At 48.5% G+C, this 128,382-nt stretch overlaps 2 protein-coding genes across 3 annotated transcripts; one reads left to right on the top strand and one right to left on the bottom strand.

Moving 5' to 3' along the window:
* The first annotated feature begins 5,660 nt into the window (after positions 1–5,660).
* On the top strand, positions 5,661–95,349 carry HCLS1 (hematopoietic cell-specific Lyn substrate 1). 2 transcript variants are annotated; one of them, XM_006120741.5, is made up of 15 exons: positions 5,661–5,816; positions 20,526–20,609; positions 22,783–22,856; positions 45,978–46,107; positions 65,804–65,914; positions 67,035–67,089; positions 69,623–69,733; positions 75,921–76,031; positions 79,630–79,685; positions 85,821–85,890; positions 86,350–86,549; positions 88,825–88,938; positions 90,816–91,134; positions 92,205–92,276; positions 93,453–95,349. In XM_006120741.5, exons 2-15 carry the CDS (start codon positions 20,526–20,528, stop codon positions 93,587–93,589), a joined length of 1,644 nt encoding a protein of 547 aa, XP_006120803.3. In that variant the 5' UTR covers positions 5,661–5,816; the 3' UTR covers positions 93,590–95,349. The 2 variants fall into 2 exon arrangements, with proteins under 2 accessions (XP_006120803.3, XP_075774486.2); XM_075918371.2 differs by lacking the exon at positions 22,783–22,856.
* Positions 95,350–98,144: 2,795 nt separating this feature from the next.
* LOC102455869 (olfactory receptor 5V1-like) lies at positions 98,145–99,119 on the bottom strand. The gene has a single exon (XM_006120747.5). It carries the CDS (start codon positions 99,117–99,119, stop codon positions 98,145–98,147), a length of 975 nt encoding a protein of 324 aa, XP_006120809.5.
* Between the last annotated feature and the right edge of the window lie 29,263 nt (positions 99,120–128,382).

The raw sequence follows: 128,382 nt of genomic DNA on the forward strand, positions 1-128,382 counted from the left end.
AGAGAGGGTAAGTTTAGAAGATAGGATACACAAAGAACAAGTTAAAAATCACTTAGGAAAGTTAGATGTCAGCAAGTCACCAGGTTCTGATGAAATGCATCCCAGGATACTCAAGGAGCTGATAGAGGAGGTATCTGAGCCTTTAGCTATGATATTTGAAAAATCATGGAAGACAGGGGAGATTCCAGAAGACTGGAAAAGGGCAAATATTGTGCCCATCTATAAAAAGGGGAATAAGAACAACCCAGGAAACTACAGACCAGTCAGTTTAATGTCTGTCCCAGGGAAGATAATAGAGCAGGTAATTAAGGAAATCATATGCAAACACTTGGAAGGTAATAAAGTGATAGGGAATAGCCAGCATGGGTTTGTGAAGAACAAGTCATGCCAAACTAATCTGATAGCTTTCTTTGATAGGATAACGAGCCTTGTGGATAAGGGAGAAGCGGTGGATGTCATATACCTAGAATTTAGTAAGGCATTTGATACGGTCTCGCATGATATTCTTATTGATAAACTAGGCAAATATAACTTAGATAGGGCCACGATAAGGTGGGTGCATAATTGGCTGGATAACTGTAGTCAGAGAGTTGTTAACGGTGCTAAATCCTGCTGGAAAGGGATAACAAGTGGAGTTCCTCAAGGGTCTGTTTTGGGACCCTACTGTTCAATATCTTCATCAATGATGTAGATATTGGGATAGAGAGTACGCTTATTAAGTTTGCAGATGATACCAAACTGGGTGGGGTTGCAACTTCTTTGGAGGATAGGGACATAATTCAAAATGACCTTAGCAAGTTAGAGAAATGGTCAGAGGTAAACAGGATGAAGTTTAATAAAGAGAAATGCAAAGTGCTCCACTTAGGAAGGAACAATCAGTTCCATACATACAAGATGGGAAGTGATTGTCTAGGAAGGAGCATGGCGGAAAGGGATCTAGGGGTCATAGTGGACCACAAGTTGAATATGAGTCAACAGTGTGATGCTGCTGCAAAAAAAGCAAATATGATTCTAGGTTGTATCAACAGGTGTGTTGTAAGCAAAACTCGTGAAGTCATTCTGCCGCTCTACTCTGCACTAGTTAGGCCTCAGCTGGAGTACTGTGTCCAGTTCTGGGCGCCACATTTCAAGAAAGATGTAGAGAAATTGGAGGGTACAGAGAAGAGCGACAAGAATGATTAAAGGTCTAGAGAACATGACCTATGAAGCCAGGCTTCATGAACTGGGCTTGTTTAGTTTGGAAAAAAGAAGATTAAGGGGGGACATGATAGCGGTTTTCACATATCTAAAAGGGTGTCTCAAGGAGGAAGGAGAAAATTTGTTCCTCTTGGTTTCTGAGGACAGGACAAGGAATAATGGGCTTAAAGTGCAGCAAGGGATGGTTAGATTGGACATTAGGAAAAATTCCTAACTGTCAGGGTGGTCAAATATTGGAATAAATTGCCAAGGGAGGTGGTGGAATCTCCCTCTCTGGAGATATTTAAGAACAGGTTAGATAGACATCTGTCAGGGATGGTGTAGACGGAGCTTGGTCCTGCCTTGAGGGCGGGGGGCTGGACTCGATGACCTCTCGAGGTCCCTTCCAGTTCTATGATTCTATGATTCAGATCAGTGATTCTCAACCATGAGGGTACGCAAAGGTTTTCCAGAGGATACATCAACTCATCTAGGCTATGTCTACACAGCAGCATTATTTCGAAATAGTGACTATTACAAAATAACATAGTCTGCATTTACACAGCACACAGCAGCTTCAACATAATGTCAAAATAATGGCAAGCTGGAGGAGTTCTTACTCTGAATCCTCTAACCCTCCTTTTACTAAGAATAACGAAAGTCAGAGGAAAAGTGCCTCTAACTCGGACTTCCTGCTGTGTAGACAGTGCCAAAAGCCAAAATAAGCTTTTTTGACTTAAGCTATGCAATTGACATAGCTCAAGTTGTGTAGCTTATTTTGGATTTAGTCCTGCTATGTAGCCATATCCTTAGAGATTTGCCTAGTATTAGAACAGGCCATAAAATCCTCCAATGGGACTGGGCTCCCATCAGCACTAGAGGACCCAATGCTATAATAGTGGACGCTAAATAAAAAAATTCAACAACAGTGCAGGGGGAGGGCGTGGATACTGTGGGACAGGAGAGGGATTAAAAAAAATTGTCCTGCTCCGCAAACAACATGAACTTCATGGCCAGCAGCCATTGCTCTCCAGATACTAAATGACAGCGCTCACAAGTTAAAAACAGGCTTTAGTATCACATTAAAATATAAGTACAATATGTATATATTAATTGATTTTATTTTATAATTATATGAAAAATGAGAATGTAAGCAATTTTTTCAGTAATAGCACATCAATACTTTGATATTTTGATGTCTGATTTTTGTAAGCAAGTTGTTTTTAAGTGAGGCAAAACTTGGGGAACAAAGACAAATTGGCCTGTGGAAGAGTTACAGTTGCCTGGAAAAGCTGAGAACAAATGTTTTGCCTTTGCATATCAGGCTCAGTGGATTGCAGAGTGCTGCTTGTTCAAGCTTCAGTTTAAAAGTTTCTGAAAGGTCTGTGATATGTGCATCCTCCTATTAGCGACCCTGTCCCTTCAATTTTATCTTAACCATATTGGTAAAATCGCTGTTTGAACTTGTCCATGAGTAAAAGTCTCAGGCTGCGTCTAGACTGGCATGATTTTGCGCAAATACTTTTAACGGAAACGTTTTTCTGTTAAAACTATTTTCGCAAGAGAGCATCTATACTGGCATGTGCCTTTGCGCAAAAGATTTGCTTTTGCGCAAAAGCATCTGTGCCAGTATAGACGCTCTCTTGCACAAGAAAGCTCCAGTGGCCATTTTAGCCATCGGACTTTCTTGAGCAAGAAATTAACGTTGCTGTCTACACTGGCCCTCTTGCACATGAATACTTGCGCAAGAGGGCTTATCCCTGAGTGGGAGCATCAGAGTATTTGTGCAAGAACCACTCATTTTGTACATTACGAAGTCAGGGTTCTTGCGCAAATACTTGCGGCCAATGTAGACAGGCTGCAAGATTTTGCGCAAAAGCAACCACTTTTGCGCAAAATCATGCCAGTCTAGACGCAGCCTCAGAGGAGTAGCCATGTTAGTCTGTAACAAATTTTTTTTTTAAAACAAACGATCCTGCAGCATCTTAGAGACTAACAAAAAATGTAGATGGTATCATGAGCGTTCATGGGTACAACCCGCTTCTTCAGATGAATAGAGCAAGGGGTCCAGAGGTACAAATAAATAGCAGAAAAAGAGGAGATGGGGGGGGGGAAATCTTGTCAATTAGGGTGTCTGTGCTAAATGAGGCTAATAGTGTGGGCTGTAAGTGCTTGACACTTAGCTTTTGATGTCATTTGGGTGTTGAATATAACAGCCCATCCAGTTAAAGTTTGTTCAGACCATTGTCAAATGTGTCAAATTTGCATATGAAGGCAAGTTCTGCAGTTTCTCTCTCCAGCTGATGTTTGAAATTGTATACTCACCTTTAGAGCCATTAGAGAGTACCCGGGCAAGTTAAAATGTTCCCCAACAGGTTTCTGTTTGTTACTATTTTGAAAACCTGATTTGTGTCCATTAATCCTTTTTCATAGAGACTGTCCAGTTTGGCCAATGTACATGGCAGAGGGGCATTTGCCGGCACTTGATGGCATAGATCACATTACTGGATGGGCATTTGTATGAGCCTCTGATGTGGTGACTTATGTGGTTATGTCGTGTGATGGGGAACAGGCCAATCCTCGCCTCCAGACAACCTCCTAACCTGAAACACCATTCTTTCCAGCAACCACTCAGCACACCTCAGACATACTTACCCAGGAACCCATCCCTGCAATAAACTCCAATGCCAGCTCTTCCCACACGTCTATATAAGGGGCATCATCACAGGACCTAACCACGTAAGCCACCACATCAGAGGCTTATATAACTGTACATCCAATAGTGTGATCTATGTCTTTTAAGTTTGTCCATGAGTGTTCAACGTATTGTTTATTCCTGAAAATGGCTTTCATTATTGCTGCTATGTCAGCCAGGAGAGTGCACTGAATGTACTCATGGCTGAGCCAATGGGACACTCGCTGTCACAGCTCACAGATCAAGCCCACGCTTGGCCCGTCGGTCCCCGGGTGGGTTCCCCCCCTCCTCTAGTGTGACAACCCCTTCTCGGGGAGTCCACCCTCTCCTGGAGGATCCACCCCTCCGCCTTTCAGCATGCCTGTCTCTGCCATGAGCCCCCTTGGGGGTTCTACTCCCTGGGAACCCCTGGAGCCTCCACTCCCAGAAGGAATAGTGCAACCCTGTTCTTCAGACCAGAGTAACTCTCAACCAGCATAACACAGGAGGGTTTATTGAGGTGTGAATGCAGCAAAGGCTCCCTCAGGCCTGTAGGCCTGGGCCTTCAGCCTATCACATCTGAGTCTCCCTTGTAACCAGGTGAGCTGTACCTGTTCTGTCACTGTCCCATTCAGAAACCTTCTTCTTCCAGCTGAGCCTCCGATATTCCCCTAAAGCAGCCCCTCCCCAGTTCATTGTCTTCTGTCTTGGTAAAAAGGGTCTCCTGGGCCCTTCTCTTCATCCATTGTTCTCCCTGGCTGAAACCAGCTGGGCAGGTTACCGATGTCTTCTCTCTGCAGCCCATTATCTTCCCTCACGTCCTTCCCCTTACCCCTCCCTACCCTCCCTTCCTGATGTCAAATAAAATACACGTATTTTCATGAACACAAACTCTTTATTTAACAAAACTGGGCGGGAGGGAATGAAACTCTAGTGCGACTGGGGAAAAGAAGCGGGGGGGGGGGGAGAACAGAGAGGGGGAGAGGGGAGGGGAAACCTGGGAGGTGGGAGGGGGAAGCAAGGGAAAGAAGGGGGAGGAGAAGTTCAGGGCTCAGAGTTGGGGGTCTCGTTGGACCAACTTGATTGTCATACTAACCTGCTCCTGGGTTCGCATGTGGCCTTTGGTGGCCAGGCTGGCAGCTATCCTGCCATAGACGGCCGTGTTCCTCTGTTTAGTGCAGAGATCATGGACATCGGGGGCATCCCCCCAAACCTGAATAAGGTCCATGATCTCCACCCTGGACCAGGAAGGTGCCCACCTTCTCCAGGCCCTGGCAGGCTCCTAGGAGCCAGCAGTCTGCTCCTGGGGAGCAGTGGAGGGCTGGCTGCCAGTGGCTTGCTGGCTCATGTTTTGGGGCCACTGGGTCGGGACAGTGACTGCTGGCTCTAGGCTGGCTGGCTTGGAGCTGGCACAGGCACTGTGGCCAGAGTCAACCCCTTTAAGGGCTCTGGAGAGTGGGGGAGGGAGAAAAGTGTTCTTGGTTGAGGCTGGAGTGGCCACCAGGGCACCCTAGGAAGGCTGGAGGCCCCCTATTTCAAAATAAGTGTCTACACAGCACTTATTTTGAAATAGCTATTTCGAATTTGACGTTATTCCTCGTAGAATGAGGTTTACCAAATTCAAAATAAGTGCTCCACTATTTCAAATTTATTTCGAAGTAGCAGTTTGGCTGTGTAGACGCTAAGAAAGGTATTTAGAAATAAAGGCTGTTATTTCGAAATAACTTCGCTGTGTAGACATACCCTGAGAGAATATAGGGTTGAGTCTGTGGCTCCAGAATGCTTTGTGTGTCACGGTGTCTTCCTGGAGTCTCTGTCTGTGACACTGACTTACTCGTCTCAGACGCGGCGCAGAGGGCTAGGCTGCAGGAAGTGCAGTTAGCTTGCATTGAAACAGGAACTGTCACAGTGCGCAGCAACCAGGTTCTCAGGCAGAAAGGAGCAAGTGTGACGCACCTCCTTTAAGGTAAGTGACGGCGCAAAAGCAATATTTACAAAGGCAAGTTACCAAAAATGTTGAGGTTCCATGGCTAGCACACCTAGAGATGGACATGAGAAATTCTACCCTGATAAGGCCAAAAGCTACTCTGCACCTCTTGGCAGTTACTCCCCAAATGCAGGCTTTGCTCTCTGGGAGCTGTTGTAATGTTTCTGGGTACAAACAACAAACGCCTCATCTGAATCAGGCTAACCAATTTTCAGGTCTGCATGCAAGCAGGTGTTTATGCTTGTGGACGATTAGGGCTAGTTACAAATTAAAGTCACTGTGATGCTGCCCAGTCTTAGTGTAGGGACTATTCTCATCTTGTGGGGGTGTACAGGCAATGGTTTGGAAAGAAACTCACCATTCTAGCATGGGTCCTGGCAGGTCAGTATAAAGGTAGTCAGACTGCTATAACTGGTTAAAAAGACCTCTTGCTAAACCTGTGGCTTTCAGCCTTTACAGACAACTCTACTCCTTTCAGGAGTCTGATTTATCTTGCATACCCTATGCTGAGCTGAGGCTTTGGCTGGGCTGCAGAAACAGTCATGCCAAGGAGCCCTGTGTTAGCCCATCATTAGTTCCTTAATGCTCACATGTGAGCCGCCTTGTGCAGGTCATACAGAAAAATTCTCCCTGTTTTGTCTGTCTCTGATCTCTCACACTTCAGACTCCTGTCTCTGCCCCAAGTCTCATGTGGCAGCTATAAGGTCAGACTAATACACCTGGACAGTCTCTGGTTTGTTCATTTGTACAGTCACCCTCCCACTCCCACCTCTATTTTTAATTTAAGTCATTTGCCTCCCACAGGTTGCTGGTTTCTCAGCCACTGCTGGGCAGTGGGGGAGGGGGAGAGGTTCAGGTTGGTGGCTAGTGGCCTTTGTCTGATTTTTTTTCATATACCTGGTTCCACACCTGAAGATGAGGAGGCGGAGGAAGAGCCAGAAGGAGATGGCACAGAGCAGCAGCATGAGAGGGCAGTCCTCTGTCCTAGGGAACAGTCAGCTGTAGCCAAGGAGTGGAGGGGGGGGGGAGAAGCTGTGCAGGCTCAGGAAATAATATTGAGATGCACCTGTTTGGGATGATTGATCTGTGCCAGAGGATGGCACAAGACATGTGCAAGGCAGGAGAGCTGCTGGCCCAACAGTCCTGTTGGAGCCTTTCATTCTCTATTGCTCGGTTTTATGTAAAGGTTGATTATTTTTTCAAGCAGCAACAAGAAATGCAGGTAACGCATTCTGAGGTGAAATACTGGCTCTCGGGTGGCTGATCTTAGGCATCTGGGACCATATTGTGGGGAGGTTTTGTGGTCTGAACAATTTTGTATCTAAACAAGCAATGTCTCCTTTAAATATAGTGCAGAATTTTTTAATTTTACATTGAAATAGCATTCAGCTTCCTCTTCCCCACTTCCTGGGCCTAGCTGGGCTTCCTGTCTTGTCAGCACATACAAACTGTTTAGCCACAGACCTCCCTGTGCGCAAATGGTTACAAAGCCTGTCTCAGCGCTGGAGAGCGTAGCCCTGACCACAGTCACTTCTTCTTTTTTGAAACTCAAACACATTTTGGTTAAAAAAAATCAGTAGCCACCAACTAATAGAGATAATTAGCAAAAGGCACAAATAGAGAAGTCATGTGAATGACCTGGAATACAAACATTAAACTAGACTACACAACACACAGGCCCCATTTAAGTCAGTTCTGCTGATATCAATAAAATGCAATATTTACCCAATTTCCACCCATATGACAGCACTTTCAATGAGCAATGACAGTGCAGGAATTTAACTACTAAAATGCATCTCAACAGAAGACCATTATATTGACTACTTTTTCGTTTTGGCTCCCACCCGCAGGCCGCAAACAAACAGGCCACGGGTCTATGTGGCCCACGGGCCATGTGTTGAGTAGCCCTGGTCTATATAATTGCTGATAGCTGTCTGTCTAAACTGCTCTTGAATATCTCCAGTGATGGAGATTCCACAACCTCCCTGGGCAATTTATTCCAGTGTTTAACCTCCTTGACAGTTAGGAAATTTTTCCTAATGTCCAACCTGCAGTTTAAACCCATGGCTTCTTGTCCTACCATCAGAGGCCAAGGAGAACAATTCCCCTCCCACTCCCCCGCCCCACCTGCACCTTGTGACACCCTTTTAGATACCTGAAAACTACTATCATGTCCCATCTCAGTCTTCTCTTTCCAAACTAAAATCCAATTCTTTCAGCCTTGCCTCATAGCTCATATTTTCTAGACCTTTAATCATTTTTGTAGCTCTTCTCTGGACCTTCTCCAATTTCTCCACATCTTTCTTGAAATGTGGTGCCCAAAACTGGACTCAATACTCCAACTGAGGCCTAACCAGCACAGAGTAGAGCGGACGAATCACTTCTATTGTCTTGCTCACAATACTCCTGTTAATGCATCCCAGAATCATGTTTGCTTTTTTTGCAACAGTGTCACATTGTTGACGCATATTTCTCTTGTGGTCCACTATGACCCCTCCATCCCTTTCTGCAGTACTCCTTCCTACACAGTCACTTTCCATTCTCGAAACAAATTGTTCCTTCCTAAGTGGAGTACTTTGCATTTGTTCTTATTAAACGAGGTGTACCGGTAGTTTGGAATAGGAAGCCTAATCCGAACTACCTAGTTCGTGCTGCGTGTAGCCGCGGGCACGGAGTCCGAACTAGTGGACATTTAAAAATGGCGGCGCCCGGCAATATGCAAATGAAGCCCGGGAAATTCAAATCCCAGGCTTCATTTGCAACTCCGGTTGCCTACATTAACCACCCTAGTTCGAACTAGGGTGGTAGTGTAGACATACCCAGAGGTCTTTCTCCTCCTCTATCATTTCCAATTGATAAGTCCTTTGTTTTCAGCATACTACTACTACTAAAAATAATAATAATAATAATTAATAATAACAACCAAAATTATTGTTGATTATTATCAGTCCATAAGTATATAACTTTGCACTATTAAATTTCACTCCATTTTTATTACTCCATGTTTCAAGGTCATTCCAATTTTTTTGTATGATATTCAAGAGGTCATCCATATTGGCAATACCTCCCAAATTTGTGTCATCTGCAAATTTTGTTAGCACACATTTTAAAAAAAGACTTAAATAAGATTGGTCCCAAAACCAATCCTTTGAAACTCCATTGGTAACTTCCCTCCAGCTTGACACTTCAGCTTTCAGTATGATCCATTATAGTCTCCCCTGTAACTAGTTCATTATCCACCATTCGATTCTCAGATAAATACCCATCTTCATCAAATTAACTGATTTCTCATGAGGAGCTGTATCAAATGCTTTTCTGAAAGCCAGGTAGGTTGAAGGAAGTTATTATTTCCCTCTCGAGGTCCCTTCCAGTCCTAGTATTCTATGATTTATTTGGCACTGGTGAGGCCACATCTGGGCTGTTGTGTCCAGTTTTGCGTCCCTCACTACAAAATGGATGTGAGCAAAGTGGAGAGAGTCTAGTGGAGGGCAATAAAATGATTAGGGGTCTGGGGCAAATTATTTGAGGAAAGGCTGAGGGAACTGGCCTTATTTAATCTGAAGGGGTATGTCTACACTACCCTCCTATTTTGAAATAGGAGGGTAATGTAGGCATACCGCAATTGCAAATGAAGCCCGGGATTTGAATTTCCCGGGCTTCATTTGCAATTGCGGTACGCCTACATTACCCCGCTAGTTCGAACTAGCAGGGTAGTGTAGACATACCCAAGAAGAAAAGAGTGAGGGTATGTCTACACTACAGAGTTAGTTCGAACTAAAGAATGTTAGTTCGAACTAACTTTAATAGGCGCTACACTAGGACTCCGCTAGTTCGAATTTAATTCAAACTAGCGGAGCGCTTAGTTTGAACTAAGTAAACCTCATTTTACGAGGATTAAGCCTAGTTCGAACTAGCTAGTTCGAATTAAGGGCTGTGTAGACCCTTAATTCGAACTAGTGGGAGGCTAAGGCTTCCCAGGTTTCCCTGGTGGCCACTCTGGCCAACACCAGGGAAACTCTATGCCCCCCTCCCGGCCCCGGACCTCTTAAAGGGGCACGGGCTGGCTACGGTGCCCGTGCCAGGTACAAGCCTGCCAGCACCCAGCCAGCAGACCCTGCACCTGGCACGGATCGAGCCACCCACCCGATGCCCCCCAGCCTTCCCCCTCTTCCCGAGACCAGGCTGGCGGCTCCCAGGAGCTTGCCCAGAACCGCAAGAGGTGGGCACCCGCCTGGGCTAGTGCGGACATCGTGGAGCTCGTCCACAATCTCCGCACTAGGCACAGGAAGGTGGCCATCTAGGGCAGGAGAGCTTCCAGCCTGGCCACCCAGGAGCAGGTGTGCATGAAAATCAAGGTGGTCCACTGAGACCCCCGACCCTGAGCCCTGAGCTTACAATGGCCGTCCTGGGTCAGACCAAAGGTCCATCTAGCCCAGTAGCCTGTTTGCCGACAGCAGCCAACCCTAGGAACCCTGGAGGGGATGGACCGGAGACAGTGACCAAGCCATTTGTCTCGTGCCATCCCTCTCCAGCCTTCCACAAACTTTGGGCAGAGACACCACTCCTACCCCCTGGCTAATACCACTCCATGGACCCAACTTCCATCACTTGATGTCACTTCCCTTTAAACTCTGTTCTAGTTCTAGCCTTCACAGACTCCTGCAGCAAGGAGTTCCACAGGTTGACTCTTTGCTTTGTGAAGAACAACTTTCTGTTACTAGTTTGAAGCCTGCTACCCATTCCTTTCCTTTGGTGTCCTCTAGTCCTTCTTTATGGGAACTAATGAAGAACTTTTCTGTATGCACCCTCTCCACCCAACTCCTGCTTTTATAGACCTCTATCCTGTCCCCCCTCCGTCTCCTCTTTTCTAAGCTGAGAAGTCCCAGTCTCTTTAGCCTCTCTTCATATGGGACCTGTTCCCAACCCCTGATCATTTTAGTTGCCCTCCCCTCTCCCAGCCTCTCTCTTCCCCTCTCCCACCTCCTTTTCCCAGTCTCCCCCAGTTTTGTTCAATAAAGACAGATTCCATTTTTGAACACAATTGTCCTTTATTTTGTACATCAAGAAAAGGGGCTAGGGAAGGGTAAGTGGAAGGAGGTGAGGGAGGAATGGGGCACGAGCCCCCGATGGGGAGGACTGGGCTGGCTCTGTGGGCTTCTGGGTGTGGAAGCTCTCCTGCAGCCCCCCAATTGCCCCCTCTCCCCAGATGGCTGCCTGCGGCAAGTGCAGCCGGGCTGATGGCCGAGTGGTGTGATGTGCCCAGTGTGGGCACTCCGGGCAATCCAAGCCAGGACTGCTTTGCAAGCGGGGCACCCCTGAGAACTGTCTGTCCAGGGTGGGGGTCGGGTCCCTTTAAACACAGCCCTCGGCTAGCCTGAGACAGCATCTCCACGCTCTAAGTCCTCCTCTGATGCCCTGCCGGCACTGCTTCCGGCCATCCTTAAGCCCTGTTCAGGGTCCACTTAATGTGGACATGCTAGTTCGAATTAGCAAAATGCTAATTCGAACTAGTTTTTAGTTCTAGACGTGTTAGTTCGAATTAGCTTAGTTCGAATTAACTAATTCGAACTAAGTTAGTTCGAATTAGCGCTGTAGTGTAAACATACCCTGAGGGAGGATTTTAGAGCAACCTTCAGCTACCTAAAGGGAGGTTCTAAAGAGGATGGAGAAGAGGCTGTTCTCCATTGTGACAGATGGCAGAACAAGGAGCAATGGTCTCAACTTACAGTGGGGGAGGTCTAGATGGGATATTAGGAAAAACTATTTCACTAGGAGGATGGTGAAGTACTGGAATGGGTTACCTAGGGAGGTGTTGGAATCTCCATCCCTTGAGGTTTTTAAGTCTCGTCTTAACAAAGCCTTGGCTGGGTTGATTTAGTTGGGATTGGTCCTGCTTTTAGCAGGGGGTTGGACTAGATATCTTCCTGAGGTCTCTTCCAATCCTCATCTGTTGTGATTATATGATAGTTCTATGAATTAAAGTTTCTCACAATCACACAATTCCCAATAGTATTTGTTTTTAAAAATATTAAAGAGGGTCAGACCAAAGATCCATCTAGCCCAGTATCCTGTCTTCTGACATTGGCTATTGCCAGGTGCTTCAAAGGGAATAAACAGAACAGGGAATCATCAAGTGATCCCTCCCCTGTCACCATTTCCAGCTACTGGCCAACAAAAACTAGGGACACCATTCCTGCCCATCCTGACTAAAAGCCATGTGTGAACCTATCTCCCATGAATGTATCTAGTTCTTTTTTTGAACTGCTGGGCTACGTCTACACTGGCCCCTTTTCCGGAAGGGGCATGTAAATTTCAGCAGTCGTCGTAGGGAAATCCGCGGGGGATTTAAATATCCCCCGCGGCATTTAAATAAAAATGTCCGCCGCTTTTTTCCGGCTTTTAAAAAAGCCGGAAAAGAGCGTCTACACTGGCCCCGATCCTCCGGAAAAAGTGCCCTTTTCCGGAGGGTCTTATTCCTACTTCAAAGTAGGAATAAGAGCCTCCGGAAAAGGGCACTTTTTCCGGAGGATCGGGGCCAGTCTAGACGCTCTTTTCCGGCTTTTTTAAAAGCCGGAAAAAAGCGGCGGACATTTTTATTTAAATGCCGCGGGGGATATTTAAATCCCCCGCGGATTTCCCTACGACGACTGCTGAAATTTACATGCCCCTTCCGGAAAAGGGGCCAGTGTAGACGAGCCCCCTGTAGTTTTGACCTTCACGATATCCTCTAACAACGAGTTTCACAGGTGGACTGTATGTTGTGTGAAGAAATACTTGCTTTTGTTTGTTTCATATCTGCTGTCTCTTAATTTCATTTGGTGACTCCCTAGAGTCATAGAATCACAGAATCATAGAGCTGGAAGAGACCTCAGGAGGTCATCAAGTCCAGCCCCCTGCCCTAGGCGGGACCAATCCCAACTAAATCAACCCAGCCAGAGCTTTGTCAAACTGAGACTTAAAAACCTCTAGGGATGGAGATTCCACCCCCTCCCTAGATAAACCATTCCAGTGCTTCACCACCCTCCTAATGAAATAGCTTTTCCTAATATCCAACCTAGACCTCCCCCAGTGTAACTTGAGACCATTTCTCCTTATTCTGCCATCTGTCACTACTGTGAACAGCCTTTCTACATCCTCTTTGGAACCTCCCTTCAGAAAGTTGAAGGCTGCTATCAAATCCCCCCTCACTCTTCTGTTCTGCAGACTAAACAAACCCAAATCCCTCAGTCTCTCGTCATTGGCCACGTGCTCCAACCCCCTAATAATTTTGGTCACCTTCTGCTGGACCCTCTACAATGCGTCCACATCCTTTCTGTAGTGGGGGGCCCAGAACTGGACACACTACTCCAGATGTGTTCTTACCAGATCCAAATAAAGGGGAGTAATCACTTATCTAGATCTGCTGGCAATGCTCCTCCTAAGCAATCTAATATGCCATTAGCCTTCTTGGCTACAAGAGTGCCCTGTTGACTCATACCCAGCTTCTCATCCCGTGTAATCCCCAGGTCCTTTTCTGCTGAACTGCTACTTAGTCATTCGGTCTCCAGCCTATAACAATTCTTGGGATTCTTCTATCCCAAGGGCAGGACTCTACACTTGTCCTTGTTGAACCTCATCAGATTTCTTTTGGCCCAATCCTCTAATATGTCTAGGTCACGCTGAACCCTAACCCTGCCCTCCAGCATATCTACCTAGCTTAGTGTCATCTGCGAACTTGCTGAGGGTGCAATCCATCCCCTTATCCAGGTCATTAATAAAGATGTTGAACAAAACCGGTCCTAGAACCAATCCATGGGGCACTCCGCTAGAAACCGACCACCAACCTGACATCAAGCCATTGACCACTACCCGCTGGGCCTGACAGTCTAGCCAGATTTCTACCCATCTTACAGTCCATTTATCCAATCCATACTCCTTTAACTTGCTAGCAAGAATATTGTGGGAGACCATATGAAAAACTTTGCTAAAGTCAAGGTATATCACATCCACTGACTTTCTCATATCAACAGAGCCAAGTACCTCGTCATAGAAGCTAATCAGATTGGTTAGGCACAACTTGCCCTTCGTGAATCCATGTTGACTATTCTTGATCACTTTCCCCTCTTCCAAGTGCTTCAAAATGGGTTCCTTGAGAATCCCCTCCATGATTTTTCCAGGGACTGAGGTAAGGCAGGGATCTGTTTTGGGACCAGCTCTGTTCAATATCTTCATCAACGATTTAGATGTTGGCATAGAAAGTACACTTATTAAGTTTGCAGATGATACCAAGCTGGGAGGGGTTGCGACTAATCTGGAGGACAGAGTCATAATTCAAAATGATCTGGACAAATTGGAGAAATGGTCTGAGGTAAACAGGATGAAGTTTAATAAAGACAAATGTAAAGTGCTCCACTTAGGAAGGAACAATCAGTTTCACACATACAGAATGGGAAGCAACTACCTAAGAAGGAGTACAGTAGAAAGGGATCTAGGGCAGTGGTCTCCAACCTTTTTATGACATATCACTTTTTAAATGACAGAACAAGCCAAGATCTACCACCCCACTCCTTCCTTGAATCCCCTCCCCTTCCTCTCTATTCTCCTCCTCTCCATCACTTGCTATCACCAACCCTTATACTGCTGCTTTTTTTCACAATTCTTCTGAAGTAAGAAGTTTTTCTAACATTTGGCCTGTCTAGACAAGACCAAATGTCAGAAAAACCCCTTCTTTTGGAAGCCCCCTTACTCCTTGTGGAATGAGGAATATAGGGGTGACCGAACGAGCACGTTTGCTCTTCCATTAAAAAAAGTGGAAGAACAAACGCATCCCTGGATGCAGAAGAGTTGTTCTGGGATATCTCCAGAGTCCTGAAAAACTCCTGGGCTGTGTCTACATTGGCACCCTTTTCCGGAACAAGGGATGCTAATGAGACCAGTCGGAATTGCAAATGCCACGGGGGATTTAAATATCCCCCGTGGCATTTGCATGAACGTGGCTGCCGCTTTTTTCCGGCTCGGGGTTTTGCTGGAGAAAAGCGCCAGTCTAGACGGGATCTTGCGGAAAATAAGCCCTTTTCCGGAAGATCCCTTATTCTATACTTTCAAGTAGGAATAAGGGATCTTGCGGAAAAGGGCTTATTTTCTGCAAGATCCCGTCTACACTGGCTCTTTTCTCCGGCAAAACCCCCAGCCGGAAAAAAGCGGCAGCCACGTTCATGCAAATGCCGCAGGGGATATTTAAATCCCCCGTGGCATTTGCAATTCCGAAGTGTCTCATTAGCATCCCTTTTACGGAAAAGGGTGCCAATGTAGACACAGCCCTGCAGTCTAGCTGTACCCTCACTGGGTTGAAGCAGGATGTGTAGGCTCTGGGGTGGAAATGAGGGATTTGGGTGTGGGAAGGGGTGAAAGATGCAAGCTCTGGGAATAAATCTGGATCCAGGAGGAGGTGGAGAAGGGGATGCTAGGTCGGGGACGGGGCTTCAGGCGGGTCACTGTTGGGGTCAGATGTAGGGTTAGGGTACTAAGCAAGCCACAGGCCTGTGGATATGATGGTGCAGGAATTTGGGTTAGGGTATGTGAGTGGCTTAGGGCAGGGGGTTCCAGTATATGATGGGTTCAGCTCAAGGGTCTGGGAGAAGGGGGAGTGCAGGAGTGTTATGATGCTGTGGGCAGATGGGGGCTTGGCCCCAACTGGGGGTTTGTTGGCCAGGCTGCGTTTTTAAATAAAATAGTATGTCAAACACAAAAAGTTTCTGCATTGTCTTTATTTATGAGAAGGGCAGGGAACCTGTGTTGAGTCAGGGGTCACTGACCCACAGAAAAGTCAGTTGTGGCCACACAAGTGAGATGCAAAATAAAAAATCCTCCAAGCCCCCCACAAGATTCATTAATGTGGTCCCAACTGTGCTGGTGGGAGCAGGGCACATGGTATTGGGGACGAGTGCCAGGGGGTACTGGGACAAGGGATGGGGTGCTGGGTAGGGTGCCAATTGGTGCTGGGGCAGGGGACACAGTGCTTGTAGGTGCTGGGGCAGGAGACTGGGTGCCAGGGCAGGGGACAGGGTGCTGGGGCAAGTAATGGGGGCTGGGGCAAGGGCCAGAGGGTTCCAGGGCAAGGGCCTGGGGCAGGGGACAGGGTGTCAGTGGAGGCAAGGGACAGGTGCTGGGGTAGGGACAGGGTGCTGGCAGGGGGTGGGGACAGGGTGCCAGTGGGAATAGGGGGCAGGATGTTGGCTGGGGCAGGGAATCCTTGGCACGCGCCTTCCCCCTCCCCCCCCCCCAGAGGAGGGAAGCTGTGGCAAGAGCCTCCTCCCGGAACTCCTCCCCCACAAAGGAGGAAAGTCCGGGTGCGCGTTTCCTCCCAGGACTCCTCCCCCCACCCTGGCACACACTTCCCCCCAGGACTCCTACCTCCTCCCCCGCAGAGGAGGGGAGCCCTGGTGTGCACCTCCCTTCCCCTCTCCCAGGAGGGAAGCCCTAGTGCATGCTTCTCACCAGGACTCCTCCCTGGCATGCGCTTGCCCTCGGGACTCCTACCTCCTCCCCCGCAGAGGAAGGGAGCCCCAGTGCGTGCCTCCCCACCTCAGGACAGAAGCCTTAATGCGCGCTTCCCCCTGGGACTCCTCCTTCCTCCCCGGAAAGGAGGGGAGCCCTAGTGCACGCGCTTCCCCCCAGGACTCCTCCCCTCCCCCCCGGCATGCGCTTGCCCTCAGGACTCCTACCTCCTTCCCCACAGAGGAGGGGAGCCCCAGTGCGCGCCTTTCCCCCCCCCCCCCAAACCTTCCTCCTGGACTCCTACCTCCTCCCGGTGCACCACAGACCTGGAGGAAGGGAGCAGGCAGCGTACTTCCGGAAATCTCGGAAGTGGCGCACAGCTACTTGACTTCCCTCCAGCCCGTGGGAAGCCAGCACTACCTCCATTTTTGGAGGTAGGTAGTGGGGCTTCTTGGGGGTGGAGAGAATTGGGGGGGACCCCAAATGCCTCGTGATCGACTGGTCGAGCCCTCCTGATCGACCAGTCAATCGCGATCAACGGGTTGGTGACCACGAATCTAGGGGTTAGAGTGGACCACAAGCTGAATATGAGTCAGCAGTGTGATGCTGTTGCAAAAAAAGCAAATATGATTCTGGGATGCACGAACAGGTGCGTTGTGAGCAAGACACAAGAAGTCATTCTTCTGCTCTACTCTGCGCTGGTTAGGCCTCAGCTGGTGTATTGTGTCCAGGTCTGGGCACCGCATTTCAAGAAAGATGTGGAGAAATTGGAAAGGGTCCAGAGAAGAGCAACAAGAATGATTAAAGGTCTAGAGAACATGACCTATGAAGGAATGCTGAAAAAATTGGATTTCTTTAGAAAAGAGAAGATTGAGGAGGGACATGATAGCCGTTTTCAGGTATCTAAAAGGGTGTCATAAGGAGGAGGGAGAAAACTTGTTCATCTTGGCCTCTGAGGATAGAACAAGAAGCAATGGGCTTAAACTGCAGCCAGGGAGGTTTAGGTTGGACGTTAGGAAAAAGTTCCTAACTGTCAGGGTAGTCAAACGCTGAAATAAATTGCCCAGGGAGGTTGTGGAATCTCCATCTCTGGAGATATTTAAGAGTAGGTTAGATAAATGTCTGTCAGGGATGGTCTAGACAGAATTTGGTCCTGTCATGAGGGCAGGGGCCTGGACTTGATGACCTCTCGAGGTCCCTTCCAGTCTTAGTCTTCTATGATTCTATGATAAGGCCGACTGGTCTGTAGTTCCCTGGATTGTCCTTCGTCTCTTTTTTAAAGATGGGAACTATATTTGCCTTTTCCCAATCATCCAGGATCTCTCCCGATCTCCATGACAGTTCAAAGATAATGGCCAAAGGCTCTGCAATGACATTTGCCAACTCCCTCAGATGCATTAAATCCGGACCCATGGATTTGTGTATGTCCAGCTTTTCTAAATAGTTCCTAACCTGTTCTTTTCCCATCAATGGCTGTCTATCTCCTTCCCATACTGCATTGCCTAGTGCATTTGTCTGGGAGCTGACCTTGTCTGGGAAGACGTAGGCAAAGAATGCATTGACTACTTCAGCTTTTCCCACATTACTAGGTTACCTCCCTCATCCAGTAGGGGCTCCACACCCTCTCTGATCACCCTCTTATTGCTAACATGCCTGTAGAAACCTTTCTTGTTACTCTTCACATCCCTTGCTAGCTGCAATTCCAGTTGCGTTTTTGCCTTGATAACTCCCCTGCATTCTCGAGCAATATATTTATACTCCTCTCTAGTCATCTGGCCAAGTTTCCACTTCTTGTACGCTTCCTTTTTGTGTTTAAGCTCACCAAGGATTTCCCCGGTAAGCCAGTCTGATTGCCTACCATATTTTCTTTTCTTACTGCGTATTGGGATGGTTTCTTCCTGTGCCTTCAATAAGGCGACTTTAAAATACTGCCAGCTCTCCTGGACTCCTTTCCCCTTCATATATCCCAGGGAATCCTGCCCATCAGTTCTTTGAAGGACTCAAAGTCTGCTTTTCTGAAGTCCAGTGTGTGTATTTTGCTGCTCTTCTTTTTTCCTTTGGTCAGGATCCTGAAATCAACCATCTCATGATCACTGCTTCCCAGGTTGTCACCCATCTCTACTTCCCCTAGTAGTTCCTCCCTGTTAGTGAGCAGCAGGTGCATGGCCTGTGCACGGCCCCTGGTTGGTTCCTTCAGCACTTGAACCAGGAAGTTATCCCCAGCATTCTCTAAAAACTTCCTGGATTGTCTATGTACTGCTGTATTGGTCTCCCAACAGATTCCAGGGTGATTAAAATATTGTGTTAGGAGGAGTAAATAACACTTTCTCGCTTTCTCTACACTACTCATGATTTTATAGACCCTTCATCATCTCTTCTGCAATCTGAACAATCCCAGTCTTATTAATCTTTCCTCATATGGAAACCATTCCATACCACTAATCGTTTTTGTTGCAATTGTCTGAATCTTTTCCAATTCCCATGCATGTTTCTTGAAATGGTGCGACCACCTCTGCACATGTAGCCCTGTGAGAATGTGGGAGCATTCCCATGTGAAGGACAATCAGTGGATTCTCTTTTGCTCCCATAAGGATCCTCTTCAGTCTCAACTTTGCAAAGTGTATCTTGGCACCTGGCAGACAGTACATCCTTCAATTCTCCGGATCAGCTCTGGTGGCAGGACTGTCCATTCTTGTTAGTAGGGAATTCCCCGTCAGATAGACCTGCCTTTTTCTGGTGGGTGTCATTCTCTGGCTTTCCTCATCAGTTCTTTCTGGTTACAAGTCATCTTATCTTCTGTTCTCACTTGCTAGTCTGTATGAGTCACCCTCTATTGTCTTGGGGCTCCAAACGCTGGCTATTTCCATTTTCTCTTCCTATCATCTTTACTGTGTTCTCATAGTCAGTCTTCCATGGGACACTTGCTTCATCCAGATGTCTATCCTCACAGTACTCTTGTGCAGCATGCATCCTCAAGTTTTGAGTTTTTCCTTCTCCCTCTTCTCCCCTTCCCTCCATCATTTGCTCAAATCCCCTTCTAAACTCAACCAGAATTTCTAGCTGCAGCTTGAAATATCAGACCTCCTCCCCCATCAGATCCAGCAGGTTGCACTTCATTCAAATGAAACACCTTCCAGGTACTTCTTCAGAATAATGTACATGCTGCTGCTTCCACATCCTATCTTTTTCAGTTGTCTCTTCCATTCTTCATGTCCCTGTCCTGTAACTGCTATAACCTTCCCTCCTACACTCCTGTCAAGAACCTCCCCTCCCCCCCCCCAAAAAAAGCCCTAAACACCTACCCACTTTCCCCCAACTTCGCCTTAAAAACTTCCATTTAAACTTCTCTGTTTTCAGCTGCTTGCTGACTCCTGTGCCACTGGCAGGCCAATAGGCTGCCTTTGTAACCAATCAAGATTCAGCTGTAAGCAAAGACTCTGCTTCTCATACAACATGTTGCCCCCATCAGACTTCAAAAACAAAGCAGGAAGCAAGCAATCATTCTTACAAGAATTCACACAACAGCCCTAAGGAGCAGGCACTTGCATCCCTTATCCCCCAACAAATTGAGACCTACTCTATCTTTAGCTCTGTTTGCTTGCTTCCATGCCACAGTGCAGTCTAAGGAAGTCTTCCAAGTTCCCCAGCTCCCCAGTAGATCTTGGCTGTGATCAATTGTGGGCTCTTCCCACCAGCAATCAAAGGTGTAACACGAGCCAATGGTTGGCAACTGAAATTAAACAAAACCAAAAAGTCTGGTGGCACTTTATGCTCTACTACGCTAATAAATTTCTTTGTCTTTAAAGTGCCACTGGACTCCTTGTTGTTTTTGCTGAAACAGACTAAGAGGGTTTCCTCTCTGAAACCTGAAATTAGACAAATTCAGATTGGGAATAAGGTATGAATTTGTAACAGTGAGGGTGACCAGTCATTGGAACAATTTACCAGACTCATGATGGAGTCTCTACATTGGCAATTTCTAAATCAAAATGGGATGATTTTCTAAAAGATCTGCTGTAGAAATGATGTTGAGGAAACTCAATGGCCCGTATCCTGAGCAGAAATAAAATGGTCAGGCTAAATGATCAGGGAGGCGACTTCTGGCCTTTGACCAGGCTCATACAGCCAAAGAATCTATGTGCATGCTACACTGAGGGGAAGGGAGACTGTAGGCTCAGCCTGTTTCTAACTCTGTGCTCTCACCCTGTGCAGATGTGGAAGGCAGCTGTAGGGCACAATGTAGCTGTGAAGGTGGAGTCCCAAGGGGATGACTGGGACACTGACCCTGATTTTGTGGTGAGTTTCTGCATATTGCTGGATTGTGTCAATCATGGGGACACGGAGCTGAGAGCTAGGACTTGAGCCCTGAATAGGTCCCAGGAGAGAGGTGGGATTGGCAAGCTCATTCTGCTCCTTGGGGAGGTTTGTTACTGGATTTAACAGCCTGGCCTAGTGACTGGGGCACCTGGCTGGGAACTGGATGAATTTGGGTGCTTTTCTCAGTTCAGCTATGACTTGCTGTGCAACCTTGGGTGAGTCACTTCCTCTCAGTGGCTCTTATTCTCCTCCCCCACAGTGGGGCCCTGCTCTTAGCTAGGACCTCTCGCTTTACATTTAAATGCATGTCTCAATATTGAATATCAGTCGCCAGCCTTTGCTCAATGCCAGGTATAAGCTTGGCATTGCAGTGGGCTGTTGTGGGGACAGGAATGGCAGAGAGCTGTGGATTGGGGTTGAGGGGCATTAGCAGAGCTATGGGGCATCCCAGAGTTTGAGAAAGAGACATTTCGGATGGTCAAGTTTGTGGAGCATTTAGGCAGTAGGGTGCTGTGGTTAAATGTTCTACATTTTCCATCCATGGAGAACAGCAGCATTCTTAGTCTTGGGAGCTTTATTTTCAATTAAGGGAAACAAAACAAACAAACAAAACCCCCCAAAAGACACGTCAAATAGCTTGAGAGAGCAGGTTGTCTCCTCTATAAAGTTCTGTGTCCCGGAATGGCAGCTGTCCTGCAGAACGTGAGTTTCTTGATATGGAGAGTGATACACACACACACACACACACTCTTCCTGGTTTCCATCAATGTGTTACCTGAGTTTCCACAAAAAAACAAAATCAGAGGCGTGATCATTTCACCTGGTACATTGGCATGCAGGAAGCTCATGGCTTTAATTCCTTTGTATTTGCACATTAGCATGTATTTGTCACTGGTGCAAGACAGGCTGCAACAGTAAACCTGACAAGCAGATGATTTTTCAATCCTTACTGCAAGCAAAAAGCAGATGAGAAGAGAGATTGCAGCTCCCTCAGTTTTCTGCTGCAATTGCTCATAAGATATCTAGATGTCACTAGGCTACATCTGGGTTGGTATCACAAATAAACCTGGAAATGCAGTCTGACAACATTGCTGAGAATCCTGTGACCCTGTCCCATGGCACAGTGACTCTGATGGTGCAGTGTCCCACTGCTGGAGCCTCTGCAAAGTTCTTGTTCAGTGAATGAAACCTGCCTGGCATGTCCACCAAGGAGCCTCACCAACTTCATGGGCGGGTATCATGGTACAGATTCCTGCTCTAACAAGCTCTTTAGTGACAAATGCTTGATGAAGGAAGCATATGTACTGCAGGTCTGGGGCTAGGACAACGTCAAAGCTAGAGTTGGTCAGGAACCAGAATTTACAGGTAATGGGAATTTAGAGCAATGGTCTCAAGTTGCAGTGGGGGATGTCTAGGTTGGATATTAGGAAATGCTATTTCCCAAGGGGGGTGGAGAAGCACTGGAATGGGTTACCTAGGGAGGGGGTGGAATCTTCATCCCTAGAGATTTTTAAGTCCTGGGTTGACAAAACTGGCTGGTATGATTTAGTTGGGACTGGTCCTGCTTTTAGACCTTCTGAGGTCTTTTCCGACTCTATAATTCTATGTTTTAAAAAATGGTTACCAATAAGAATGGAAAGCAAAAATAATGACATTTCCTGAGAAATGAAATTTTAGGGAAAAACTAACTGGAGTTTGAGGGTCAATCAAAAAACTTTGTTTCTATTTAGACATTATGATATTTTTATTTTATAGTAAAGTAAAACAATATAAAACATTTTTATTATTTGATATTTGTATTTTATTATATAATTTATAATATTAAATCCCTAAACAGAAAAATTAAATATTCCATTCTGATAAGGTCCAAATGGAACATTTTGACTTTATTGAAACATTTTGCTTTGGTGATTATGCAAAATTAAATGTAATCAGAAATGACACATTCCAGAAGGGCATGTCAGTTGAACTAACCAGCATTTTGTCAAGGAACAAAAATTCAGCAGGAAAATGGTGCTCATCTGTCTGGAGCAGCCATATGTTTTCTGAGGAGGGAATTTCTGAAGGGCCAGATTCTAATGCCCTTGCCAATGCTGTTGTCTCCAGCAGCTCCTGTCAGCTCCTCTCATGGGGAGTTGGGTTTGTTTTGCAGAACGATATCTCAGAGAAGGACCAGAGATGGGGAGCCAAAACCATTGAGGGGTCTGGACGGGCGGAGCACATCAAGTAAGTCTCCCCTTTTTTAGCTGCTCTCCAGGCTGTTGGCTAACACCTAGCAGTGCCAGAGTAGGTCAGCCCAGGTGACCATCTAGTCCAGTCTCCAGTGGCCCTGTCAGATGGGAAATGTCCAGGGTTGGAGAGGGGGTTCCCAGGTCACAGCCACATGCCTCTGCACAAACACTAACCCTCAAATCCTCTCAGGGAGGGTCATAGCTAAGTCTGTGTTCACAGTTTGGAGTGGCACTCATCCCTTCCACCTAGGGCTGCCAACCCTCCAGGACTGGCCTGGAATCTCCAGGAGTTAATGATTAATCTTTAATTCAAATGACATCATGTGATGAATCTCCAGGAATACATCCAATCACGATGACCAACACTGTCATGCAGAGTAGGGGGAGGGCGAGAAAGGAAGGGACAAGGGGAAGGGGCTATCTATCCAGACCCTCACCCGTCACCACATAAACATAGCCTTTCCCATGCATCCAGTGTTCCCATGCCTTGGTCACCCTCAGCACTGCTTTATGTTGGCTGGGGGGGGGACCTGTTTGGCTTTTGAGAATGTCTTGTTAACTCCTACCTCATTGCTCTGCCCCATCCCTCCCCACATCCCTGTCTTAGCCTCAGATTTGCTTCCCTCCTCCCTGTTCTGCTCCTTTTTTGCTGTGGGGCTAGGTTTGGGTGCCTCTGACCTGGGACCTCTGATCATCTCACTTTGCTCTTCTGCCCTGGTCCAGGGCCAGGGTTGGCTGTCTCTGGGTCATGTGAGCCACCCCATTAGAGAGGGTCTTTCTGGGCCTAGCTTTGTCATCTTCCTTCTTCCCCACTTAGCCCTGAGCATGTTTTGATGGATATCTTTGGTCTGTCCTCAGATCTTGTACACTGGCCATTTGGGATGTGGACTCAGACAGATGCTGTGTGGTGCAGCATCTCAAGCTGTGCCTATTTGAAGCACTGCGTGAATAGGACCTGATTACACACTCCAAGCACCAGTAGCTTTGGCCTAACCCAGCACATCTGGCATAGCTCTGTTTCTGTCTGTCAGAGACCAGGATATGAGCAGCAGCATTCCCTGTAAGCTGAGCACTTGTGCAGCAGCTCAGGAGAGAATCAAATGCTGCCCAGCTGATTAGCAGAACACCCACAACTAGATTTTTTGTTTTTACTGGTGGTGCACAATCACACGTACCTTGGTGCACATAAAATAATTTATTCTTCACATGACTGGGAAAGATTAGAGGGACCATTGATGGGCAGTCATACTAGGTGGTTAGAGCAGGAGCTGGGAGCCAGGAATCAGCACTAAGAGCCAGAGCTGGAGTCAGAAGCCAGCACTAACTCTCATGGCTGAAGTCAGGAATCAGAGCCGAGTTATCTGGAGCCAGGCAAGTTGGGGCCAGGCAGGAATGTGACAGGAACAAGGCTGGAAACAAGTAGGCACAGGAGCTCACACAACCATGGGTGAATGCTTTGAGCAGTCACTCAACTCCTGCTGGACTTAAGAGCAGGCCTGTTGCATCTCTCCACCAGTCAGGCAGCCTGCTCCAAGCTAGCTATGCAAGTCAGGTTAGCCAGAGAGTGGCTCTGCTGCAGGCCGAGTCCTGACAGTGCCTACCCCTTCACCCAAAGATGCCTGGTGGAGCCTCTGTGTACAAGTCTTTCTCCTAATTTAAAACAAATCAGTTTTGGCATGGAGACAACTAATGCTATACTAAACTTGCCTTGGGTGCAGGAGGAGGCGAGGCGGGGTTGGAGTACAGGAGGAGGTGAGAGGTGCAGACTCCAGCTGGGAGGTGATTACCACAGCACCTCCCGACCAGTGATGCAGCAGGGCTCAGGCAGGCTGCCTGCATATCATGGCCTGACACTGCTTCCAGAAGCAGCTAGCTGCTGGCATGGCTTCATGCCCCTCTGTGGGGAGGGAGACAGCATGTCCGTGTGCACTGCTTGTGCTCACAAGCTCTAGCCAGTGGGAGCTACAGGGATACTGCTGGGCTGGGTGACACCTCCTCCTCTTTTCCTGGCCAAAGGCTGCACAGATGTCCCAGCAACCAGCTACTTCCAGGAGTGGCCTGGGGCTCTAGCATGCAGGCAGTCTGCTGGAGCCCTGCTGTCCCACTGCTCTTTTAGCAGCCCAGAGACTTGGCCAGTGGATCACAATCAATGGGTTAGTGACCACTGAATAACTGCAGATTTACTTTTGCGGGGGCCTCCTGAGCTTGAGGGCCTGGGCTGCAGTCCCTGAATGAATCCTGCCCTGGCAGAGTGGGGAGAGCCAAGGAAGTGAGCGGAGATGGAAGCTCATGAGAGGTGGTGAAAAGGCAAGTGATGAGTGAGAGGCAGGCCAGAGTGGGGGCAGCACCTGGAATGGAGAAGGGGTGGAATGGTGGTGGGTGGGACAGAAGAGGCAGGACAAGGAGCTGGCCTCCCCCAAGGAAGTTTCATCCACTGCCTGTGTTGAGCACATTGACACAGGGTTGATATTTAGTGGAATTCCTGAAGCTGTTGGATGGGAGAATGTGGGAGTTTCTGGGGTCACCTTTGGATCGTCTCTTTACATCTCTGAATTATTTGGAAGACCAAGTAAGATATAAAGAGTTCCTTGTCCTGGGTCAGCTCTTGGGAAATAGGACTGTCAGCAAAACTGTACTGTGTCTGACCACCAAAGAATGTGCTGGTCATGGGCAAAAAGCCAGGGACACCAAGAACAACTGATGAATTAGCCCAAAATGAAGAATTTCTTGCTGGCCTTGAAGGGTGGTTACCTCTAAGGGCGTTGTCTGGTGCATTACTGGCCCTGAGGAAAGGAGTGACTGGCCTATGGACTCCACTATGCTAAGGTGATGGGGGGGGGGGGAGCTAAACTTTAGAGCCATGAAATTGCCTTAGGCACCCAAGTCTACCAGTACCTCAAGGCTGGTGTCAGGTATTGCAGGAGGCTTCAGCTGGACAGGAAATTGGAGGTGTTGGATGGGGACTGACCATCACTAGCATACAGGGGAAAAGCATTGGTGTAGACTTCTGGGAACAGCATCAAGCCAGCCAAGAGGAGAGTTGTTTTTCCTTGGAGTCATTTGGTCGCCGACAAATCAATCTTATTGTGTAGGCTGACAAGGTCAGTTCATTTCTCATATCGTTATGCAGTCTGACCCAGAACTCTGTAGCATATAGAGCAGCTGGCTGGCATCCCTGCTGCACCAGCCTTGGACACACAGCTTCCACAGTACGCTAGCAACTTGGGTAATCATAGATCATCAATGCTCGAATGAGCCAGGGCCTTCCCAGGAAACAGGCTCTCCAACAGTCCAGCCCAGGCTATATCAGTGAGATCCAACTGCAAGTGGAGCAGAAAGAGGAGCTAATGCTTTAGGGACCCATGAACTTCGTCACAACTGCCAGTGAGTGTCATCAGGCATGTGAAGCTTGGGCTCATGGGAGCAGGGAGTCAGAGCTGAAGGCAGTGTTGCTTGAACTTGTAGGGCTACATCCTGCAGAGTGGCCAGCTGAGCCTGAAAGCCCTGTGGAGTCGGCGAGAAAGGCCTTTTTAGGATCCAGGCTTGTTGCATGGGTGCTAGTGCCTTGAAGGGTTGTGTGTTTAGGGATGCCCAGCCTATCAGAGACCAGAATGTGAATGGCCATGTCTAGTGACTGGAGCAGGAGCCAAAGACAGAATTCAGGAATTTGAGCAGAGGGGTGGAGCTGGGTTACCCACCTGCAGCAAAGCAGGACAGGAGCAGGGCTGTAAACAGGCAGGTGCAGGAGTTAACACAGTTGTGGTGAATGCACGAGCAGCTTCTAAACTACTGATGCCAGCAGGCTGAGGAGGTACTCTGCTACTCTAGCTACTCCTAAGGTGGGTGGCCAAACAGGCAGCCTATTGCAGCATCTGCTCTCATTCAGTTGCTCAGAGACTGGCTCTGCTGCAGGCCCTGATTCCAGAGTCTGAGTTGTGGCCCATGTTAGTGGCTACAATCTATCTCATGCTCATGGACCTATTCTGGGGCCCTGGTTCATGGCTACTGGCAGCTGGCCATGCTTGCTGAGCGTCAGGAAGGAGGATTCTGCTTTGTGCGGGTACTTTCACGCTATGTGCACAGGTCAGTAAGTCCTTGGCCCCACTAGCTGTGTTTGACTGCCTCACTTGCAGGGGCCATTGGCTTGTTGGTAGTGAGCTATTGTCCCTATACCAGACCAAGTCAGCCCAGGACCCGCTAAATTGAATGTTGAGGGTGCCCCTATTGGTGTCAGTATTCCTTGCTGTTGTCAAGAGTAAGGGAACATAGGCATGCACAGCACATTTCATTAGGGTGTGCACCCAAAGAATTTTTTTAAAATGCACTTTGACCCCCCACCCCATTAGCCACACCCCTGACCTCTGTTAACCACGCCTCTGGAGGTAACCCTCTCTGGGCAAGATGGGCATATGACCAAAAGTAAAAAGTGTTACGTGACCCCCGACCCAAGGACTTTTCCCACCATCCTCCTATCAATAGGGATTAGTTTGGCCCCCACCAACTCCCTCCCATGCAACTATCCTGCAATTGCATTAATCCAATGTGTGTGACATTAATGCGGGGGTGGAGAGGCTGGGGGTGGAGGAGAAGTGTTCCCTCTAAAAGTTTCCTCCCATGAGCAGAATGAATTTTGTGTTGTGCACTAGTGCTGAGTTCATGTGGCTTGTTTGGATGTTCCATTGTGACACCCAAGTTATTAATTAATATCTAACTTTCCCCTCTGCTGCCATGTCTCCTCCCCTTGCTCCATCAACTCCCCTGGTGTCTGCTGCCCCCCAACCCCTCACCCTCCCCTCCTATGCTGTCCTGACTCCTGCCCTTCTCACTGCCCCCAGCCTTCCTGAGACCTGTTCCTCCTCCACCAGCCCTTCTCTCCCGCTGTTCCCACTCCTCCAGTAGCCCCACTCTGATCATGTGAGCTACCCCTCCTCATGCCTTCGTCTAACACCTCCCTCGCCTCTCTCCTCTGGTGCTAGTCCCTCCCCTGCAGGTGTCTGCCCTTCTGCTTCACTCCCAGGATCCCCTGGGACCTGCACCCTCCTGGTGCCTCCCCCTTCCCTCACTGCCCCTGCCCCCTTTGCCCTTTTTTCCCTGATGCCCATCCCCTCACCACCCTCTGCCCCCATTCCCCTCATGCCCCTCTGCCCTCAGACATGACTTGCTCCAACCCCGCCTTCCTCATGCCTACCCCTTCTGTCAAGCCTTCTCCCAGCACCTCCCCCTCCAATCCCCAATGCCTTTACCCTTTCCTCTTCCAGGATCACCCTGTGCCCCCTCCCACTGACACCTCCCCTCCTGCCCTTTTCCTCATTGTCTCCACTTCCCCCCTAGCATTTGTGTCTCCTCTACCCTGTCCCTTTGGTGCCTTCCCCTTTCTTCCCCCTCTCCTCTCCCCCTCCGTACAAGCCCCTTCTACTCCTTCCCCTTTCTTCCTCCTCCACCATCCCCCACTACAAAAGCCCCTTCCTCTCCCACCCCTTCCTCTTATTCCTGCCCCCCTTACCTTCAGCTTCTGCCTTACAGCTTGCAGGCCTGGAGTCAGAGCCAGCCCAAGCTGCAGGGCCAGGGAGGGGCACCCCCGGGGCACCGTATGGTGCTGCAGGGTGGGGTGCCGCATGGTGCTGCTGGGACAGGCGGGGGTGCCCACGGGGCACCACATGGTGCTGTAAGGTGGGGCGAGAGCGCCCCCGGGGCACTGCGCCATACTGCCGAGCCAGGTGGGGGCGCTCCCAGGCACCTCAAGGTCACCGTGCCTTGCTGCTGGGCCGAGTGGGGCCCAGAGTGCAAAAATGGCTCAGGCTAGCCAGCCCAAGATATTAGGGTGTGCCTGGGCACACCCCGTGCGCATGCCTATGTAAGGGAAGTAAATAGGAGCCTTTCTCCCATTGACCTCCCTCGGTGAGGATTACACCAAAGTTCAATTTTAAGGTATGTTGACTCCAGCTACTTTTTTATGTAGCTGGACTTGTGTATCTCAAGATGTCCTTCAGCTGTACTGTAAACTTGCTCTCAAACCACTTAAACTCAGACTTTATATCACAGAAATCTTTTATTCCTAACATCCTGAAAACAGTTAAAATGCGCACACACACACACACACACCCCAATCTTCCAGGGAGCTAAGCCTCCAAGAGGAGAAGTTGGCATGGCTAGTGAAGGAGTTTGCATTTATCACCCCCCTAGTGATTCCAGTTTCCATAGGAACACAAACACTGTGGCTGTGTCTAGACTGGCAAGTTTTTCTGGAAAATCAGCCGCTTTTCTGGAAAAGCTTGCCAGCTGTCTACACTGGCCTCTTGAATTTCCGGAAAAGCACTGACGATCTCATGTAAGATCGTCAGTGATTTTTCCGGAAATACTATGCTGCTCCTGTTCGGGCAAAAGTATTTTTCCGAAAGACTTTTGCATAAAAGGGCCAGTGTAGACAGCACAGTACTGTTTTCTGCAAAAAAGCCCCGATCACGAAAATGGCGATCAGGGCTTTTTTGTGGAAAAGCGCGTCTAGAATGGCCACGGACGCTTTTCCGCAAAAAGTGCTTTTCCGGAAAAGTGTCCTGCCAATCTAGATGCGCTTTTCCGAAAATGCTTTTAACGGAAAACTTTTCCGTTAAAAGCATTTCCGGAAAATCATGCCAGTGTAGACGTAGCCACACTGGTGAGCCAGGAATCTGCAAATATACATCGCTTATGTTGATGCAAAGGGCTATGAATAGTCTGTCTCAAACCATTTGTCTCACCTCAATAGAATCTTTTTTTTTTTTTAGGTTTTCATGCTTTTAACTTGAGAGATGCTCTGATCCCCCTATCATTGCAATATCTGTCATATGTTGAAAGCATCATTGTAGAAAGTGATGGGTAGCATCAGGGCTGCTTCCCACTCTGGCACTCCGAGTGCAGAAGCGGGGCGGGCCACAAGAGAGCTTTAAAGCCTGCCTCCACAGGCACTTGTTACCAAAAAACTCCCCCCCCCCCCCCCCGAATCACAATATACAGATTTTGGGAAATTGCTGCCACCAGCAAGTGTTTTTTATCCCTAAACCCAGGGGTGAACACTTGAACTCACCCCCAAGGGCACCCCAAGCTCTTTTGCCTCAAAAGAGCTTGAAAAAAGAAAAGAGAAAAACAAGCTGCAGTTTCTGGTAGCTGACCCCTCAGTCTGAGGCCTGCAGACACACACACACACACACACACAGACAGACCGACCTTCCAGGACACAATCAAATTATCACCTTAAAAAAGTGATTTTTATTACAAAACAAAAGATAAACTTGATAAATCATATTGGTTACTAGATCATAGAACCACAGAGCTGGAAGAGACCTCAGGAGGCCATCAGGTCCAGCCCCCTGCCCTAGGCAGGACCAATCCCAACTCATGTTACAGAGCAACTAAGAAAAACAAATTAAAATGCAGAGAAAAGTCTCTGGTCATGATGCAAGGTAGTAAACGGGGAGGGGAAGAATAGATTCACACAGAGCAGGTCAAACCAAACCATAAAATAAAGAAAGAATACCTGAATGTGACTAGATTAACTTTTTCCCCCTTTACTTACCTCTAATCTTTTCTTGGTTCAGTCCACTTCCATGCCCCAGATTCCTTGGAGACATGGTAGTCCTGCTTGGGTTTAAATCATTCTCTCTCTCAACTCCTGGTTTCTCTCTCCCACACAAAGAAAGCAGGTAAGGAATCTGTATCCAATTCAGATTTCAACACTCGATCTTGATTAGTTCTCCTGGCCTCCTGGCCAACACCTTTGCTAGCTACCTGAGTTTAACCCTTTAGTCACCACGTGCTGGTCAGGACTCCTGCCCATTACAGATGGACAGACAGAAGCCAAACCTGGGAGCTTTGGGTGCCAATTTGAAGAGAGTCTAGTGGTGGGCTCTAAGCAAGGCAAGGAGTGCAGGGGAGAGGAGGCCACATAGACAGGCAATGTTTGCCTACAGTGCTGCTTAAAGGAGAGAATCATAGAACACTAGGACTGGAAGGGACCTCGAGAGTCATCGAGTCCAGTCCCCTGCCCCCATAGCAGGACCAAATACTGTCTAGACCATCCCTGATAGACATTTATCTAACGTACTCTTAAATATCTCCAGAGATGAGGGGGATTCCACAACCTCCCTGGGCAATTTATTCCAGTGTTTGACTACCCTGACAGTTAGGAACTTTTTTCTAATGTCCAACCTAAACCTCCCTTGCTGCAGTTTAAGCCCATTGCTTCTTGTTCTAACCTCAGAGGCCAAGATGAACAAGTTTTCTCCCTCCTCCTTATGATATCTGAACCCCTTTAGATATCTGAAAACTGCTATCATGTCCCCCCTCAATCTTCTCTTTTCTAAACTAAACAAACCCAATTCCTTCAGCCTTCCCTCATAGGTCATGTTCTCTAGACCTTTAATCATTCTCGTTGCTCTTCTCTGGATCCTCTCCAGTTTCTCCACATCTTTCTTGGAATGCAGTGCCCAGAACTGAACACAATACTCCAATTGAGGTCTAACCAGCGCAGAGTAGAGCGGAAGAATGACTTCTCATGTCTTGCTCACAACACACCTGTTAATGCATCCCAGAATCATGTTGGCTTTCTTTGCAACAGCATCACACTGCTGACTCATATTCAGCTTGTGGTCCACTATAACTCCTAGATCCCTTTCTGCCGTACTCCTTCCCAGACCATTGTTCCCATTCTGTATGTGTGAAACTGATTGTTCCTTCCTAAGGGGAACACTTTGCATTTGTCTTTATTAAACTTCATCCTATTTACCTCAGACCATTTCTCCAATTTGTCCAGGTCATTTTGAATTATGACCCTATCTTCCAGATTAGTCGCAACCCCTCCCAGAGTGGTATCATCTGCAGACTTAATAAGAGAGGTGATGAATCCCCCCTCCCCGAGCATACACAGGCACCAGACTGTTACTTGTTTTTCATTACCTCTGAGAATGGCTGGTGAGAGAGCTGGGAACAGTTGAAGACAAGTTGGGGACTTGGGCCAAAAGAAATCTGATGAGGTTTGTCATGGATGATTCCCCACTCTGGCATGGTAAATGCAGAAGTGAGGGCCCGCAAGAGTACCCCAATACTTTGTCTCCAGGCTTTGGTATAAAACTTCCCCCCCCCAAAATCCTAAAAACCTAGATTTTGGGGATAAAAAATCCACTGCCACCATCAAGTGCTTTTGAACCCACAAACAGGGGTGGACACTTGAAACCAACCCCAAGGCACCCCAAGCTCTTTTCCCCAAAGAGCTTGAAAAAAGAAAATACAAACTGCAGTCTGTGGCTGTTATTCCCTAGTAAGAGGCATGCAGATCCCACAGACAGATTTTCCAGGACACAGAACTGAACCAATACCAGGTTAATAAAAAAGAAAGAACTTTTATTATCACAACAATACTCCAGTTACAAGCATAGTTGAATTGGCTAGATGGTAAGAGCCACCAATTAATAAACTCATGGGGAATTTTCCCATGGGAACAAAACTTATTTACGAAAGAGGAAAACCCATTTCTAAATGCACAGACATCAGATTCCCATTCCCAAACCATAAAACAATAAAACCTAACAGATTAATCTAGACTTTGCCCTACTTACAGATGGTGAAGAGTCTCTTCTTGGAGAGGGACATGTTGTCTGTCCCCCTCAGTATCTGGAGAGAGAACTGACCCAGAGACAAAGGAGGGAAAACCCCAAATTTCCTTTGTCTCAGTTTGAAATCCCTACCTGCATTTCTATTGGGATGAATGCTACCTGGCTACATATAGGGACATAGTTAACCCCTTAGTCCCTAGGCTGCTGGCCATCCCTCATGGTAATGACAAGGTTCAACAAGGACAAATGCAGAGTCTTGTCCTCGGGACGGAAGAATCCCAAGCACTGTTAGGGTATGTCTACACTACCCCACTAGTTCAAACTAGCAGGGTAATGTAGGCATACCGCACTTGCAAATGAAGCCCGGGATTTGAACCCTGTGCCGCGCGGCTACACGCGGCATGAACTAGGTAGTTCGAACTAGGCTTCCTAGTTCGAACTACCGTTACTCTTCGTGGAATGAGGAGTAACGGTAGTTCGAACTAGGAAGCCTAGTTCGAACTACCTAGTTTGTGCCACGTGTAGCCGTGCGGCACAGGGTTCGAACGAGCGGGGATTTAAAAATGGCAGAGCCCCGCTTATGCAAATGAAGCCCGGGAAATTCAAATCCCGGGCTTCATTTGCAAGTGCGGTATGCCTACATTACCCCGCTAGTTCGAACTAGCGGGTAGTGTAGACATACCCTTACAGGCTGGGGACTGACTGGCTAAGTAGCAGTTCTACAGAAAAAAACCCTGGGGATTACAGTAGCTGAGAAGTTGGATATGAGTCAACAGTGTGTCCTTGTTGATGAGAAAGCTAATGGCATATTAGGCTGCATTAGTAGGAGCATTGCCAGCACATTGGGGAAAGTGACTATTTGCCTCTATGGGTATGTTTACACTACTTCTAGGGTGGTAATGTAGGCAACCGGAGTTGCAAATGAAGCCCGGGAAATTCAAATCCCGGGCTTCCTTTGCAACTCCGGTTGCCTACATTACCACCCTAGTTCGAACTAGGGTGGTAGTGTAGACATACCCTATGTGAGGCCATATCTGTAGTACTGTGTCCGGTTCTGGGCCTCATATTACAGAAAAGGGACTGGGGCGCATGACATATGAGGAGAGGCTGAGGGAACTGGGCTTTTTTTAGTTTGCAGGAGAAAAGAGTATGGGGGAATTTGATAGCTAGAGCCTTGCAAATCTATGGATATCCTTTTTATTTTTTTGGTTCTGGACATCCAACACTCTGGTCATCTGAAAAAGTGGACTGTGCCCATGAAAGCTCATGATACCATCTACATGTTTTGTTAGTCTTTAAAGTGCTACCAGACTATTTGTTGTTTTTTAAGTTTATCCTGTACAGACTAACTTGGCTACCGCCTGAAGCTCTTTTATATCCATAGGTATCTACACCCGTGTATCAGCATGGAGATCCATAACTCATTTTTGTGGATACAGATGCAGACACAAAGTTTGTATCTGTGCAAGGCTCTATTAATAGCAGCCTTCAATTACCTGAAGGGAGTTTCCAAAGAGGATGGAGAGAGGCTATTCTCAGTGGTAGAGGTGACAGGACAAGAAGCACTGGTGTCAAGTTGTGGTGGGGGAATGGTCGGCTATTAGGAAAAGCTATTTCCCTAGGAGGGTGGTGAAGTACTGAAATGGGTTGCCTAGCGAGGTGGTGGAATTATCCATAGAGGTTTCTAAGGCCAGGTGTGACAAAGCCCTGGCTTGGATGATTTAGTTGGGGTTGGTCCTGCTTTCAGCAGGGGGTTGGACTAGATGATCTTCTGATGTTTCTTCCAACCCCAATCTTCTATGATTCTAAAAGTTCTCTGGCCTATAGGACTGGGCACAAGAAGCAGGGCTTCCTCAGCCATTATGTGACTGGGAGCTCAGCACCATTAATTATGAGTGACATCTCCCTGTGTGGATGGAGTTTGTGCCATTGCTCATACTCCTAGGGGTAGCCCAGCTGCAGTATTCTGTCTGGTAGGGACAAGGGGACCAGCAAGATGTCTGGGCCTTAAGAATACAAGCACTTTAGAACTTCATATTGGCAGAGTTCCTGGGCATAAGACAGGTGTGACGACTCTGCAGTCCCTGAAGCTGCAGCTGCTCCCATCATAGAATCAACAGAGACATGGCCGGTTCAGTGGCTGAGAAATAGAATAGGGGGCTTCTGTATTTATGTCCTGACCACACAAACTGGAGCTCAGTCCCAGGCCCCACATGCAGACTCACAAGAGTTCATTCTACAAGCTATGGGAGACCAGGGGAAGGTCTCATGTGGTCTCAATTGCTGCCAACAAGCCTGTTAGGTCTCCACAGACCTTGTGTTTCATCCTGTCAGCCTTCTTCCATCTCCATCCACATGACAGCCTGAGTCAGACAGGGTGGGCCCCTAAGGGTGCCCTGGGAACCTAGAGGGGGCCAAACCCTTTTGAGAAGGAGTTGGTGATGTTGTGGAGGTCACAGCATGTGCGGGATTGCTCGTGGCCTTGGAAAGGATATACAAGGAATACACTGGCTAGGGCAGAGTGTGTGTAGGAGGGACAGAACCAGGGGTGATTGGTGTGTGTGAGAGAGGAGGAGAGAAATTCTAGGGTACAGAAGGGAACTGATCCTACGGTTGAACATTTTCCCTCAGACTGAGCTCATAGATACCAGTGCACACAGCTCTGATGGGATTTTTTATTTCTGAGGAACAGTGAGTAGAAAGTAGGCTGTTGCCATGGTGATGTCTAATTACAGGAAGAGGAAGTGATGACTGCAGTCAGTGAACTGAAATCAGCCAAATAAGGACTTTGGCAAACCACCAGCAATGGAATGGAGGTGGGCGGGTGACTGAGTGTGTGTTCTTTCACAGCCACTCCTGTCAGCCCTCCCCTTGGGCCTCGATATGAAGGATTGCGTGTGTTCCCTTTGAGCATGGCTCATCTCTGAGCACTCTCTCCATGTGTCAGCAGGGGAATGGTCCCACTATTCTTCTACTGAGGGGAACTTTCCTGGCTTTTACATTACCGCAGTGAAATGGGCCAGCAAAAGCATTGGCATCCCCGCACCCACTTCCTTTATCCAGAGGCCTCCCTGCTCTCAAGGGCTCCCCATCCTGTGTGGCAGAGTCCTCGTAATCCCGACAAGGCTGGGCCCAGGATTCCTGGGGGCTCGACCCCCAACCATGTTGTGGTCAGCTAGGGCAAGGGCTGGGTATCCCCACTCTGGGGGGCTCTCTGCACATTGGAGGTATCCCTGACCCACTGATCACTACATGCAGTTCAGATCAAATGCAATTTATTAAAGAGCTATTTGTTTAAGAGTACGGAGAAAATGGGAAAGGTGAAAGGAAAACACTTAACCCTGCTCTGTGGCAGCGGACATCACACACAGCATCTCTGGGGTGTCAGAACAGTTCACCGTCTGTTCTTTGTAGGTCCCAGGCCTCCTTCCCAGACCCTAGCTGTGCTGCCCAAAGCCCCCCTTCTCACCCTGCCCAGCTGCTCACCACACCAGCTCTAGGCTGCTCCAGCCCCACTTCCACTCTCTGCTGTGCTGCCTCCCGCTCCTGGGCTGCTTCTCCGTCCCCTCTTGGCTCCAGCCCCACTCTCAGCATGGATCTGCTGCTGGGCTCTCTCTCTCTCTGGCCAGCCCAGCTGTGGTCCCAGCTCAGCTCAGGCCCTGTTCTCTTAGCTCAGTCCCACTCTGTCTGACCCAGGCAAATCCAGCTCTCAGGGAGGATGGGACCCCCCCTCTTCCCACCAGCCTCCTGACTCTCTCCTTGGCATGCTCACCCTGTCCTTCAGGTTGAACTGGAGCCTTGGCCTCTTTGCATTGTTCCTGGGAACTGTAAGTCGCAGGGTGATTTCTCAGCCACCCGTCTCCTTCCTTTTAGTGCTGGAGGTTAGCCCAGCAAGCCTGAGTTTTAGTGACAGGATACAGTTCCCTTGTACCTGCTTGAAGAGCTGGGATTTGTACCCTGGCCCCATCTTGGTGTCACAGCTCTGCTCCAAACGTGGCAGCTCCTGAAAGGCGCTCTCTCGTGGCCCAGAGAAAACCTGCTCCACATCCATCTTTCCACAATCCAGGCCTGATTTCCAGCTGGTAGAGACCCCAATCCTGTGGCTAGGCATGGAAATGGCATGTCAGCCAATACTATGCCAGGCTGCCAGCTCCCTTTGCCCAAAGCAGGCCCAGGGCCCAGCACAGGTGTCTGCAGGACACATGCTGGCAGTGTCACATTTTCTGTGCTTTTCTAGTTGTGGAAGTGGTACTGCAAAGAGGAAAGTCTGCAGACAGCCTGAAACAGCAGCTCTACCAGGTCAGAACTGTCACTTTCCTGTATGAGATGTGGACTGGCAGCAGAGCTTGCTTATACATCCCAGATGGGTCCATCATAACAGCCTCTTCCAACTATGAATGAGGTTCATTTATGGGGAACTTTTTTTTTTGTCAGGGGCACAAAAATCATTTGGGGAGCCACACACAAGTAGCCAAGGTTTTGGCTTTTGTCATGCAGTGTAGAGACATGCTGCATGCTGAATCAAATTGAGCAGGGAGCCAGATCTAGTCTGTGGGCTGGGAGGTTCCCCACACCTGATTTATGTAAAGTATTTTATGCAAAGTCCAAACAGTAGAATACAATTAGTGTTCCATTCTAGCTCCCCCCTTTAATTCCTATCATATATAATATTTCATGGTCTTTGAAGTGCAGTACAGATCAATATGTTGAGTGTGTCTGAATCATACTATGATTCTAATCATATGACCTGAAGATATAACAACATGTCATCAGGCTGTCCATAAAGTAGCAACAACTGACTCTGGTTGGTTTCGAATCCTTGAGTCATCTTCTACACCTGCTATTTCTAGAGTTTCTTCTGTTGATTGTTCTTTCTGAAGGACAATCTGTAGATGTTGAAAGTTAATCTGGATCATCTATAACCTAGGCATGGAATTCTTTAAAAAATGAAATCTGGACTTGTCCATCCAGTTTTTCCCCATCAAATTTGACTTGAACAAAATTACCAGGTTCTGGACCTGCCAGTTCTGAGTGATGTCTTGTAATAGTGTTCATATTTATTTGTTTAGCTCGTTTATCCAATGTGATTGCTCTCTTCAGGTCTGGCCATTTTGGAAATAGGTTATTTTCCAAATTTGGAACAGTAGTTCTGAATTGTCTTCACATCGGGAATTGTGCTGGACCATGTCTAGTAGCTGCTATTGGTGCTGATTTATAACTCAGAAGGGTAAAGAATGGATCTTCTTGCTGTAGGATTTCTTTTGGCTGGCTGTACAGTTAGCTCGCTATCTCTCCATTCACTAGTGGGTATACTGTAGGCTGCTAGTAATATGATCAAACTCATATTTTGTTCAGAAGGACTTAAATTTTGTTGCAGTGAAGTGTGGTCTGTTGTTGGTCACTAGCTGTTCTGGAATGCCAAAGTGAGTAAAAGTGCACCAGTTTCTCAATAACACAGCAATATGCCATGTTGGCCAAATGCATAATTTCTATACACCTGGAAAAATAGTCCACAATGATGGGGTCATGATGTCCTCTAAATTTGCATTAATCTGCAGCTAGTTCTTCTGAGGTCTGCCAGTCAGGGTGTTGCTATTTGAGGTTCTTTGTGTTGTGTTGGCCTGTTACGTCTGCAGTGTTCATGTACAGATACTTTGACCTTGCCATCAGGTTGGTCTGTTCACAGCCTATAGTTAATCCATGATTCCCTTCATGGATTATGTTTAGGATTTCCTCTCTCATTTTGTTTGTAATCATATATATAGTAGCCCAGTGTCTGAGAGTCTGTAACGCCGAAATGCTGGTTGTTCCCTCTAGGGGGCGCTGTGGCCTGAAATGCCGGCTGTTCCCTCTGGGGAGCGCTGTGGCCTGAAATGCCGGCTGTTCCCTCTTGGTGGTGCTGTTGCTGAAATGCTGGCTGTTCCCTCTTGGTGGTGGTGTTGCTGAAATGCCGGCTGTTCCCTCTTGGTGGTGCTGTTGCTGAAATGCCGGCTATTCCCTCTTGGTGGTGCTGTTGCTGAAATGCCGGCTGTTCCCTCTTGGTGGTGCTGTTGCTGAAATGCTGGCTGTTCCCTCTTGGCGGCCCATGCTGCATGGGGAGTGCGGGTCCCAAACGGTCGCTTGCGCTGCTTGCTCCCCTGCACCGGCCCGGCTGAGCAGCGCAGAAGTCAGCCGAGTGCCACGGTGGGAGGCGAAAGGGGGTGGGGCGGTGATGTGCGGCATGACAGCAGGTCCAGGCCCCGCCCCCTGACCATGAATGTCACCGCCTCCTGCTGTGCAGCCTCCCGCTGTGGAGCTTGGCTGACTTCTGCACTGCTCAGCCAGGCCACCACGTGGGAACAAGCGACCGTTTGGGCTCCGCACCCCCCATGCAGCACGGGGAGTGCACAGCCCAAACGGCCATTTGGGCTCCACGGTCCCCCGAGTGAGAGGCAGGAGGGGGAGGAGAAGTGAAAGAGAGGCGGGGGAGGAAGTAGGAGGAAGAGAGAGAGAGAGACGGAGCGAGAGACTGGAGGCTCAGGAGAGAAGACCGACGTGGAGGAGAGACCTGAAAATCCTGTCTTATGACGGGCTACTTGGCTAGTCACATAGGGTATGTCTACACTACAGCACTAATTCGAACTAAGCTAATTCTAACTAACGTATCCAGACTAATTCGAACTAGCATGTCCACATTAAGTGGACCCTGAACCGGGGTTAAGGATGGCCGGAAGCAGTGCCGGCAGGGCATCAGAGGAGGACTTAGAGCGTGGAGCTGCTGTCTCAGGCTAGCCGAGGGCTGTGCTTAAAGGGACCCGACCCCCACCCCGGACAGACAGTTCTCAGGGGTGCCCCGCTTGCAAAGCAGTCCTGGCTTGGATTGCCTGGAATACCCACACTGGGCACATCACACCACTCGGTCATCAAACCGGCTGCACTTGCCGCAGGCTGCCATCTGGGGAGAGGGGGCAATTGGGGGGCTGCAGGAGAGGTTCCACCCCCAGAAGCCCACAGAGCCAGCCCAGTCCTCCCCATCGGGGGCTCGTACACCATTCCTCCCTCTCCTCCTTCCACTTACCCCTCCCTAGCCCCCCTTCCTGATGTACAAAATAAAGGACAATTGTGTTCAAAAATAGAATCTCTTTTTATTGAAAAAAACTGGGGGAGACAGGGAAAAGGAGGTGGGAGAGGGGAAGAGAGAGGGTGGGAGAGGGGAGGGCAACTACAGTGATGACGGGTTTGGAACAGGTCCCATATGAAGAGAGGCTAAAGAGACTGGGACTGTTCAGCTTAGAAAAGAGGAGATGGAGGGGGGATATGATAGAGGTCTATAAAAGCATGAGTGGGGTGTAGAGGGTGCATACAGAAAAGTTCTTCATTAGTTCCCACAATAGAAGGACTAGAGGACACCAAAGGAAAGGAATGGGTAGCAGGCTTCAAACTAATAACAGAAAGTTCTTCTTCACAAAGCAAATAGTCAACCTGTGGAACTCCTTGCTGCAGGAGGCTGTGAAAGCTAGAACTAGAACAGAGTTTAAAGAGAAGTTACATAAATTCATGGAGGCTGGGTCCATGGAGTGCTATTAGCCAGGGGGTAGAAATGGTGTCCCTGGCCTCTGTTTGTGGAAGGCTGGAGATGGATGGCACGAGACAAATGGCTTGGTCATTGTTTTGGTCCATCCCCTCCAGGGTCCCTAGGGTTGGCCGTTGTCGGCAGACAGGCTACTGGGCTAGATGGACCTTTGGTCTGACCCAGGACGGCCATTGTAAGCTCAGGGCTCAGGGTCAGGGGTCTCACTGGACACCTTGATTTTCATGCAAACCTGCTCCTGGATGGCCAGGCTGGCAGCTCTCCTGCTCTAGACGGCCGCTTTCCTGTGCCTAGTGCGGAGGTCGTGGACAAGGTCCACGATGTCTGCACTAGACCAGGCGGGTGCCCGCCTCTTGCGGTCCTGGGCAAGCTCCCGGGAGCCGCCAGCCTGGTCCTGGGAAGAGGGGGAGGGCTGGGGGGCAACGGGTGTCTGGCTCGATCCGTGCCAGGTGCAGGGTCTGCTGGCTGGGTGCTAGCAGGCTTGCACCTGGCACAGGCACCGTAGCCAGCCCATGCCCCTTTAAGGGGTCCGGGGCCGGGAGGGGGGCAATAGAGTTTCCCTGGTGTTGGCCAGAGTGGCCACCAGGGAAAGCTGGGGAGGGCTAGCCTCCCACTAGTTCGAATTAAGGGGCTACACACCCCTTAATTTGAACTAGTAAGTGTGACAGCAGCTCCAGGCCCCGCCCCGCCTACTTCGAAGTAGGAATAAGAGCTCCTCCGGAATAGGGCTTTATTCCGGAGGATCGGGCCAGTCTAGACGCTTTTTTTCCGGCTTTTCCCCAAGCCGGAAAAAAAGCGGCGGACATGTTTATTTAAATCCGCGGGGGATATTTAAATCCCCCGCGGATTTCCCTATTCCCACTTTCAAAATTAGCATGCCCCTTCCGAAGAAGGGGCCAGTGTAGACGTAGCCTAGATGGTTCAGCATTGTCTCTTCAGGTGATTTGTTTTGGGTTGCCTTTCAAAGTCCAACATGACCCAATATTCCATCAATTTCTTCCACATTTCTCACTAGGCCCATGATGGCTGCCATGCTGCAGCTGAAAAGGCTGATGGTTGGTGGTCCTTTGATTACATATATCCTGAACCCAAAGCTGTTGTCTTTGAAAGTTGTTTCTATGGCGATTTGGCCCATGCAGTTCAGAATACCTCCAGAGCCAGTCAGAGCTCTGGCAAGTGACTTCAGCTCCGGGAGGGTTGAAAGTGACTGCAAGTCTCCTCTAAGATGACTGTGACAGGAGCTCCTGAGCAGCGTGAAAATAACTTAACATTCCTTACAGGTACTGTCCTATTGCAAACTGGTTCCCTGCCAGCTCTTCAAATAGCTCCCGGCTGGCTTTTGCCACAGCTCAGCCAGCTCTGGCTAGAGCTGCATACCAGGGTGCACCCACTCACTTTCACCTCTGCACCTGAGTCAATTTTTGAAGTGAATAATCTTTCCATGAATATTGAATTTCTCTCTCCAGACAGGCTTTGTGTTATCACAAGTGACATATCCCAGAAACAATGGTGCTTGATTGTTTGTAGTATGAGTCAGCTCCCTGACAGCATGTGCCTCTGGCTGGACATGGGTCAGCTCTTGGGATATGATTTTTTCCATGCCTTGTGCACGTAACCTGGGAATTCTCTCTCTTTGCCTCAGAGCTTTATACTAATGACTTTTCCCTTTTAACACTGAAGTGTGTTGTTAGTTGTTAAGCTAGTTTTAAGCTTGGCTTTGTAAAGTAAAATTGTGGCCATGGCACAAGCTCCTGAAGAGAGCTCTTCCAGTGCTCTATATAAACCACCTCCACAAGGAGAGTAGCTCCCATTTACTTGCACTTGGGGTGAGGAGGCAAGTTTCACACCTCTGAGCCAGGAAGTCGCAGCGCAGTAAAATGGCAGTGTAGACTTAGTCATGGTCAAGTTGCTCTAGGTTTTCCTGATTCACCAGCTCAGAATGTTTTGCTTTAGGTATAGCTGTGGCTAGGTTAAATCTCTCTCTTTAGTTGTAGCTGCTGGGAAAGGATTTCTTTCTTATCCCAATAATCAACCTGTCTCTGATATTTTCATATTTTACATTCCCAAAAATCAGTTTTTAGCCAATGTAAGCAGAGCTTTTATGAAAGGGTATTTCTAGACTACAGGCTTACGTCGACATACGTTTTGTCGACAGAATCTGTTGACAAAACTTATGTTGACATAGAGCGTCTAGACTACATCCAGTTCTGTCAACAAAGCAAGCCGCTTTGTCGACATAACAGTGTGGATGCAAAGGACAGTGTAGATGCAATAATGCCTTCTGTTGACAGAACTCTTTCGACAAAAGGCGTTATTCCTCGTAGAATGAGGTTTACATACGTCGACAAAACTGCTGAGTTTTGTTGTCGTTATGTCGACATAACTCAAAGGCAGTGTGGACGCAAGTATAGTTTTGTCGACAAAAGTCCACTTTTGTCGACAAAACCCTGTAGTCTAGACACACCCAAACAGTCTACATTTTCCCCTGGCTTTTGAATTCTCCGGTAAATTCACTCTTTCATAAACCACATTGGTCTGAGAGATAAAATATGCTTCAAACATAGCCAAAACCTTGTCATGGTCATCTTTGTGACTTTTCAGAAACATCAAAGGATTGAAAAATATGCTCTGCTTGTTTTCCTATGGCATAAATTAAAGAAGCTACCTATGTTTCATCAGTTTCCTTGTGAAGCTTGGTAGCAATGTGAAATCTTGCAAAATCTTGTTTCCAGTTTGTCCATTCTGAAGGTATGTCAAAGCTGAAGTTCTCCAGAGCATTGAAAAGTGGCATGTGCATGAGATTCTGCATCCTTTAGTCCTGTTTTTGATCGTAGTTTACTCCTGGCACCATGTCTTTACCCTGTATCAGATATGGACTGATCACAGAGCTTACTTTTCACCCCAGATGTATTCAGCATACGACCCTTGAATGCTGTGCCAGGTATACTTACACTGACCGTATGTCCTGATTTTTCTGGGACTGTTCTGATTTTAAGTACTCTGTCCCAGTGCCCCATCAAGTAGCAGAATGTCCTAGAAAGCCCTGCCGGACATTTCACTATTTGATGGGGTCACCAACTTGCAGGAAGAAGTGACTGAGTCCATGCACTGCCATTGCTCCTGGCATAGCACAGCAGCAACAACAATAGCAATAGCATCCTCCTCCCCCCCTCGCTGCCCCCACAGAGCACATAGGAGGGTCCCATTGGAGCTTTGCCGGCTGGGGTGGTCTTCTGGTGACGTGCAGCTCTGGCAACTCTACCACCCACTGCCCCACCACTGTGCACTGCGTGGCCCCCCTTCCTTCCCCACGGCACTGGCTCTGCGGTGTGTGGCCCCAGTCCAGTTGTGCAGCCTCCTCCTTCACATGTGCACACAGCAACTTGTCACAGTGGCCTCTGCTGCCTGGAGTGGAAGGGGTGGCAGGGTCTAAGGCAAAAAGTGCTGAGGAGCCGCTCCCAGACCGCAGTGCTTTTGAACTGCCGCCTGAGGCCAGGCAATGGCCATGCAGAACCTGGGTGGGGCACTGCCAACCTTTTGGGGCATGCTCAGACCCGGTGCCTCCTCTATGCAGCCACTATCTCTCCCCCTACTCCTCCCTACCCTGCTGGGGAAATGACAGCCTGCTGTCTGGATGCTTTCCCTACGGCAAGGGGGTGTCAAACTAGATAAGTGTCTCCCCTTCATTTCTAGACTCACCTCCCAAATCCCCCACACTCACTCACCTCCCTACACCAAGACCCTGCACCTCCAGCTTGCTCTGTCATCCTCCCTTCGGGTGTGTCTAGACTACAGCGTTTTGTCGACAAAAGTGGACTTTTGTCGACAAAACTATACCTGCGTCTACAGTACCGCTGAGTTCTGTCGACATAACATCGACAGAACTCAGCAGTTTTGTCGACTCTGGTAAACCTCATTTTACGAGACATAACGCCTTTTGTTGACAGAGTTCTGTTGACAGAAGGTGTTATTGCATCTAGGGTTGTGTCTAGACTACAGGGTTTTGTCGACAAAGCAGCTTGCTTTGTCGACAGAACTGAATGTAGTCTAGACGCTCTTTGTCGACAGAAGCTTTGTCGACAGTATGGCTGTATCTAGACTACATGCCTTTGTCGGCAGAGACATGTAGATTAGACACATAGGCAAAGGCAAATGAAGCCGCAATTTAAATGATTGCGGCTTCATTTACATTTACATGGCTGCCGCGCTGAGCCGACAAACAGCTGATCAGTTGTTTGTCGGCTCGTGCGCTTGTCTGGACGCTCCCCTGATGACATCAAAGCCCTTTGTCGGCAGCCCAGTTATTCCTCGTGGAATGAGGTTTACCGGGGCTGCCGACAAAGGGCTTTGATGTCGACAGGGGAAACGTCCAGACTAGCGCGCGAGCTGACAAACAGCTGATCATCTGTTTGTCGGCTCAGCGCGGCAGCCATGTAAATGTAAATGAAGCCGCGATCATTTAAATCTCGGCTTCATTTGCCTTTGCCAAGAAAACAAATCTTCATGGCGCCGTCGACGGAGCCATGTAGTATAGACGTACCCTATCTGTCGACAAAACTTCTGTCGACAAAAGCCTGTAGTCTAGACATACCCTTGCTCAGGGCCGGCCCACAACTTTTTGGCACCTGATGTGGGAAGCTCAGATGACACCCCCATGCCCCGTCACTTGGGCCAAAACTTTGAAAGGTCTCAATTCTGCCTCCTTCCTGTTCTACTCCTCTCATGGCGCTGCTCTGCTACCTACATATGCACCAGCAGCAGACACAATTTTCTACACTCTGGGTTCTAGTGGTGCACCCTTTCCCCCCACAGTCTGGCACCTGAGGTGCCTCCTCAGTTTGCCTCATGATAGGGCCGGCTCTGTCCTTGCTCCTGCACTCTCCCTCCTGGTCAGAAACCCTACCCCTAGACTTCTCCTGCCCCCTCCTTCCTTGCCAAACTCCCTACCCTACACCCCTCCCTTCTGGCCAGAGACATAACCCCCAGCCTGTGTCTGCACCCTATCTCCCACCCAGACTTCACAACCTCTCCCCTTTCTGCACCCCAACTCCTACCCATATCCTGCATCCCATCCCTATTCCACACATTGGAAGCCCTGGCCCGCACACTGAACCCCTTTTTTTCTCCCCACGCCAGAGCGTAAAGGGGTCCATAAAATCCACTAACTTCAGAACTCCAGAAAAATAAATCAGGCTTATGAGAAGCCCTGAACTAGGGATGTTAGGGGGTATTCAACTACCCGATAAACAAAAGTTTGTTGAGTAGAGTATCAGCTACTTGCTTTCCCCCCAGCCCTTGCTATTTCTATGAACTAAAACTGCTTCCCTGCATCTGACAATGGCAATAGAGTTACTAGTGAATGTGCTTACCTCAGTATCCCAAAATGTCTCCAGCTCCTTCCTGGTGCCAGCTCCCTCTTCCCTCATAACTGTCTATATCAACCGCTACTTTCCTAATGACCTCTTCAGTGCTGCCAGTGCAAAAAACTCTGCCACCGGTAGAAAATGGAATATGTAGGGGAAGTGTAACAATGCACAAAAGGAGGGGGCACCATGCCAAATGGACTGTGTTCATTTTTGCATCCATATCACTAGAGTCATATTTCATCAGGTTCCTGTGATGAGGCTGCAGAGTTCAGGTCTGCGGAGTACCTGGGCCTTGGGCCCACAGCGAGCTGCTGGTTGTGAAGTGTGCTAATTGGTCTGAAGAGGCAATGCCATAGGCCTGGGCTGTGGGAGGCTGGTTGCAGATTGTGCTGAACAATTGGATTCCAACCTAACTTCTCACATGCCCTGTTTGGCTGGTATCCTGTTAATAACAAAACCTCCATGTTCCACTGATCAGGGCACTGTCTGCACTGCAGCATGCTCCAGTCTGTAATGGAGTGTAATGTCTACTGGGCTGGAGCACGTCTGAGGGGTTTGATAGTGGTTTGCCCTGACTCTGCATTTCTTTCCAGCATCCACCAGCTCCGGAGCAAGGTGTCTGAGGAACATGAAGTCATCAAACAGAAAGAACTGGCATCTGGGCCCAAGGCCTCTTATGGTTACGGGGGCAAATTTGGAAAAGAGAAGGACCGAATGGATAAGGTAAAAAGCTGCTGGCTTCATCTGTGCTGTGTAGATAGGTCCCTGTCCCAGCAGTGGAGCTGCGGGTCTGTCCTGACCGATCCCCAGCATGGAGAAAGCAGGAGACACAGCGATTTACAGGAGTTAGACATTGAATAGGCCTATGCAGTCCCACCCTCCCTCTCCCCAGAGCTACAGCAGGATTGTTCCTAATGAACAGTTAGTAGAGCTTTGTCCAATCCACCTTTGAATGTCCCACGGGATGGGGCCCCCAGCATTTCTCCTGACCAGATGAGTCCCAGCCAGATCCAGAACCCTGATAGGGAATGTTTTGTAAACATCCCCTGTGTGTGTTCATCCCATTCCTCCTCATTAAGGAGCCAGAACTGAATGCACTGATGCAAATGGGCTCCCAGTACAGTGGCAGATAGTTCATTCATAGTTTCAGAGTTGGACAAAAATGATCATTAGCCCATCTAGTCTGACCTGTATGTCAAAGGCAGGACCAGCCCTATTGGGGTGCGGGACCTGAGACACCCTCCGCTCTGCTCCAGGTCCCACCCTGCCTCTTTCCACCCCTGCTCCTCCTCCACCCTGCCACCACTCCAACCCTTCCCCAAAGTCCTGACCTGAGCTCTGACCCCCGCTCCTTTTCCTGCCTCTACTCTACCCCCGCCCCACTCCATTCCACCCTCTCCCCCAGACCATGTGGCCCAGGGGTTAGTGGGGGCCTGGCACCAGCAGCAGGGATCGGGCCTATCCCTGCACTCACTGACAGTGGCTGGAAGCAGAGTGACCCGGCCCCAGCCCGCTCTGCTGCCCTACCTCCCAGCCATGCCACTCTGCTTCCTGCCACTGGTGAGTGTGGGGGTGGGGTGGTTACCGCTGCCCCCAAGCCGCTTCACCTGGATGACATGGCTGAGCATGGTCACACTGCTTCCTGCTGCCACCAGCAAGTGTGGGGTGGGCCCAATTCTTACTGCTGGTGCCAGGCCCCCGCTAATCCTCTGAACTGCCCTGGGCCCTGTGGGGCCCCCAAAAGCAGGGGCCTAGGGCGGTTGGCCCGAGCTATCCAATGGATAGGACAGCTCTGATCACAGGCCTTTATATTTTACCCAGTTATGTCTGTGTTGAGCCAAATAGTTTGTGTTAGCCTAAGCATCTCTTGGAGAAAGGTGTCCAGTTTTGATGAGAAAACATCAAGAGGTGGAACAAAAGAAAAAACTATGTAGCACTTTAAAGACTAACAAGATGGCTTAATAGATGATGAGCTTTCATGGGCCAGACCCACTTCTTCAGATCATATTCTGAAAGAGAATTGGCATGACCATATATACCAAAGGAATACAATGAAAAAAGTGAACATATTATTGTATTCCTTTGGTATATACGGTCATGCCAATTCTCTTTCAGAATATGATCTGAGGAAGTGGGTCTGGCCCACGAAAGCTCATCACCTATTAAACCATCTTGTTAGTCTTTAAAGTGCCACATAGTTTTTCTTTTTGTTTTAGCAAGATCAGACTAACATGGCTACCTCTCTATTGCTAATCAAGAGGTGGAGAAACCCTGGGTAGTTTAATCCAATGGTTAATCACCCTCACCATTAATTTGTTTCTCATTTACATTTTTCTGTCTTCAGTGTCCAGACACTAGTTCTTTTTCTGCATTTCTGTGCTGGTTAAAAAGCCCTTAACTCCTAGGCTTTTCTCCCTGTGAAGCCAAAAAGTTTGGGCTCCTTAAGTTTCTGACTATAAGGCATTCTTTTCAGCTATTAAATAATTTTTGTGACTTTATCTTCATCCTTCCCAGTTGTCAACAACCTTTTAAAAAACGTGGACACCAGAACGGTATGCAGTATTCTAGTATTGTTCTTGCCAATGCCATATCATTAAAAGGGTTGCCAATCCTCCCAGTTTTACCGGGAGAGTCCTGGAATTGAGCTCCATTTCCTGGAAGCCACTGAAACCAGTCTGGTAGATTTTAGGCTGCTAAGCCCTGGACTATACTAGGACTTTATTTCAAAATAACCCCCCACAAAGTTCAAATTTCTAAGCAGAGCGTTCATAACTACTGTTATTTTGAAATATCAGGTGGCGGAATTCGAAATCTGTACTCCTGCTTTTCATCAGAAGTAATGCTAATTCCAAAATAGTTATTTCAAAATAATGGTAGTGTGGATGCTCTGGTGCTGCTATTTCGATATAATTACCCCCCAGAGTAATTCGAACTAATACTCCTCAGTGCTTCCTGGGGTTCAAAGTCTGAGATAGCACGCCCATATTAACAGAGCCTGCCTCAGACTAATTTTGAGGCTCCCCACAGTGTGGGCATACTAGCTCAGGGTATGTCTACACTACCCTCCTATTTCGAAATAGGAGGGTAATGTAGGCATACCGCACTTGCAAATGAAGCCCGGGATTTGAATTTCCCGGGCTTCATTTGCATAAGCCGGGAGCCGCCATTTTTAAATCCCGGCTGGTTCGAACCCCGTGCCGCGCGGCTACACGGGGCACGAACTAGGTAGTGGGGGGGACTACGGCCTATAGTGGCAAGGAGAAAGGAGGGTCAGGGCACAACAGGGAGGCAAGATCAAATCAGTATCTTAGATGCCTATATACAAATGCGAGAAGTATGGGTAATAAGCAGGAAGAACTGGAATTGCTAACCAATAAATACAACTATGATATCATTGGTATTACAGAAACCTGGTGGGATGGGACGCATGATTGGAATATTGGTATGGAAGGGTACGGCTTGCTCAGGAAGGACAGACAGGGAAAAAAGGGAGGAGGGGTTGCCTTGTATATTAAAAATGTACACACTTGGACTGAAGTGGAGATGAACGTAGGAGATAGCTGTGTAGAGAGTCTCTGGGTTAAGCTAAAAGGGGTAAAAAACGAGGGTGATATCATGCTAGGAGTCTACTACAGGCCACCTAGCCAGGTGGAAGAGGTGGATGAGGCCTTTTTTAAACAATTAACAAAACTATCCAAAGCCCAAGATTTGGTGGTGATGGGGGACTTCAACTATCCAGACATATGTTGGGAAACTAACACAGCGAGGCACAGGCTATCCAATAAGTTTCTGGACTGCATTGGAGACAACTTTCTGTTTCAGAAGGTTGAAAAAGCTACCAGAGGAGAAGCTGTTCTGGATTTGGTTTTAACAAATAGGGAGGAACTAGTTGAGAACTTGAAAGTGGAAGACAGTATAGGGGACAGTGATCACGAAATAATAGAGTTCATGATCTTAAGGAAAGGTAGAAGGGAGACCGGCAAAATTGAGGTTATGGATTTCAGGAAGGCAGATTTTGATAAGCTCAGAGAACTTGTAGGTAAGGTCCCATGGGAAGCAAGACTGAAGGGAAAAACAACTGAGGAGAGTTGGAAGTATTTCAAAGGGACGTTGTTAAGGGCCCAAAAGCAAACAATTCCGCTGTGTAGGAAAGATAGAAAATATGGCAAAAGACCAGCTTGGCTTAACAAGGAGATCTTGCATGATCTCAAAATAAAAAAGGAGTCATATAAAAAATGGAAACTAGGACAACTAACAAAGGATGAATATAGGCAAGCAACACGGGAATGCAGGGGCAAGATTAGAAAGGCAAAGGCACAAAATGAGATCAAACTAGCTACAGGCATAAAGGGAAACAAGAAGACCTTTTATAAATACATTAAAAGCAAGAGGAAGACCAAGGACAGGGTAGGCCCACTGCTTAGCGAGGAGGGAGAAGCAGTAACAGGGAACTTGGAAATGGCGGAGATGCTCAATGACTTCTTTGTTTCGGTCTTCACCGAGAAGTCTGGAGGTGTGCCTAACGTAGTGAATACAAGCAGAGAGAGGGTAAGTTTAGAAGATAGGATACACAAAGAACAAGTTAAAAATCACTTAGGAAAGTTAGATGTCAGCAAGTCACCAGGTCCTGATGAAATGCATCCCAGGATACTCAAGGAGCTGATAGAGGAGGTATCTGAGCCTTTAGCTATGATCTTTGAAAAATCATGGCAGACAGGGGAGATTCCAGAAGACTGGAAAAGGGCAAATATGTGCCCATCTATAAAAAGGGGAATAAGAACAACCCAGGAAATTATAGACCGGTCAGTTTAACGTCTGTCCCAGGGAAGATAATGGAGCAGGTAATTAAGGAAATCGTATGCAAACACTTGGAAAGTAATAAAGTGATAGGGAATAGCCAGCATGGGTTTATGAAGAACAAGTCATGCCAAACTAATCTGATAGCTTTCTTTGATAAGATAACGAGCCTTGTGGATAAGGGAGAAGCGGTGGATGTCATATACCTAGACTTTAGTAAGGCATTTGATACGGTCTCGCATGATATTCTTATTGATAAACTAGGCAAATATAACTTAGATAGGGCCACGATAAGGTGGGTGCATAATTGGCTGGATAACCGTAGTCAGAGAGTTGTTGTTAACGGTTCTAAATCCTGCTGGAAAGGGATAACAAGTGGAGTTCCTCAAGGGTCTGTTTTGGGACCCGTACTATTCAATATCTTCATCAATGATGTAGATATTGGGATAGAGAGTACGCTTATTAAGTTTGCAGATGATACCAAACTAGGTGGGGTTGCGACTTCTTTGGAGGATAGGGAAATAATTCAAAATGACCTTAGCAAGTTAGAGAAATGGTCAGAGGTAAACAGGATGAGGTTTAATAAAGAGAAATGCAAAGTGCTCCACTTAGGAAGGAACAATCAGTTCCATACATACAAGATGGGAAGCGACTGTCTAGGAAGGAGCATGGTGGAAAGGGATCTAGGGGTCATAGTGGACCACAAGTTGAATATGAGTCAACAGTGTGATGCTGTTGCAAAAAAAGCAAATATGATTCTAGGTTGTATCAACAGGTGTGTTGTAAGCAAAACTCGTGAAGTCATTCTGCCGCTCTATTCTGCACTAGTTAGGCCTCAGCTGGAGTACTGTGTCCAGTTCTGGGCGCCACATTTCAAGAAAGATGTGGAGAAATTGGAAAGGGTACAGAGAAGAGCGACAAGAATGATTAAAGGTCTAGAGAACATGACCTATGAAGCCAGGCTTCATGAACTGGGCTTGTTTAGTTTGGAAAAAAGAAGATTAAGGGGGGACATGATAGCGGTTTTCAAATATCTAAAAGGGTGTCACAAGGAGGAAGGCGAAAATTTGTTCCTCTTGGTTTCTGAGGACAGGACAAGGAGTAATGGGCTTAAAGTGCAGCAGGGGAGGTTTAGATTGGACATTAGGAAAAAATTCCTAACTGTCAGGGTAGTCAAATATTGGAATAAATTGCCAAGGGAGGTGGTGGAATCTCCCTCTCTGGAGATATTTAAGAACAGGTTAGATAGACATCTGTCAGGGATGGTGTAGACGGAGCTTGATCCTGCCTTGAGGGCGGGGGGCTGGACTCGATGACCTCTCAAGGTCCCTTCCAGTCCTATTATTCTATGATTCTATGAGTTCGAACTAGGCTTCCTAGTTCGAACTACCGTTACTCCTCATTCCACGAGGAGTCCAGTATTTTCTAATTAAATTTTTATTATTATCATGAGTATCAGTAAGTAGTTGCATACTGCCTGGCTGGTAGACAACTATGCAGTAGAGAGAAGGGGGAGGGAACAGAGGCAGGGATGAGGTGGGATGGAATCCCCAGGCCCAGACTCGCCCATGCACCCCACTGGGACCATGTACGGGACGGGCAGCGCCCTGGGATCTGCGTAGGCCGGGGTCAGCCCCACACCCTGCCCTCCCCGGCCAGCTCTGCTCCCCCTGACTCCCTCCCAGCCATCCCCATTCCCCTGCAGCCAGTTCCTCCCCAGCCATCCCTGCTTCCTGCTGGCTGGTTACACCCCTCGCACCCCGCACCCCGATCTTCCCCAGCCAGTCCCGCTCCTCCCAACCTCCTCCTGGCCAGCCCTGCTTCCCACCGGCTGGTTCCCCCTCCCACACACACACACTCTCCCTTGGCCAGCCCTGCCCCCCCCCCCCAACTTCCTCCCAGCCATCCCCGCTCCCCTCCTGGCCGGTCCCACCCCTACCCCCGATCTGAGATCAGGTGTGTCCAGTATTTTTTTAAACCATCTGGTATCCCTAGAAAGGAGGTGGAATCAAGGCTCACTATCCGCAATCACACTTACAGTCCGATGAAATGCAGGCTGAGCACCAGGTACCAGAAGGAGTTCATGCTTTTGGTATCTGAAACCAGTTCGCTGGCCAGGCAATCCGAGCAGAGGGCACCCCCTGGGAGGTCCTGCTTGGTGATCCTCTTTCGGGTTCCCTCTCTCTTTGTTGGATCGATGGTGTTACAGGCCATGTGCAGCTTCTGTGGCCATAGGCCTTCCTCACTGTCCTCTCTTGGCCGTGTGCACTGCTGGGGGCCTGTGATGGGGCGAACAAGCCCCACGCTAAAGGGCTGAGAGTGGCCCAGAGGTTTTTCTGGCCCGGGATCCATCGGGAGGTACGCGAGTTCTGCGAATCCTGCCCTGAATGCCAACACGCCAACCCAAAGGGGGTCCCCACAGCCCCTCTAGTAGCACTGCCCGTGGTAGGAGTCCCCTTCGAACGCATCGGGATGGACCTGGTGGGACCCCTCGAGAAGGCCAGTTCGGGATGCCAATACATCCTGGTTATCATGGATTATGCAACTAGGTACCCCAAGGTTATCCCATTGAGAAATACAACGGCCTCTACTATAGCTGCAGAACTCATGAAGGTGTTCTCCAGGGTAAGAATACCGAAGGAGATATTGACCGATCAGGGCACAAATGTAGCATACAGATTAATGGCAGAGCTCTGCAGGCTGTTAAATATCCGAGCCCTGCGAACATCCGCGTATCACCCGCAAACTGACGGCTTGGTGGAGCGGTTCAACCAGACGTTGAAATCAATGCTCCGTAAATTGGTAGACGAGGATCCCCAGGGCTGGGACAAACTTCTCCCGGCTTTACTCTTTGCCGTGCAAGAAGTGCCGCAAGCCTCGACAGGCTTTTCGCCCTTCGAGCATCTATACGGACGACAACCCCGAGGAATACTTGACCTCCTAAGGGAAGACTGGGAGACCCAGGAGTCCCGGGTGCTGGGTACTGTCAACTATGTGCTACAGCTAAGGGAACGCCTACAGAATTTAGAAGAGTTCGCACGAGCCAACCTCCTACAGGCCCAGAAGACCCAGGCCCACTACTACAATAAAGGGACAAAGCTTCAGACGTTTGAACCCGGGGAGCAGGTGCTCCTACTTTTACCATCCCAAGAGTTGAAGCTACTCGCCAAATGGCAAGACCCATTCGAGGTGGTGCGCAGGGTGGGGCCTGTAGATTATGAGGTGCGATTGACGGGGAGGAGAAGAGGTTTGCAGATCTATCATGTGAACCTGCTGAAAAAGTGGAAATCACAGGAGGGACTCTTGATTACTCCCTGCCCACCCAATGATGACCTGGGACCTGTGGCTGTCGACCCCGCCTCGGAACGACCGGCCAACCTGGGAGGAGAACTGACCCCAACCCAGAAAGAGGAGCTACTCCACTTGCTTAAGAAGTATGTGCACGTCTTATCCACCCAGCCCGGCCGGACTAGTATGGTGAGTCATCATATAAGCACCTTACCCGGCCATAAAGTCCGGAACCCCCACCGACCCTTACCCCAGAAAATGTGGGAGCCTGTACAGAAAGAGATCCAAGCCATGCTAGAGATGGGAGTAATCGAAGAATCACGGAGCGAGTGGCGTAGCCCCATAGTGCTCGTCCCAAAACCCGACGGATCACTTCGATTTTGTATCGACTTCTGAAAGGTCAACTCCGTCTCCAGATTCGATGCCTACCCCATGCCCCGCGTGGACGAGCTACTAGAGTGGCTAGGGAAAGCAATAGAAATGTAGCCGTGTTAGTATGGGGTAGCTGAAGCAAAATGCAGGACAATGTAGCACTTTAAAGACTAACAAGATGGTTTATTAGATGATGAGCTTTCGTGGGTCAGACCCACTTCCTCAGATCAAATAGTGGAAGAAAATAGTCACAACCATATATACCAAAGGATACAATTAAAAAAAAATGAACACATATGAAAAGGACAAATCACATTGCAGAACAGGAGGAGGATGCGGGGGAGGGGGAAGGAAGGAAGGTAAGTGTGAATTGATGATATTAGAGGTGGGGAGAGTGGGATGTTTGTGAGTTAATGGTATTAGAGGTGACAATTGGGGAAGCCATCTTGGTAATGGGTAAGATAGTTCAAGTGTTTGTTCAGTCCTTCTCGGAGAGTGTCGAATTTTAACATGAATGACAGTTCAGAGGATTCCCTTTCAAGTGCAGATGTAAAAGGTCTTTGCAGCAGAATGCAGGTGGTTAAGTCATTGAGAGAGTGTCCTTTCTGGTTAAAATGGCAAGAAACTGTTTTTTCTTTGCGATCTTGTCTGATATCTGTTTTGTGGGCATTAATCCTTTGGCGAAGTGTCTGAGATGTTTGTCCAATGTACATAGCAGACGGACACTTTCGGCACATGATAGCATAGATTATATTTCTGGATGCGCAGGAATATGTGTTCTTGATCTTATAGCTCACTTGGTTAGGTCCAATAATGGACCCCCACCGGTTATATGCCACAGCATACATAGACGACATTGTGGTATACAGCCATACGTGGTCGGAACACCTACGACATCTGGAGGCGGTGCTGAAAACCCTAGGAGAGGCGAACCTCATCGCGAACCCTGGAAAGTGCCACTTGGGGCAGAGAGAGGTGACATACCTGGGCTACACAGTAGGAGGAGGCACTTTGAAGCCCTTAATTGACAAGGTCCAAGCCCTCCAAGAGTGGAAACGACCAACGACAAAGAGACAGGTCCGTCAATTTCTGGGACTAGTGGGCTACTATCATCGATTTGTGCCCGACTTTTCAGCCCTAGCAGCACCCCTATCGGACCAAACGAAGAAGGACATGCCAACAAAGGTTCGGTGGTCGCAGGAATGCGAGGGGGCATTCCGAACGCTCAAAAGGCGGCTGACAGAAGCGCCAGTGCTGTCCCCCCCGGACTTTGCTAAGAACTTCATTCTCCAGACAGACGCCTCCCAGAAGGGATTAGGGGCTGTACTAGCTCAAGAAAGAGAGGGGGAAAAACACCCGGTACTCTATATGAGCTGAAAACTTTTCCCGAGAGAGCAGAAGTACTCCACAATCGAAAAGGAGGCTCTGGTGGTGAAATGGGCCATAGAGGCCCTCTGTTACTACCTATTAGGTAGCCACTTCCAACTGGTGACGGACCATGCCCCTTTAAGATGGCTGCACAGTATGAAGAACGCCAATCCACGGATAATGCAGTGGTACTTATCGCTACAACTCAATGATTTTGAGGTGGCTCACCGCCTGGGTAAGACCCACGTGAACGCGGATTTCTTTTCCCGGGTAGGCGAGGAGGAAGTAAGGTCAAGTCAGACTGTAACCAACCGCTTAAGGGGGAGGGTGTGTGATGGGGCGAACAAGCCCCACACTAAAGGGCTGAGAGTAGCCCATGCCCAGCTGGCCCTTACAGCCCTGCTGGGCATGCTCCCAGGCAGGCCAGTATATAAAGCAGGCAGTGGCCCAGCAGAGGGAAGGGCAGCTAGAGGTCAGGAGGAGCCAGGCTGCAAATCCAGTGTTCCTGCGGCATCTGGGACTCAACTGAAGGCCAGCGTGGGACCCCGGGAGTGAAGCCGACCCCAACCCCACGGAGTAACGGGCACACCTACCCTGCCAACTCCAGCCCCAGTAAGGACCGCCGCCCAGACGGACAGGATAGGAGAGGGGGGTGCCAGGGTGGTAGGAAGCGGCCCAGGGCAGAGGTTTCCTAATCCAGTTTGGTGCGTAGCGGCTGGATTCCCCACCAAGCCGGCAGGACCTAGAGTCCCTGCCCACAGGGCCCTGGGCCGGAACCCGGTGGAGAGGGAGGGCCCGGGTCCCCCTACCAGCCCTTGCCGCACCTGGGGAGTCACTCGGGCCTGGAGAGGCTTTTCCCCAGAACTAGACCTGCGTACTGTATATGCCCTGAGAGCAGGGCCGAGACTTTGGGGATTTTGGGTACCGTATACGCCCTGAGAGCAGGGTACCGTATATGCCCTGACTTTTGGGTACCGTATATGCCCTGAGGGAAGGGCCTGGACCAAGACACGGGCCAGTAGAAGGGGGCCGCAACCCTCATCAGGGATGCCCACCCTGACAGGGCCGTGTGCACCCTGTGCAGAGGGCCATGTGCACTCAAGTTCAGGTCAGTAAAATTTCATCCTCCACTGCATGTTCGTTTCCCACACACACCGTGTATTCAATCAGGAAGGGGGAACCATAAGCGGAATTTACAGAACCTAAGCCAATAACAATTCAACTTTACATCAATTATAATGTGCAAACAGATAACAATGTTCTTCGCCCTCAACATTAAGTAGAATAAGACCCTTTGGTGAGGGACCTTGTTAAAGGCTTTCTGGAAATCTAAGTACACTATATCTACTGGATCTCCCTTGTCCACATGTTTGTTGACCCCTTCAAAGAACTCTAACAGATTAGTAAGGTATAATTTCCCTTTACAGAAACACTGCCCCCAATAAATTATGTTCCTCTATGTGTCTGACAATTTCATTCTTTACTATAGTTTCAACTAATTTTCCCGGTACTGATGTTCGACTTACCGGTCTGTAATTTCCAGGATCATCTTTAGAGCCCATTTTAAATATTGGTGTCACATTAACTATCTTCCAGTCATTAGATACGGAAGCTGATTTAAAGCATCAGCTGCAAATCACAGTTAATAGTTCACATCTGAGTTCTTTCAGAACTGTTGGGTGAATGCCATCTGGTCTCGGTGACTTGTTACCCTTGAGTTTATCAATTTGTTCAAAAACCTCCTCTAATGACACCTCAGCCAGAGACAATTCCTCAGATTTGTCACCTAAAAAGAATGGCTCTGGTTTGGGAATCTCCCCAATATCCTCAGCCATGAAGACTGAAGCAAAGAATTCATTTAGCTTCTCTGCAATGACTTTACCATCTTTGAGTGCTCTTTTAGCATCTTGATCATCCAAGCTGGAAACTGTGAAAGGGATGAGTTGAGGCCTACCCAGAATATGTCAACTGAGCACCAGTTTAATTGTAAGTGGAAAGGAAAGGCAGCATTGTCAGATACAGGAGATAAAAATAAAAACAAAATTTGATTGGTTGACCAACAATAACCCCGCTTTTAGGGAAGTAAGTAACTCAGACAGCAGTATGCAACAAAGTGCTGATTACCCCAAATGGAGCAGACGAAAGTTTTTTGTAAGGGCAGAATGAGACAACAAAAATCTAACGTCAGCAATTGTCAGGCGAGTGGAGGATACCAAAATACCGAAAAGGGTATATAAGGTTGGCTGAAACAGACCTAGAGCGGACGGATTGCGAATCCGAAAAGCCAGGTCTGATCAAACCAAGGCTCCCTCCCCGGCGCTGAATCTCGCTGCCGCACATAAGCTCCGAAAGGGGAACGAATAAGCCCCGAAAGGGGAACGAACACTGGTTGTAAGTTGCAACGAAAAATCCAAAGAAAGGAAAAACATAAAGAAAAGAATCTCTCCTGAATCTAAGCAATGCTTCTATCTTTTTTAACGTGAGTATTATATATTTGTTAACTCCATAAATTGTTTAAAGGTAAATCAGGAGGGTATATCTGTGGGAGAAGTTATTATTTCTTGTTTTTTTAACTGTACTGTTTTTCTACTTTTTCTTTGTATATTATATTGTCTTAAAATAAACAAAAATAGTGAATTGATTTAAATAGAAAATTAATTATAAAGTAAATAGAAAAAATAAATAATCTTTGTTTGACCCTAAAAAGAAGTATTCCTCTGTCTGTAGTTTCAAATCCTTTAAAGAACCAAACCCGGTTACCCAATGAAACTAGACAGTAGAAGCTGTGGGGATGGTGCATGGAAGCAGAAGTAGTGCACAGACCTTAGTGATCTCATGCTAACCACTAAAGTGCCACAGGGATATGCTGGCTGCTTCCAGAAGTGGTGCACAGCCAGAGCATACAGGGAACCTTCCTTAGCCCTGTTGTGCTACCAACTGGAAGTCACCTGAGGTAAGCACTGCCTGGCTGGAGCCTGTACACTCCTGCCCTAACCTTGAGCCCCTCTTCTGGGGACTGCACACCAACACCTTCTCCCAGCCATGTGTTTTGGGTGAAGCTGCTGCTTGGGAATGCAAACTCCCCAGGCTGTGGCTTCAAACATACTCCACCCTGCTCAGCTGAAGCCCTGCCCCCACTCTGCCCAAGCCTCTCCCCTCCTCATGGTCTCCATCATCTCTTCCTTTTTTCCTTAGCTGTTTACCCATTAATCCAAATGTAGCAAATTACATTTGAAAAAAACACTCTTCTAAAAGTTCTTTGTAAAGAAAATGGAGCATATTTACCACTGCATGCCAGATTGTAAAGACTGGACATGCAAAAGGTACCTAATTAAAAGCACTAAATTTTTTAATAAAAAATGTCAGTCACATTTTTTTTATTTACCCTAAAGTTTGTCAGAAATTTATTTGCAAAAACTTTGTAGTAAGGACAAGTCAGTAGTCCTGCTGTGTACAACATTAAATATTATGGAATACATGATGCAGCCCTTCTCTGTTTTACAATTTCTTAATCAGTATTTCTAAGCTGATTTTATTTTTTAAAGGACTCTTAAGCCTTCATAAAGTAATCATCCCAGGCTACTACATATTTAACACACTGAAACAGACATTATTTTAAATTAATCAGTCAGCGTGGATTAGTGTGGTCATAACAAAGTTCATTGCTTTTAGAAAAAGGGAGTCAGTAAATATGAGTGTCAGAGGAGTAGTCATGTTAGTCTATAACTGGAAAAAAAATAAAAAACAACGAGTAGTCCTGCAGCACCTTAGAGACTAACAAAACATGTAGATGGTATCATGAGTTTTTGTGGGCACAACACACTGCTTCAGATGAATGGAGCTAAGGGGTCCAGGATACAAATAAATAGCAGAGAAAGAGAGGGGATGGGGAAGGGAAGGAGAAGGAAAAAATGGGGGAAAATATTGTCAATGAGTGTGTCCATGCTAAATGAGGCTAATAGGATGGGCTGTAAGAACCCGGTGCTTGGCTTTTTATGTCATTACCGTGTGAAATGTAGTGGTCATTCCAATTCAGGTCTTTGTTCAGACTAGGAAAGTTAAATTTAGATTAATTGGCGAATCGTATAGTTGATGCAATAAATAAGCACCCCCAGAGCTGTTGCTACACTTCAAAGGCAAAGTGCTGTGGGGAGAGCGGGACCAGCAGGGGACTCAAGCAGTCTCCTGCTGGCCCTGTGCTCCCTGCAGTGTTTCAAAGCAGCAGTGCCATGTGAATCCCTCTTCTTCACGGCCCTGCTTCCTGCCTCTTTCTGACAGAGGCAGCAAGTGGAGGGGAAGCAACTGGTCAACTAGTGTGTTGACTAGTCATTCACATCCCTGGTTCAGACCTTGGTTCAAAGTGTCAAACTTGTAATTGAAACCAAATTCTGCAGTTTCTCAAGCTGGTTTTTGAAATTGCTTTGTAATAACATAGTCACTTTTAGAGCCATTAGTGAGTATCCGGGCAAGCTGAAATGTTCCCCAAGAGGTTTCTGTGTGTTACCATTTTGAATATCTGGTTTGTGTCCATTAATCCTTTGTCATAGAGACTGTCCAGTTTGGCCAATATACATGGCAGAGGGGATTGCTGGCACTTGGTGAATGTGCAGTTATATGAGCCTCTGGTGTGGTGGCTTAAGTGGTTAGGTTCTGTGATGATGTCTCTTGCATAGTGTGTAGATAGAGATTGCACCAGGGTTGATTGCATGAATGGGTTCCGTGATGAGTATGATGGAGGAGTGCTGAGTGGATGCTGGAAAGAATTTGTTTCGGGTTAAGAGGTTGGCTGTAAGTGAGGATTGGGCTGTCCCCCAAGATCTGTGAGACTGAGGGGTCATTTTCCAGGACAGGATGTAGATTGTTAGATTGAACTGGAGGTGTTTAAATTGGGGGCTGTAGGTGATGACAAGTGGTCTGTTGTTTTCTGTGTTGGGCCTATCTTGAAGAAGCTGATGCCTGGGTACTTGTCTGGTTCTGTCAATCAGTTTATTTCACTTCTCCAGGTGGGTATTTAAGTTTTAAGAATGCTTGATATAGATCCCAAAGGTGTTTGCCTCTATAAGTGGGATTGGAATAAATCTGATTGTATCTTAGGGCCTGGCTGTAAACAGTTGATTGGGAAATGTGTCTTGGATGGAAGCTAGAGGCATGTGGGTAAGTGTAACAGTCACTAGGTTTCTGGTATAAGGTGGTGGAAAGGTGGCTGTCCTTCATCAGTCTGCTATGGGAGTCTTCAGGAATGTTCAGAATCATAGACTCCTAGGGCTGGAAGAGAACTCCGCAGTCATTGAGTCCAACTCTCTTTCCAAAGCAGGACCAATCCCAACTCAATCATCCCAGCCAGGGCTTTGTCAGGCTGGGACTTAACCTCTAGGGATGGAAATTCCACCAGGGAACCCATCCCAATGCTTCAACACCCATCCCATAGAATCATAGAAGACTAGGACTGGAAGGGACCTCGAGAGGTCATTGAGTCCAGTCCTCTGCCCTCATGGCAGGACCAAATACTGTCTAGACCATCCCTGATAGACATTTATCTAACCTACTCTTCAATATCTCCAGAGATGGGGATTCCACAACCTCCCTGGGCAATTTATTCCAGTGTTTGACCACCCTGACAGTTAGGAACTTTTTCCTAATATCCAACCTAAACCTCCCTTGCTGCAGTTTAAGCCCATTGCTTCTTGTTCTATCCTCAGAGGCCAAGATGAACAAGTTTTCTCCCTCTTCCTGCTTCCTACCTCAAGGTTGGATATTAGGGAAAAAAATAGTTTTTCCTAATATCCAACGTAGACCTCTCCCACTGCAACTTGAGACCACTGCTCCTCATTCTGTCATCTGCCACCACTAAGAACAGCCTCTCTCCTTCCTCTTTGGAACCCTTGTTCAGGTAGTTGAAGGCTGCTCTCAAATCCCCCCTCACTCTTCTCTTCTGTAGACTAAACAAGCCCAAATCCCTCAGCCTCTCCTCATAAGTCATGTGCTTCCGCCCCCTAATCATTTTGGTTGCCCTCCTCTGGACCCTCTCCAATGCGTCCACATCCTTTCTAAAATGGAAGGAGGAGGGGCACAGAATTGGACACACTACTCCAGATGTGACCTAACTAGTGCCGAATAAAGGGGAATAATCACTTCTCTAGATCTGCTGGCAATGTTCCTCGTAATGCTCCCTATTATGCCATTAGTCTTCTTTGCTACAAGGGCGCACTGTTGACTCATAAGAATAGGGATAGGAAGTCTATTACAGATGCATAGTCATCTTTACCAACCAAACTTATCCTCTCATGAAAGAATGAAAGGCTGCTAAGACCTGTTTTCTAGCACAGTGGTCTCCAGCCTTTTTACACCCAAGATCACTTTTTAAATATCAGGGAAAGACAAGATCTACCCCCATCCCTTCCCCAAGACCCTACCTTCTCCATTCCTCTTCTGTCCATCACGTGCTGTCCCCTCGCCCTTACTCACTCTCATGGGGTTGAGACAGGAGGTGCAGGCAGTGGGGTGGGAATGAGGTATTTGAGTGTGGGAAGGGGTGAGAGATGCAAGCTCTGGGGGGGGGGGGGGAGCTGGGTACAGGAAGAGGTGGAGAAGGGGATGCTGGCTTACAAAGGGGGCTCCAGGCTGGAGAGTGTTGGGGTCAGGTGGAGGGTTGGGGTGCTGAACACACCGCAGGCTTGTGGATGTGGGGTGCAGGAGTTTGGGATGGGGGTTTGAGGGGCTCAGGACACAGATTTGCCATGTGTGGATGGTATAGGAGTGTTATGGCAGAAGACTGGGGATGTGGAGGTGCAGGAGTTTGGGGATGTGAGGGGCTCAGAACAGGGGATTCAGGTGTATGATGTACTCAGGGTTGGGGTCTGTGGCAATGCAGGGGTGTTACGATGCTGCAGTCAGATGGGGGCTTGGCCCCAATTGGGGGCTAGTTGGCCAGGATTCATTTTTAAATAGAATATTATGTCCAACACAAAACATTTCAGAATTGTCTTTATTTATGGGAGGGGCAGAGAACTTGTTTTGAGTCAGGGTCACTGATGCACAGAAAAATCAGTTGGGGACCACACAAGTGAGATACAAAAAACAAATCCTCCCAACCCTTATTGATGTATCCCCAACGGAGACACCCCACTCCCCTGCCACTCCAGCCCCATGGCGGGAGGGGGAAGATAGGTAGGTTCAAGGCCTGAGGCCAGATTAACTCTTCTGCGGTTCCAGGGTTAGTGGATTTTGTGGGCCCCCCTACACTCTGAGATGGGGCCAAAAATGAGAGATCCAGTGTGTGAGAGAGGGCTGCCAATGAGTGGGATGGAGCTGCAGAATCTAGGTGGAAAATAGGGTACAGGAGCAAGTTGGGGGTAGGTGTTTGTCCAGGAGGGAGGGGGCAGGAGCAGGGTGCTGGTAGAGGTCTGGCCAGGAGGCAGGGGCAGGGTTCTGGTGGGTGTCTGGCCAAGGGACAGGGTGCTGAATGGTGTCTGGCCAGGGGGTAGGAGCAAAGTGCTGGTTGGTGTCTGGCCATGAGACAGGGGTAGGGCACTGGATGGTGTCTGGGCTGGGTGCTGGATAGGGTTTGGCCAGGAGGCAGGAGCAGGGTGCTGGTGGGGGTCTGGCCAGGCAGCAGTATGCTGTTGGGAGCTGGGGCAGGGTGCTGGTGGGGGTCTGGGCAGAGTGCAGGAGCAGGGTGCTGTCTGGGGTTTGGGCAGGTGTCAGGTGGGGGCCTGGGCAGGGGGCTGGTTGCTAATAGAGGGCCTGGGCAGGGGGCAGGTTGCTGATAGGGGCCTGGACAGGGGGAGGGAACAGGCACAGCTTGGCTGGTACCTGGGGGTCCCGCGGCTGCGCGCCAGGACCGGCATTTCAGGAAGCACATGTGCTGCTCCTCCCCTCCTCAAACAGCCAGCGTGCTTTCTGAGAAGTTGGAGCTGGTGTGCAATCCCAGGACTCCTACTCCCTCCCCTCCCCTCAGGAAGGAAGACAGGAAGCACAGCAAGGGAAGTCCCTGGCTACACACCAGACCTGGCTTTTCAGGAAGCGTGCTGGCTGTTTGGGGAGGGGAGTAGCAGTCCATGTGCTTCCTGAGACACTGGACCTGGAGCACAGCTATGGGACTTCCCTCCCCATGCCACAGGAAGCCGGCACTACCTCCATTTTCCCAGGAGGCAGCGGCAGCAAGGACTACTTCTTGGAGGAGGGAAAATGGGGGAGGGGGGCCTGGAATGCCTCGCAATTGTCTGGTCCTACCTCCACAATCAGCCAATTGATTGCAATCAATGGATTGGTGACCACATTTCTAGCAGAAAATGCTCACTGGCACTAAGTATATTCCTGTCCTTTTATTCTTTATTAACTGAATCCTGTATCAGCTATTGGGTTACTTTGCCTAGGACTGATCTCAGGCTAACCAGCATTTAGTTATCCAGGTCAACTCACTTGCCATTTTTGAATATTGGAATCACATTGATGCACTTTGAGTCTTTGGAGATTTCCTCATGTATTTCAGTGGAGGGCAACCAAAATGATGAGGGGTCTGGAGCACTTGACCTATGAGGAGAGGCTGAGGGATTTGGGTTTGTTTAGTCTGCAGAAGAGAAGAGTGAGGTGGGATTTTATAGCAGCCTTCAACTTCCTGAAGGGAGGTTCCAAAGAGGATGGAGGGAGGCTGTTCTCAGTAGTAACGGATGGCAGAACAAGGAGCAAGTTACAGTGGGGGAGGTCTAGGTTAGATATTAGGGTTAGGGTTAGGGTTAGGGTTAGGGAGGTTCCCTAGGAGGATGGTGAAATACTGGAATGGATTACCTCGGGAGGGGGTGGAATCTCCATCCCTAGAGGTTTTTAAATCTCGGCTTGACACAGCCCTGGCTGGGTTGATTTAGTTGGTATTGGTCCTGCCTAGGCCAGGGGGCTGGACTTGATGACCTCTTGCGGTGTCTTCCAGCTCTATGATTCAGGAATTATTAAAATTTAACATCAGTAGGTCAGAGCTATCTTCAGTCAGCTCTTTATGGGCTCTTGGGTGCAGGACCATTGATTTATTTTTTCCCTAGCAGATGTTGTATAACATCCCCCTTCATTACTAATGGACCAGAAATTTTTAAATCATCCTCATGTGATACAAGTGCATCATCCTGCTTCTTTCCTAATACAGAATAGAAACATTTATTGGAGGTTTATGTTTTTTCCATATTAGCAATTTTACCATCTACCTTTTGTAATAGACCTATATCATCACTAGAATTTCTTTTGTTCCCAATATACTTTTAAACAACCTAAACCTCTCTTCACTGTCCTTAGCCCTGCCAGCTATTTCCCCCTGCTGTCCTCAGCTTCCCTTATCAATTTTCTACACTTCATAAATGTTAATGTATTTGACTGATGTTTATTTCCCCTTTTCCCCCCATTTGTTGTATGTTGCTTGCTTCCTTTAATTATTTGCTGCTTTCAATTCACCATTGGCCCAGGATAGGCCTTTAGCCAAAATTATACTCTTTCCTCTTGTGGAATCCTGGTGTTTTGAACTTCTAATAAACTCTTCTTAAAGAATATTCATCTTTCATTCACATTCTTCCATCTCTATTTTCCCACCCACTCATTTTCCTCCACTTTGGGAAATTAGCCTTTTAAAAGCACCAAGGGTTTGTACTGCACTGCCAGGTATCTGGTTTTGGACTGGAAGCCCTGGTTTAAAGGTGGCTCCAGCTGGCATTGCTGACTAGACCATTAAAAGTCAGGTCTGTGGTGCAGCAGAGTTCAGACAGGCTCCCTGCCTGTCCTGGCTCCGCATGGCTCCTGGAAGTGGCCAGCATATCCCAGTGGCCCTAATCTGGGGCAATTAAGGGACTATGTGCATTGACCCTGCCCCCAGCAAACTGTGGGGGTGGTGCCTGTGGGCATGCACAGACAGCAGAGCTTTGTAGTTGCTCATGTGCCTAGGAGCTGAACATGCCAGCCTCTTCCAGGAACAAAGCCTGCCTTAACCCACTGTGAGCTGTCTGAGAGCCACTCCCATATGCCAACCCCCTACCCAGTCCTGGGCTTCCTCCCACCCCATATCTCTTCTGGAGCCCACACCCCAACCACCTGCCCCAGCTCTGAGTTCCCTCCTGCACTTCACACATCTCATCCCTAGCCCCACCCCTGAACTCACATCACCAGCTGGAGCCTTTACCCTGTCCGGCACCCCAACCTCCTGCCCCCACCCAGTGAAAGTGAGTAGGGTGATGACGAGCAAGTGACAGAGGGAAGGGGATGGAGTGAGTAAGGGCAGGACCTCAGTGCAGAGGATGGGGCAAGGGAGTTGGTCCTGTGCAATGAGAAAGTTGCCAACCCTGACTGGTGTGTGGAACTGTTCTCTGTCCATGTCAAGGAATCACATTATGAGTGCTAGGTGGGCTCTGGGTACGCTGCCTTGAAGCTCAACCATCTTTCTCCCAGAGCTGAGTCTGGGCTGAGGCTGTGGGATTAAATGGTAGTGCAGCATGTTCTTTTTGTGCGTCTGTCCTGATGCAAGAACAGAATTAAGTTGTGGCTGATTTTGTCTGTATGTCTGTCCTCTCTGCTGGAGAGGAACAGCGATGGCACCTGACGCTGTTTTTTGATTTCCTAGAGTGCGCTGGGTCACGAGTACGTGGCTGATGTTGAGAAGCATTCGTCTCAGACAGATGCAGCTAAAGGCTTTGGGGGGAAGTATGGCGTCCAGAGGGACCGAGCTGACAAGGTAGGTTGGCTGCAGAGGGACAGGAATCCCATTGTCCCACAGGACTGGCTGCCATGCAGGAGCAGGTAAAATGTACTTTGTTGTAGGTGGGATTGGGTGGCTAAGAAAATCAACCTGTAGTAATTTGCAGGAAAACACTAAATCTCTTGTCAGTTTGTTATGCAGAGAATTTCAACAATGAAGTTAAAACAAAGTTTGTTTAAATAGGTAAACTCAACTGAGGGACAGAAAGATTTGATATCTATTATATAGGAGTTAAAGAATTTTACATGCTTTAAGCAAGATTGGTTTTCTTCTTATAGTGGTGAAAATTGTCTGAATTCTATGTGGGGAGGTGAACGTATAGGAGCAGGATAAAAATTCAAAAAATAACATGGGAGCGAGTGACAGTGGGTATTGTGGGGGGAGCGGGATTAAAGAACAGTCCTGCACAGAGCTCTGAGGACATATAGCCATGTGTCTGTTTTTGCTGTGGTGGTCAGTTTAAGGCCTCAGGCTTTGTTTTCAAGATGCACAATGGTCTGGGCCCAGGATTGCTGTATGTTCTGGGTGCCTCGAAACCATCATTGACCACTCACTCCTCTGGTGTGTTGCAATTGCCTTCTCCTCTGAGGGGAGCAAGGAATCAGGCCCTGCCTGAGTACACCGCCTTTCTAGGAAGCCCTGCTAAGGTATCGGTGTCCAACTGACACCTTTCAATAAATCTGGTGTTTTCTGAACTGATGCTTTTATGGCTACATGCAATTGTTTTCAATTATGCAAACTGGCCAATTCATTTGCCCGAACTGTCACCCATGCCCCTGGCATGTGTCATGCTGCCCCCTGCTGGCTGTAGCTTGTGTTTCCTTTGTGGGCATCTCTGCACCTGCTGCTTCCCTGACCAGCAAGTGGTGGACAAGGGTGAGCTAGACTCCCCTAGTTGTGCCTCAGTCAACAATAATGCCCCTGCCATGGCTTCTGCTGGTGTCCTGCCACTGAGCAGGGCTGTACAGGAGGAGAACCAACAGGCACAAATGCAACCGCCCAGCAGGGAAAGCGGAGGGCAAAGAGGCCAGTCCCTGGCTCTGCTAAGCACCTCATCCCAATGAAACAGCTGATGCTCTTCTCCTTCTTCCTCCAGTCGGCACTTGGGTTTGAGTACAAAGGTGAGGTGGAAAAGCACTCATCCCAGAAAGGCAAGTTCAGTGGCAGAGCCTTCGCTTTCCATGACGTTCCCTCAAACCATCTGCTATTGCTCCCCTTGTCACATCGCTGCTGACCCCATCTGCCCTCCCCCTTCCTTCCCCAAACTTCCCCTCCCCCTCTTCCCCATTCTCCCTCTCCACTTCCCCGCTCACCCCATCTGCTCTGCCGTAGCACCGCTTGCACCGTTCCCTTCCTCAATCTTCCCCTCCCCCTCTTCCCCATTCTCCCTCTCCACTTCCCCGCTCACCCCATCCACTCTGCCATAGCACCCCCTTGCACCGCTCCCTCCCCCTCTTCCCCATTCTCCCTCTCCACTTCCCCGCTCACCCCATCCGCTCTGCCATAGCACCCCCTTGCACCGTTCCCTTCCTCAATCTTCCCCTCCCCTCTTCCCCATTCTCCCTCTCCACTTCCCCGCTCACCCCATCCACTCTGCCACAGCACCCCCTTGCACCGCTCCCTTCGCCAATCTTCCCCTCCCTTTTTCTTTCCCATTCTCCTTCTCCACTTCCCCGCTCACCCCATCCACTCTGCCACAGCACCCCCTTGCACCGCTCCCTTCCCCAATCTTCCCCTCCCTTTTTCTTCCCCATTCTCCCTCTCCACTTCCCCGCTCACCCCATCCACTCTGCCACAGCACCCCCTTGCACCGCTCCCTTCGCCAATCTTCCCCTCCCCCTCTCTTTCCCATTCTCCCTCTCCACTTCCCCACTCACCCCATCCACTCTGCCATAGCACCCCCTTGCACCTCTCCCTTCCCCAATCTTCCCCTCCCCGTTTCTTCCGCATTTTCCTTTACCATTTCCCCGCTCATCCCATCCGCTCTGCCATAGCACCCCCTTGCACCGCTCCCTTCGCCAATCTTCCCCTCCCTTTTGCTTCCCCATTCTCCTTCTCCACTTCCCCGCTCACCCCATCTGCTCTGCCATAGCACCCACTTGCACCGTTCCCTTCCCCAATCTTCCCCTCCCTTTTGCTTCCCCATTCTCCCTCTCCACTTCCCCGCTCACCCCATCCGCTCTGCCATAGCACCCGCTTGCACCGTTCCCTTCCCCAATCTTCCCCTCCCTTTTGCTTCCCCATTCTCCCTCTCCACTTCCCCGCTCACCCCATCCGCTCTGCCGTAGCACCCGCTTGCACCGTTCCCTTCCCCAATCTTCCCCTCCCTTTTGCTTCCCCATTCTCCCTCTCCACTTCCCCGCTCACCCCATCCGCTCTGCCATAGCACCCGCTTGCACCGCTCCCTTCCCCAATCTTCCCCTCCCTTTTGCTTCCCCATTCTCTCTCTCCACTTCCCCGCTCACCCCACCTGCTCTGCCATAGCACCCGCTTGCACCGTTCCCTTCCCCAATCTTCCCCTCCCTTTTGCTTCCCCATTCTCCCTCTCCACTTCCCCGCTCACCCCATCCGCTCTGCCATAGCACCCGCTTGCACCGTTCCCTTCCCCAATCTTCCCCTCCCTTTTGCTTCCCCATTCTCCCTCTCCACTTCCCCGCTCACCCCATCCGCTCTGCCATAGCACCCGCTTGCACCGCTCCCTTCCCCAATCTTCCCCTCCCCCTCTTCCCCATTCTCCCTCTCCACTTCCCCGCTCACCCCATCCACTCTGCCATAGCACCCCCTTGCACCGTTCCCTTCCCCAATCTTCCCCTCCCCCTCTCTTTCCCATTCTCCCTCTCCACTTCCCCGCTCACCCCATCCACTCTGCCATAGCACCCCCTTGCACCGCTCCCTTCCCCAATCTTCCCCTCCCCGTTTCTTCCGCATTTTCCTTTACCATTTCCCCGCTCATCCCATCCGCTCTGCCATAGCACCCCCTTGCACCGCTCCCTTCCCCAATCTTCCCCTCCCCGTTTCTTCCGCATTTTCCTTTACCATTTCCCCGCTCATCCCATCCGCTCTGCCATAGCACCCCCTTGCACCGCTCCCTTCCTCAGTCTTCCCCTCCCCCTCTCTTCCCCATTCTCCCTCTCCACTTCCCCGCTCACCCCATCCGCTCTGCCATAGCACCCCCTTGCACCGCTCCCTTCCCCAATCTCCCCCCCCGTTTCTTCCGCATTTTCCTTTACCATTTCCCCGCTCATCCCATCCGCTCTGCCATAGCACCCCCTTGCACCGCTCCCTTCCCCAATCTCCCCCCCCCCCCGTTTCTTCCGCATTTTCCTTTACCACTTCCCCGCTCATGCCACCCTCAGCCACAGAGCTCCCCTGTCTTCTGCCACAGCCTCACTCCTTCACACACCACATTCCCTTCCCTCTGCTTCTCTCTTCCTCATTCTCCCTCATCACCTTCCCCCTCTTCTACCACATCTGGACCCCCTCCTCCTTCCTCTACTCTACTGCTTCCTTAATTTGTACTGCTCCTCTTGCCCCACCCTCTTCTGTTCCCTCCTTGCCTCCTCCCTTCACCCCCACTACTGCCCTCTCTCTCTAGGTACATTTCTCCTGCCCCTCCCCATGCCCATCTGCCCTCCCCAGCAGATTGGAAGGCAGCACTTATCTGACTGATGTGCCCTTTTGCAGATTACTCCAAGGGGTTCGGTGGTCGCTATGGGGTGGAGAAGGACAAGTTGGACAAGGCAGCCGTGGGGTTCGAGTACAAGGGTCAGACGGAAAAGCACGAGTCACAGAAAGGTTAGGCCTGTGGCAAACTGTATCCTCGTGGCATGGCTACCACGTGTCTGGCCTTTCCCACCCAAAAAATATGGTGGGAAGGGGCAAGGAGTGCTTGAGGGGCACTGCCCACAGAAGTGTCCTGCTGAGAAGCCAGCATGTTGCTGGAGAGCCCCCTCTGAGCCAACGCAGGGCCCAACACTGCAATAGGCTTCATGGCAGAATGAGCCCCGTGGATGTTCCATACCCAGGCAGTGCAGCCAGCACCTTGTGGGGTGAAGAGGTCAGCAGGCCGGTGAGGATGGCCTCATTGGTAGTGGAAGGGATGGGAGGTAGCACTGAGTGAGGGGGAGGGGGCAAATTCCCTCTCTGTCAGCCAGGAAGGGGTGGAACAGTGGTGGTTAGCAGGCTGTGTCTATGGCCCATGTCTCTGGGGGTATGTCTACACTACCCTCCTAGTTCGAACTAGCGGGGTAATGTAGGCATACCGCACTTGCAAATGAAGCCCGGGATTTGAATTTCCCGGGCTTCATTTCCATAAGCGGGGAGCCGCCATTTTTAAAACCCCGCTGGTTCCTAGCATGGAACGAGGTGTACCGGTAGTTCGGAATAGGAAGCCTAGTTCGAACTACCTAGTTCGAGCCCTGTGTAGCTGCGCTGCACGGGGTTCGAACCAGCGGGGTTTTAAAAATGGCGGCTCCCCGCTTATGCAAATGAAGCCCGGGAAATTCAAATCCCGGGCTTCATTTGCAAGTGCGGTATGCCTACATTACCCTCCTCGTTCGAACTAGGAGGGTAGTGTAGACATACCCTGGGAGTCTGGATTAGACCCCCTTATGTAGGGATCTTAAGATTGAATAAAGATGGAGAACAAATTCCCTCTGGGCCTGGGTGTGACAGGTTCCCTTCAGGGTGGCATCTGAAACTGGGATACCTTGAAGTCCTTGGAATAACCAGCTTGGGCTTCCTTCCTCTGTGCTGCTATAACAAGCTGCAGATCCACTCCTGGTCCTATGCTTCCACTAGCATTCACATAGCCAGGGCCACACAGCTGCAATGACATGCAGGGTCTCTGACCAGCCACTGCATGAATCATAGAACCATAGAGCTGCAAGAGACCTCAGGAGGTCATCAAGTCCAGCCCCCTGCTCTAGGCAGGACCAATCCCAACTAAATCAACCCGGCCAGGGCTTTGTCAAGCCGAGACTTAAACACCTCTAGGGATGGAGGAGATTCCACCCCCTCCCTAGGTAACCCATCCCAGGGCTTCCCCACCCTCCTAGTGAAATAGTTTTTCCTAATTTCCAACCTAGACCTCCCCCACAGTAACTTGAGACCATTGCTCCTTGTTCTGCCATCCGTCACTACTGTGAACAGCCTCTCTCCATCCTCTTTGGAACCTCCCTTCTTTTCTGCAGACTAAACAAACCCAAAAACCTCAGCCTCTCCTCATCAGTCATGTGCTCCAGCCCCCTAATCATTTTGGTCACCCTCCGCTGAACCCTCTCCAATGCGTCCACATCCTTTCTGTAGTGGGGGCTCCAGAACTGGACACAATACTCCAGATGTGGCCTCACCAGAGCCGAATAAAAGGGAATAATCACTTCTCTGGATCAGCCAGCAATACTCCTCCTAATGCAACCAAACATGCCATTAGTCTTCTTGGCTACAAGGGCACACTGACTCATATCCAGCATCTCATCCACTGTAACCCCCAGATCCTTTTCTGCAGAACTGCTACTTAACCAGTCCTCTAATCTGTCTAGGTCACTCTGGACCCATCCCTTCCCTCCAGCATATCTATCTCTCCCCCTAGCTTAGTGTCATCTGCAAATTTGCTGAGGATGCAATCCATCCCCTCATCCAGGTCATTAATAAAGATGTTGAACAAAACTGGTCCTAGAACAGATCCTGGGGGCACTCCGTTAGAAACCGACCGCCAATCAGACATTGAGCCATTGATCACTACCCATTGGGCCCGACAGTCTAGCCAGCTTTCTATCCATCTTACAGTCCATTTATCCAATCCATACTCTCTTAACTTGCTGGCAGGAATATTGTGGGAGACTGTATCAAAAATTTTGCTTAAGTCAAGGTATGTCATATCCACCGACTTTCCCATATCCACAGAGCCAGTTACCTCATCATAGAAGCTAATCAGATCGGTCAGGTATGACACGCCCTTCATGAATCCATGTTGACTATTCCTGATCACTTTCCCCTCTTTCAAGTGCCTCAAAATGCCTTCCTTGAGGATCCACTCCATGATTTTTCCGGGGACTGAGGTAAGGCTGACTGGTCTGTAGTTCCCTGAATTGTCCTTCTTCCCTTTTTTAAAGATGGGCTCTACATTTGCCTTTTCCCAATCATCCGGGATCTCTCCTGATCTCCACGAGTTTTCAAAGATAATGGCCAAAGACTCTGCAATTATATTTGCCAGCTCCCTCAGATCCCTCAGATGCCTTAAATCCGGACCCATGGATTTGTGTATGTTTAGCTTTTCTAAATAGTTCCTAACCTGTTCTTTCCCCATCAAGAGCTGTCCACCTCCTTCCCATACTACACTGCCTAGTGCATTAGTCTGGGAGCTGACTTTGACCATGAAGACGGAGGCAAAGAAAGCATTGAGTACTTCAGCTTTTCCCACATTACTAGGTTACCTCCCTCATCCAGTAAGGGCTCCACACCCTCTCTGATCACCCTCTTATTGCTAACATGCCTGTAGAAACCTTTCCTGTTACCCTTCGCATACCTTGCTAGCTGCAATTCCAGTTGCGTTTTCACTGTCCTGATAACTCCGCTGAATTCTCGAGCAATATATTTATACTCCTCCCTAGTCATCTGGTCAAGTTTCCACTTCTTGTACGCTTCCTTTTTGTGTTTAAGCTCACCAAGGATTTCCCCGGTAAGCCAATCTGGTCGCCTACCATATTTGCTTTTCTTACTGTGCATCGGGATGGTTTCTTCCTGTGCCTTTAATAAGGCTTCTTTAAAATATTGCCAGCTCTCCTGGACTCCTTTCCCATTCATGTAAGCATCCCAGGGAATCCTGCCCATCAGTTTTCTGAGGGAGTCAAAGTCTGCTTTTCTGAAGTCCAGTGTGAGTATTTTGCTACTCTCCTTTCTTCCTTTGGTCAGGATCCTGAAATCTACCATCTGATGATCACTGCTTCCCAGATTGTCATCCGCCTCTACTTCCCCTCCCTGTTTGTGAGCAGCAAGTCAAGCTGCTCATGGCCCCTGGTCAGTTCCTTCAGCACTTGTACCAAGAAGTTATCCCCAACATTCTCCAAAAACTTCCTGGATTGTCTGTGTACTGCTGTATTGGTCTCCCAACAGATGTCAGGATGATTAAAGTCCCCTATGAAAACTAGGGCCTGTGATCTGGAAGCTTCTCTCTGTTGTCTGAAGAAAGCCTCATCTACCTCATCCACCTGATCCGGTGGTCTATAGCAGACCCCAACCACAACATCACCCCTGTTGCTGTCACCTCTAAACTTATCCCATAGACTCTCAACAGGCTTTTCTCCCTCTATGTACTGGAGGTCTGAGCAATCATACTTCTCTCTTACATACAATGCAACTCCTCCTCCTTTTCTCCCCCGCCTGTTCTTCCTGAACAGTTTATACCCTTCCATGACAGTGCCCCAGTCGTGCGAGTCATCCCACCAAGTCTCCATTATTCCAATCAAATCATAGTTCTTTCCTCAGGGCTTTGGTCATCATCCCCCAACTAACCTAGTTTAAAGTGCTCCTCACTAGGTTTGCAAGCCTTCCTGTGAAGTTGCTCTTTCCTCTCTTGGGGTATGTCTACACTACCACCCTAGTTCAAACTAGAGTGGTAATGTAGGCAACCGGAGTTGCAAATGAAGCCCGGGATCTGAATTTCCTGGGCTTCATTTGCATCTTGCTGGGTGCTGCCATTTTTAAATGTCCGCTAGTGCGGACTCCATGCCGCGCGGCTACACGCGGCACGGAGTCCGCACTAGCGGACATTTAAAAATGGCGGCGCTCAGCAAGATGCAAATGAAGCCCGGGAAATTCAGATCCTGGGCTTCATTTGCAACTCTGGTTGCCTACATTACCACCCTAGTTTGAACTAGGGTGGTAGTGTAGACATACCCTAGGTTAGGTAGATCCCATCTCTTCCTAACAATCCTTGTGCCTGGAACAGAGTCCCATGGTTGAAGAAACCAAAGCCCTCTCTCCAACACCACCTGCTCAACCAAGCATTTACTTCCTCAGTTCGACGATCCCTACTTGGACCTTTTCCTTCAACAGGGCAGATGGACGAGAACACCACTTGCAGTTCAAATTCCTTGATCCTTCTTCCCAGTGCTACATAATCTGCAGTGACCCATTCAAGGTCATTCCTGGCCGTATCTTCAGTTCCCCAACAATAGAGAGGCTACAGCCAAGATAACACCCAGCTTCCCAGACCAGCACCTCCCTCTGGAGAATAAGCCCCAAAAGATACCATGTTGTTGTACAGTATAAGCTCCCCTTCCTTCAATGTGGAGAGGAAACGCCACAACCTTTCCCTTTGTGCAGCTCCATCCTCACCCAGCCTTTCTGCCCAAAGTGGTCTTCCATTTTCATGTGAATGAGGGCATGTTTCTGCCTGTGTTCTTCCTTAAACGGCATGTGATGCTCGAGAGTGAGTCCTGCACTCCATGGATGTCATGAGGGCTTTAGCCCTCTACACTGAATACATCAAACCATTTTGTAAATCACAACTTTTTATTGCTATTGTGCAATGGATATGTGGGCTGCCAATCTTGTCCCACCATTTCTCTTCCTGGAGCACGTCCTGCATCAGGACATGCTATGACCTGGCCAAACTCCCAGCTGTAGTCCTGATGGCTCATTTCACAAGGGCACAATCTTCCTTGGGTGCATTCCTCATGAGGAGAGGCTGAAGGATTTGGGTTTGTTTAGTCTGCAGAAGAGAAGAGTGAGGGGGGATTTGATAGTAGCCTTCAACTTCCTGAAGAGAGGTTCCAAAGAGGATGGAGAGAGGCTGTTCTCAGTCGAGAGTAATGGTCTCAAGTTACAGTGGGGAAGGTCTAGGTTGGATATTAGGAAAAACTATTTCACTAGGCAGGTGGTGAAGCACTGGAATGGATTATCTGGGGGGGAGTGGAATCTCCATCTCTAAAGGTTTTTAAGTCTCACTTTGACAAAGCCCTGGCTGAGTTGATTTAGTTGGGATTGGTCCTGCTTTTGGTAGAGGGCTGGACTTGATGACCTTCTGAGGTCTCTTCCAGCCCTATGATTCTATGATCCATCACAGCTGAGCACAACCTCTCTCCATCCTCCCTTTAGGAAGTTGAAGGCTGCTATCAAATCCCCCCTCACTCTTCTCTTCTGCAGACTAAATATGTCCAAATCCCTCAGCCTCTGCTCGTAGGTCATGTGCTCCAGCCCCCTAATCATTTTGGTTGTCCTCTGCTGGACCCTCTCCAATGTGTCCACATCTTTTCGGTGGAATTGGATGCAGTATTCCAGATCTGGCATCACTAGTGCCGAATAAAGGGGAATACCTAGTCACTATTCACAACTTCAGATACAAAAATAATACATGCATCCAAACAAGATAATCATATTCGGAAAATCATAACTTTTCCAATGACACCTTACATGACCCCTCTAATACAAACTGCACTATTACTATGTCATAATAATATCACTATAAATAATAGGGGGTGTAGTGTCACACCGAGGGCCTGACAGAGAGGCAGATCATTGTAGTAACAGCATGTATGTGGACTGAGAGACTGCCTCTTGCCTTACATGCAAGATGGGGAGTGGGGGGAGTGTCTCTCTGGAAGAGGGCAGGGCTGTTGATGAGGGAGCGATGTCTAAGGGGATAATCCAGCCTTCAATAAGCCATCTTACTCTCCACACATACCCCAGGTGAGGGGCATGGTGAGCTGGAGAAGGCTTTTATTGCCCACAAGGCAATGAGGAAAAGATCACGTAACTTGGCCCCCATGATCCTTATCCCACCCTCCCATCAGCACACTGTAAGCCTTGTCCAATTCCCACCACTGTCAGCATCCCATAAGCCCTACCTCAAACTCCCCGGCCCCTCCATCCTCTGGTACAGAGTTGCCTTCATAAGTTATCTGAGCCTGAATTAATTGACTGTCTCTGTCTCTGTGTTGTTGTCCCCCACACCTATGTTCTGGCTCCCCCATGGCTGCAGACTATGCTGTGGGCTTTGGTGGGAAGTTTGGAGTGCAGAAGGACCGTCAAGACAAATGTGCCCTTGGCTGGGAGCATCAGGAAGAGTTGAACCGTCATGAGTCCCAGACAGGTGTGTGCAGTTGCCAGCTTGGGGGAGGCATGTTTGTTTGGGCCAACCTATGGTGCTTTTGGCTCAGCTAAATTTCAGGGCTGATGGGGCTGCACTGTGATCCAGATGTGGGAATGCTGAGAACTGAAACACAAAGCTGGGAATTGGAGGGATTCAGGTGCCTGGAGCAGTGGGGGTCACGGAATAAGCCACACAAGATGTGGGCCACCTGGAGCAATGTGTGTTGGAGGGTAGAGCACAGGAAGTGCTCAAGAGTGTTGGTGGGGTGCCCAGCTCAGTAGGGACTGAGCTATGGTGAGGGTGTCCCAATCACTGGGGGATGGGCTCGAGGGAGGGCACCTGGATTAATGCCACATTGCACAGATGGTGAATTCATTCTGTGGGACTCTATAATCTTCATCCAAGAATATTAAAGGAACTGGCACAAGAACTTGCAAGTCCATTAGCAAAAATTTTTAATAAATCTCTAAACTCAGGGGTTGTACCATTTGACTGGACAATTGCTAATATCATTCTGATTTTTAAGAAAGGGAAAAAAAGCGACCCGGGTAACTATAGGCCTGTTAGTTTGACATCTGTAGTATGTAAGATCCTGGAAAAAATTTTGAAGGAGAAAGTAGTTAGAGACATTGAGGCTAATGGCAATTGGGACAACATGGTTTTACAAAAGGTAGATCGTGCCAAACCAACCTGATCTCCTTTTTTGAGAAAGTAACAGATTTTTTAGATAAAGGAAATGCAGTGGATCTAATCTACCTCAACTTTAGTAAGGCATTTGATACAGTACCACATGGGGAATTATTGGTTAAATTGGAAAAGATAGGGATTAATATGAAAGTTGAGAGGTAGATAAGCAACTGGTTAAAGGGGAGACTACAGCGGGTCATATTGAAAGGTGAACTGTCAGGTTGGAGGAAGGTTACTAGTGGAGTTCCTCAGGGATTGGGGCCAATTTTATTTAATCTTTTTATTGCTGATCTTGGCACCAAAAGTGGAAGTGTTCTAATAAAATTTGCGGATGACACAAAGTTGGGAGCTATTGCCAATTCAGAAAAGGATCGGGATATCATACAGGAAGATCTGGATGATCTTGTAAATTGGAGTGATAGCAATAGGATGAAATTTAATAGTGAGAAGTGTAAGGTTATGCATTTAGGGATTAATAACAAGAATTTTAGTTATAAGCTGGGGACACATCAGTTGGAAGTAACGGAGGAAGAGAAGGACCTTGGAGTCCTGGTTGATTATAGAATGACTATGAGCCGCCATTGTGACATGGCCGTGAAAAAGGCTAATACGATCTTGGGATGTATTAGGCGAGGTATTTCCAGTAGGGATAAGGAGGTGTTAGTGCCATTATACAAGGCATTGGTGAGACCCCATTTGGAATACTGTGTGCAGTTCTGGTCTCCCATGTTTAAGAAGGATGAATTCAAACTGGAACAGGTACAAAGAAGGGCCACTAGGATGATCCGAGGAATGGAAAACCTGTCTTATGAAAGGAGACTCAAGGAGCTTGGCTTGTTTACTTTAACCAAAAGAGGGCTGAGGGGGGACATGATTGCACTTTTTAAATATATTAGAGGGATAAATACCAGGGAGGGAGAGGAATTATTTAAGCTTAATACCAATGTGGACACAAGAACAAATGGATATAAGCTGGCTAGTAGGAAGTTTAGACTTGAGATTAGACAAAGGTTTCTAACCATTAGAGGAGTGAGGTTCTGGAACGGCCTTCCAAGGGAAGTAGTGGGGGCAAAAGATCTATCTGGTTTCAAGATTAAACTAGATGGGTTTATGAAGGGGATGGTTTGATGAGATAACATGGTCTTGGTAGCTAATTGACCATTCATTATCAGTGGGAAATAGATCAATGGAGGGATGATAGGAGTTACTATAGAGAACTTTCTGGGTGTCTGGCTGAGTAGTCTTGCCCACATGCTCAGTATTTAGCTGATCGCCATATTTGGGGTCGGGAAGGAATTTTCCTCCAGGGTAGATTGGCAGAGGCCCTGGAGGTTTTTCGCCTTCCTCTGTAGCATGGGGCACAGATCACAGCTGGAGGATTCTCTGCATCTTGGGGTCTTCAAAGTATTTGAAGGCTTCAATATCTGAGATATAGGTGAGAGGATTATTCTAGGAGGGGTGGGTGAGATTTTGTGGCCTGCACTGTGCAGGGGGTCAGACTAGATGATCATAATGGTCCCTTCTGACCTTAAAGTCTATGGGTACGTCTAGACTACATGGCTCCGTTGATGGCGCCATGTAGATTTGTTTTCTTGGCAAAGGCAAATAAAGCCGCGATTTAAATGATCGCGGCTTCATTTACATTTACATGGCTGCCACGCTGAGCCGACAAACAGCTGATCAGCTGTTTGTCGGCTCGTGCGCTAGTCTGGACGCTCCCCTGTCGACATCAAAGCCCTTTGTCGGCAGCCCCAGTAAACTTCATGCCACGAGGAATAACGGGGCTGCCGACAAAGGGCTTTGATGTTGACAGGGGAGCGTCCAGACTAGCGCATGAGCTGACAAACAGCTGATCAGCTGTTTGTCGGCTCAGCGCGGCAGCCATGTAGATGTAAATGAAGCCGCGATCATTTAAATTGCGGCTTCATTTGCCTTTGCCTATGTGTCTAATCTACATGCCTCTGCCGACAGAGGCATGTAGTCTAGACACAGCCTATGAGTCTATGAGTCTATGAGACTCTGGGTCTTGGACATCTCCCAGTGACCATCTGCCATTTTCCTCAGGCTGGCTGCCACTGCACTGATGTGCCACTGGCTTGTCAGTCCATCTATGGCAGGAATTGTTGGCATTGGTTGTCAGCAAGTAACCTTCATGCTGCACATGTAGCATGGGGCCTCCCTAGCAAAAAAGATGCCATTGGAGCTCCTGGAGTCATAGCAGTGATTGTTCCCAAACAAACGCAGCCCCTACACAAACACCCTTTAATGGAGCACTTGTCATTTGAAATGTGTGCTATGCTGAATGAGCTCAAAGGGCCTGATTGGAGGACTGTGTTGCAATCAGGTTTCCAGAGTGGGTGCTTGTCCATGAAACTGAAACTGGCTTTGCCAGGCTGTTCTGCAGCATTGGCCCAGTGTCAGACACATCCCTGCAGCTTGCAGGGAGCAGGACACTATGCGGGGCCCAATCATGCAGTGATTCCAGGGACTGATTGTGGAGGCTTTTTCTAGCATTTTCCCAGTTTCAATGCAAAACATCCTGCAGGCCTCTGGCTAAGACAAAATGACCAGGATTTGAGCCCCCTACCTCAAGGCACTGGGGAGTCAGGAGAGTGTTCCCCCCGTCTCCGAGTATTGTCCATTTAGTGCCTGATATGGGTTCGTTGTTTAATGGGGATTTCACACCTTCTACAGGAGCAGCACTGGTACCTGACTAAAAGGGCCAGGGCTTTGAGTGGGCCGGTTCTGAAGGACAAATGGATTTGTTTGGCTGCTCTGACAGATCTTGATTTTTCATGGGTTGCTGGATGGGGCAAAAATCCTGCCCCCATTACACAGGGCATCTCCCAGTGTCATCTATGGGAGGTACCCCTTGTAGCTGAAGGCAAACTGAACCCTTTTTGTGTTGCAGACTATGCCAAGGGCTTTGGTGGTCGGTATGGTGTTCAGGAGGACAGAGTGGATGAGGTAAGTCTGTTGTGCTTAGCACAGTTCACAGTTATGTTCCCAGACCCCAAATCTTGCCCCCTGCAAAGGGGAGTGACACCTGCATGCATCTTCTCAGCAGCCTTTATCCATGCAGTTAATTAGTTGTGATGATGGAGGGATATGGCCTTGTGTGTGAAGGATGGAGAGGTGGGGGGGGAAGAGGTGAGAGAGAATGTGAGGACTACATGATAGCTCCATTTGAAGTCCTGAACTGCAATGTGCAAGTTTAAGTTGCTCCAGGTTAGTGATTTCTGAGGGTACGTCTAGACTACAAGTTTTTGTCGACAGCAGCTTTGTCGACAGAGACTGTCGACAAAACTTCTGTCAACAAAGAGTGTCTAGACTACATCCAGTTCTGTCGACAAAGCTTGCTGTTTTGTCGACATGAGAGTGTAGACACAAAGGACAGTGTAGATGCAATAACTCCTTCTGTCGACAGAACTCTGTCGACAAAAGGTGTTATTCCTCGTAGACTGAGGTTTACTGCCGTCGACAAAACTGCTGAGTTCTGTCGACGTTATGTCGCCAGAACTTGGCGGTAGTGTGATGGGGGACTTCAACTATCCAGACATATGTTGGGAAACTAACACAGCGAGGCACAGGCTATCCAATAAGTTTCTGGACTGCATTGGAGACAACTTTCTGTTTCAGAAGGTTGAAAAAGCTACCAGAGGAGAAGCTGTTCTGGATTTGGTTTTAACAAATAGGGAGGAACTAGTTGAGAACTTGAAAGTGGAAGACAGTATAGGGGACAGTGATCACGAAATAATAGAGTTCGTGATGTTAAGGAAAGGCAGAAGGGAGACCAGCACAATTGAGGTAATGGATTTCAGGAAGGCAGATTTTGATAAGCTCAGAGAACTTGTAGGTAAGGTCCCATGGGAAGCAAGACTGAAGGGAAAAACAACTGAGGAGAGTTGGAAGTATTTCAAAGGGACGTTGTTAAGGGCCCAAAAGCAAACAATTCCGCTGTGTAGGAAAGATAGAAAATACGGCAAAAGACCAGCTTGGCTTAACAAGGAGATCTTGCATGATCTCAAAATAAAAAAGGAGTCCTATAAAAAATGGAAACTAGGACAACTAACAAAGGATGAATATAGGCAAGCAACATGGGAATGCAGGGGCAGGATTAGAAAGGCAAAGGCACAAAATGAGATCAAACTAGCTACAGGCATAAAGGGAAACAAGAAGACCTTTTATAAATACATTAGAAGCAAGAGGAAGACCAAGGACAGGGTAGGCCAACTGCTCAGTGAGGAGGGAGAAGCAGTAACAGGAAACTTGGAAATGGCGGAGATGCTCAATGACTTCTTTGTTTCGGTCTTCACCGAGAAGTCTGGAAGAGTGCCTAACGTAGTGAATACAAGCAGAGAGAGGGTAAGTTTAGAAGATAGGATACACAAAGAACAAGTTAAAAATCACTTAGGAAAGTTAGATGTCAGCAAGTCACCAGGTCCTGATGAAATGCATCCCAGGATACTCAAGGAGCTGATAGAGGAGGTATCTGAGCCTTTAGCTATGATATTTGAAAAATCATGGCAGACAGGGGAGATTCCAGAAGACTGGAAAAGGGCAAATATTGTGCCCATCTATAAAAAGGGGAATAAGAACAACCCAGGAAACTACAGACCGGTCAGTTTAACGTCTGTCCCAGGGAAGATAATGGAGCAGGTAATTAAGGAAATCATATGCAAACACTTGGAAGGTAATAAAGTGATAGGGAATAGCCAGCATGGGTTTGTGAAGAACAAGTCATGCCAAACTAATCTGATAGCTTTCTTTGATAAGATAACGAGCCTTGTGGATAAGGGAGAAGCAGTGGATGTCATATACCTAGACTTTAGTAAGGCATTTGATACGGTCTCGCATGATATTCTTATTGATAAACTAGGCAAATATAACTTAGATAGGGCCACGATAAGGTGGGTGCATAATTGGCTGGATAACCGTAGTCAGAGAGTTGTTGTTAACGGTTCTAAATCCTGCTGGAAAGGGATAACAAGTGGAGTTCCTCAAGGGTCTGTTTTGGGACCCGTACTGTTCAATATCTTCATCAATGATGTAGATATTGAGATAGAGAGTACGCTTATTAAGTTTGCAGATGATACCAAACTGGGTGGGGTTGCGACTTCTTTGGAGGATAGGGACATAATTCAAAATGACCTTAGCAAGTTAGAGAAATGGTCAGAGGTAAACAGGATGAGGTTTAATAAAGAGAAATGCAAAGTGCTCCACTTAGGAAGGAACAATCAGTTCCATACATACAAGATGGGAAGCGACTGTCTAGGAAGGAGCATGGCGGAAAGGGATCTAGGGGTCATAGTGGACCACAAGTTGAATATGAGTCAACAGTGTGACGCTGTTGCAAAAAAAGCAAATATGATTCTAGGTTGTATCAACAGGTGTGTTGTAAGCAAAACTCGTGAAGTCATTCTGCCGCTCTACTCTGCACTAGTTAGGCCTCAGCTGGAGTACTGTGTCCAGTTCTGGGCGCCACATTTCAAGAAAGATGTGGAGAAATTGGAAAGGGTACGGAGAAGAGCGACAAGAATGATTAAAGGTCTAGAGAACATGACCTATGAAGCCAGGCTTCGTGAACTGGGCTTGTTTAGTTTGGAAAAAAGAAGATTAAGGGGGGACATGATAGCGGTTTTCACATATCTAAAAGGGTGTCACAAGGAGGAAGGAGAAAATTTGTTCCTCTTGGTTTCTGAGGACAGGACAAGGAGTAATGGGCTTAAAGTGCAGCAGGGGAGGTTTAGATTGGACATTAGGAAAAAATTCCTAACTGTGAGGGTGGTCAAATATTAGAATAAATTGCCAAGGGAGGTGGTGGAATCTCCCTCTCTGGAGATATTTAAGAACAGGTTAGATAGGCATCTGTCAGGGATGGTGTAGATGGAGCTTGGTCCTGCCTTGAGGGCGGGGGGCTGGACTCGATGACCTCTTGAGGTCCCTTCCAGTCCTATGATTCTATGATTCTATGATAGTTTTGTCAGCAAAACCCTGTAGTCTAGACACACCCTTAGGGAGGAGCAGAAGCCTTTCCTGTGAGGAAAATATTTTTTTCAACAGCTCTTTAGCAAACGAGGCTCCAGTGAATCTGGCAGGGAGACACCATTCCTCTCATGAGTTCCTCATTCTGAAGGACCTGCCTCGCTGCTGTATCTAAAATGCTTTGCACACAGATTTGGCATAGTTTCCCTTCTGTCTTTCACACACTTTTTATGTTAATATTTGCATCAGAAATAAAGACTCACAAGCCTGGTATTACAAAGCATCGATTCTATTAATAGAAAGGGGTTCCTGCAGCATTTTCCATCTTCTTCATCAGTGTTTGTGTGGCTAGTCATCTTGGCGGGGTGACTCTTAGCTAAGGCTGTAGCCGAGGCATCAGTCTAGAGATGGTCCAGATGCCACTGAAAAACATATCATGGGCCATGAAATCTGGTCTCCCCCTGGGAAATCTGGTCTTTTGTGTGCTTTTATCCTATACTATATAGATTTCATGGGGGACACCTGTGTTTCTGAAATTTGGGGTCCTGATTCAAAAGGGAGTTGTAGGGTTACAAGGTTACTTTAGTGGGAGTCACAGTATTGCCACTCTTAGGCTGTGTCTAGACTCCATGGCTCCATCGATGGAGCCATGTAGATTAGACAGATAGGCAAAGGCAAATGAAGCCGCGATTTAAATGATCACGGCTTCATTTAAATGTACATGGCTGCCGCGCTGAGCCGACAAACAGCTGATCAGCTGTTTGTCCGCTCAGCGCGCTAGTCTGGATGCTCCCCTGCCGACATCAAAGCCCTTTGTCGGCAGCCCCGTTATTCCTCGTGGGATGAGGTTTACCGGGGCTGCCGACAAAGGGCTTTGATGTCGGCAGGGGAGCGTCCAGACTAGCGCGCTGAGCGGAAAAACAGCTGATCAGCTGTTTGTCGGCTCAGCGCGGCAGCCATGTAAATGTAAATGAAGCCGCGATCATTTAAATCACGGCTTCATTTGCCTTTGCCAAAAAAACAAATCTACATGGCTCCGTCGACGGAGCCATGTAGTTTAGACGTACCCTTACTTCTGCACTGCCTTTAGAGCTAGGTGGCAGGTGTTGGCCATATGCCCAGCTCTGAAGGTGTGTCCAGTCAGTAGCAGCACAGAAATAAAGTTTTCAGCTACCAATTTAGGAGAAAGATTTGATGGCTAATAGTTAGCAACTACCTTGAATCGTACTTAACCATCCAATCTTTCTTCCAAATTGGTAGCTGAAAACTTTATTTTTAATCTTTTGATACGCTTTTAGAAAGATTGTCTTTTAAAAATTTTTTTTATATTTTTGTTTTTTTGGTCTTAGGCGGGGGGGGAGGGTGTCTGACGAGGGGGACAGCTATGAGCTGGAGTTGGTGAGGGCAGCCTGCCATGTCGGTGATCTGCTGGGGAGAGGGGCAGGATGAGGCCTGGCCTGGGGGGCTATCTTGGGGGCCAGTAGCCAGTTGCCAGCCTGCTGGGGGAGGTGGGAGCCGGAGCTGGCGGAAGCCAGGTCTACACTCAACGAGAAAGTCAACTTAAGATACACAACTCCAGCTATGAGAATGGAGTAGCTGGAGTCGATGTACTTGAAGTCGAATTTCTGCAGGATTCCCATTGCAAGAGGTCAATGGGAGAAACTCTCAGGTCAACTTCCCTCACTTCTCATGACCCTGTGGAGTACCAGGATCAATGGGGGCAAAATCAGCAGTTGATTTAGCAGGTCCTTACTACACCCACTAAATTGAACCCTGGAAGATTGATCTCTGGAGCATCAATCCCAGGGTAAGTGTAGACCTGGCCAAAAAGATGGAGAGGCAGAGGCCTACATGAGGGCTGCTGGAATTTAGTCTGGCAAGGACAGGCTGCCAGGGCCCAGAGAACTGGAAGAGGCCCCAAGGGAGGATGTAACTCATGCCTTGGGGAAGGCTGAACCAGGAAAGCAGTAAGGGGGCTGGGAGTGCCAGAAGTGCAGCAGGGGGCTTGTGTGTAACCACTTGTGTTTCAACTGTCACATACCTAGTATCCATGTATCATCCATCCTCATAACATGATCAAAATCAAATCTTGAACAGCCTCGCCTCCAGTAGATTTCTCCTTCTAAAGTTTTTTTTTTTTTAAATCCCAATATATTCCAATAACTTATTGGATAATCTGTGCCATGCTGTGTTGTTTTCCCAACAGATGTTTGGGTAGTTAAGTCCCCCATCATCATCAAGTCCTGTGCTTTGGGTGATTTTTGTAAGTTGTTGAATAAAAGGCTCATCCACCTCTTCTTCCTGGTTAAGTGGTCTATAGAAGAGCCCTACTATGACATCGCTCTTGTCTTTTACTCCTTTTATCCTAACCCAGAGTCTGTCTCTTACATCCCTCTTGACGTCTGTCCTAGTGTATAGATTTTTAATATATAAGGCAACACATTCTGCTTTTCCCCCCTGCCTGTCCTTCCTGAGCAATCAGCCCCCTACTATACCACTATTCCAGTTGTGTTTATTGTCCCACCAAGTCTCTATGGTGCCAGCTCTGTCATAGTTGTGTTTAGCATTTTGAGTTCTTCTGTTTTATTCCCCATCCTTGCATTAGAATACAGACATCTATGCTACTGATTTCATTTACCAACCCCTAGCCCGTTAGTTCTGTCTTCTCTCTCCCTTAACCTTGCTATAACAACATATGCTCCCCACCAATTCTGGTCTCCCAGATCTCAGTGTTTTTCACTTACCTATAGGCTTTGGTCATGTTCTCCCTTCAAACCTAGTTACCTCCTCACTAAATTAATCAGTCTGCATCAAATATGCCCTTCCCCTTAGGAATATTGTGGCAAGGCTGTGAAGAGCAAAGAATTGATAATGGAAATTAATGTTAATGGTCAGTGAATGGGCCAAGACTCTCCACCTGGTGATATTCTTTCCTCTAGAATGGGGAAACCGAGGCACTGAGAGAAGTGACTCACTCAGCATCATCCAACAGGCCAATTGCAGAACTGGGAATAGAATAACCCAGATGAGTGTCTGGTTCCACCACTGCCTTGGGAACTCTGGCTCTTCTGCATGTCTTCCCTTCATGCTGGATCCACCGGTTTTTTCCCTTTACAGAGCGCTGTTGGCTTTAGTGAGATGGAGGCTCCAACTTCCTCATATGAAAAGACCAAACCTGTGGAGGCAGGTAAGACATCTGGAAACAACCAGAGTGCCTATCCCTGGCCCTGCAGCTGGGAAGGGCCTGTGTTCTCCGGCTGTTTCCTCCGATCTCTGCAGCCAGAGACTCTGCACTGGGCATATTGGGGCAATCTAGGTTGAATATTGGGAAAAACCAGGACGGTGGGGAAGCACTGGAATAGGTTCCCTAGAGAGGTGGTGGACTCTCCATGCCTAGCGGTTTTTAAGTCCCAGCTTGACATATCCCTGGCTGGGATGATTGAGTTGGGTTGGTCCTGCTTTGGGCAGGGGCTGGACTTGGTGACTCCTGAGGTCTCTGTTGTCCCAGGATTCTAGGATTCTAAGTGGTGTGAGTTTGGATGGATGAGAAGACAGGCTCAGTGGGCTTGGCTGGCAGCATGGAGGCAGCCCATTAAGAGGGAGGGGACCCCAGTGCCTGTTGCTGAGAAGCCATTTCCCTGTGCAGCGTCAAGTGGAGCCCGAAGCCTAAAGTCACGATTCGAGGGCCTGGCCAAGTCAGCTGATGAAGAGGCTAGGAAGCGGGTGGAAGAGGAACGAATGAGGCGTCAGGCCCGGGAGCAGCGGGAGCGCCAGGCCGCCCGGGAGCAGCGGGAGCACCAGGCCGCCCGGGAACAGCGGGAGTGCCAGGCTGCCCGGGAGCAGCAGGTGATGGGCCCAGTGCCAGCCCTGGCTGTGTGGCAGTGCTGTTCTGTCCCGCTGAGGGGGACGGGCTGTACGCTGTTAAGGAGCACACACAGGCTGTGGACATGGGAGCCTAGAATCATTGTCCCCTTTCTCAGGGCAGGCAGGGATTTGCCCTCGGCCCCTCGCCATATTAGTGTTGGTGCCAGACATCCTGATTTCCTGGACAGCACCTGGTCTGCCTGCCTCAGGGCAGACACACTCCAGGGTGACCACCTTTCATTGGGCAGGACTGCCCCGAAAGGTACCGTTCAAGGCCAGTGTCTGGACTGAATGACTCCGAGACAGCAAGGGTCCTGGATTCCCTGCAGTGCAGCTCCACCCCTGCCCAAGGCGTGAGGATGGTGCCAGTCTCTTCCCAGGGGGGTGGGGGCCGAGGTGGTCCACTGCTCCCCCCTTGTCACATGACTATGCCCCCTGCTCCTCCTTTTCCCCCTACTAAGAGCTGCCCACGGAGCCCAGGCTGCTGTGGGGTTCCCCCAACCCTCTCCCTGCCCCCTGCTAATATCTTTGCATGGTGTATTAGCAGGGATGTTCTATGGAAGACATGGCAGGTAATTGTCTTGCTCTGTTCTGCATGGCAAGGTCCAGTTCTGGGTGCCACACTTTAGGAAAGATGTTAGCAGGTAGCAGGCTTAAAACAAACAAAATGAAGTATTACTTCACACAGCTCACAGTCAGCCTGTGGAACTCCTTGCCAGGGGATGTTGTGAAGTTCAGGACTAGAACAGGGATCAAAAAAAGAGCTAGATAGATTCATGGAGGGTAGGTCCATCAATGGCTATTAGCCAGGATGGGCAGGAATGCTGTCCCTAGCCCGTTTGCCAGAACCTGGGAATGAATGACAGGGGATGGATCACTTGATAGTTCCCTGTTCTGGACATTCCCTCTGGGCATCTTGCATTAGCCAGATACTGGACTAGACGGACCTTTGATCTGACCCAATATGGCCATTCTGATGGTCTTATGACAAATTAGAAAGAATCCAGGGGAGAGCAACACAACTGATAAGATTTCATCACTTTGACGTATAGGGAAAGATGTTAAAAAGTGGGCATGTTTAGTCTTGAGAAATGAAGAATGAGGAAGGGATCTGAGAAGTGTCCAAAGGACTAGTCCCAAGAGAACTGTCCTCAGTTGTTCTCCGTGTCCACTGAAGGTAGGACAATAAACCGTCTCAGTCTGAAGCAAGGGAGATTGAGGCTAGATATTAGCGAAAGCTTTTCTTACACTAAGGGTAGTTAAGTTCTGGAACAGACGTCCAGAGGAGGTTGTGGAATTCCAGTCATTAACAAGTTGGACAAACATCTGTCAGGTATAGCATAGGGCAGGGATGGGCAATAATTTTTATGGGGTGGGGGGAATGATGATGGGCCAGACTTTCCTATTATATTAATGGAGGGAGAGGATGTGGGTTCTGGAACAGAGTATGGATGCAGGAGGCAGACCTGAGCAGGGGACTGGGGTGCAGGAAAGGAAGTGAGGTCTGGGAGGGAGTTTGGCTACAGGAGAGCATTGTGACCTGGGGCAAGGGTTGGCATGTGGCAAGGGGTGTCTGGTGCAGGTTCTGTCCATGAGACACTTACAAGCACAGGTGATGCCCAACCAGCGGCACAGCGGGGCACTCAGGCAGGCAGGCTGCCTGCATGCCATGGTGGCCCCACACCACTGCAGGAGTCTGGCTGCTGCTGCAAACTGAGTGCCCCTTGTGAGGAGAGCAGCAGTGGGTCTCCATGCTGCCCTGGCCCCCAGTGCCATCCTCACAATGGCCGATGCTTCTGGAAGTGGTGTGGCTGGGGCTGCGGCAGGCATGGGACTTTTAGCAGCCTAAAGGGTCATGGTGGGCTAGAGGCAAAGGTTTCACGGACTGGATCTGGACTCCGGTCTGTATTGTGCCCTCAGCACAGAACCCTTGAGGTCCCTTCCAGTCCTACCTTTCTATAAGACTCCACTGTGTGACCAGATGCCTCATTTCCCACTTGCATGTGTGCACCGGGGACTGGTTTCAGCCTTTCCCCTTCTGGCACATGGATGGGGTGGGGCGGCTTCCTGAATGGCACACACCTGCTGAGGCTGATTCCTGCAGGTTTCACACGAGTGGTGGGCTGGTCTCCTGATCAAGGCTCCAGTGGAAAGAATGAGGCTTGTGTGTAAACTGCCCCATGAGGCGTAGGAGAGGGAGTCACTTTGGATCCTGTTCAAAAAGACTGAATGGCACTGATGCTTTCTCTCCCGGAAGGAACCCCAGAAGAGTGAGGAAACGAGCCATAAGGAGCCAGTTCCCACACCAGCTGTGGTACCCAGGAAGATTTCCAAAGCACCAGCGGTGCTGCCTAACCGACAGGGACAGCAGGTACAGGGGCGGGACTGCTGCTGTTGGGGAAGAACAGCATGTAGATCAGAATTGGTAGGGGGAAGGGCTGTTCCTATGAAGGGAGGGCAGTGTGGGGAGGGCCATAGTAGGGCACTTGACACTCCCCTCTGTTCAAACCAATCTGGAACTGGACTCAGTGGAGGGGCGAGCAGCAGCTGAGCAGGAAAATGAAAGGAGCAGTTCAGTTCTAAGCAACTCAGTACCAGCTGTGCCCAGCACCCTGTATCAGAGCAGGGGGCTGCTGTGGCACCTACAGAACATGCTGTCTGCACCTCGCCTTAGCGCTCTGCTACAGCACGGGCCAGAGCGGCCCTTCCAGCACTGTATAGGGAGCACACACAGAGTTAAGCCTCCCGACAGTGTGCAAAATCCTGGCAAGTGAGTGGTAATAGCTTCCAGCAGTTTCACTGAGAAAGGGCCAAGCCTCTGTTTATGCCTCCAGAACACATTGCAAGTTGAATGTGGAGTGCTATAAACAACCTTGAACCACACGCTGTGAGGCAATCCATGCCCTGGTGCTCCTCCTGCAGACGTCCCGCTTCGTTGCTGAGCCAGACACACACAGGCTGGCTGTGTCTACACTGGGCCACTTATTCCAGAAAATCAGCCGCTTTTCCGGAATAAGCTGCAAGCTGTCTACACTGGCCCTTGAATTTCCGGAAAAGCAACGACGTTGAACTGTACAAAATCAGCCGCTATTCCGGAAAAACTATTCTGCTCCCGCTCGGGCATAAGTCCTTATTCTGGAACACTGTTCCGGAAAAGGGCCAGTGTAGACAGCCCACTAGTCTTTTCTGGAAAAAAGCCCCGATCGCGGAAATGACGATCGGGGCTCTTTTCCGGAAAAGCGCGTCTACATTGGCCACGGACGCTTTTCCGGAAAAAGAGCTTTTCCGGAAAAGCAGCCTGCCAGTGTAGACGCTCTTTTTCCGGAAATACTTATAACGAAAACTATTCTGTTTTAAGCATTTCCGGAAATTCATGCCAGTGTAGACATAGCCGCTATGTCTAGACTACGGGGCTTTATCGGAACAAGGGACGCAAATGGTGCGCCACAATTTGTATACCGTTTTCCGATCGTTTTTTTGGAAGAGGATTTTCCAAACTCTGGCCTATCTCCACTAGTCCAAATTTTGGAAAAAAACCATCTTTTGGAAAAGCCCTTCTTCCTCGTGGGAGGAGGGCTTCCAAACGAGCGCATCTGCTCTTCCACACAAAAAAGCAGAAGAGCAGACGCGTTCCCTGGACGTGGCGGAGTTTTTCCGGGATGCCTCCTGTATCCTGGAAAACCCCATAGTCTAGACATAGCCACAGAGAGAGACACATGCACTCTTGCTGATTGGGTTTGGTCACTGCACTTATTGAATAGAGTCAGGCCCTATTCCCATTTAAATGTGCTGTGGTATCACTTGCCTAGCAGCTGGACAAAACACACAATGCCAACAGCACTTGTCTCAAATTGCCTGGTTGTAGCCAAGGTGTGTGTGTTGTTGCTTAGCAGCATGTGGTTTAAAATGGTTGAGCCATTTTTAAGCCACAGGGTTTCATCTGGTTTGCAGTGTCCAGCAGCTCCCTTCCCTTAGGACTGAGCTGGCTGGGTTCTGGGGAGAAGGTGCCCTGATAAAGCTCATGTCCTGTGGCTTTGCACAGTCTTGGGGAGCTGCCTAGAATGGGATTGGGATGTTTCCTTGAAAGCCCTTCCGGCGATGGGCACCCTGTGTGCGTAGGCACGCAGAACGCTGTCCTGGGAGCCGAGCCCCTGGTGCTGGGTGAGCACAGAGACGTGCAGGCCACGGATCTGCCTCCCAGTTCACTCTTGCTGTGAGTTACTTTCTCCTTCTTTCCTCCCTGCACAGAAAGAGCAGGAGCCGCAGGATGAGGACCAGGCCCCTGCGCTGCCGCCCCGGCCCTCTGACCTGGGTGAAGATGCCAGCGAGCTGCGTGAGGAGTCGCCTGGGGCGCAGGCCATCTATGCTGACAGTGTAGAGCTGCAGGGGGACTATGAGGAGCTGCCAGAGCCCGCTAGCTATGAGGATGGTGCTGACGTGGGCGGAGACTATGAGGAGCTGCCAGAGCCCTCGAGCAAGTACGACGAGGGTGAGGACGCAGGGGAGGACTATGAGGAGATCCCCCCGGAAAGCACGCCCATCAGCAGCAGGAGCATTCCCTGCCCTGGTAAGTGATGGGGAAGGCGTGCCTGGGGCATGTCTCTATCTGTCTGCACTTCGGAGCCAGGCCAGGCAGGCCCTGGGGTGCACTCTGCAGTGATTGTCTCCCACCCCCAGACACTATGGGGAGCCCTGCTGGGGGCAGCCTGCTTTGCTCCTCCAGTTGGGAGAAATGGGGAGGGTGAGAGTGAGGGCCAAGCAAAGCACTGCCCTGCTTTAAGTCCTGAGACTAGTTCAGATGGTCCTGGGCCAGCCATAGACTTGCCTGCTTGAGAGGGGCTGGGTGGGCTCCTCGGGGAAGGGCTGCTGCAGTGCGGTGCTGGGAGGGGTGCGAAGTGGCAGGTGCTCCTCTGTGGCTTGCAGGGCTTGCTGTCCAGTCTGTGGCTAAGGCTTTCAAGCCTGCTAGGAGCGTGCAGCCAACCCTCCTCTGAGCACTAGTATCCCAGGGGCTCAGAAGGGATGATGGTGCACCGGGGTTGTTCTGTTTAGGTGTCAATGGTAAAGGATCAGTTGGATACAGTGATGGGGGGGGGGCTCACTTCAACAGCCCAAAATAACTAGCCCCTCCCTGCCCACCTTGTCGGGACCCCGCACCTGCAGCAGGAGACAGTGCCCACCTGTACAGAAGGAAACAACCCAGACTGAGAAGAGCACTGTGTCCTGCCAGCTAATGGAGCAGGTGCTGGGCACCGGAGAGGCACACAGACCCTCGCTAACATGGCTGGATCTCACAGCTGAATGCTGACTGCTTGCCTGGGATTGGGAGCCCATGGAAGTGAGTCTGGCCATGGTGCCCAGGCCAAACTGGGCTGTGTCCTAGCTTCTCCGGACCGAGTACTTGGCTCTCTCCAGTCCGTCCATCTTGTGCTCTGGCGAAGGACAGAGAGGAGCAGCAAGCGCTCTGGTCTGGCCCTTTTCTTCAGAGGCCTTGGCCACTCTGAGAAGGGATGAGAGCTCTCCCCTCGATGAGGCCTGAGGCTCATAAGGAGCAGGGAGATCACCCTTGCAAACCTGGCAGGGTCTGTGAACAGTTGAGTGCTGCCGCCTCCTGACTTGCCTGCTGGTTTTCTCCTGTAGGAGAGTCTGGTAATGTGTACGAGGCGGATGAAGCTGGGCTCTCTGCTGTGGCGCTCTATGATTACCAAGGAGGTGAGTGGGTTTGCTTGGCCTGGGGAGTAGCAGAAGGAGGTTATCTGCCTGCAGGGCAGGGGGTGGGCAGCTCAGGCTGGCTGGCAGGGAGGGGAAGAGAAAGCTCTGGGAGTTGTGTCTGAATAACGATGCCATATTAATCTCATGCTCCAAGGCCTAAGCCAGTCTGTGGCCAGGCAGTACCTCACACGACAATCAAAGTCCCACAGCACCGAGTCTCAGTGCACAGGTCAGTTGACTTGGGTTTGCAGGGCTCAGGCTGTGGCTTAAACATTGCTGTGTAGTTCTAGCTGGATCGGAGACCCACATGGAAACTGCAACTGTTAGCCCTGCGGCTTGAGCTAGCTGATCTGGGTCAGCCATCACTGTGCCATGGGTCTATGATTGCAGTGTAGACGTACCCCTACAGCCTAGAATGAGACCTAATGCGGGGGCAGCATATCCCTGTTCTTGCGGACACCAGCCCTGGCAGAGCCTGATACCAAACTAGATATCGGCTACGTCTACACTGGCATGATTTTCCGGAAATGCTTTTAATGGAAAAGTTTTCCGTTAAAAGCATTTTTGGAAAAGTGCGTCTAGATTGGCAGGACGCTTTTCTGCAAAAGCACTTTTTGCGGAAAAGCGTCCGTGGCCAATCTAGACGCGCTTTTCCACAAAAAAGCCCCAATCGCCATTTTCGCAATCGGGGCTTTTTTGCAGAAAACAGTACTATGCTGTCTACACTGGCCCTTTTGCGCAGAAGTCTTTCGGAAATGACTTTTGCCCGAACGGGAGCAGCACAGTATTTCCGCAAAAGCACTGACAATCTTACATGAGATCGTCAGTGTTTTTGCGGAAATTCAAGCGGCCAGTGTAGACAGCTGGCAAGTTTTTCTGCAAAAGCAGATGATTTTGCGGAAAAACTTGCCAGTCTAGACACAGCCGAAGGTCCTGGGTCTGATCCAGTCTGGCAGTTCCTCTGTTCCTGCACTGGAAGGGGTGAGGCAAATCACTGGGGTGGGATGAAAGTGGAGAGGAGGGGAGGGCTGCCAATATGAGACCTGGGGGAGGGGATGTGGTGATAGTCTCTGCTGAACTCCATGTGTGGTAATTTTTGCCCCCTACCCTCCTCAGGATGTCTCTGCCCTCAGGAGCAAATTACATTGTGCCTCCTTTTCCTCTTTCATTTTGCAGAGGGTGACGATGAAATTTCCTTTGACCCCAATGACACCATCACCAACATCGAGATGGTGGACGAAGGCTGGTGGCGGGGGCACTGCCATGGCAGAGCTGGCCTCTTTCCAGCTAATTATGTGAAGTTACTTCAGTGAGACCTGCCCTTGCCCGAACCCCTCTGCGCTGCTGCCTCTTACTGCTTCAGTGCTTCGTGTGTAGCTAGGGCTGGGCAGCCGCGAGCAGCTCAGCTCAAATGCCTGCATAAGAAAAAAACTAACCAGAAATGACATATAGGATCCCAGGGGTCAGGTTGGTGCATGTGGGAGCGGGGGTGGGTAAAGAAAGGGGCATGGGCCTTTCCCCTCTTGGGGTCCCGTTTCCTTTCCAGCCTGGCTGCCTCAGGGGAGTGGAGAATGGGAGCCAGAGCATTTCCCTTGCAGTTCTCATCCACCCTTAGCAATCACCAAAGTCTTCAGCATGTGCTGGCCTCTCTTCCCTGGGAGAGGAGGGGCTTAGCCCAGCTCCTGGTGCACTTGTATTTCTGTAACAGAAACCTCCCCATGAATGGCAGTCGTCCTAGAGGCCAAGAGCAAAATGTCCTTGTGATGCTCAGGCCAGGGTGAAGCACAGTGGCAGGCAGGATGGGTGGGTTTCAGTTTTTGCTGCCTAGGGATAAACAGGGTGAGAAACTGGGAACTTTTCACCTGCACCAAGCTCACCCAGTTCTTCTGTGTTGAAAGTGTGACCCTGGTTGCAACATGCTGTTCCATTAAAAGGGAGATGCCTGTGCAGAGGCGGACAATAAAGACTCATGCTAAGGCCTTCTTGCCTTTTGCGCCTCAGTCCAATGAAACCACTGTTTGTACTGTCTCTAGTGCTGGGGCCAAGCCTTTGAGAAGGCTATTGGAGGGCTTAGAGAAGCATGATGCAAGGTCTTGGAAATGCTTTTAGTGAGCCACTAAATTACCTAATTAATGTGCCAAAAAAAGTTGAGAAGTAAGCTAGAAAATCTGAGAAATGAGAGAAGTTGAACAGAGCAGACACAGGCAGTTTCAAGTGAGTGTGATTAACCATTGGGACATGAGCCCAGAGATGTAGTAAATTTTCCATTAGTTGGAGTCATTAAATCAAGAATATAACATAAGAAGGGCCACACTGGGTCAGACCAAAGATCCAGATACTCCATTAGCCTGTCTTCTGAGAGTAGCCAATGCCAGGTGCCCCAGAGGGAGTGAACAGAACAGGAAATCATTAAGTGATCCCTCCCCTGATGCCCATTCTCAGCTTCTGACAAACAGAGGCTAGGGACACCATTCCTGCCCATCCTGGCTAATAGACATTGATAGACCTAGCCTCCATGAATCTATCTAGTTTTGTTTTTAATCCTGTTAAAGTTCTGGCTTTCACCACATTCTCTGGCAAGGAGTACCAGCAGATTTAAAACAAATAAAAGGAAGTTCTTCTTCACACTGCACATAGTCAATCTGTGGAACTCCTTGCCTGAGGAGGTTGTAAAGACTAGGACTATAACAGGGTTTAAAAGAGAACTAGATAAATTCTTGGAGGTTAAGTCCATAAATGGCTATTAGCCAGTCTGGGTGAGGAATGGTGTCCCTGGCCTCTGTGTGTCAGAGGGTGGAGATGGATGGCAGGAGAGAGAGATTGCTCGATCATTACCTGTTCAATTCACTCCCTCTGGGACACCTGGCATTGCCCTCTGTCAGCAGACAGGATACTGGGCTGGATGGACCTTTGGTCTGACCCAGTCTGGCCATTGTTATGTTCTTATGACTGTGCACTGTGTGAAGAAAAACTTCCTTTTGTTTATTTTAAACCTGCTGCCTGTTAATTTCATTTGGTGACCCCCCGTTCTTGTGTTGTGTGAGAAAGTAAATAAATGTTCCTTAGTCACTTTTTCCACACCAGCCATGATTTTATAGACCTCTATCATATCCTGAAGTGGAGGCTGCCTGTTCACTGATGTGTGGGTGGGCACAGTGCATGGCAAATGACCAGATGGAAAGTGTGAAAAATCAGGCTGGGTGGGGGTGACAATAGGGACCTATACATGATAAAGCCCCTAATATCAGGATGGTGTTGATACTATGGGATGCCTGGTCACCCTGAAGCCATGGCTTTACCTACTCTCACGGCTCCCTGACCCTTGTGTGTATGCAATGGGAGGGGCAGGTGCTTTGAATCCTGTTGGCACAAGCCAGGGCTAATCTGGCTCTTGGCACCAAGCCCTGAGCGCCTCACTTCCAATGAAAGACTGAGGTAGGGCCTGCGCCTGGCCTCGCAAAGTCCTTCCTTCCCTGTGGCTCATCCGTCCAACTCCTTTGGAGCCTTTTCCTCATTTCAGTGATCCTAGCACATGCACCAGCTCTCGGTGCCTGGGTTGGGCTTTGTCACCGTACAGCTGCAGGATGCCCATCCTGGGGCTGGTCTGTTACACAAGCGAGAGCTGGGTAACGTGCACAGCCTGCCCCATGCCTAATGCCCAGCAGGGTGCAGGGAACACCCTGAGCTGGAGGCGGACGGGGTCATGTATGTGCTATTTCTTGTGAATGTGGACACGAGACGTCCAATAGATGCCTTTCAAACAGCCTCCTACACCTTTCGCCAACCACCCTCCTGGTAGCTGTTGAGCCAGAGCCACAAGCACCAGGCTAAGATTTGCCCGAGAGCCCTTTCAGTCCCATCCCAACCCCGGATCTAAGCAATGGTCTAGGAGTCTGAGCTGTAAGAACGAACCCAGCACATACATGACAGCGTCAGCAACACTCAGCAGAGCCATTGGAGAACCCCTGGCTACCTGCGCTCATGCCCCTGTGCCCAGCCCCTTAGTGGAAGCTCTCCAGGATCTTCACGGATGTGGACAATTCAAGGCCCTTGCAGGGGGCGCCGAGCCAGCTAGCACAGAGCTGCTTTCCTACCAGCTCCCATTAACAGCACAGCTCACGCCACGAAGGCAGTCGTGTGGTACTTTTGGAGCAGTTCCCTGCAGTAGTTTGTCCTGTACCCTCTCCGCAGGAAGGTCTGGGCTCTCAGAAATATTGGCTATTTCTTGTGTGTATGGTGCTCCAGCCCGCCGTGCCCCTGCACCGGGGATGGCTGGGCTGCCTGGTTTGCATTTGCTCCAGGTGCACTCCAGACCTGCTTGGCAATGTGTGACAGATTAGCTGAGAGATTTGGCGCAGGGTGCCACCAACGGCTAACCAGTGGGATGGGTTAACATTCGATTGCCCCTGCTCTTGGGCCCAGTGACGTGGGGACACATCTGCCCCAAAGTTGCTCTGGGGCAGGGGGGTGTGAATAAATCCAATCAAGTGGGATCCATAAACATTGCTGCAGCTGTGGGGAGGGGCCCATAACCCAGTGTACCGGGGGTAAACCTCACCCATGGGTTACATAAACAGGCTTTCCAGAAGCTGCTAAAGGGTGCCCTTGGTTGTCAGCTAGCCAGATGGAAGGGGTGGTTTCTGAGCAGCACCAGGAACTGGGAGTGCCCAGTGGAGGAGGCTGCCCCGAAACAATTGTTCCCACCCGTTCCTCTTCCAGCTTGGGTACTCTGCAGAGGGAAGCAACCTTCCAGCACACAGAGCAGGAGCCAGTGACCCGTGACGCAGCCTCACCCTGCAGGAAGCATGGAACTACCCTGCCTGCCCTGCAATAGCCCAGCCCATGCGGCCCAGAATACCAATTTGTAAACCATTATGTTTCTAGCTTTCATGGTTGTATGGAAACCCATCCCAAGCTGCCTCCCATGGGGCTCAGAAATCTGGCTCCCATGATGCAGTTCGGCATTTTCAGTATAAAACTGCAGTCCCTTGCAATCTAAACATTATGAAGTCACTGAAAATTACCTGACTCATGATAATCGGTGTGTGTTGGGGGGGGGGGAGGTTGCGGTGTGAATGATTTCATATGATGGTGCTTATGGACCTGATGCTACACTAGAGGCTTCTGTCTACTGCATCAGTTTTGCAGACTGTCAAGGCTTTGTGTAGACCTGGCTTGAGCCTGACACAGAACGGAGAGTCTAGGCAGGTCACACATGGCTTCTGCAGTGTACAATGGCCTGAAACCTCCTTCTCCTGCATCGTCCTGGCCAAGCAGCACCCGGCATCATGTTCTAGTTCCAAGCAGCTGCTGGGACATTGCCTACCTGTAGTTTGAGTTACTGTCTGTTCAGGGCTGGGAAGACTAGACGTGCTAAAACTGGTTGAAATTATTCATTTTGAAGTGCAGCCCGTGGCTAACACTGATGCCATGCGTGTTGGCTGTTTGTCTCCAGGCTCCCTTACCCTGCTGTAGACAGCTCTGGAGGGTTTCCTGTGCCAGGACACTTTCATCTGCAGCATAAGCGATTCGCGTGAGTTCCAGTGCAATGCACATCTCAGAGTGACAGGTCCAGCCATGCGGTCTGGTGAGCTTTGTTCACATACAGCTTGCGGAGCAGACACATGAACTGGGGTTTCTAGATTTCCTTGTAGCCTGCTCCCTCCTTCCTTTGCCAGTTAGCGTCAGAGGCATGGTGCAGAAATTCACGAAAGCTGGGAGCTGTGGAAGTAGTCCCTCTGCCCCATCCTCTGGCTCCTTACACAGCTGCCGCATCTAATAAGCCATCCTTTTTGGAAGTATGGGGAGGAGCCAGTACAGTCAGGGCAGAGCAGGCAGCTTCTCCCAGTTCTGAACTCAGCCTGGACCTCACTGCCTGCATGGTGAAGTATATTCCCTTGTCTGGCTCCCTAGAGCCTTCCTCATGGCCCTCTTCACTTCCTGGTTGCGGAGGCTATAGATGAGGGGATTCAGCATGGGGGTGACGATGCAGTACAGCGTGGAAACCAGGGTGTCCACCCCCGTGGAGTAGCCTGTGCCAGGGCGATTATAGTTGAGATTGGCCATCCCAAAGTATATGGTGACCACACTCAGGTGGGCAGCACAGGTGGAGAAGGCCTTGCGCCTTCCACTGTTGGAGCGGATCCTGAGGATGGCTGCCAGGATGTAGAGGTACGAGATGACAATGAGCAGAAATGGGCTCAGGCCCACAAACACACTGGCAGCATGAAGCACCATTTCATTGGTGTAGGTGTCACTGCAGGCGATCTTCAGCAGGGGAGGGACGTCACAAAAGATGTGGTGAAGCTGGTTGGCTCCACAGAAGGATAACTTGGAGGCCAAGAAGGTGTGTATGGCTGAGTCCAGGAGACCCCAGAGCCAGGACCCCACGGCAAGTGGGAAGCATACCCTCCGGCTCATGATGTCAGTGTAGCGCAAGGGATTGCAGATGGCGGCGTATCGGTCGTAGGCCATGATGGTCAGAAGTGCACACTCGGCTCCCGCGCATGACATCAGTAAGAACATCTGGGCCATACACTCGCTGTAGGAGATGGTCTCCCTCTCATGCAGGAAGTTCACCAGGATCTTGGGGACTGTGACTGACGAGAAGCAGATATCCAAGCAGGATAAGTGGCTAAGAAAGAAGTACATTGGGCTGTGAAGATGGGAATCCAGTTGGATGAGGGTGAATATCATTGAGTTCCCCACTATGGTGGTGATGTAGATCATCAGGAACACCGGGAAGAGGAAGGCCTGGCCATGGGGAAGACTGGAGAACCCCAGGAAAATGAACTCTGTGACCTGAGTCTGATTCTCCAGTTCCATGAGGTTGAAAAATGTCATCTGTGGGGAGAGGGACAGGAAGAAAGAAGAGATGGTGAGTGAATCAGGAATTCCAAGCAAAGCCACCCTCTAGCAGCACCCCTGCAATTTCACATGGAAAAGACGGCACACTTAAGGTAGGTTCAAACTGCGATTCGATGATCAGGCCTGGCTGCTGCCAGCTCAGACTGATGGACTGTGTCACTGCAATGTTGACTTACAGGCTCATGCGATAGGCTTGGGCTGTGATCCCAGAGCTCAGGCTTCAGCAAAACATCTATACAGCAACAAAACAATCCTGCAAGCGTGAGTCAGCTGGCATGGGCCAGGCATGGGTGTGAAATTGCATAGCAGACATAGCTAGGGTCTGTCAGGAACTTCTAGCCCCACATCCCTCTTTTAAGTTTTGTCCTTGCTGAGCCCTGTCTGAGAATCATAGAATCCCAGAGCTGGAAGAGACCTCAGGAGGTCATTGAGTCCAGCCCTCTACCAAAAGCAGGACCAATCCCAACTAAATCAACTCAGCCAGGGCTTTGTCAAAGTGAGACTTAAAAACCTCTAGGGATGGAGATTCCACCCCTCCCTAGGTAACCCATTCCAGTGCTTCACCACCCTCCTAGTGAAACAATTTTTCCTAATATCCAATCTAGACCTCCCCTACTATAATTTGAGACCACCGCTCCTTGTTCTGCCATCCATCACTACTGAGAACAGCCTCTCTCCATCCTCTTTGGAACCTCCCTTCAGGAAGAGATAGAAGGCTGCTATCAAACCCCTTCCCCCAACTCTTCTCTTCTGCAGACTAAACAAACCCAAGACCTTCAGCCTCTCCTCATAGATCATGTGCTCCAAACCCCCTAATCATTTTGGGTATGTCCAGACTACACCTCTCTGTCAACAGAAAGATGTAGATTAGGCAAGTCGAAATTGCTAATGAAGCAGGAATTTAAATATCCCACGCCTTATTAGCATAAACATGGCCACCACTTTTTTCAAAATTGAGTTTTCGAAAAAACGGCAGTCTAGACGTAGATCTGTCAAAAGTAAAGCCTTTTTCGACAAATCCTGTAAACCTCATTTTTTGAGGAATACAGGATCTGTCGAAAAAGGCTTTATTTTCAACAGATCCGCATCTAGACTGCCATTTTTTTTTAGAAAACTCCATTTCGAAAAAAGTGGTGGCCATGTTTATGCTAGTGAGGTGCGGGATATTTAAATCCCTGCTTCATTAGCAATTTCAATGTGCTTAATTTGCATCCCTCTGTCGACAGAGGGATGCAGTCTAGACGTAGCCTTTGGTAGCCCTATGCTGGACCCTCTCCAATGCATCCACATCCTTTCGGTAATGGGGGGCCCCAGAACTGGATACAATACTCCAGGTGTGGCCTCACCAGTGCAGAATAAAGGGGTATAATCACTTCTCTAGATCTGCTGGCAATGCTCCTTCTAATACACTCTAATATGCCATTAGCCTTCTTGACTACAAGGGCACACTGTTGACTCATATCCAGCATCTCATCCACTGTAATCCCCAGGTCTTTTTCTGCTGAACTGCTACTTAGCCAGTCGGTCCCCAGCCTGTAACAATGCTTGGGATTCTTCCATCCCAAGTGCAGGACCCTGCACTTGTTCATGTTGAACCTCATCAGATTTCTTTTGGCCCAATCCTCTAATCTAAGTCACACTGTCCTCTAACGTATCTACCTCTCCCCCTAGCTTAGTGTCATCTGCAAATTTGCTGAGGGTGCAATCCATCCCCTCATCCAGGTCATTAATAAAGATGTTGCACAAAACCGGCCCTAGAACCGAGCTTTGGGGCACTCTGCTTGAAACCGACTGCCAACCTGACATGGAGCCATTGATCACTATCTTTTGGGCCCGACAATCTAGCCATCTTTCTGTCCACCTTAGAGTCCATTTATCCAATCCATACTCCCTTAACTTGCTGGCAAGAATATTGTGGGAGACCGTATCAAAAGCTTTGCTAAAGTCAAGGTATATAACATCCACTGACTTCCCCATGTCCACAGAGCCAGTTACCTCATCACAGAAGGTTGGTCAGGCATGATTTGCCCTTCGTGAATCCATGTTGACTATTCCTGATCACTTTCCCCTCTTCCAAATGCTTCAAAATGGATTCCTTGTGGATCCCCTCCATGATTTCTCCAGGGACAGAGGTAAGGCTGACTGGTCTGTAGTTCCCTGGATTGTCCTTCTTCCCTTTTTCAAAGATGGGCACTACATTTGCCTTTTTCCAATCATCCAGGATCTCTCCCAATCTCCACAAGTTTTCAAAGACAATAGCTAAAGGCTCTGCAATGACATTTGCCAACTCCCTCAGTACCCTCAGATGCATTAAATCTGGACCCATGGATTTGTGTATGTCTTGCTTTTCTAAATAGTTCTTAACCTGCTCTTTCTCCACCAAATACTGCAGCTTTTCCCACATCAAATGTCACTAAGTTACCCCCTTCATCCAGTAAGGTACCCACACCCTCTTATTGCTAACTTGCCTGTAGAAACCGTTCTTGTTACTCTATGTGTTACAGAACAATCTAGTTTTCTAGTCTGGATCAGGACTTCATTGTGCAAGGCATGCATGCCAAGAGGAGGGCATGGTAGGCCAGTGCCCTGCCTGAGCTGACAGCCCATTAATTTGTCTAAATTCAGCTATTGCAGGTATTGGTTCTTGTTATGCCTTGGTTTGCTAGATTAAAGAGTCATCTATGGCCAATATTTGTCCCCTATCTGGGTGCTACATTCTTTGTTCCTAAGTGCATAACCTTACATTTGGCCTTGTTAATCCTTCCCATTTACCAAGCAATCAAGATGGCTCCAGATCAGTTAAGGCTCAACAATCATTTGAAGGCTGGAAAAAAAACTGCTTGAACAAAGCCCTGATCTACATTAGGACTTTATTTTGAAATAACCCACCCACCGCTAGGGTCGAATTTATAAGCAGTGTCCACACACTACCAAGCCTTTTATTTCAAAATAATGGGCTGCGGAATTAGAAATCTGTGCTCCTGCTTTTCATCAGGAGTAATTCCAATTCCGAAATAGTTATTTTGAAATAACGGTAAATAGCTCTGGTGCCACTATTTCAAAGTAATTACTCCCCAGCGTAATTCAAACTAATTACTCTCCAGTGCTTCCTGGAACTCTGAGGTAGCACTTTCACCTTAACTGAGCCTGCCTTGTACTAATTTTGAGGCTTTGCCAATAGTGTGAACACACTAGTTCAAATCTGTTAAATTAGGAGTTAAGTCAAATTTAGTAATTTTGAAATAATTTCCTAGTGTAGACATGGCCTAAGGAACTTGAGAGCTTAATTTGTTTACCTTACTGAAAAGAAGGGTAAGGGCTGTTTAGAGCCGGTCATGCCTGCCCCACACCCGGACTCCCTATACCTGGGCTCCGTGGTCCAGGAACATCTGTGGTGTCCTCCCAGACCAGACAGTCCCAGTTAAGGAAGATACAACCTGTACTAGATTTGAATGGATTATCATAGAATAGAAACTGGAAGGAACCTTGAGAAGTCATCAACTCCAGTTCCCTACACTCATGACAGGACCAAGCACCATGTTTGTCTTCCTCCCAGGGGATAGAAGAGCCTTTATCTGTACAAAGTACAAGCTGGTCTCCATATTGGAAGAGAAGGTTAAAGGACTAGAGACCCAAGTATCGACCCTATGTTCCATCAGAGAAGATGAAGACTTCCTGAATAGAAGGCAGCATTTAATACTGCAGGCACAGGATACTGAAGAACCAGAGAGAGCAGTACAGAATGGGAAAGAAAATTGACAGCATGTGACCTTCAGGAGAAGAAAGACAACTCGGGTACCCCCAATCCCAGTAGAGGTAAGTAACTGTTTCCAGGCTCTCTGCACAGGTACTATGATGGAAAACACTTTGGCAAAGTCCTCTGAGGGAAGGGATCAGAAGGGTACCCATATCAACCAGAAGGCATGGGACACATAGCCCTAAGGATGGATATTCCACCACCACTACTCCCAAGGGAAGGAAATGGGTGGTGATAGTCAGGGGTCCCTTCCTAATGAGGACAGTCATCCATCCCCATCCAGACCGGGAAACTCGAGAAGTGTGCTGCTTGCCTGAAGCTAGAATTCAGAATCAGTCTTCTGAAACTGATCAAGCCCTCAGACCGCTACCCCTTCATACTTCTCTATGTAGGAACCAATGATACTGCCAAGAATGACTTTAGCAGGTCCCTGCAGATTATGTAGTTCTGGGAAGAAGGAGCAAGAAGTTTCAGACACGGGTTGTGTTCTCGTCCATCCTCCCTTTTGAAGGAAAAGACTCAGGTAGGGATCATTGAATTTTGGAAGTAAATACGTGGTTGCATAGGTGATGTCAGAGAGGGCTTTGGTTTTTTCGACCATGGGTTGCTGTTCTGGGCACAAAGATTGCTAGGAAGAGATGGGATCCACCTAATGAAGAGAGGGAAGAGCATCTTCACACGCAGGCTTGCAAACCTAATGAGGACGGCTTTAAACAAGGTTTGTCAGGGAACAGTGACCTAAGCTCTGAGATAAGTGGGGAAGTGGGGTACTAGGAAGAAACACAAGGGGGAAGGTGCAACAGAAAATGTCTGATTCATACTGAGAAGGTAGGGCAATCAACTAGTTATCTGAGGTATCTGTACACGGACTCAAGAAGCCTAGGAAACAAGCATTGTCATGGAAGGGTATAAACTGTTCCAGAAGGAAAGGTTGGGGAGAAAAGGTGGAGCAATAGGATTGCTCAGAGCTCCAGTATAAAATGAGAAAAAAAAGTCTGCTGAGAGTCTTTGGGTTAAGTTTAGAGGTGGGAGTAACAGAAGTGATATTGTGATGGGTGTCTGCTATAGACCAAATCAGGTGGATGAGGCATACGAGGGTTTCTTCAGACAACTAACACAAGCTCCCAGATCACAGGCCCTGGTTTTCATGGGGGACATTAATCACCCTGACATCTGCTGGGAGACCAATACAGCAGCACACAGACAATCCAGGCAGTTGTTGGGGTCAACTTCCCGGTACAAGTGCTGAAGAAACCAACCAGGGGCCATGTACAACTTGACCTGCTGCTCACTAATAGGGTAGGAGAAGTTGATGTGGGTGGCAGCCTGGGCAGCAGTGATCGTGAGATGGTCGAGTTCAGGATCCTGACCAAAGGAAGAGAGGGGAGCAGCAAAATACACCCCCTGGGTTGCAGAAAAGCAGACTTTGACTCCCTCAGGGAGCAGATGGGCAAGATCCCCTGGGATGCTAACATGATGGGGAAAGGAGTCCAGGAGAGCTGGTTGTGTTTTAAAGAAGTCTCACTGAAGGAGCAGGAACAAACCATCCTGCTGTACAGTAAGAAAAGCAAATATGGCAGGCAGCCAGCTTAGCTTAACAGTGAAATCTTTGGAATAGTAATAGAGATGCAGCCGTGTTAGTCTGGTCTTGCTGAAACAAAAGACAGGACTATGCAGCATTTTAAAGGCTATCAATTTGATCTGAGGAAGTGGGTCTGGCCCATGAAAGCTCATCATCTAATAAACCATCTTGTTAGTCTTTAAAGTGCTGCATAGTCCTGTCTTTCGTTTCAGTGAAATATTTGGTGAGTTTAAACACAAGAAGGAAGCTTACAAGAAATGGAAACTTGGACAGCTGATCACGGAAGAGTATAAATATATTGCTCATGCATGCAGGAATGTAACCAGGAAGGCCAGAGTAATCAGGAAGGCCCTTTCTGGATAAGGGAGGCAACATAGTGACAGATGAGGTGGGAAAAGCTGCAGTACTCAGTGTTTTTTTTGCCTCTGTATTCATAGACAAGGACAGTTCCCAGACTATTGCACTAGGCAGAGCAGTATGGGAAGGAAGTGGGCAGCCCTCAGTGGACAGAGAACAGGTTAAGAACTATTTAGAAAAGCTGGACATACACCAATCCATAGGTCCAGATTTAATGTATCTGAGGGTGCTGAGGGAGTTGGCAAATGTCATTGCAGAGCCTTTGGCAATTATCTTTGAAAACTTGTGGTGATCAGGTGAGGTCTCAGACAATTGAAAAAAGGCAAATGTAGTGCCCATTTTTAACATTTTGAAGCTCTTGGAAGAGGGGAAAGTGATCAGGAATAGTCAACATGGATTCACCAAAGGTAAGTCATGTCTGAACAACCTGATTAGCTTCTATGATGAGGTAACTGTCTGTGTGGACATGAGGAAGGTGGCGGATGTGATATACCTTGACTTTAGCAAGGCTTTTGATATAGTCTCCCACATAATTCTTGCCAGAAAGTTAAGGAAGTATGGATTGGCTAAATGGACTGTAAGGTGGATAGAGGGCTGGCTAGATTGTCAGGCCCAGCTGGGAGTGATCAACAGCTTGCTGTCTGGTTGGCAATCAGTTTCAAATGGGGTGCCCCAAAAGTTGATTTTGGGGCCAGTTTTGTTCAACATCTTTATTAATGATCTGGATGAAGAGATGGATTGCACCCTTAGCAAATTTGTGGATGACACTAAGCTAGGGGTAGAGGTAGATATGCTGGAGGGTAGAGAGAGGGTTCAGAGTGACCTAGACAAATTGGAGGATTGAGCCACAAGAAATCTGATGAAGTCCAACAAGGACAAGTGCAAAATCCTTCACTTTGGATGGAAGAATCCCAAGTACTGCTATAGACTAGGAACCAGCTAGAAGAAAAGGATCTGGGAATTATAATGAATGAGAAGGTGGGTATGAGTCAACTGTGTACCCTTGTAGCGAAGAATGCTAATAGTTTATTTGGGTGTATTCAGAGGAGCATTTCTAGCAGATCTAGAGAAGTGATTATTCCCCTTTATTTGTCACTGGTGAGGCCCCATCTGAAGTATTGCATCCAGTTCTAGGCCCCCCAATACAGAAAGGATGTGGATGTATTGAAGACATTTTTTTTCCCTCCACTAGACTATTAGAGGGTTGGAGCACATGACTTATGAGGAGAGGCTGATGCAGGGGTGGTATTGGTCCTGCTTTTAGCAGGTCGTTAGACTTGATGATCTAATGAGGTCTCTTCCAACCCTGTGATTCTATTATCTAGACTGTCCCTGAGAGGTGTTTGTCCAGCCTGCTCTTAAAAATCTCCAGTGATGGAGATTCCGCAGCCTCCCAAGGAATTTTTCCTAGTGTTTGATCACCTTGACAGGAAGCTTTTCTTAATGTCCAACCTAACTCCCCCTTGCTGCAATTTGCTCCTTTGCTAGGTGACAGGGGAGGGAGCACTTGATGATAATCTGTTCTGTTCACTCCCACTGAGGTATCTGGCATTGGCCACTGTTGGATGACAGAATATAGGTTGAACCTCTCTACTCCAGCAATATTCATGGGCTGACATGATTTTAGTAAGCAAGATGTCCCCTTATCATGGGTGTGGCCAAGTTTCCAGTGGTCCCCTAACGTCTGTTTACAGCCACCAGTCCTGGCTTTCAGTGTTCTGTGTTGTTATTTAGCTCTAAATTACCCTTAGATGTCTTCTAAGAGACCAGAAAGCAGTGGAAGTTCTGGTCATGCAGCTAAGCATAATCATTTTTTTATGCTTTGTCTACTTAAAATTGTGTCACAACACTAACACTTTGTTATGAAGACAGCTGATAAGGCTTGGCTAGGAGTGGGCTTATATAGGGTGTCTCAGTAGAGTCATATATTATTAAGCAACATTGCAAGTGCTGTTCCATTTAATCGCCTTAGTGAAATAAAGATAGAGATCGGCTCAGCAAATTCTCTGGTCTGGAACTGGTCAGGTCCGAAGGGTGCTGGACAAGAGACGTTCAACTTGTAATTGTTCTCTCCCCTCCTTTTAGGTACTTGAAAACTTGTATTATGTCTACTCTCAGTCTGCTCTTTTCCAGATTAATCATACCCAGTGTTTTCAGTCTTCTCTCATAGATCATGTTTTCTAGACTTTTAATGATTTTTGCTGGTCTTCGATGGCCTTTTTCCAATTTTGTCACATCAGTCCTGAAATGTAGCATCCAGAATTGGACATGATACTCCATTTGAGGCCTAATAAGTCCAGAGTAGAGAGGAAGAATGACTTCTCATGTCTTGCTTACAACATCCCTGTTAATACAACCCAGAATGATGTTTTCTTTTTTTTTTTTTTTTTTTTTTTTTTTTTTTTGCAAAAGTGACACACTATTGACTAAAATTTTGCTTGTTGTCCACTCTGACCCATGATCTCTTTCCACAGTACTCCCTCCTAGACAGTCACTTCCCTTTTTGTATGTCTACATCTGATTAAGTCTTCCTAAATGGAGTCCTGTGCATTTGTCCTTATTGAATTTCATCCTATTTACTTCAGACTATTTCTCTAGTCTCAAGATCATTTTGAATTATGATCCTATCCTCCAAAGCACTTGCAACCCTCCCAGCTTGGTATCATCTGCAAACTTTATAAGATTGTTTAGCATAAGTAGTGACAGTGACCACACATTTCAAGAGACCATACAACAGAAAGTGATCAATTAACATCCTTCCTTTCCTCCCTGTTCAAAACCTGTATTTAGTGGTGATACTTCAAGTTGGTTTCCCAGAGCTGTGTCTAAACTCAACATTTTGTCTCCCTCATCAACAGAAGTTGATCCAATAATACTTTATCTCACCCACTTCGTTTCTCTGATATCCTGGGACCAACCCAGGTACAAGACCACCCTACCCATTGTACAGCAAATTAATGAAATTCTAAAGGAGATTAGAGAGGCTATCAAAATAGAAAAACTTGATGATAGTGGGGGATTTCAACTATCTCCATATTGACTGGGTACATGTCACCTCAGGATGGGATGTAGAGATAAAATTTCTTGATACCTGAAATGGCTGCTTTTTGGAGCAGCTGGTTCTGGAACCCACAAGGGGAGAGGCTATGCTTGGTGTAGTCCTAAGTGGAGAACAGGATCTGATTCAAGAGGTAAATATAAGAACATAAGAACATAAGAACAGCCGTACTGGGTCAAACCAAAGGTCCTTCTATCCCAGTATCCTGTCTACCGGCAGTGGCCAGCACCAGGTGCCCCAGAGAGGGTGGACCGAAGACAATGATCAAGCGATTTGTCTCCTGCTATCTCTCTCCAGCCTCTGACAAACAGAGGCCAAGGACACCATTTTATCCCCTGGCTAATAGAATTTATGGACCTAACCTCTATGAAATTATCTAGCTTCTCTTTAAATTCTATTATAGTCCTAGCCTTCACAGCCTCCTCTGGCAAGGAGTTCCACAGGTTGACTACACGCTGTGTGAAGAAGAACTTTCTTTTATTCGTTTTAAACCTGTTACCCATTAATTTCATTTGGTGACCTCTAGTTCTTCTATTTAGGAAACTAATAAATACCTTTTCTTTATCGGCCCTCTCCACACTACTCATGATTTTATAGACTTCTATCATATGCCCCCTCAGTCTCCTTTTTTCTAAACTGAAAAGTCCCAGTCGCTTTAACCTCTCCTCATATGGGACCCGTTCCAAACCCCTAATCATTTTAGTTGCCCTTTTCTGAACCCTTTCCAAGGCCAAAATATCTTTTTTGAGGTGAGGAGACCACATCTGTACACAGTATTCCAGATGTGGGTGTACCATAGTTTTATACAGGGGCAGTAAGTTATTCTGGGTCTTATTTTCTATCCCTTTCCTAATAATTCCTAGCATCCTATTTGCCTTTTTGACCGCCACTGCACACTGCGTGGAAGTTTTCAGAGAACTGTCCCTTTCCTGATTTGTCGTAGCCAAATTAGCCCCCATTATACTGTACCTTCTGGGATGAGGCATACCTGGGTGGTCGACAAATACCTTTGATGTTGACACCCGCGCATCCAGACTATCGCGCTGAGCCGACAAACAGCTGATCAGCTGTTTGTCGGCTCAGCGCAGCAGCCATGTAAATTTAAATGAAGCAGCGATTATTTAAATCGGCACTTCATTTTCCTATGTCTGGTAGCCTAATCTACATACCTCTGGCGACAGAGGCATGTAGTCTAGACGTACCCTAAGTGAATTCTTTGCTTCAGTCTTTATGGCTGAGGATGTTGGGGAGATTCCCAAAACTGAGCCATTCTTTTTAGGTGACAAATCTGAGGAATTGTCCTAAACTGAGGTGTCATTAGAGGAGATTTTGGAATAAACTGATAAACTAACAGTAACAAGTCACCGGGACCAGATGGCATTCACCCAACAGTTCTGAAAGAACTCAAATGTGAACTATTAACTGTGATTTTTAGCCGATGCTTTAAATCAGCTTTCATATCTAATGACTGGAAGATAGCTAATGTGACACCAATATTTAAAAGGGGCTCTAGAGATGATCCTGGCAATTACAGCCTGGTAAGGCTAATGTCAGTACTGGGCAAATTAGTTGAAACTATAGTAAAGAATAAAATGGTCAGACATATTGATGCACATAATTTGTGGGGGGGAAGTCAACATAGTTTCTGTAAAGAGAAATCCTTCTTTACTAATCTGCTAGAGTCTTTGAGGAGGTCAACTAACATGTGGACAAGGGGGATCCAGTGAATATAATATACTTTGAGTTCCAGAAAGCCTTTGACAAGATCCCTCACTAAAGGCTCTTAAATAAAATAAGTTGTCATGGGGTAAGAGGGAAGGTCCTTTCATGGATTCATAATTGGTTAAAAGACAGGAAACAAAGGGTAGGAATAAATGGTCAGTTTTCTAAATGGAGAGAGGTAACTAGTGGGGTCCCCCAAGGGTGTGTTCTGGGACCCATCATATTCAACTTATTAATAAATGATCTAGAGAAAGGGGTAAACAGTGAGGTGGCAAAATTTGCAGATGATACTAAAAAATTGCAGATGATACTGCTTAAGCTAGTTAAGACCAAAGTGGACTGTGAAGAGCTTCAAAAAGATCTCACCAAGCTAAGTGATTGGGCAACAAAATGGCAAATGTAATGTAATGTTGACAAATGTAAAGTAATGCACATTGGAAAAAAATAATCCCAACTATACGTACAATAGGATGGGGACTAATTTAGCTACAACTACTTAAGAGAGAGATCTTGGAATTGTTGTGTTCTCTGAAAACATCCACTCATTGAGCAGCGGCAGTCAAAAAAGCAAATAGAATGTTAGGAATCATTAAAAAGGGATAGGAAGTAAGAAAGAAAATATCTTAACATCTCTATATAAAACTATGGTAAGTCCACATCTGGAATGCCTCATATAGAAGTGGTCACCTCATCTCAAAAATGATATATTGGGATTGGAAAAGGTTCAGAAAAGGGCAATAAAAATGATTAGGGGTTTTAAACAAGTGCCATATGAAGAGAGATTTAAAAGACTTGGACTTTTCAGCTTAGAAAAGAAGAGACTGTGGCTACATCTACATTGCATCCCTCTTGTGCAAAATCTTATGCAAATGAAGTGTGGATTAGCATATTTCCATGCTTCATTTGCATAATTAATTAGGGACTGTTTTTGCGCAAGAGGCTTTTGCGCAAAAAGAAGCCGTCTACGCAGCTCCTTTTTGCACAGAACCCCCCTCTTGCGCAAGAGCCATTCTTCCTCATTTTTTCAGCGTGAATTATCCTACCGATACGAACCCTGATGTACACAGTTGCAACACTCACACTATAGAAACCCTTGTATATTTACAAATATAGTTTATAAATACAATGAACACAGTCATGACCACCCCAATTTCATGATAGGGAATATCCATCCATATTTCCATACCATCTATTTACATTATTCCTTCTAGAGCAATCTTAGGTGTTAGCCCTTCATCTTTCTCATTACCTTCACCTTCCCCGTCATCACCCAGAGCCATCCTTCTTGCCCTTCCAAGGATGACATCTTCTTCTCCCTGTCACCCCTTGGCTGGGGTCCCACTTTTATATTATGTGACGCTGACACTGGCATGTTTGATCTATATTCGGTAGGGGCTGTGTCTAATGTTGAAGTGTTCTTTTCCTATAGGTCAAGGTATCGTTGTTCTCAACTTACTATTAATATACATCAATTTGTTACCATGGGCCATTGTGGTTATTTATCACATCCTGTGTCCTGTGTCCTCAGCGTGAACCAGTTATTTTGGGACTTTTTATATAATAATGCATCTGCTGAGTCTGAGGGTATATTCCCTACCATCCAATGTGGGTGAAAGTTCCCAGACATACGTTCCCCTTTTCAGTCCAGGGAAGCTCTAAATAAGCTATGACCTGTGTCTGGATGAGGTCAGTGTCTCAGGCACAGAACTCTGCTAACCTTAGCTTCTGCTAGTCTTGCAAATGGCCTTTTATAGCCTTTAGCAGATTTCTTTCGTTACAGCTCTTAACTGTCACTTCTATACTCAATCTACCTGTTAATACATTAATGAATTAATCTAAGTCAACACAACCATATTATTAGCATGCTAGGCAAGCAACTTGATAGGCTACAGGTCTACTGTTTCCCCCCATTCACTAGTTCAGTAACACTGCACTGGCTTGGCATGATGTCTTTTTGGACATATCAATGCTAACTAATCCTTAAAAACAACAAAAAGTCCTATAGCACCTTAAAGACGTCATCAGATGGTGTTACCCAGGAAAGCTGATGTTCAAATCTGTTAGTCTTTGATATACCACAGGACTTCTCGCTGTTTTTGTGGATACAGACTAACATGGCTATCCCCTAAGACTTGTCACCACGCAGGTTGTTCCTTAGACCACTGTTATTTTCTAGGTGCTCGTTCAAGGATCTTTCCATATGTAGAACATAGGCTTGCTGGTAGATAATGCCTCGTGGCCAGCGTGTTCCCATTTTAAAGACAGGCAGACTGTTTGCTCCTTTTCTGGGAGTTCATCCTCCACAAGTTCTCAAACTGCTAATGGTCAGGAGATCGCTTCAGCTAGCTCCTTAAATACCCTACACGGAATTGCATCAGGCTCTGTGACCTTCCAGAAGTCTAACGTAGCTACTGAATCAGTGACTCTCTGATCCGTTATTTCCCTGCAGAAGAAACAGTGGGATGCCTGACAGCCCAGTGGGCAAGGGCTGGGACTGGCTTTGAGCTCCTTCGTTCCTGGGTTTCAGCGCGTGGCAGAGTCTGCAGAGCGACTTACCCAACAGCGTGTCCTGAGCTGGGTCCATCCATCAGGCTGGTGCCACGTGGGCATGGTGGGGAGGAGGGAGTGGCAATAACTCTGGCCGAGCCACAGGGAGTGAGCAGCATGGCCTCTTGCACTCACACCAAATGCCCTGTGAAAAGGAAAACTGAGCAAAAGGCTGGTCTCACCTACCAGAAGAGGAGCCTGTCTGCTCCCGGGGTCTGAGGCTGGGATGCATGGAGGGAGTGGTATTTAACCCCATGTGAGGGAGCCCGCAGGGACAAGCTCACTAAGGCGGCTCACCGTTAATGACAGGAACAAAGCCCAGAAACAACATTCCCCTTCCCACCTCCTGCCCATGGGGTTTCTCAGTTGTTGGTGCCAGCTCTGAGCTGAAGAGTAAAATCCAGGTTAGGTACTTTGCTGGCTTCGCCCAGCCAGGATCTCCAAACCTCAGGCCTCCACTGGTCAACTCCAGCCAAAGGGCTTTGCTATGTATCCCAAGCCTAGCGCTCCACTCTTCCGTGCCTTGCCTGGAATTTAGTCCCAGGATCCAGCCTTACCTGCTCCCTTCAAATACTTATTCTTACACCAGTTCCTGACCCTACAGCACTTCAACTACTACCCCAACTCCTGATGGGCCCCTACTGCCCATTGGGTACTATTGTACCTACCCCAGCCCCAGATCCTACTGCTGATCAGGTACTGTGCCAACCCTAGCTCCTGATCCTCCTGGCCATTGGGTACTACTGTGCCTACCCTGCATTGTGACTTAACAACCAAGTAAAAGAAGCAGTGAAAGATAAAAAAAGCGTAATTTAAAAAGGGGAAGTTAAATCCTAGGCTATGTCTACATTGGCGGGTTATTGCGCAAGAATACCTTGCACAAGCAAATGTCCACACTGGCCAGAACCGCATCATAAGAACACTGAGCTCCTGCGCAAGAAAGTGTCCACACTGGCGGGAAGCCCTCGCGCAAGAACGTGTCTCCAGAAGAAATTCGTCCATGTCAAGAGGTCACCAGCAGCATCTGTGGGCATGCGCCAGACCCCCACTGGGAAACGTACTTAAACGGACTCCTGGATGGCTGTTTCCCTGTGGCTGTGTGCTCAGGCACCCCTTTTGAGGGAGTGAAAACCACAGCCGTGCCTGTCACCTCTGTTCCTGGCAAGTGCCCCTGGGCACCCTCACTGACACTTTCACAGCCATGGAGCTGGAGGAGGACCCCAGCCAGCAATGTCCCCTCATGGCCATTATAGAGGCTCTGGAGCTCCTCCACCAGGGAGCCACAGTGCTCCAGCAGGAGCTGGAGACTGGGCAGAACGTGCAGGACCTCGCCACGGCTGCAGCTGGGCTCAGACACCTGCACCCCACCACTGACAGGAGCCTCTGGAGCTACGACACCAGTGGGGACTGGTGGGAGTGCCTGGTGCTGGGACAATGGGGCGACCAGCAATGGGTACAGAACTTCCGGATGCACAAGGGGACATTCCATGAGCTCTGCACCTGGCTCGCCCTTGCACTCCAGAGGCAGGACACCCGCCTGCGCCCCGCCATCCCTGTGGAGAAGAGGGTCTAGATCGCCCTATGGAAACTGGCCACCCCGGACAGCTACCCCTCCATGGGGAACCAGTTCGGGGTGGGCAGGTCCACTGTCGGCATGGTCATCAAGCAGGTAAGGACCCCAGGGGACCACGGGCTTGCTCTGGGGGAAGGAGGAGAGGGGGCCAGACCTGGGAGGGGAGGCTGTAGGGAGAAGGGGGAAGCCCCACACCTGGTGGGGGGGTGTCATGCTGTTCCTCCCGCACACAGCTCCACTGGTGGGAGAAACCCCCAGGGACAGAGGGCCCTGGCCTGTGTGGGGGGAGGAGCCATCAAAGTGGGGGGGGGCAGCACATCCCAAGGGCCCATGTACCTACTGTGTCTCATTCCTTGCATCCCCTGTGCTCCCATGTGCCCCTCTTCAGGTTGTCCGCGCCATCAATGATGTACTGCTCGGAGGGTCATCCGCCCTGGTGACCTGGATGCCATCATTGTTGGCTTCACCAGCCTGGGGTTCCTGAACTGCGGGGGAGCCATGGACGGGACCCACATACCCATCCGGGCACCAGAGCACCAAGCGGTCATATCTTACAATTCCTGCATTTAGGGTAAACACAGATTGGCTACGTCTAGACTGCAAGCTTCTTTCAAAAGAGGCTTTTTCAAAAGATATTTTTGAAAAAGCCTCTTTCAAAAAAGAGCATCTAGACTGCAACCAGTACTTTTGAAAAAGCAAGCTGCTTTTTCGAAAGAGAACACCCAGGCAGTCTGGATGCTCTCTTTCGAAAAAGCACAGTTTGTATTACATAGCGCCTTTTTCCGAAAGTACACTTTCGAAAAAAGGTGTTCTTCCTCATAAAATGAGGTTTTCCAGGGTCGAAAAAACTACTGCATTCTTTCAATTTACTTTCAAAAGAACGAGGCAACAGTCTACATGCAGGGGGAGGTTTTTTGAAAAAAGTCCATTTTTTTCCGAAAAAACCCTGTAGTCTAGACACACCCACTGTGACTCCACTAAAGCGAAATTGGTTACAATAGGCAAAACACCATTCTAACAACTGACTATACAACAGGCCTAAGCAACCAAACCCAGGATTTCTTTCCCATTTCAGAGTGACTTGTATTTACACAACAAGGCTGTGGCTAGACTGGAAAGTTTTTCCAGAAAATCAGCCACTTTTCTGGAAAAACTTGCCAGCTGTCTACACTGGCCGCTTGATTTTCTGCAAAAGCAATGACGATCTACTGTGCGAAATCAGCCGCTTTTCCGGAAAACTTTGCCGCTCCTGTTCGGGCAAAAGTCCTTTTTCCAACAAACTGTTGCGCAAAAGGGCCAGTGTAGACAGCTAGCTAACGCTTTTCCGAAAAAGCAGAATAAACAGAAAAAAGCGCCTGGAGACCCCATAGGAGCCCCGGACTTCCTGGTAACCCGAGCTCTTAAAAGAACATGCAGGCTGCTGAGCGCACGTGGCAGGAGTGTGCCTCAGACCTGCGACCTGAGGTCTGTGACAGCGCCCTTGCCCTGCTCAGCAGCCATCTGAGCAGCTCCGGGCGCTGAGCCACCTGTACCCACAGCGCAGGTGGCCCCCAGGGGCCGCAAAAGACGGGCTCCCTCCTGGACCCCCACGGAGCTGGAGACCCTCCCTGACCTCTGGCAGGAGGAGGAGGGCCTCCACGATACCCGGTCCCAGCGCTGCAATGCCGATATCTTTGGCTGAATGGCCGAGGCGCTGGCCCACCATGGACACCCTGCCCAGAACATTGACCAAGTCCAGGAGAAGGTCAAGGAGCTGTGGCTCGGGTACGTGCGGGCCAGCAAGGGCAGGGGGGCAGGACCAGACACCTGCCCCCACTCTCATGCCATCCTGGGCCAGCCAGCTCCGCAAGGCCCAGACGTGCCGGTGGACACCTGCCAGCACCCCCCCGTCATCCGAACCACCGAGGCGGGGGAAGGAGAGGAAAGCAGCGCTTTGGGGGAGGAGGCCAGCGTTGCCACCCAGCAGGCCCCCTCCAGCAGCTCCTCCGAGGCTGGGGAAGGACCCACCGGTGAGTCTTTGCAGTTTGCACTCACAAGGGCGGAGGGCGGGGGGGGGGGAGAGCATGTCACTCAGGCCACGTGAGCTGCACGCTGTGTAGCATTAGGCAGCAAGCAGCACGTGCAACCACGTGCAGCCTGGTGACCGAGCAGCACGTGGCCGCGGCAGGCAGCTGCAGGGCACGCCTGGGACTGTGCTGCCCACACACATTCGGGCGGGACCAGGGGGAAGGGAGGTTGCTGGCTGGAACCAGCCAGAGCCCCAGGGACTCAGCCCAGAGCCCGCACCTCCGCTAAGGGTGCAGCACGGAGAACGGCACACTGTCCCATGCCTGGCTGTGAGGCACAGCCAGCTGCTCTTGGGTAAACCACAGCGTCACAGCCCTGTGACCGTGGCCCCCACCGAGCCCCTCGCCTGCTCCCGGTGCCTTGGCTGGCTCCCCGAGGGAAGTCCCCACTGTGGCCACACATGTCCCTGGGCTACCAGGGTTGTGTGAGGGAGAACGGGGGGAAGCGCTCAGGTGGCCCTTAGGGCCGCCCTGAGTTTTGCTGCAAGGATAGGACACCCACCCCCCAGGGTATGTCTACACTACCCTCCTAATTCGAAATAGGAGGGTAATGTAGGCATACCGCAATTGCAAATGAAGCCCGGGATTTGAATTTCCCGGGCTTCATTTGCATAAAGCCGGCCGGCGCCATTTTTAAATGCCGGCAGTTCGAACCCCGTGCCGCGCGGCTACACGCGGCACGGAGTAGGTAGTTCGGACTAGGCTTCCTCCTTGTGGAATGAGGAGTACAGCTAGTTCGGATTAGGAAGCCTAATCCGAACTAGCTACTCCGTGCCGCGTGTAGCCGCGCGGCACGGGGTTCGAACTGCCGGCATTTAAAAATAGCGCCGGCCGGCTTTATGCAAATGAAGCCCGGGAAATTCAAATCCCGGGCTTCATTTGCAATTGCGGTATGCCTACATTACCCTCCTATTTCGAATTAGGAGGGTAGTGTAGACATACCCTCAGTCACTCTTCTGGTTCCGTCCAGGAGATATCCCACGCGATGAGGATCTGAGAGCCCAGATCACCTCTGCCAGATGTGCTCCCAGGCATTGTGTGGGGATGCATCTTGCTCCCTGTCAAACACCAGTGATTAGCCCAAAGCTTCACAGTCTCCACCTGCAGGGAGTTCCACCGGTTAACGCAACACACGCGCCCTCCACGGGGCCAGGACACAGACCAATGGTTACAATACATGGAGGAGGACCCTACTCCAGGGGCGGTCCTCCTTGCAAACATACAACACAGAGGACGGGGGGGAACCAAGTGGGCCCAACCCACACAACTGTGGGGTCACCTGGGCTCAGGGGTGGAGGGCATGAGGTGTGGGGACAGTGGCCGGCCTGCCTGACTGACCCATCCTTTCTTCTCTTCCCTGCAGCGGGACCGAGCACAAGCCAGGGACCCTCCAGTCTGGCAGCAGCGGCACCCCCAGCTGCCCAACCACGGCAGGAGCACTGCCAGCTGCCCAACCACTGGGACCAGCTCCTTCGCCGGCACGTCCAGGCAGTGGAGGCAATACAGGGCTCCATTCGGGAGCGCGTCCAGGGGGACCTACAATGGCACCAGGAGGCCTGGGTCGCCTTCCAGGCCCAGTGCAAGAGGATGGACGACTCCATGGCCATCCTCACAGCATACATCACGCACACGATTCACTACGGCATGGCCGTACCCCATGCCCCTGCCATCCCTCCCGTAGCACTGCCCATGCCCCCTGCCGCCCTTGCAATGGACCCTGCTCCAATGCCCCCTCCTGCTCCTGCAATGGCCCCTGCTCCAATGCCCCCTCCTGCCCCTGCAATGGCCCCTGCTCCTGCTGCCCCTGCAATGCCCCCTGTTCCTGCCCACCTCCCCGTGCAGCCTGCCCCGATGCAGCCTGCCCCGCATGTGCAGGTCCGCCCTCGCAGGAGCGTTAGCAGGGGCCACCCGTCCCAGAAGGTCCTCCCCCTCCCCGTCCCAGTTGAAGGTCTCCTCCCCCTCCTCCTTGTAAATTAAAAGACAATTTTTCTGTTGATTATTGTGTTGGTTATTGTGTTACTCGAGGTAACTGTAAGAAATGATTTGAGACGCCAATTAGCCACCTAAATTTAAAAGGGTTACAAAATGTGGACACCAAATTCTGTATTCTATCACCGGTGGTCCCTTTAAGTGGTCATTGGTTTGTGGCACATAAATAAATACTGAGACTTTTAAGTAAAATTTAAACCACAACTGTATTAACATAGATAACAAACAAGCAAGAAAGGTTAAAAGACACACACAAAAGAATATGTAACATAGTCTAGACACAGGTGGATGATTGTAGTGTTGCTGGCAATCTCAATCCTTTGGTCCTTCTGAGCCTCGGGAGAGGAACAGCCAGGAGATCCCTCGAAGACGACTGGAATCAGGTACGCTGACTCGAGCCTTCCACACGAACCACAAATCCTCTTCCTGTTCTTCGGGACAGCTTGGACAGGCGATGGTGGCCTAAACCCTAGCCTAAACTAAAAAGAAAAACCCTAACTACGTCCGACGCACCCGACGAACAGTCACGATGATGGCCGATGTGCTTGGAACCGACGCTTTACAATTGGGGGGAGGTAAGGTGAGGGGGTGGGGAAGGGTAGGGGATGGGAGGGAGTCGTATGAGGAGACCCAGGCGACTCTACTATGGGGCTTGTGCGAACATGTCCGTCAGGGCCTCTCTGATGCGCACCCCATCCTGGCGCACCTGGCGGATGGCAGCTGTGTGGGGCTGTTTGAATGTCTGTGCCTTGGCTGCCATCCATGCAGGGAGGAAGGCCTCCCCACTCTGCTCCACAATGTTGTGGAGCACACAGCACGCGGCCAGGACCTCCGTTGCATTCCGCTCGCCCATCTCAAGACGGGTGAGCAAACAACGGAAGCGGGCTTTCAAACTTCCAAAGGCCAGCTCCACCGGATTTTGGGCCTGGTTGAGGCAGTCGTTGAACCGGGCCCGGTTCTGGTCCAGCTACCCCGTGTAGGACCGCATTAGCCAGGGCAGCAGGAGGTAGGCCGATGACGCAGATGGGCATAGGCACATCCCCGACAGTCAAGTCCCGCCGGGGGAAGTAGGTGCCCGCCTCCAGCCTGCAAAAGAGTCCGGAGTTGCGGAGGATGCGGGCGTCGTGTGCCCAGCCAGACCAGCCCCTGTAGATGTCCAGGAAGCGGCCCTGGTGGTCCACGAGGGCCTGCAGAACAATGGAGCAATACCCCTTCCGGTTCATGAAATGGGCTGCTCGATGCTCCGGGGCCCGGACGGGGATGTGGGTTGCGTCCAGGGCTCCCCCGCAGTTGGGGAACCCGAGGGCAGTGAAGCCGGCCATGGTAGCATCCACGTCGCGCAGGCGGATGACTCTTGGGAGCAGGATGTCGTTGATGGTGTGGACAACCTGCAGAAAGGTGCAGAAAAACACAAGGGAACACATCACATACGGCAGGGGTGAGTGTGTGTTCCCTTGGCCCCACCCCCCCATAATTCCCTCTGTCCTCACGCACGTGCACACACACACACACACACACACCAGGGCCCCCCTCGCCCCATGCCCCCCCCCCACCAGCAGGCCTGTGCAAGGGAGGGAGGGCCCAAACCCCTAGGCGACCCAGCCTGGAGTCTTGGCTGCCCCTGGGCATGGAGTGCAGCATCCTCCCCCTACCCCACTCCCCCTAGGACTTACCTCCATGACGATCACACCGACGGTTGATCTTCCCACCCCGAATTGCTGTGCCACCGAGCAGCAGCTGCACGGGGTGGCCAGCTTCCACAGCATGATGGCGACCCTCTTGTCAACGGGGATGGGTGCCCGCAGCCGGGTGGTGGCTCTCTGTAGCGTGGGGCTGAGCCAGGTGCACAGCTCCAGGAACGTCCGCTTTCACATGCAGAAATTCTGGAGCCATTGCTGGTCCCCATTGTCCGGGGACCAGTCGGTCACACCAGTCCGTACTGGTGTCCAATCTCCAGACTAGCCTCTCCACCCTGGGGTGCTGATGCCACAGGGTCGCCATGGCCTCCCTGGTGAGGGAGTCGAAGGTGATCTCTGCCTCCTGATCCTGGAACACCAGAGCACTGGCCTGCAGCATGAGCTGCAGGCAGTCGGACATGGCCGACAGGGGCCAGAGCAGGCACATGGCCACCCACAGGTCCATGGCAGACAGAGCAGGGCACAAGAAAGAAAAATCAGGGAAAAGCAGTAGGGGGCAAAAGGGTGGTGTCCCCAAAAGTCAGAGGGCAACCACCAAACCTGCTATGGCTGTCAGTCCCTGCCAGAGGTCCCAACGCACGGAGCAGGAGACAAACGGCTGTCCAGCCAGACCCCTTCAAGCACGTGTCTGAACGGAGCTCAGGCCCCGCCCCCGGAAAGGTCTGGTGGCCTTTTGCCCTCTTCAAAATGGTTCCGGGCTTCTGCTTTTGCGAAAAAGCGCGCCGCCAATCTAGACACGCTTTTCCGCAAAAGCGCATCGTTATAACGATAACTCCGTGACCAATCTAGATGCGCTTTTCCAGAAATACTTTTAACGGAAAACCTTTTCCGTTAAAAGTATTTCCGGAAAATCATGCCAGTGTAGACGTAGCCCAACTGTTTAATACCTAGCAGGGCTAAGCAAACAGAATGAACATAACCACACCCAGCTGGCTGCAATGGAAGCATTGATTCAGATCCTGCTTACATCTGTATTCTCTTTGTTTCCCTTTTTAAAGAAACATATTATGTTTTGATCTTCTCCAGTCATCTGGGACTTCATTTGTCCTTCATGAGTTCCTGAAGATAATTGCCAGCTAGTGGTTTGGAGACTGCTTCAGATAGTTGCTAAAGTACTAAAAAATGAATTTCATCAGGCTCCTGCTGACTTGAATACATATAACTAATCTTAATATTATTTAAACGGTTCTTTCATTATTTTTGGCTTACATTTGTTCCCTCATTTTCTTAATATTATGTTGAGTATCTGTTCCCATTTTCCTTTTTAGTGAAGAGTGAAACAGATATTAAACACCTTCTTGATTTTCTGAGTCTTCCTCCTTCCTCACTAAGTAGAGGATCTATATTTTCCTTTTTCTTTCTCCAGCTCCTAAGGAATTTACTTCCCTTGCTATATGTAGCCCACTTTATGCCTTAGCCTTTCTGTTTTTTCTCTACATGCTTGTGCTGTTATTTTGTAGCCCTTCTTAGAAGTTAGTCACATTTCCATTTTCTGTAGGGTTCCTATTCAGGTCACTAATTAGCTTCTAATGGAGCCATATTAGGATCTTCCTATTGTTCCTGTCTTTCCTTCACATTGGAAATTTTTCAGTTGTGCCTTTAATACTTTCTTTTTAAAAAAACTGCCAGCTCCCAATCTTCTTTTTCCCTTATATTTGCTTCCCATGGGCCCTACCTGACAGTACTCAGTCTTTACTAAAGACTGCTTTCTTTTCGTCCATTGTCCTTATTCTGCTGCACTCACTCCTTCCTTTCCCTGGAATCATGACATCTCTCATTACATAGTGGCTGTGTCTAGACTGGCAAGTTTTTCCACAAAATCATCTGCTTTTGCGGAAAAACTTGCCAGCAGTCTACGCTGGCCGCTTGAATTTCCGCAAAAGCACTGACGATCTCATGTAAGATTGTCAGTGCTTTTCTGGAAATACTATGCTGCTCCCGTTCGGGCAAAATTCTTTTTCTGAAAGACTTTTGCACAAAAGGGCCAGTGTAGACAGCACAGGACTGTTTTCTGCAAAAAAGCCTCGATTGCAAAAATGGCGATCGGGGCTTTTTTGCAGAAAAGCGCGTCTAGATTGGCCACAAACGCTTTTCTGCAAAAAGTGCTTTTCCGGAAAAGCGTCCTGCCAATCTAAACATGCTTTTCCAAAAATGCTCTTAACGGAAAACTTTTCCGTTAAAAGCATTTCCGGAAAATCATGCCAGTGTAGACATAGCCAGTCACATTCACCCAAGTTCCTTTCCACCTTTAGATTTGTTACCAATGCCTTTCTGTTGGCTAGAATTAAGTCTAAAATGGCCAAGTTCTTGACAATTTCCTCCACTTTCTGAAACAAAAAAATTGTCCCCAATACATTGCAAGCACTTACTGGAAATATTGTGTTTGCCATGTTCCTTTTCAACAGAGACTGGGTACCATTCCTCCTCAGCCAGGAAGAAGAGGTGTTTGGTGATCTCTAGTAGATCTCTACCACGACCTCAGGGGTATTTTTTAATCTTTTGTAGCTTTACACAGGGACTTCCAACTGGTCTGCCTCTCACTATCTTGAGTACCTTAGGGACTATGACCCTGGGCTGGGCCTTACTGAGCAGCACTGCCCAGATCAAGAGGAAGTTGACTTGAATGTAACTGTGAATAGGGAGATGAAAAGAGGAAGAAAAAAAATCTAGGCGAAGCATCAGAAAAAATGTGTGAGGCTGTAGAGTCACATCCCAACAGAAAGGGGTGAGGGGTCAACTAGGCCTGCACAAAGCCAAGGAGAGTAGAGTGTAAGGAACTTCTCCTGATCTGGTCAAAAGAGTCAGGAGGAGACTTGTTCCAGCTCTGATCTCACTGATTCTTACTGGCCAGGATGTTCCCACAGGGACACGGTGACCCACTCTGAAGTCTTGTCTTCATCCACAGAGGCATCACTCTGTTGTTAGTGTCGTGTATGTGATGTTGGAGAAATGTGCTGCCTTGACAGTACTGGTAGCTCCATTATGGCACAGAACAGGTACAGCACATAGACGGCAGCTGCTCCAGCTACCGCCTCTCCTTCTGGAGCCTCTGCCTGTGAGCTTCTGCCTCTCTCATGAGTAGCAAAATCTGCAGAAGAAGCAGTTAGTGCCCATTCATAGCATACTTTCAAGGGAATGGAAAAGCTGAAGTTTGAAAGTGTCCACGTGCTTCTGCTCAGGACCTGCCCCCAAACAACCTTGACTTGTGAAATGTGCCAACCCATAACACATCCCCCTAAGGTTTGAACATTAATGACAACAGTACAAAATTTCCTGGGGATTTATTAACCAAGTTGTTTTTCTGTAACTTATAAATGATTCACAATGGGACCTTTTAAAAGTTTGTCTGAGATATTCACTTCTGTGGTGTTTGTGCTCAGCTGTGACTTTAAAAACTTTAAATTTAGTTAATTGTACCATAATGTGAAAGCACTGGGGGAGGAGGGAATGCCAGTTGCTAAAACAAAAAGCTCTGCCTCTCTCTCGATTTCCATTTCTCATCCTTTCCTTTTTTTCCCCATGTTTTAAGCTCCTGGGAAAAGAATAAACAAAAAGTACTAAATGAGACAGGCAGAGAATAGAAATGAGTTAAAAATGTTGTAGCAGTTTAGAGTGTCAAAATGTAACCCCAGGCCTGCTGATGCAGGCGGGAGGGGGCAATTGCACAGGGGCCTGGTGTTTCAAAGGGACCTGGAGCTCCTGGTCACAGCCACTGCTATAATAGTAGCGGTGGCAGACAGGAGCTCCGGGCCTCTTTGAAATGCTGCAGGAGCACACTCACTGCTCCACATGGCTCTGAGGGCTGTTGGGGGAGGGCCCAGTGCTGCACTATGGGTGGCACTAGAGGCTGACTACCTTCAGCCCCACCGTATAGCCTATAGGTAAATTCATATGTTTATTATAAGAAGCTACAGTAGGTTTATATTGGCAGTTTGGCTGTAACACAGGAGATTTACAGGCCACATCCTGTATGTTGAGCAAAGGCAAAGTTAGTATTTTTGTCTGGGATCTTTCACCCAGATAGCACAAGCTCACATATGCTCAGGACCTTTCACCTAAACAGATGGTTGTAAGATCTAGGGACTTTCCATGATATAGTCACTTCCAAGAATACTCTCAAACTTAGCAGGAACATCATTACTTAGAAAAACCCAAAATAACCAATTGAGACCTGACCCAATAAACAAGTAGGACAGAAATAATAAATGTGACAGTCAACCATAAAAGGTTGACTCATATTATATTCACATAGTCATTCTGACACACATTATAATAAGCTGAGATAAATAATTTACTGACCTATTGGAAAAAGACACTTCACCATTAGTAAGGTGAGGAAATACAAATACGGAGAAAAGGAAATATCCCCTACTGAATATGCATCAAACATAACAACATCAGTGTAACATATGATAAAGGTGGAATCCCAGCCTAGTGGTGGTAGGAGAAGATGTAGTCCATGGAAGGAGCCAGAATGAGGGTGCTGGTGATGATGGGGAAGATGAAGGTAAATGAGGAAGATGATGGCTAACACCTCGGGTGGTTCTCAAGGAATAGTGTAAGTACATGTTATGGACACATGAATGTACATTCCCTATACATCTTATGAAATTGGAGTGTTTGTGATTGTGCTAATTGTATTAATAAACTATATTTGTGTAACCCTTCTGCCAGGTAGCTCCGGCAGCACCCAGGGCCGGGTTCAATATCTAGGGGTCCCTTTTCATCCATCTCACACACAACTGGCTCGAGCCCCCATGCAATAGCCTGTGCAATTTTCACACCTCTGGACACCTCTGAGAGGCAATGCTTCCCCACTCGCAAGCACAGAGTCTGAGCGTAGAAAAGAAACTTTAAATGAAAGAAAAGTAAAGCTTGGGAAAATACCATGAACAGAGTTCATAACCAACCCATGAGTAACCATCCAAGCTCAAATGGACTGAGCAATGTCCTTTGCCTCTCAGGTTCACTAGTCCAACAATGTAAGGGTCCCATTCGCCTACCCAAACTATCTCCATTCCCCACTTCAAACGCCCCACTTACAGCTCTGTCCAGTCAGTGCGGACCCAGACACATCACCCTAATGACGCCACTCATTGGCTATGTCTACACTCACGGTTTCTTGCACAAGAACGGCCATACTTGTGCAAAAATCCGCATAGTGGCTACACTGCCCACCCACTTTTGCACAAGGAAATTTACAGTACGGCGTGGTAAGAGGGGGACTTCAGCTATCCAGACATATGTTGGGAAACTAACACAGCAGGGAAATAAAATAAAAAGGGGAATAAGAACAACCCAGGAAACTACAGACCGGTCAGTTTAACGTCTGTCCCAGGGAAGATAATGGAGCAGGTAATTAAGGAAATCATATGCAAACACTTGGAAGGTAATAAAGTGATAGGGAATAGCCAGCATGGGTTTGTGAAGAACAAGTCATGCCAGACTAATCTGATAGCTTTCTTTGATAGGATAACGAGCCTTGTGGATAAGGGAGAAGCGGTGGATGTCATATACCTAGAATTTAGTAAAGCATTTGATACGGTCTCGCATGATATTCTTATTGATAAACTAGGCAAATATAACTTGGATAGGGCCACGATAAGGTGGGTGCATAATTGCTTGGATAACCGTAGTCAGAGAGTTGTTGTTAACGGTGCTAAATCCTGCTGGAAAGGGATAACAAGTGGAGTTCCTCAAGGGTCTGTTTTGGGACCCGTACTGTTCAATATCTTCATCAATGATGTAGATATTGGGATAGAGAGTACGCTTATTAAGTTTGCAGATGATACCAAACTGGGTGGAGTTGCAACTTCTTTGGAGGATAGGGACATAATTCAAAATGACCTTAGCAAGTTAGAGAAATGGTCAGAGGTAAACAGGATGAAGTTTAATAAAGAGAAATGCAAAGTGCTCCACTTAGGAAGGAACAATCAGTTCCATACATACAAGATGGGAAGCGACTGTCTAGGAAGGAGCATGGCGGAAAGGGATCTAGGGGTCATAGTGGACCACAAGTTGAATATGAGTCAACAGTATGAGAACATGACCTATGAAACTAGGCTTCATGAACTGGGCTTGTTTAGTTTGGAAAAAAGAAGATTAAGGGGGGACATGATAGCGGTTTTCAAATATCTAAAAAGGTGTCACAAGGAGGAAGGAGAAAATTTGTTCCTCTTGGTTTCTCAGGACAGGACAAGGAGTAATGGGCTTAAAGTGCAGCAAGGGAGGTTTAGATTGGACATTAGGAAAAAATTCCTAACTGTCAGGGTGGTCAAATATTGGAATACATTGCCAAGGGAGGTGGTGGAATCTCCCTCTCTGGAGATATTTAAGAACAGGTTAGATAGACATCTGTCAGGGATGGTGTAGATGGAGCTTGGTCCTGCCTTGAGGGCAGGGGGCTGGACTCGATGACCTCTCGAGGTCCCTTCCAGTCCTATGATTCTATGATTCTTCCAAGTACTAAGGGAGATGGGAGACACTTCTCTGTCCAAGAACGAACTTCTTACAAGGTGTAAGTAGGGAAAAGTTTAGCTAGTCTGTCAGGATTGATTCTTTTCCTTGTTTGGAAATATGGAAATAATGTCTGAGCTTGTTATGTGTATTTTTCTTTTGTAACTAAGGCTTTTAGCCCAGGGACTTTCCCTGGGTATCTATATCAATTGGTGGCTCTTTCCATCTAGCCACTTTACTATGCTTACAACTACAGTTTTGTTTTGATAATAAAGGATTGTTTTCTTTTCTAATTAACCAGGATCGGTTGATTGTTAGGACTCAGTGCCTAGTTACAAGGGCAGTGTCCATTGTTGTATGTGGATCACCTCTGTTCTTCCCAACTCCAAGCAAAACGGAGGTTGGGGCAGTCAGAGAGTTTTACCTTAGGGAGAAGATTACCCAAGTGATCTCCTTCCTGGTATTCTTGGAATTACTTGAGTGGAAGCAGTTGATTCCCAAAATTAGGATTAGGATATTAGGATTTGGGGGGAAGTTTTTGTACCAGAGCCTGTAGAAGCAAGGTTTTGGAGTGCTTTTGTGGGCCCCCACTTCTGCATTCATCGTGCCAGAGTGGAGAACTCGACTAAGGCTGCTTGTGGAAAGTTAAGTGAATTTTCAGCTTTCTGAGGGCAAAATATTTCTCCACCGCAAGGTCCTGGCTTTGTGCTGGGTTCAGAATGATCCATCCAAAAAAGTGCCCATAGGCAGTGGGTAAGGGAAGGAATGCTTTCCCTGGGTATTAGTGTTCAACTGCTTCCCTCTTCCAATCCCTATTTTTGCCATTCTAAAATCTAGCGCAAGTGTGGTATGTGATTTTCAAAGGCCAGTAACTCAGGGCATGTCTTCACTATCTGCCAGATCAATGGGCAGTAATCGATCCAACAAGAGTCAATTTATCACGTCTAGTATAAATAGGGCTCAACAAATTAGGCAATCTACTCACCCATGGCAAGTAGATTTTAGCCTGGCGGGGCCGCGCAGCATGGTCTGCACATGCATAGCGTGCACTTCCGCGGGGCTCGCCGCTGTTTGGCGAGCCCTGAGTATAAAAACAATAAACTCATAGAATCAGAGAATATTAGAACTGAAACAGACTTTGTGAAGTCATCAAGTACAGTCCCATGTACTCATGGCAGGAGCAAGCAACATCTAGATCATTCCTGACAGATGCTTGTCTAATCTTCTCTCAAATATCTCCAATGATGGAGATTCCACAACTTCCCTAGGCAAATTATTCCATTGGTTAATCACCCTGACAGTTAGGTAGTTTTTCCTAATGTTCCACCTATGCCTCCTTGCTACAATTTAGGTCCATTGTATTTTGTCTTATCCTCAGAGGTTAAGGAAAACAATTTTACTCCCTCCTCTTTGTAACAATTTTTATGTCCTTGAGAACATGTTGATAATGCTGCGTCCATATTCTTCATAGAAATATTGCTATGATATAGAATCTTAGAATAATAGAACTGGAAGGGACCTCGAGAGATCATTGAGTCCAGTCCCCTGCCCTCACAGCAGGACGCAGCACCATCAAGATCATCCCTGTTAGAAATCTATCCAACCTACTCTTAAATACCTTCAGTGATGGAGATTCCACAACATCATTAGGCAATATATTGGTATGTCTATCCATCCTGACAATTAGGAAGTTTTTCCTAATGTCCAAACTAAACCTCCCTTGCTGCAATTTAAATCCATTGCTTCTTGTCCTATCATCAGAGGTTAAGAAGAACAATTTTTCTCCCTCCTACTTGTAACACCTTTTTAGATATTTGTAAACCACCATCATGTCCACTCTTAGTCTTCTCTTTTCCAAACTAAACAAGCCCAATTCTTTCAGTATTTCATCACAGCTCATGTTTTCTAGGTCTTTAATAATTTTTGTTGCTCTTCTCTGGACCTTCTCCAATTTGTCCACAGCGTTTTTGAAATCTAGTTCCCAGAACTGGACACAATACTCCAATTGAGGCATAATCAGCACAGAGAAGAATGGAAGAATGACTCCTCATGTCTTGCTCGCAACACTCTTGTTAATGCATCCCAGAATCATGTTTGCTTTTTTTGCAATGGCATAACACTGCTGACTCATATTCAGCTTGTGGTCCACTATGACCCCTATATCCCTTTCTGCCATACTCCTTCCTAGACAGTTGCTTCCCATTCTGTATGTGTGAAACTGATTGTTCCTTCCTAAGTGGAGCACTTTGCATTTGTCTTCATTAAACTTCATCCTGTTTACCTCAGACCATTTCTCCAATTTGTTCAGATCATTTTGAATTATGACCCTATCCTCCAGAGCAGTCACAACCCCTCCCAGCTTGGTATCATTTGCAAACTTAATAAGTGTACTTTCTATGCCAATATCTAAATCGTTGATGAAGATATTGAACAGA

This window comes from Pelodiscus sinensis, chromosome 1, assembly GCF_052426305.1.
Source record: "Pelodiscus sinensis isolate ZL-2025 chromosome 1, ASM5242630v1, whole genome shotgun sequence".
In the NCBI taxonomy this organism is placed as follows: Eukaryota; Metazoa; Chordata; order Testudines; family Trionychidae; genus Pelodiscus; species Pelodiscus sinensis.

Excerpts from the sequence above, each read along its gene's own strand:
- HCLS1 (XM_006120741.5), top strand. The coding sequence starts at position 20,526 with ATGTGGAAGGCAGCTGTAGGGCACAATGTAGCTGTGAAGGTGGAGTCC. Across the intron at positions 88,939-90,815 it reads CTAACCGACAGGGACAGCAG|AAAGAGCAGGAGCCGCAGGA; the intron begins GTACAGGGGCGG and ends CTCCCTGCACAG. Across the intron at positions 92,277-93,452 it reads GCTCTATGATTACCAAGGAG|AGGGTGACGATGAAATTTCC; the intron begins GTGAGTGGGTTT and ends TTCATTTTGCAG.
- LOC102455869 (XM_006120747.5), bottom strand. The coding sequence starts at position 99,119 with ATGACATTTTTCAACCTCATGGAACTGGAGAATCAGACTCAGGTCACA.